The sequence below is a fragment of the Stenella coeruleoalba genome (genome assembly GCF_951394435.1).
Source record: "Stenella coeruleoalba genome assembly, chromosome: 8".
Lineage (NCBI taxonomy): Eukaryota > Metazoa > Chordata > Mammalia > Artiodactyla > Delphinidae > Stenella > Stenella coeruleoalba.
The window spans coordinates 12,847,289-12,978,658 of NC_137154.1; the positions used below are offsets into that span (position 1 = coordinate 12,847,289).

At 47.1% G+C, this 131,370-nt stretch overlaps 4 protein-coding genes and 1 pseudogene across 23 annotated transcripts; 3 read left to right on the top strand and 2 right to left on the bottom strand.

The window, feature by feature from the left end:
- The first annotated feature begins 1,359 nt into the window (after positions 1 to 1,359).
- On the top strand, positions 1,360 to 73,726 carry CELF1 (CUGBP Elav-like family member 1). 11 transcript variants are annotated; one of them, XM_079930648.1, is made up of 14 exons: positions 1,360 to 1,795; positions 43,581 to 43,732; positions 52,375 to 52,562; positions 54,283 to 54,365; positions 54,735 to 54,783; positions 56,641 to 56,775; positions 57,311 to 57,390; positions 57,714 to 57,875; positions 60,311 to 60,386; positions 61,820 to 61,948; positions 62,670 to 62,783; positions 63,522 to 63,707; positions 66,523 to 66,666; positions 67,137 to 73,725. In XM_079930648.1, the coding sequence occupies exons 2-14, from the start codon at positions 43,662 to 43,664 to the stop codon at positions 67,262 to 67,264; spliced, it is 1,545 nt and encodes a 514-aa protein (XP_079786774.1). In that variant the 5' UTR covers positions 1,360 to 1,795; positions 43,581 to 43,661; the 3' UTR covers positions 67,265 to 73,725. The 11 variants fall into 11 exon arrangements, with proteins under 11 accessions (XP_079786774.1, XP_079786775.1, XP_079786776.1 ...); XM_079930650.1 differs by lacking the exon at positions 1,360 to 1,795 and having other exon boundaries at positions 43,583 to 43,732; positions 67,137 to 67,303; positions 67,392 to 73,725; XM_079930647.1 differs by lacking the exon at positions 1,360 to 1,795 and having other exon boundaries at positions 43,583 to 43,732; positions 67,137 to 67,303; positions 70,649 to 73,719.
- Positions 73,727 to 75,080: 1,354 nt separating this feature from the next.
- On the bottom strand, positions 75,081 to 75,644 carry LOC307189882 (cytochrome c oxidase subunit 7C, mitochondrial-like; annotated as a pseudogene). Its single transcript has 2 exons — positions 75,618 to 75,644; positions 75,081 to 75,260 (listed from the first exon to the last, which is right to left on the bottom strand). The product of its transcript is annotated as a cytochrome c oxidase subunit 7C, mitochondrial-like (transcript).
- An 8,590-nt stretch (positions 75,645 to 84,234) lies between these two features.
- RAPSN (receptor associated protein of the synapse) lies at positions 84,235 to 94,263 on the top strand. Of its 6 annotated transcripts, none has more exons than XM_079929638.1 (8): positions 84,235 to 84,585; positions 85,162 to 85,500; positions 90,737 to 90,895; positions 91,450 to 91,548; positions 91,628 to 91,750; positions 92,249 to 92,302; positions 93,299 to 93,498; positions 93,956 to 94,263. In XM_079929638.1, exons 1-8 carry the CDS (start codon positions 84,394 to 84,396, stop codon positions 94,026 to 94,028), a joined length of 1,239 nt encoding a protein of 412 aa, XP_079785764.1. In that variant the 5' UTR covers positions 84,235 to 84,393; the 3' UTR covers positions 94,029 to 94,263. The 6 variants fall into 6 exon arrangements, with proteins under 6 accessions (XP_079785764.1, XP_079785767.1, XP_079785768.1 ...); XM_079929641.1 differs by having other exon boundaries at positions 93,349 to 93,498; XM_079929642.1 differs by having other exon boundaries at positions 85,162 to 85,341; positions 90,770 to 90,895.
- A 6,107-nt stretch (positions 94,264 to 100,370) lies between these two features.
- On the top strand, positions 100,371 to 106,270 carry PSMC3 (proteasome 26S subunit, ATPase 3). Of its 2 annotated transcripts, none has more exons than XM_079929636.1 (12): positions 100,371 to 100,583; positions 100,845 to 100,928; positions 101,550 to 101,675; positions 102,118 to 102,222; positions 102,332 to 102,394; positions 102,662 to 102,799; positions 103,241 to 103,384; positions 103,495 to 103,643; positions 104,522 to 104,618; positions 104,833 to 104,978; positions 105,849 to 105,930; positions 106,087 to 106,270. In XM_079929636.1, exons 1-12 carry the CDS (start codon positions 100,557 to 100,559, stop codon positions 106,195 to 106,197), a joined length of 1,272 nt encoding a protein of 423 aa, XP_079785762.1. In that variant the 5' UTR covers positions 100,371 to 100,556; the 3' UTR covers positions 106,198 to 106,270. The 2 variants fall into 2 exon arrangements, with proteins under 2 accessions (XP_079785762.1, XP_079785763.1); XM_079929637.1 differs by having other exon boundaries at positions 100,525 to 100,583; positions 100,849 to 100,928.
- Positions 106,271 to 109,539: 3,269 nt separating this feature from the next.
- Positions 109,540 to 117,013, bottom strand: SLC39A13 (solute carrier family 39 member 13). Of its 3 annotated transcripts, none has more exons than XM_079930398.1 (10): positions 116,398 to 117,013; positions 114,610 to 114,918; positions 112,645 to 112,758; positions 112,219 to 112,340; positions 111,729 to 111,833; positions 111,528 to 111,617; positions 110,694 to 110,744; positions 110,235 to 110,367; positions 109,964 to 110,063; positions 109,540 to 109,870 (listed from the first exon to the last, which is right to left on the bottom strand). In XM_079930398.1, the coding sequence occupies exons 2-10, from the start codon at positions 114,908 to 114,910 to the stop codon at positions 109,795 to 109,797; spliced, it is 1,092 nt and encodes a 363-aa protein (XP_079786524.1). In that variant the 5' UTR covers positions 114,911 to 114,918; positions 116,398 to 117,013; the 3' UTR covers positions 109,540 to 109,794. The 3 variants fall into 3 exon arrangements, with proteins under 3 accessions (XP_079786524.1, XP_079786525.1, XP_079786526.1); XM_079930400.1 differs by having other exon boundaries at positions 109,777 to 109,870; positions 110,239 to 110,367; XM_079930399.1 differs by lacking the exon at positions 111,729 to 111,833.
- Positions 117,014 to 131,370: the final 14,357 nt, after the last annotated feature.

Here is a 131,370-nt window from a genome sequence, read left to right on the forward strand (position 1 = left end):
TGAAGGAGGTGAGGAGGTGAACCACATGGATATCTGGATGATTCTATGGCACAAAAAAGAACGGGACAGATTCTCTGCTTAAAAGGTTTCTACCAGGGCTTCCCTGGTGGCGCAGTGGTTGAGATTCCGCCTGCCGATGCAGGGGACACGGGTTCGTGCCCCGGTCCGGGAAGATCCCACATGCCGTGGAGCGGCTGGGCCGTGGGCCATGGTCGCTGAGCCTGCGCATCCGGAGCCTGTGCTCTGCAACTGAAGAGGTCACAGCGGTGAGAGGCCCGCGTACAGAAAAAAAAAAAAAAAGGTTTCTACCATCTACAGCAGCTGGGAGACAAATATAAAATTAATTGTGGTAATGTATGTGACAACATTCTATAAGCTATAATGGTCTATAAATGTAAGATGTTTTCAGTAAATTACACATAAAACTATTAACAAGAACAAGATCATATATCAATATTACAAATGTATATAAAATGATAAACTACACCGTACAACTAAGGAATATGATAGTGTACAATTTAGGGGCTAATTGTTCAGATTTATATGGTACCAGAAACACTGTGGTTAGTGTTTTTTTCCCCCCACGGGGGAAAGAGATGCTTCCAATACATGGGAAAGCCTTTGAGGCTTCTGCTTGGGAGTCCACTTATTGTTTTGTGGTAAGGTTGGGTATAATCAGTATTTGTGGGTAGAAGAATTATTTGCTCTGGGAAGCCAGATGTTACAGAGAAATCATTTGCAAACCCATGAGTTATTTGTATGTTTGGGGCCAAAAGGTCCCTGAAGTAAGTTTCCTTTCTCTGTCTGCATTTTACTGTCCCACAAGGTGTAGAACTTGTGGAATAAATGACCTTTTAAACGAACGAATGAACTACTGTACTGTTTGCATCCACCTAGATCCTGGGATTCCTGGGTCACTCTGAAGGAGGTCTTCAGGGACCTAACCTGGGTTATTGAATTTTTTTTTTTTTTTTTTAGTCGGGGGAGAAGCAGGTTAGGGCTGGAACATCAGTCTCTTAACAGAACCCTTATGAGCTTCCGGGCGCTGCAAGGATTTTTGCAAGGTTGTGAGTTCACACAGCTGATCATGCTGCTAGAAAGCATTCCCCTAACTCTGAAAGCTTGCAATACACTTACATTCCACATCTCAGCAGAGAAGGAAGGCCTGGATCCTGTTGCTTATCTGCTGGGGTAGAAAGGAGGGTGTGTCATGTGCCCAGCGCTGGCCAAGCACCATCCCATTCACTCATTCATTCATTCATCTAATATTTTATTATGCGCATATTCAGTGCCAAGTAGAGATCCTTGCCCACTAGTTCATCCAGAACTGCTGTGGAGAGCCGAGAAGTTCAGGGTCTCAGGCCGGGGGTCTTCCTCCAGCAGAGCTCCGAGACAAAGAGATGTGCCCTTGCCGCTCCTTGAGCTGAGGGTTCCGCCCGAGGCCCCGGGGGCTCCTGCGGAGCTGCTTCTCCACTCCCCAGCCCGAGAGGGCGCTGCAGCGCCGGGCGCTCGACCCGCCCCTGAGCATTGCTCCGCTCAGATCGGCGCTGCCGGCCGCACCACGGTGGTACGTTCCCTCAAGCCGCCCTCCCCCTCCTTGTCGGCCCTCCCCGCCGGTGGTAGGTGCCGGAAGTGCCGCCATTTTGGGGTGTTCTGCTCGGGCGGCGGCAGCGGCGGCGGCGGCGGCGGGACGCGGAGGCTCCCCCGGGACTCGGCCTCAGCAGTGAGGAGGCGGCGGCGGCTGCGAAGGCGCAGGCAGCAGCTGAGGCAGCGGCGGGCTCAGGTGCAGCCGCTGGTGAGTGCGGCGGCCGCGGGATAACGGGCCGCGGGTGGGAGGGAGGGAGCGAGGGAGGGAAAGGGGCAGGAGGGAGGCGCCGCGGGGCGGGTCCGGTCCGGGCGGCCGCGGGTCACAGGGCCCTTTGGGCGCGCCCGTTCCTGGTTCCCCGCGCCTCGGAGGCAGGTCAGCGATCTCCTACCCGCGTCCCGCCGCGCCGGCCTGGCGCGTCCCCCCGCGCCCAGGGAGACCCGCCCTCCTCGTGGCCTTGCTCCTCTCTCCGCGCCCTTTGCCTTCATTCTCCGGGCTCTGAGGGCTCCGTTCTCTGCCCAGGGATAGCTCCGTCCTCCTTTTTCCGGCCGCCGTGCCAGACACAGGCTGCCTGCTCTGGACACCCTTTCCCTGCTCCTGTCGCCCCACGTGTTCTTGGTGCTTACCCTTGGGGGGGGGGTCCCCAGGACCCCCGCCTCTGGAGGGCTGCGTTTCTCCTCAGGAGCTTCGAGAGCCCCCCTTTCCTCGTCCCACATCCGCTAGGGCCTTGGCTCGCCCTCCCCCCCACGTCAGGTGCTCACCAGTTATGGCCTAGTAGCGGGGCTGGATTCTCGCACCCGGGAACGCGGAGAGCACGGTGAGGAGCTTTTTTCGCTAAGGACCTGGTTTTGGATTTAAAGCCGCTGGTGTCTTGGTTGTGGTCCTCGGAGCAGGATGTTGTTTTAATTCTCTAAGACGGTTGCACTGGCTCTTAAGTAGCTTCTCCTTGGTTTAGGCTCATCCCTATAGTTGAGGGGAAGGTGGTGCGATTTTGGTCGGAGCCTGCTTTAGCAAAATGGAATCTTTTTCTCGCCAGTAAAGTTAATGCTGCAGTTTTATTACCTTCGAGGGAGAAGGCTGTGTAATAGTGTCCGATAGTGTGGAGTGCTTTATAATGTCTGCAGTGTAAGAGGTAACAGGTACCCGATGAATCCTTTATAGGAACTTCACCCTTAAAAAAGGTCTCTTCGCTTTCTTTGATTCTCTGTAGATCGAAGAGGTTTTAATTTCATTCTTTCACCTTTTCCACAAGTGTTGGGTTGGCCCTTTTCCACAAGTGTTGGGTTGGCTCTTTTCCACAAGTGTGGCATCTCTCAGAGTGGTACGCAGTTTTCAGTTTCTCCTTAAATTCTTGCTGAGGAAGAGTCGTCTCTGAGAACCACCAAGGGTTTTTTCTGTTTTAACATTAATGAGTCCACTTGGAAAATTATCCAGTTACCATAGCGTGCATAAACTATTGCTACAGGTCCCTCCCCTCCCCCCGTGTTTTTATATTCTTCTAGCTTTACTTACAGTATGTGGTTTCTAATCATGAGTTAGCCAGGATTGAAGCGTTGCTGTTAGGAAAGCGAAGCAGGAACTTTCAGCTGTTGTTTTAACCTGGAAGTTTATGGTTTCCCCAGCGGTTCTTTCGTCTTGACTGTCCACCACCTGTTTCCATTAAGAATGGCCCTTGGCCCAGAGCATAGGCCTCAACTTCTCTCCAACCATTCATTTTTGCCCACGGGGTTATTTTCTCCTCAGATGGTATCTAGACTTAAAATCCATTAGCTGGTGAGGCTAGATTAGCTGGTGAGATAGAATATCTTTTCCAACCACTTCACTTTTCAGATGAGGAAACTGAGGCTCCCAAGGTTATTTGCCCAAGATTATGTAGCAGGTGCACTTAAAACAGTTTCAACATAGGGTTTTTTGTTTTTGTTTTTTTTTAATACAATATCATGAAAAATAATGCAAATTGCCCTTTAAGATGTGATGGAATGGAAAGGGCCCCAGGCTTGGAGTTGAAGGCCTGAATTGTAATCCTTGGTCTGTTACTAGCTATAAAACTTTGACCAAGTCACTGTTTTGAGCCTCAGCTCATTCTCATCTGCAAAATGGAGGAAATCGTGTCTGTTTCACATGGTGCCAATTCAGCTTCAGTGCAGTAATGTGTGAAAGTGTCTGTAGTATAAGAGGTAGTGAAGTTTTGAGCCAGAATGATTTATTTTTCTGAAGATTTCCAGTTATTTTTGTTATTACAGAAGTAACAGATTCATTATTAAAAATGCAGATAAGCCAGAAAAAAGAAACTCACCTTTAGTCCCACCACTCAGAGGTGATTGTTAATATTTGTGGTCTTTATCTTATTATCCTTTTTATATGCTGTAGAAATGTTTATTATTTTAACAAAATATGCTTATCCTAGTTACAGTTTTGTGATATGTTTTTAAGTTTAGTAGTAGGTGATAGGCATTGACAACCACATTTTAAATGATGCCCTGTGTTTAAGCTCCAGCACATATGAGTTAGGCCAGTGGATATCCCAGCATGGGAGCAGAGAATTTGCTGTTTTAAACATGCTGGGCTTGAAGAAGAGGAGAGGAAGGGCAGAGACCTAACGTTTATTGTACGTCTACTGTGTGATTTTTTTTTTTTTTTTTTAAGTATTTGGGCTCTGCTGCTAAACGTGGAGTGTGAGTCGTGAATTCCATGCCCCCTCCTGTGACTGCCACTGCAGCTTCTTTAACTTAATTTTCCTGTGAGGCCAGATGTAATAAGGAACTGGAAAGTTACAAGGTGGTGGTGGTGTGCCTTGGAAAGGGAAAGAGAAGAGCTGTCACCTGGAGGCCAGGGTGAAGAAGTTGGAGGAAGTAGGAGCATAGGCTCCTCTGCTCAAGGCTTTGGGTACTTCCAACAAATTGCTCTGTTTTCTGTAAACCAGTGAGTGAAGCTCACTGGATTTGGTGAAACTCTGTGTCCTCTGCCTTTTTTTTTTAACAGCTTTATTGAGATATAATTCACATACCATGCACTTCAACGGTTTTTGGTATATTGCATTATTAATTTTAAAAAATTGTGGTAAAATATATATAACAATTTTCTATTTTAACCATTTTTTAATATTTACATTTTTTAATGTAAAAAACACATAACCTAAAATTTAGCATCTTAATTATTTTTGAGTGTATAGTTTTGTAGCATTAAGTACATTCATATTAATGGGAAACAGATCTCCAGAACCTTTTCATCTTCTAAATCTGAAACTCTATACCCATTAAACAACTCTCATTTTCTCCTTCCTCCCACCCCAGCCTCTCATAACTACCATTCTACTTACTGCTTCTATGAATTTGACTACTTTCAGGTATGAGTGGATTCACAACAGTATTTGGCTTTTTGTGACTGGCTCATTTCACTTACTGTATCTTTAAGGTTCATCCATGTTGTAGCATGTGACAGGATTTCTTTCCTTTAAAAGGCTGAATAATATTCTATTGTATGTATATACCACATTTTGTTTATCCATTTATCTGTTGATGAACACAAGTTGTTTGTACCTTTTGACCATTGTGACTAGTGCTGCTATGAATATGGGTGTGCAGATATCTCTTTGAGACCCTTCTTTCAATTCTTCTTTCCTTTTTTTTAGTATTTATTTAATTAGGCTGCTCCAGGTCTTAGTTGTAGTGTGCGGATCTTTAGTTGCAGCATGCATGTGGGATCTAGTTCCCTGACCAGGGATCGAACCCGGGCCCCTCTGCATTGGAAGCGTGGAGTCTTAACTGCTGGACCACCAAGGAAGTCCCCCTTCTTTCAGTTCTTTTGGATAATATTCAGAAGTGAATTGATGGATCATATGGTGGTTCTATTTTTAATTTTTTGAGGAACCTCCATACTGTTTTCCATAATGATCCTACTATTTCACAACACCACCAACAGTGCACAAGGATTCTAATATCTCCGCATCCTCACCAACATTCGTTTTGTTTGTTTCTTCTTCTGTTTTTTTTTTTGGCCGTGCCACGTGACATGCAGGATCTTTGTTCCCCAACCAGGGATCAAACCCATACCCCCTGCAGTGGAAACTCGGAGTCCTAACCACTGGACTGCCATGGAATTCCCTTTTCTTCTTCTTTAATAGTAACGGTCCTAATGGGTGTGAGGTGATCTCTCGTGGTTTTGATCTGCATTTCTCTGACTAACGATGTTGAACATTTTTTCATATGCTTGATGGCCATTTGTATGTCAGCTTTGCAGAAATGCCTATAGAAGTCTTTTGCCCATTTTTAATTTTTTTTGGGGGGGGGCTGCATTGGGTCTTTGCTGCTGTGCACCGGCTTTCTCTAGTTGCGGTGAGCGGGGGCTACTCTTTGTTGCAGTGCGCGGGCTTCTCATTGCGGTGGCTTCTCTTGTTGCGGAGCATGGCCTCTAGGTGTACGGGCTTCAGTAATTGTGGTACGTGGGCTCAGTAGTTGTGGCTTGCAGGCTCTAGAGCACAGGCTCAGTAGTTGTGGCGCATGAGCTTAGTTGCTCAGCGGCATGTGGAATCTTCCTGGACCAGGGCTCGAACCTGTGACCCCTGCATTGGCAGGCGGATTCTTAGCACCACCAGGGAAGCCCCCTTTGCCCATTTTTAAAAATCAGATTTTTGTTGTTGTTGTTCTTGTGAGTTGTGGTACTTTAAATATTCTGAATATTAACCCCTTAATAGATATATATGACTTACACATAGTTTCTCCCATGCCATTTCACTCTGTTGTGTCCTTTGATGTACAGAATTTTAAGTTTGATGGAGTCTCCTTTGTCTGTTTTTGCTTTTGTTGCCTTATCCAAGAAACCACTGCTTAGTCCAGTGCCCTGAAGCTTATACTCTGTTAAGCTTCTAGGAGTTTTATAGTTTTAGGTTAAGGTCATTTTAACCCTTTTTATTGTTTGTTTGTTTGGCTGTGCCATGCTGCTTGGCTTGCAGGATCTCAGTTCCCCCAACCAGGGATTGAACCCGGGCCACGACAGTGAAAGCCTGGAATCCTAACCACGAGGCCACCAAGGAACTCCCCCATTTTAACCATTTTTAAGAGTACAAAGAAAAAAAAAAGTACAATTCAGTGTCATTAAGTATGTTCACAGTGTTGTGTAGTCATCACCACTCCTCTGTTTGGAAAATTGAAGTTTTCTTCACCCCAAACAGAAACTCTGTAACCATTAAGTAATAACCATCCATTGCTCCCTCCTCCTAGCCCCTGGTAACCTCTGGTCTGCTGTCTGTCCCTGTGAATTTGCCTATTCTGGATATTTCATGTAATTGGAATCATATTTGTCCTTTTGTGTCTGGCGTATTTCACTTAGTGAAAAACTTAGTGTTTTCAAGGTTTGTCCACGTGTGGCACGTATCAGGACTTCGTTCCTTTCTGTGGTTGAATTTCTCTCCTTATTGAGGTCAGGGATGACTCTTTCATCTTGGTATCTTGCCCTCTCTTGGTGCTCCATAAAGGCTCTTGAATTGGTTTAGAATTCATGCTCTTCATGTGGATTGCCAATTACTGGGGGATGTCCACTGACATGCTCAAATCTCTGGAAAAATTCAAACGTATCAGTGTGCTTCAAAGTATGTAACAGGGCTTCCCTGGTGGCGCAGTGGTTGAAAGTCTGCCTGCTGATGCAGGGGACGCGGGTTCGTGCCCTGGTCTGGGAAGATCCCACATGCCGCGGAGTGGCTAGGCCCGTGAGCCATGGCCGCTGAGCCTGCGTGTCCGGAGCCTGTGCTCCGCAACGGGATAGGCCACAACAGTGAGAGGCCCACATACCGCAAAAAAAAAAAAAAAAAAAGTATGTAACAGTAACGCAGATCACGGTTAACAGCATCATTTCTAATTTCTAATCTAATGATAATTTCGAGTCATTTTCAAAATACAGATTATGTACGGAAGAAGTGTCACATAAAGAGAAGGTATAGGCAAGTTTCTGCTTTTGCTGTATAATAATATATGAGTATTATACAGCTTTTGCTGTATAATTAATATATTTTTTGTTAGAGGGGTGGAATGATATCCAGGTATTCCATATTGTATAAAGTTTATAAACCTGGCATTTAATGGCCTGCTTAGAATTAATAACGAATACTTTGAGGGTAAGAGCATTTTGAAGGTTATCATAAGCCTCCCAGTTTGTTTCAGTATATTCAGAGTATTCTCATGCATGAAAGGCTTTCTTCTCTTTTTTTTTTTATAAATTTATTTATTTTATTTATTTACTTTTGGCTGTGTTGGGCCTTTGTTGCTGCACGTGGGTTTTCTCTAGTTGGGGCGAGCGGAGGCTACTCTTCATTGTGGTGCGTGGGCTTCTCTTGGGGAGCACGGGCTCTAGGCACGTGGGCTTTAGTAGTCGCAGCACATGGGCTCAGTAGTTGTGGTGCACAGGCTCAGTAGTTGTGGCACATAGGCCTAGTTGCTTCGGGCATGTGGGATCTTCCCGGACCAGGGATTGAACCCGTGTCCCCTGCATTGGCAGGCAGATTCTCAACTACTGCGCCACCAGGGAAGCCCCTCAAGGCTATCTTCTTAAGGTGAGCTTTTACTTAATTTTTTGGAGGTTCATAACTGATTTTGAGCTGCTTGATTGTCTACTTTTCTTCTCTTTGCTTTTTGGACCTAGCCTCCAACTCCCATTTTCCTCCTCCCCAGTAAGTAATAAAGGGAGTTTAATATTAATCCTTGGGACATGGGATGAACGGAAAGTTTTATTTGGTTAACCCTTTTGTCCCAAACAAGTATAGTAAATTCCCTACATACGAACGAGTTCCATTCTGAGAGCGTATTCGTAAGTCCAGTCTGGTCGTAAGTCTAACAAAGTTACCCTAGGTACCCAGCTAACACAATCGGCTATACAGTACTGTACTGTAATAGGTTTATAATACTTTTCACACAATGCATAAAAAACAAACACAAAGAACATTTTTAATCTTTCAGTACAGCACCTTGAAGAGTACAGTGGTAGAGTACAACAGCTGGCATACAGGGGCACGTTTGCATCTTTGAAAGTTCGCAACTTGAAGGTTCGTACGTAGGGGACTTACTGTATTACAGGCCTCACAGTACTTAGCACATGGGATTTTATTTTAGTGTTAGGGAGGATTTATATACCTCTCTTTCTTTCTTTTTTTTTTGCTACGTTGGGTTTTCGTTGCTGCATGCAGGCTTTCTCTAGTTGCGGCGAGTGGGAGCTACTCTTTGTTGCGGTTGCATGGGCTTCTCGTGGTGAGGTGGCTTCTCTCATTGTGGCGCGCAGGCTTCAGTAGTTGTGGTACACAGGTGTAGTTGCTCCGCGGCATGTGAGATCTTCCTGGATCAGGGATCGAACCCGTGTCCCCTGCATTAGCAGGCAGATTCTTAACCACTGCGCCACCAGGGAAGTCCCTGTATACCTCTTTTTCAAACAACGTGAACCATTCTTTTGTCCAGAATTATTCCTTGGTTCTTGATTATTTTTGGTAATTAAAAGTAGAATGTATCATGGAAGTTCAAGTATTTCACTATACTTTTTTTTTTTTTTTTTTGCGGTACGCGGGCCTCTCACTGTTGTGGCCTCTCCCGTTGCAGAGCACAGACTCCGGACACGCAGGCTCAGCGGCCACGGCTCACGGGCCTAGCCACGAACCCGCGTTCCCTGCATCGGCAGGCAGACTCTCAACCACTGCGCTACCAGGGAAGCCCCTCACTATACGTCTGAAACAAGAATTAACTTTCTATGTAGGCTTTCTGAGTGGAACTTACACAGATTCTGCTAGTTGGTTGCTATTAATATAATCCTGTATTTACCTGCACACTGTGCTGTGGCATTCTGAAATGGTCAAAGAGCAAGTAAAATAGAAACAAGAAAAATTTTTATGCTAATTTTTTTATTGATTCACAAAATTATATAAGTTTCAGGTGTACGACATAGTGGTTCACAATTTTTTAAAGGTTATACCCCATTTATAGTTATTATTAAATATTGGCTATATTCCAAAACAAGAAATTTTGAACAAAACCTACAGAATTAGTCTTCCCATAATTGAGAGTTGATTCTAGGGTTTTCGAGTTCTTAAAATTGTTTTGAAACCTGTGGTTTGAAAGAATGATGTGACTTGACTGGGGTTTATAGGCATTGCTTGGGAGGGTAAGTTTGACAGCTCCAACCTTTGGTCTTAAAAATTGGTAATATCACTGAGTGACCTTAACATTTCTGAGTCTTTTTTCCCATCTTTAAAATGGAGATAACCAACTTGGAATGTAATGTGAGAATTAATTGAGATAACTTAAGCTAGGCACTGAATGGTGCCAGGCACAGTGTTGATAATGCTATTTCCTTTTTTCATCCGTAAAAATGGGCCTGCTACTTATCTCTTGGGTCAGTAATGCAGTTCAACCAAATCAGAGACACTGTTAAAATGAGTAGCAGTGCCATACATAGACAGTAGCTACTGTCAGTGTTCCTTTCCTTTCCCCTTTTAGGTGTATTTTGTTTTGCATTTTCCTTTGTCCATTGTGGCTTAGGGATAAGATTGTTTCCTGAAGTCCAGTTCGTGCATCTGAATTGTTTTGCTATGAAGAGTGTCCTTTCCCATAGAACCTTTAAGCTCGTTGATCCCTGTGGAATGCTCAGGTAATGTGGTTTCCTAGATTTCATCTTCACTGTCTACACTTCACGTGGGAGTTTGTTGATAGGGAGTCTTCGATGTTCATAGGAAACTGAAAAATACAGTTGAATGTATTATTGGATTTGCTGTAGGGATACCTAGGTCTCTTCCTAGTTATAGGTAACTAGTTTTAGGCTTGGAGAGAGGGTGGGCTCTAATATTTAGAGTTGTAATGTAGATGAAAGAGTTAATCAGTTTTAGCTATTTGCTTTGTAAACTATATTGTATCAAGAATCTTTATCTGAGCTTTGTAATTTGATAAAGACAGTTTTCTTGATGAGATCTTTGTAATTGTAACTTGTCCTTGTCATGAAATTGGCTTTAGAATCTCCTTGAAGTACTGGTTTCCTTACAGAATTAATCAGCATAGCTGTTCTGTAGGGTTCTTTTTGTTTTGGTTTGGTTTCTTTTGGCCTCACCACGCAGCTTGCAGCTTGCGGGATATTAGCTCCCCAGCCAGGGTTCGAACCGGGCCCGCTGCAGTGAAAGCGCCAAGTCTTAACCACTGGACCGCCAGGGAATTCCTGTGTTCTGTAGTTACTTTTTTAACCTCTGCTATGCTATGGAAGCCACGAGCATAAATTTGTTTATTTTTAACTTCTTTGAGTTCCAGACCTGTAAAAAATTTCAAGAATGTTTTATATTCATCATAAACTGCACATTGACTTATTAACACATTCTTTCTGCTAAGGAAATCTTTAATTCTTCTAAAAACGTTATCTCACAGGCTAGAAGGATAAATACCAAAATTTTCTCTGAGCATTGGGGCATGAGCAACTTTTTTTTCTTCATACTTGCCATTGTTTTTAAATTTTTATACAGAGAACATGAAATTCATAAAAATTACATTAAAATTAGACTTTGTGCTCAAGAGATAAGAAAGCCTAGTTAGGGGAGACTGAGTATAAAATATCTTAATAAATGATTTAAAGCATTTTAACTCTTAGAGCTTTGTGAAGTTCTGATGTGACCCTCAGTCAGCCAACCTTTTCCCCGCTTTACAAGAAATGGACTCACTTTCAGAACAGCTTATGGATTGTAACGTTTTGATTTTTCTTTTCCTCCACTTAGAAAATTTGGCAGCAAATATGAAGAGGAATGGTGAGTTCTGGTTTAGAGGCTGCAGTGAGATCTCACTTAATTGATTTTAATATGCTACTTTGGGGATGTGTTCATAGGTTAGGAGTGTAGCTTTAGAAAGAACTGTTCACTAACTTTATGACCTCCATAGCTATGTTCAGCTTTGACAATGGAGTTAAAATCACTCCCGCCCCCCCCCCGCCCCCCCTCCCCCGCCATGTTGAAACTCCACTGAAATTATGTTCCCAAATTGGGAAACGTCTTTAGTTTGGGGATTATACAAAATGAAGATTTTTGGTTCTAAAGCCGTTTAATTTTATAGTGTTATACTTTTAATTTTGATAGGTCAGTAGTTTTCATTTACATAACATTGCTACTTTTTAGCAAAGGAATCACTAAATTAGAAACTGTCACCACTTTCTCATTGTTCTTTTTACCTTTTTGTTTCCTGTGAGATTGAAGCAAGCTCTTGCAGAGTCTGTGGGAATGTGTGATATTTTGGTGATAATGTGGGGTAACTAATTGTCTACTGTGAGTAGACTGTCTTTTTTAACCCAGTATTATTTGGACATCTGTTCAGTTTTTGCTAGTTTCTGTTTTGTACAGATAATTTACTGTAGGCTTTTCCCAGTTTTTTTGTGCTTGTAGCTTTTGTGTGTGGGAAACATTCTTTTCTGCTCCAGTCCGGCCCCCCCCCCCCCCCGCCCGCCACCTACTATTACATAGTTTAGCTGGTGTTTCTCTCTTGCATGAGTTGTCTGCATGATGTTGCTAACTTAACCATGCTAGGTTGGGTAGGATATTACCAGGGAGAAACACCTTTGCTGTCCCTGCTGGCTGCCTGCCTGATTCGGAACGCTGCTGTCTGATCAAGAGTCTTAGGGGGTCCAGGGAGTGAAAGGAAGTCAGAGTGGTGGTGACAAGCACCTTGAAAATGTATGACTGACATTCATCAGCGAGCTGATTATTCTTGCACATTGAAACAGTACTGCTTTGTGGTTATATAGTCATTTTAAACCTTATAGCAGGCTTCCAACTAGGATATTTCACTGGAAGCTGTTTATGTGGTAAAAAGACTATGTATTCCTTAGGTCCATAATTCTTAGATTTATGGCCAGAGCAAGAGGAGCAGGCATTGCATTTTGTGTTCTTCAGCCCTTCCCTGCTCATGGTTCAATTTCTGTTTGTCATTTAGTGCCTAGCTAATCTTTGTCATGAAGCTTTTCATGTCCATTCATTCTAATACTGTATCATAGGATGTTATTTAGTGTTAAGATTTTTTTTTCATTTCAGTGAGATTTTAAGGTTTTCTTGAGGATGGAGATTGCCTTATTGCTTATTTAGTGTATTATATATCTTTTAAGGAGTCAGGCATGCAATCCCTACCCTAATTATACTCTGTGATCTAGCCCTTCTTGTAACAGTTCAGTGGGCCATGGCCCAAGCTGGGCACATCAGTTTCTTCTAGGTATTTGAGATTGGAACTGAGAATCGTGTCTTTAGGGAACAAACAGATCACCTCTATTCAGAGAACTTGAAACATATAGATCCTGGGGCGCAGCCAAGTTCAGGCTTAATACATGTGGAAGCAGTGAAGGTCAGTCTGCAGGGAGGGAGAATTAAGTACATTTATCCAGGAAGAAGCATTGATGAGAAATGTAGCTCTGGAGAGAGAGGCAGACTAGAAGCACATGCAGAATAGAAGCCTGGGTGCAGAAAGGCTTTGCAGGTGTGGCCCTGTTGTACTTTCTGCCTTTGGGTTCCATGAGATACTCCAGTATCTTTTCAATTAATGCCATTTTTTTTTTTTTTTTTTTGCTTAAGCTAGTTTGGAGGAAGTTCTCTTAATTAAAACCAAAAGAGCTTTTAATAAAATGCTTAGTGCAGAACTCTGCCCAACATTTCTTAAATTGATTTGAATTTTAGAACAGTCAAGCCTGGGATCATGGCTCTTTGGAAGATTGCCCTTTTCCCCCAGCAGCCTCCTCACCCTCAGGCTTAGGCTGCTTGGGGTTTTGGCTTCTCCATCTGTAGTGTAGACATTCATCTGTGTTCTCCCTTTTGGTGCACAGAGTGCTTCTCTCTGGTGCTTTGCCAGCTCAAGAATGAGGGTTGGGTTTTTTTTAAAACAAGTTTCTAATGATTATCTGTGTACAACTAGTTATTTTTAGGCATGTAAGACTGATAATAAAGTAATAATACTATTTCAGGTAGGAAATTTAAAGCGAGCCATCATTTATAAAGAATTTTGTGAGGCATGTGAATTAGGTCCTTTCTTCATTTCTAAAGTAGCACATTTGCTTGTTTCCTGATTGTTTCCTCTTAAAAAAAAGTTGATGGACTTGAGTGGAACACAATAATGTGGGTTGAACGGCAGTTGAGACTTTAAACAAAGGGTAATGGTGAATGGCTGTGTGCCCAGTTGATGGAGTCTGTCTGGTCTCAGCTCAGTTAGTAACTTCATGAATGATCTGTAATAGGAGCATCACAGTGGTGTTTTTCTCTTTGAGAAGTGTTAATGAGGGAGAGAGGGAAGCTCTGAGAAGGACAGTTTAATGCTTCTAATTTGATTTTTTTTCTTCTTGTGATCATTTGGTTTCTGTTAAGTTGAAAGACTGTATTCCAGAGAAATGTAAAATTTCTCTGTAATATTAAAACAGGAATTAAAAAGAAATGTGGATTTGTATACTACTAGGAAGGAATAGATTTGCAGGGTAGAAAAAGCTGGAAGTCGTTATTTTACATGGGAGGTCAAATTGTTGAGAAAATAAACCTAAACAATGTTATGCCTTTGTACTGTACTGTAGTGTGTGTATAGTATTGACCCAAGGGCTGTTCATGGAAGAAGTTATATGTTTTTACAGTCCACAGTGTTTACTGGTATGGGGCCCTTGCACAAAGTAAGTGATAAATATTTGTTGAGTACTATATGTTGAGTGGCACTTAATTTTTTGTTTTGAGACAGTTCAGTACTAAGGACTAGGAATAGGAAGAAAACTTTTAAAGTCGAAATTCTGTGAATCCATTTCTTCAAATCATTGTCTTTTGAAAATAATCAGTACTTTAAAGCTCCAAGGAGTTTTCTGGGGAATAAAATGTAAGCAGCTTTCCATTCAAAGACATTAGGTTGGCTAAGATTTGTACTGTAAAAGCCTTCATGTATCTTAAAACCTCATATTGTATATTGCCTGGACAAAATCAGAAGGCTCCTAGACAACCCTGATTCTGGCTCTGTTTTCTGTAGCTCCAGAAAATAAGAAAAGGAGAATCTGATACTACTGGCAGTCTATGCTCTCTTGCTTTTCTGGGCCAAGACATGCATTTAAAAATAAAATCAAGGAAATTGTAAACCAGTAGTAAAAACAAATAAAGCACCCAAGAGTTTGCCTCTTCTCATGTCCTGTGCCCTGAGTCTCTTAGATTGTCTAATATTAAACTAAAGTGACAAAACTATGCTCGGGGCTTGTCCTCTGCACTTCCTATTTAAAGTTTATGGGAAATAATCATGAAAAGACACCATATTTATTATATCATTATGATTTTTATCATATGCCGTTTTTGTTTAATAGTGTCTGCATGCATTTACAAGTCCAATTTTTTTTTTTTTTTAAGCTTGCAAACTTCTTTACTGAACTAATTTGGGTTATAGATTGTGGTGATGGGATTGGAAAACTACTTAAAAATAACTCTTTGGGACCTGCTACAGGAAAGCTTAGGTGAGTAAATATATGAAAACCAGATACAATATTTCTATGGAATATCTTTTTTTTGATGTGGACCAATTTTAAAGTTTTCATTGAATTTGTTACAATATTGCTTCTGTTTTGTTTTTTTGGCCTTGAGGCATGTGGGATCTTAGCTCCCCAACCAGAGTTAGGAATAGAACATGCAGCCCCTGCTTTGGAAGGAGAAGTTTCTCGCTCTCTTTTTTTTTAATCTATTTATCTATCCGTTTGTCTGTTTATTTTTGGCTGTGTTGGGTCTTCGATGCTTCACGAGGGCTTTCTCTAGTTGCCGCGAGGGGGGCTACTCTTCTTTGAGGTGCGAGGGCTTCTCATTGCAGTGGCTTCTCTTGTTGTGGAGCACAGGTTCTAGGTGCATGAGCTTCAGTAGTTGTGGCTCGCGGGCTCTAGAGCGCAGCTCAGTAGTTGTGGCACATGGGTTTAGTTGCTCCACGGCATGTGGGATCTTCCCGGACCAGGGCTCGAACCTGTGTCCCCTGCGTTGGCAGGCGGATTCTTAACCACTGCGCCACCAGGGAAGTCCCTCTGTGGAATATCTTGATGTCTGTTGTTTACCTTTAGCTGACAGTATATCTTGTCTCCTTAGGTCCTTTTTTTTTTCTCTTTAGACTTGTGTTTTACTTTTATAGTATGGTTATGAATCTGGTTTCAACACGTTTTATCTTAGTGGCATTTATATTTAGGGTTTTCAGTAATTATTAGTTTGAGATCAGGGGAAGATTTTTATGAGCACAGAGACACTTCTTGAGCTTTGTTCCAGCTGCTTTCTAGCTCTCAAGTTATTGTTGTTATCAGGCCTAGGAAAGCTGAAGTTTTAGATTATTACTGTGAAATCAAGTTCTATTTTTATTTATTAATGTTAATTTGTCTGGTGTAACTTTGCTCTGGGCTAAGTAAGACATAGAGGAATGTTTTCTTTTGAATTCTGACTGCTCCACTTCTCTTAACAAACCAGATCCACAGATTAGACTTGTAAATGATCTGTTTTCTTAAGGTATCTTCTAACAGAATGGGTCTCAGGGGAGCTGAGCGCCAGCACACATTTAGCTGGGAGTGACAGTTCATCTCCCTGAATTACATCCCCTTTGTCCATACATAGCAATTTTGGAGGCAAGACTTGCAATTTAAACTCTGTTCTGGTCTAATCAGTGTGATTTATTTTATAATCAGTTTTATTTATTATAATTATTTTGTGTGATATGTTTCTGACATAATCATGTAGGGAAACTGAAATTTCTTGAGTAGAAACTTGCTTTGGAGAACTTTGAAGTTTTGATAGGAAAATACTGAATATAATTTATGCTGTATCATGATCTGGAAAGATATGGAAGCATACGTAGGTCACTGAAACTTTATTGAGCTGTATTTATTTAATTGTTTTTATGAATAGGGAGATTAAAACTTGAATACATTTAACTCTTGCAAGAGAGTCACTAAAACAGTTAATATTTCTTCAGAATTGTATACTATATGGGAAATAATCATGGAAAGACACCAGGTTTATTATATTGTTTTTATCATATGCCATTTTTGTTTAATAGCCTCTGTGTGATGCATTTACAAGTCCTTTTTTTTTTTTTTAAGCTTGCAAACTACTGAACTAATGTGGGTTATAGATTGTGGTGCTGGGATTGGGAAACTACTTAAAAATAACCCTTTTGGACCTGCTATATTTCTTGAAGGCAGCTTGCTGAAGAAAAATTAGATCAGGCTTTCTGGATTGCTAGATCCAGACCATCAAAAAATGCTCTGACCGGGCTTCCCTGGTGGCGCAATGGTTAAGAATCCTCCTGCCAATTCAGGGGACATGGGTTCAAGCCCTGGTCCGCGAAGATCCCACATGCCGCGGAGCAAATAAACCCATGCGTCACAACTACTGAGCCTGTGCCCTAGAGCCCACGAGCCACAACTCCTGAAGCCCAGGCGCCTAGAGCCCATGCTCTGCAACAAGAGAAGCCATCGCAATGAGAAGCCCGTGCACCGCAACGAAGAGTAGCCCCCACTCGCTGCAACTAGAGAAAGCCCGCGCACAGCAACAAAGACCCAACGCAGCCAAAAATTAAAAAAATGCTCTGACCAAAAGAAAAAAAAGCCTGCTGGATCCACCCCCAGGAATCCTCGTGGGTCCCCATGGTGACAACCTCCTTGCTTACAACTTGTCACTGTGTAACTGTCACTGGGGTTCAAAGAAAAGCCAGTATATCAAGAACTGTGTGGCATTAACTACTCCTTGGTAAAATGCTGTTGCACATTTGCAACAAGCCAGAAATAGAAAGTTAAAGTTTCTGTGTTCCATTAATTAGATGCTTTAAAAAGCTGCCTAATTATGGTAAGGTGCAGTAGTGGGAAGGTGGTGGGTGGCCAAGGCAGGCATAGGAAGAAGCCATAGGCTCCGAATGTTAGGACCTTCATTTTCTTCTCTAAACCTTTCATTTTCCAAATGAGGGAAGTGAAATGTGTTACTTAAGTTCACATAGAAGCAGAAGCAGGATGCCATCCCAGATCTTCTCATTTTCCAGGACGGTTCTGCTGTCTCTGCCCACACATCACATTTGCCATGCCTCTACTTTTCAGAAACCAAGTATCAGTTTCTGAGGTTAGGAAAAGACCTTAGAGGTCATGCAGGGGAATTTTCTACCCAGTGGAGGAATCCCTTCTACAGCATCCTGGGCAGGTGCCCTCTGCCTCTTCCCTCAGGTGGGGGTTACCTATCTAGTTAGCAAAAACCCCACTGCCTGACTTCAAAGAGAAGATAGTTTTACATGGCTTTCCCATTTTAAAGCTATAAACTTTATTTTTCTCTCCTTATAAATTAGCAATTGAAAATCAGACCAGAATGTTTTTCATTAGCCTGTTTATCTCCGTTTAAGTCATGCTTGTCAGTCATGACAAGGCAGATAATTCGTTAGAAGAATTATGTCATGCCTAAACTCTAGAACTTTGAAAAGATAATGCCATATTTGGAACAAGCTAGTCCTTTAACAGCTGAGAGGGAAGGATGATAAATGCTATATTCAGCTTAAAGTATTTTATAGCGTGCCTAATAAGATGAGATGATGGTGAGCTAAAGAGTATCAAAGAGGCCTCAAAATATTTAAAAAATAAAATCAAAAGCCAGATAGGCAAGCTATTTTGTATTTTTTATGGTGCATTTGTGACTGTTTTTGTTATTGTTTAGAGTAGGTTCATTTACACAGAAGTGAGTTTTGGATTCAAAACCAACATTATTTTGGTAATTATTAATTACACGTACCAAAAAAGAATTTTTTTTAAGGTCCATTTCTTGGATGTCATTGTTGCTCAATATGCCAGTCATTTAATGTCCCTTCAGTAAGTGCTTCAGCTTTTATTTCACTTTTCTTCTTTCCTAACTGCTTGAAAGGTAGTAACAGGTAAACATTTAAGATTATTAGCTTGAGGTGTTTTTTTTATACCTTTTAAGCAAAGCATAAATGCATATTTTCTAATAAGGTATACAGAAATGTTTTCAGTTTCTTATACCCACAGATACTTTTTCCTCGAAGAATTTACCATATTTAAAAATGGAGAATTTGGCTCCAATGTTAATTTTTCTTTCTGTCTTACCAGAAAGTTAAAGTGGAAATGCTGTTGGCAGTCTTTTGCTGTCTTGACTTCAACACAGTAGAGAATGCTATAATGAAAATGTGGCTGAGTTTTTAATATTCTGGAATTTCATGACCACCAGCACTTCTTGTTGTGCAGCCAGGGTAATTAAGGTAATCAAATATTTTAGTCATTAGCGGGTGTGGCCTGGCTCTGAAAGAAATCTCTAATTGTAGCCTCAACCCAGTGCCCTTTTCCCTCATTTAGTCCAAAACATATTTATTATTTTTGTCATTATTCTGGTTCTTAATTTGACCAGTGAATTTTTGCTTAAAAGTTCATCATACAGTTTTTCTTGATAAGAAAGTATGCTGAATTACAGTGTAATGACAGAAACGAGCTGTTAGACTTCACGTTTTGGGTGGGAGGTGTGGGGAGTGAGAGAGAGAAACGAAAAGGAGAGGAAGAGAGAGATGGTTTCATCCGTACCATTTTGTAGACAAGGAAACTTGAGGTTAGGAACCTCAGGGAGGATAGTAACTTATTGGGGGCATCCAGCTATCAAGCTGTAGGTCAGGGCTGGGCTTTGAGTCCACACTCCAAATTCTGTGCTATTTTCCTTTCCTCTTCTTGCTTCTAAAGGCTAAGCCTCATGAAAATAATGTAATAATTGGGCTTCCCTGGTGGCGCAGTGGGTAGGAATCCGCCTGCCAATGCAGGAGACTCGGGTTCGAGCCCTGGTCCAGGAAGATTCCCACATGCCGCGGAGCCACTAACCCCGTGCACCACAGCTACTGAGCCTGTGCTCCAGAGCCCACAAGCCACAACTATTGAGCCCAGAGTGCTGCAACTACTGAAGCCTTGCACCTAGAGCCCGTGCTCCGCAGCAAGAGAAGCCACTGCAATGAGAAGCCTGAGCACCGCAATGAAGAGTAGCCCCTGCTCACCACAACTAGAGAAAGCCCGTGTGCAGCAACGAAGACCCAGCATAGCCAAAAATAAATAAATAAGTAAATATTTTAAAAAAAATGAAATTATTTTTGTAACCACTCCTTTTCATGTAGTAGTATAATTTTTAACTGTTAATCAGTAATGTAAATTCATTGTCTTATTTTAGAAGTTCTTACCATTGAGTTAGGAAAAAATGGGCGTATCTTTTAACTGCCCTGGTAAGATACTGTTTGCGTACCTTACCTAAACTGTTTACCTGTTTTCTTGTTGAAAAGTAGGAGTGATTTACGAAAGTGGCATGGAAATGTGGTTTTAAGGTAGGTAGCATTCATAGCATCTTCGTGTCTTTAAAAAGAAATGCATGGAGTTCCTATGGGCAGATAGGTGGGGGTATCCCTCCCACAGGTCATTTAGTAGGTGAGAAAACTGGATGTTACATCTTTATTTGGTTCCTTAGTGAGAAATGATGTGACATGAAAGACTGCCATCTCCCTTTTTTTACCCTTCTTCTTAAAGTCTGGTCCCCATCTTCCAACTCCCATGCCCCACAGCCATCCTTTTGGCTCTGACATTGCTTCTTAATTCCAAACAGCCATATTCCATGAGCTCCTAGAAAAGAGAGAGAAAGAAATCACCAGTCTCTTGGCTACCTTGCAGTCAGTGCCATTTTTACCAAATGGTCTGCTCTGTGACCATGTCCTCTTTTGACTGGACCCACATTAAAGTGTGTCCCAAATGCTATCTTGATATATGTCCTCACTAGCAATCTTGTTTTTTAAGTCTCCATTTACAGGTTGATTCACAGTGGGAGGGAGAGCCATGTTCAGAAACTTTCTGATAGCCTGATTTTTCTTGTCTTTCATCTCTTTGCTTCTATTTATGTTCTTTGTACCTCTTCCTTGAGCTTGCACCTTCTGCATAGTTGACTGTATTATATCATCTTTGAGGCTGCAAAATAAAAGTTGGAAGATTTTAAAGTTCCCAGAATAATGTTGTCGCCCACATTGCACATATGTCACATTTTGAGTTTACTAGTTAAGCCTCTAAATATGTACTTTATATACAGTATGTGCAGTGTGATGACTTAGGTTGCCATGAGAACCTAAAAATTTTAGGCTTAAATGGTTCAGTAACAGACACATTTTTTTCCTTTATTGTCTTAGAGGAAGGCTAGGTTTTTCTTTTATCTAATATACTTTTTACAAATTGAGATATTAGGCAGTGGCTATTCTCAGATATCACGTCTTGCTGACAGGATGGGTAGCTTCTTTGTTTGCCTATTATCAGTCTTCTTTATTCCAATCTTCCATGCTCTAGTTTTTTCCCTCTCTACCTGTCTCCTATTACTTTCTGTGCTACAGGATAGAATTAGAAGTAGGAAACTGGAGGCCTTAGCTTCTTAAAAAAAAAGTACACCTGGTAAGAGAGGAAGTATCTAGTGGGATGTTCCTCAGCAGATCTACAGAATTCCACTCTCCTGTAAGCCTCCTGAGGTGAGCTGTGATAGTAAAATTTGCTTGGGAAAAAAAATTTTTTTTCCTGAGGCTTTTTTTTTTTTTTAATTGAAGTTATGGTTGATTTACAATAGCTTGAGAATTTTTTTTGAGAAATACTTATTTGTTTATTTAGGCTGTGCCGGGTCTTAGCTGTGGCACATGGGATCCTCATTGCCATGTGTGGCCTCTTTAGTTGCGGCATGGGAACTCTTAGTTGCGGGATGCATGTGGGATCTAGTTCCCTGACCAGGGATCAAACCCAGGTCCCCTGCATTGGGAGCTCGAAGTCTTACCCACTGGACCACCAGGGAAGTCTGAGAATTTTTTTTAAAAGGCATATGTTAGTCTGCATCTAAAAACAATTGAGATTCTTTTGAATTGGGATATATTGTTTTGAATAATTTCTTGGCCAGGGTGACTTGTTTATTCTTGACTAGGTTTAGTCATGAAGATTGCCTTCTTATTGGACTAGGAAGTGCAAGAGGAGATGACAGAATGTTAGAGATGGAACAAACTATATATCATTTAGTCTTTGGTTCTTAAACCTGTTTTGGATCATGGACCCCCCTTTGAAAATCTGGTAAAAAGCTATGGACCCATTTCCCTATAAACATAAATTAAGTACATAAATATATTTTACATATATATAAAATTTTGCACATAATATAGTGGGGTTTATGGCATGCATGAAATATCCATGAATTCTACAGGTCTGTGGACCCTAAATGTGGACTCCTGATCTGGTCCAATACCATTTTTCACTTGAGGAAGCAGGTAACAGGAAAGAAATGACTTGCCAATGGCCATACTATAGGTGTGTATAGCCATTTTGATTTTGTGGTTATACTTTAAACACCCTTGCTGTATACAATTGTGGTTTTTTGCATTGTGTTATCTTTTTTTTTTTTTTTTTTTTTGCGGTACGCGGGCCTCCCACCGCTGCGGCCTCTCCCGCCGCGGAGCACAGGCTCCGGATGCGCAGGCCCAGCAGCCATGGCCCACGGGCCCAGCCGCTCCGCGGCACGTGGGATCTTCCCGGACCAGGGCACGAACCCATGTCCCCTGCATCGGCAGGCAGACTCCCAACCACTGCGCCACCAGGGAAGCCCATGTTGTTTATCTTTACGTAAGTAATCTTAATGGGTAATTAAAGCTGTGATCTCACCCAAAAAATAACATAGTAGTCCACAATAAAATACACTTTGGGAAATTGTTGCTATAACAGGCCTGCTCAGAAAAATTAAATGTATTAAAAAAAATGTATAAGACACTAACACAGTTAAGAGATTTTAAATAAAATGTTGAACACTTGCGTGTCCTTGTTTTGTGGGACATGAAAATGCCTCCATTGCTGGAATTCTGCTGTGGTCTTTTCTCTTTTTTAAAAAAAAAAATTAATTTTTGGCTGCGTTGGGTCTTCGTTGCTGAGCGCCGGCTTTCTCTAGTTGCGGCGAGCGGGGGCTACCCTCTTCATTGCGGTGCGTGGGCTTCTCATTTTGGTGGCTTCTCTTGTTGCGGAGCACAGGCTCTAGGCGCGCGGCTTCAGTAGGTGTGGCACTCGGGCTCAGTAGTTCTGGCTCACGGGCTCTAGAGCGCAGGTTCAGTAGTTGTGGCACATGGGCTTCGTTGCTCCGTGGCATGTGGGATCTTCCCGGACTAGGGCTCGAACCTGTGTCCCCTGCATTGGCAGGCGGATTCTTAACCACTGAGCCACAAGGGAAGTCCCCGTGCTCTTCTTTTTCAGCACGTCAAACAGAGTGTGGACAAGGCTGTGCCTTGCACTGTGAGATCTAGGTGGTGGGATTGAGAGATCAGTTTTGCCATAATTTGGCATAATTTGCTCATCATTACTACATTATCTACAAAAGGTAAAGAGAAAATTTCAAATGGTCAATTTGCCTATAAAATATACTAAAGTAAATAATTATGGTGAACCAATTAATTTTAAGAATTTGAAGGGTTTTCTTTTTTTCAGTTTTAGAGAAAGCGTTTTGCTGGGGTGCAACCTAGTATGTTTATTTATGTCCCCCCAGCAACCTAGTATGTTTATTTATGTCCCATAAACTGGAGGATTGTGCACACACATATACCAGACATGTCAGTGATGGAAAGGAGCGAGGCAATGTTCTCCTCTCTGGAGCTCCCCTTCGCAACTGGGTGACTTAGCAAGTATTTTGTAATCAAAGATCTCAAATGCACAGTAAGTATTGGTTGATTCATTGAGAACTAAAGTACAGAATCATTTGAACCCATCAACCATGCATTTTCTTTCCTTCTTTGGTTGCCTGCCTTTTTTTTTTTTTTTTTTTTTTTTTAAACCATGCATTTCTTATCTTTGGAGAGTTCACTCTGGCCAGAAATTAAGCTTTTCATATATTTCACATTGAGATGAATCTGAATGAATTGTTCCAAGCAAAGTAATTTTTAGAACATAAACATTTGACTTCTGATTATATAAGCCAGCATCCTGGGAAATATATTTTAAAAGTTGTATCAAATTTATTTTAACTTGTAAATCAGAAGAAAAGAAAAAGAGAGACCTAAAACTGTCTGAGAGTTGGATTGAGACCTTCATTCTGAAAGCAGCAAAGGGCCGGTGAAGTCTAGGACCCTTCACACACATGCGGAATAACCTTTTTTGCATGTTAAGTTCCAGGATTTAAATGATAAATTAAGCCTCATGGCTGCTGCTGGCCTGGTAAGAGTGCAGCCTGCTGAAGTTCTCACAGTGTCTTTCCTGTTTGCTGTGGCAGAGGGATTCTTGGTGTAAGTGACTGAAATTATCGGGAAGTTCCTTGGCCAAAATAGAATCTCAAACCTTTCTTCAAGTACCAGCCTGTGTGTTTCTGTTTTTTGTCTGGAGCATGTGAACACAGTGCATGTGTGTGAGATAATTGGGCTTTCACTAATGGCCCCCTTTCAGCAACCATGTATGGATAAAGCTGTTCAGGTCCCTGCTCCTCCCTCTCTGAGCAGGGAGGAGGACCTGTTTTGCTGAAGCTGCTGTTCCACTTTTCAGCTTTCTATATTTGTACAGCAACAGCAGGAGCAGCCCACTAGCTCGGCCGCGTGGCTGCCCTGTGTGCCCATCCTGGCTCTGGCCTGCTCAGGGCTCAGCCAGGGCTTGCAATTTGTGTTCTTCCGTGCGTCCATCTGTCTGTCTGTGTACATTTCTGTGGAGGACTGAGGTTTTCAAGTTGAAGAGGTGACCCGTTTGTCTTTTTTGTTTTGTTTTGTCAATTATAAATGGTAAAGAATGTTTCAGAATCTTGGGGATGGGGTGAGGAGACAAGATTTGTATTATTTAACAAAATATATTTTAGGGAGAGGATGCCAAACTGGTAAACATAGTGTCAGAAATGGTCTCTGGGTTCTCTTAGAAACTTTTCTCATTAAAGTAGTAGTGTTTTTTCCCTTTTGTTTTTCACTTGTCACAAAGCCCAGTTCTTAGGGGTGGAAATGAATTCCTTTCCTGGCACACAAATTTCCTGATGTAAGATTTGAGTAGAAAAGGCTGAGACACGTTTACCCCCTTAAGAAATGACCTCATACACATCTTTTTGGAAGAGGGTACAGTAGGGGCTAAGCCTCTTCCCTTGGCCTTTTGCCGGGAAAGGAACTGTGGGAAATGCCCCATTGCTTTGGGCTTTGCAGTGGCCTATGCTGTTTGCACAGATTCAGAGTGCTTTGTAAAGTTTGGCCTTACCAGAGGGCTTGTAATGTTTTTTGGTGTCATGTCTATTTAAGGAATAGTATGGGACATGACATGCAGACAGATTTCAGTTTATTTCCAAAGAGTATTGGATTTGTTATATATTTAAGGAGTACTCTCGTGCTTTGTTATGAGATATTCTGATTAGACAGAAATGAATTGCTCGATCTTGATCAACTTAAGTCTAAATTCAAGTTGGTTTCTTTGTTTTACCCTTTCCTTTTACTCCCCTCCCCCATCCCCCCCATGAGTCATAAGCATGCCGAGTTGGGAATAGAACTTGTCAGCTGAGTAGGGATGAGACAGTTCTCTGCACATATTTGTAACTGTGGCCCATGAGGAGAGTAAAGGACTTAAAATGCTGGAGAAATACAGTCACTGAGGCAGGTTCTTCTGTGGCTGTGTGGTATGGTTGCAGGGTTCCATGTGACCATTTACTGATGTATTCTACCTTTGAATCACTTAGGAGTCTGTTGTTCTGTGACTTGTCCATTGTTGGCTTCAGGTGTATGTGTTTGTGTAGGGCCTAGGACCTGGTGCTGAGTCTCTCATGGGTCCTACATACTTGATGACTTTATAAAATACTGTTGAGTGTGGCATTAAGTGGGCTTCAGCTTCCCCTTGGCAACTCTTAGTGCCTGTCTCATTTTGCCATTCTACTAATGTTTTCTCATTTATACCATGAATCACTATATACTCTCTTTAGGGTCTATCACTGGAGATTAAAATCAGTGGCAGCTCTCTGATTTTACTGCTCAACCTCAATAAAGGACTCTGTGGTTTAGCACATCTCTATTTCAGCTTTCCCTTTGTTCTTGATCTTTAAAAAAAAATTATAATTTTCCTGGTCTCATTAGTTGTTATTTTTTTCATTGTATGCTTTTTGAAAGCTTCCATAAATTCTTTTTTGATATGATGCGGGAGGGTAATAAATAAATGTTTATAAATAAATAAGTGCTCTTAGAACAAGTGGTTCAGTATTTCGTAATGAAGGTTACACTTACACTGGACGCGAACAGGCCCAGTTGAAGATTTGTCAGCCAGTCATTGCCTTCTTATCTACACCCCTCCCTCTCCTTCTAATAGGAAATATTTCTGTCTAATGTTAGGTACTCCATTTTGTTGGGATTGACATCTACACACTGCTGTATTTAAAGTAGATAACCAGCAAGGATCTACTGTATAGCACAGGAAACTCTGCTCAATATTCTGTAATAACCTTAATGGGAAAAGAATTTGAAGAAGAACAGAAAAAAATTAAATTAAAATCTTACGTCCTCCATTTTGAAGAGAAACAATCCTCTCCCACCATAGGCACCAACCTTAGTGCCTGGAATAATAATGATAGCAAAAGTTTATTGAGTGGTTTCTGTGTGCCAGGCAGTGTTCTAAATGCTTTTACATACATGAGTTTTAAAATTCTAACAAACATCTTCTAAAGTAGATACAGTTACCATAACCATTTGGCAGATGAGAAAACAGGTATAAAGAAGTTAAACAGTTTACCCAAAGCTAAACCTGGCTAGTAAGCTCAAAACTGGGATTCAAAAGCAGTGGTGTGGGAGCTTCCCTGGTGGCGCAGTGTTTTAAGAATCCACCTGCCAATGCAGGGGTCACGGGTTCGAATCCTGGTCTGGGAAGATCCCACATGCCACGGAGCAACTAAGCCCATGCACCACAACTACTGAGCCTGCACTCTAGAGCCCACGAGCCACAACTACCAAGCCCGCGTGCTACAACTGCTGAAGCCTGTGCGCCTAGAACCCGTGCTCCGCAACAAGACAAGCCACCACAATGAGAAGCCCGTGCACCGCAATGAAGAGTAGCCCCCGCTCGCCGCAACTAGAGAAAAGCCTGTGTGCAGCAACGAAGACCCAATGCAGCCAAAGATAAAATAAATTAAAAAAAAAAAAAAGTGGTGTGACTCCAGAGTCTGAGTGTAGGGTGCATTATAGGCTTATAGTCAATATTTGACTATTAATTTTATTAACATGTTCTGAGTTTTATTTGGGGATTTTTGAATCATGAATCAGTTTAACCCAGTTTCATTTTAGAATTTCCTTCTGAAAATGACTATACTATATGACTTTGGTTTTGCAGGTCTCTGTCAACTAATTCATTTTTTGATGATAAAAAGCTGGAAGGCAAATAGTCTGTGAAGCATTCCCAGAATTACTAATTTATCTCTGCTGGTGCCAGACTGTTTACTGAAGATATTGAAAGCAGAGTTAATTTTAGTTTCTTTAACTCTTGGTTCCTGCGCTACACATCTTCAGGAGAGGCCTTCATAGGGGAGCATGGGAAGGGAAGACTGGCAGATTTTACCTAATCCACTAGCTGTGATCTGTGTTAGTGTAACAGGATAATAGGGAGATGTGTTTAAAAGAAATGATGATGGAAGAATTATTGGTAGGCTGAGTAATTTCAGTGGAGGGTAGCAAAAATGTTATTCCATCTTAGACGTGATTAAATAGCACAAAAGTTTGATTTAGACAGGGAAGAATCAGTTCTTCTAAGGTGTTTGTCTCTCTCAAATTGATGACAGATTTTCTCTAACCGTATATGCTGTCCAATGGGGTTTTTTTTTTTTTTTTTTGCGGTACGTGGGCCTCTCACTGTTGTGGTCTCTCCCGTTGCGGAGCACAGGCTCCGGACGCGCAGGCTCAGCGGCCATGGCTCACGGGCCCAGCTGCTCCGCGGCATGTGGGATCTTCCCAGACCGCGGCACGAACCCGTGTCCCCTGCATCGGCAGGCGGACTCTCAACCACTGCGCCACCAGGGAAGCCCTGTCCTATGTTTTTCGTTGGTGTAAATCTTGTCTTCTGAACAGGGATGGGGATTGGGCCTTTTTTGTACCCTCTCTGCTTCTAGGTATCAAGTTGGATGTTCTCTATGTGTGTTTTTTGATGGATAGATCTCCCATTTTACAGAGAGCTTGTTTTTGTAAAAATGAAATCAAAGCACTGACAAGTTTAATTTTGTGGAACAGTGGGATTTTTTTTAGGAGTGATTTGAAGGAGGTGACAGAGATCATATAAATGGGTATTTAAATGTGAGAAGCACTTTTAGGAGCACAATTTGAGAGAGATGAAAGCATGATAACTGAAGTCACTTTTTTTTAAAGTGACAGTATTAAAGAGATATTTAGAATTTGCCCTAGGGCTGCACATCCTTTGGGATGAATCAAGTCATGCTGAACATACGCCCTGATTGGCTGAAGCAAAGGTGTAATTTTTGTATTTTCTGGCATAAAACCTAACTATCTCAGGAAGCGTCTCTACAGAAAGAAGTGGTTTCTGGTTTTGTAGAATTATGACCTTAAGAACAGAAAGAGATTGAGTAGAGTTTCCTGCTTTTCAACAGAATAGGACAAACCTCCTGAGACAAGACCATATGGAAGCATCCTGCTGAGTGCCCATGTGTTTAGGGTGAGGTTGGGGCAGATGGTACAGGCAGGGTTCCTGGCTGCTTGGTCAAAGATTTTGGAGATGATAGAAGTTAGGTGTTAGGTACTGTGGAAGAACTGTTGTATGTTGTATATATTGGGCATGTTAGCCTAAGAGTTGGGAGTGAGCTCAGTGAGAGGATATTGATGTATTTGGTAGTGTTGGGGGTAAGATAAGGGAAAAGGTGGGGAGATGCTGACCTGGAATGATAACCTGCAATTCGATCTTAACCGCCTTCTGAGATTAGGGAGGGGGACACAAGATATGGTGTGAGAAACAAGATTCCAGATCCCTGGCCTCTTTTGTTCTCTAGAGCTTTCAAGCAAGATATTGCAGGACTGTAGGATTTTTCTATTTAAGCTTGAAGCTGTTTTGATTCCTTTTTGAGGTACTAGGCCAAAAGCTGTATTTATAGAACTTGTTTTGACACATTATCTCACCCTGTCCTTTGCCTTCCTTACTGGAATCCGGCTAATGTTGCACTCTGCCTGGCAAGAAGGGTTGATTGAAGAAATGTACACATAGATATACAGCTGAGTGATTGAAAATACCTCCAAACTTTGTAAATAGTCCAGCTGTAATGTTTGCAGTCAGTTGAGTTGCTGGGATAATTTCAAATGGTATAATATAATTACTCAGCTCACACATGGTAGGTATACTGCTGGTTAACCTGGACATTGGCTGTTTCCACACACAAGTTTCTGGCAAAGCAGGAAAAAAAATACCAAAACAAGGTGCTTGTTTTGTAACAGAGCTTGAGTTGGGATTTTTCTTTGTCTCTCATAATTTTAAGAGTTTTCTTTAAAAAAAAAATTTCTGTAGAATAGATAGCATATCCATATGTAGACAATTCAGTCAGTATTCCACTTCTGCAACCTTGTTAGCAATTTTTTCTTTATCCTTCCAGAGATATTCTATTTATGAACAAGCCATGTGTAAACCCTTTCTTTCTTTTTTTTTTGGCTGTGCCACGATGCTTGAGGGATCTTAGTTCCCCGACCAGGCATTGAACCCGGGCCCTGGCAGTGAAAGTGCTAAGTCCTAACCACTGGACCGCCAGGGAATTTCCAATCCTTTCTTATATAAATATATCCTCCTGATCAGTCCTTAGTGGTACATTGGAACTGCCTTTTTCTCTTTAATAGCTACAGAGTGTTCTATTGTGTCTCTGTACTATAGTTTATTTAACCAGCACCCAACTGATACGCATATATGTTTCCAGTTTTTGCTATTATAAACAATGTTCTTATGTATGCCCCTTTGTGTACATCAGGTGTAAGCTTATTTGAAGGCTGTATTTCTAGAACTGGAGTTGCTGAATTGCTGGATTCAAAGGGCATGTGCAGGTTTCACTATTGATAAGATATTTAAGATCATTTTTTATATTTTGCAAGTGCTATTATCAATTGAAGACTAGAAAGATCTTTTTTGTAAATTTTATTAAAGTATAGTTGATTTACAACGTTGTGTTAATTTCTGCTGTACAGCAAAGTGATTCATTTATGCATATATAAATTCTTTTTCATCTTCTTTTCCATTATGGTTTATCATAGGATATTGATTATAGTTCCCTGTACTATACAGTAGTACCTTGTTTATCAGAATAGAAAGATCTTAATGCAGTGTCAGTCAGACTGCTACGCCAGGGCTTCCCTGGTGGCGCTGTGGTTGAGAGTCCGCCTGCCGATGCAGGGAACACGGGTTCGTGCCCTGGTCTGGGAAGATCCCACATGCCGCGGAGCGGCTGGGCCCGTGAGCCATGGCCGCTGAGCCTGCACGTCCGGAGCCTGTGCTCTGCAACGGGAGAGGCCACAACAGTGAGAGGCCCGCGTACCGCAAAAGAAAACACAAAAAACTGCTACCCCAAACAATTACTGGAATGAACATATGACCTGAAAGAAAAGACCTACGGAGACTATCCTGAAATAAGTTGAACTATCAAAACCAGCAACCATTATTGCTGGAGAAGAGGCATGTTGCCTAGGGTAGAGAGGAGTAGCCCCTCCTTTTAAAAAAAATTTTAGGGGACATGGTGATGGTAGCTGAATCTGCAAGCCAGATATATTTCTTTTACTCTCAAAATGTTAGTTCCACCCATTTATGATCTCTGCCTTAGAAAAACATTAGTGGTCCATGTCTCATTCAGTCCTTTTCCCTTAAAACTACTCAGATGGATATTATGAGACCAGTCATCAAAATCAGCCTATAAGGGGCTTCCCTGGTGGCGCAGTGGTTGAGAGTCCGCCTGCCGATGCAGTGGACATGGGTTCGTGCCCTGGTCCAGGAAGATCCCACATGCCGTGGAGTGGCTGGGCTGCTGAGCCTGCGCGTCCGGAGCCTATGCTCCGCAACGGGAGAGGCCACAACAGTGAGAGGCCCCCGTACGGCCAAAAAAAAAAATCAGCCTATAAATTCCAAGTACTTGTTATGCTTAAAGTTTAATAATCACCTCAGAAAAATAAAAGCAAACAAATATTTTGAGTTCCCCTCCAAAAAAGCATTTTACAGACTGGCTTATTTTACCAAATAGAGTGCTGTGACTCCAGAAAGTAAAAATCTTACTGGCTGCTTGTGGAACCTGGGTCGCTTAGTCCGCTATCTTCACTTTAGTTCCCTCATCTGGAAAATGGGAATGAAAATGCTGAAGAATCTCCTTTGAGCACTCAGGAGAATAAAGTCATTTCCAGAAGGTTATGTATTATAGAAATGACTCTTCAGAGACATCAAGATTATAAGGTAATTTAAAAAGTAACTCTGACAGTGTTTTAGAAAAAAAAATTAGTCACATTCTGCCTACATGGTACTAACATATGGTGCAGCCCTGATGAGCTGCACAAGTGGGCTGAAATCAAAATGCATTTGGAGAGAGGAGCAGTAGTGACTCACTAGATGAGACAGATTTGGCCTTATGGCCGGGCAGTGAAACTAAGGCGGAACTGGTGGTCTTTGAACATGCCAAATTTCAGGAAATGATACATGAATATTATGGGAAATTGGAATGACTGAGGCTTTGGGTGCGGATTAGGTGCTTTGTCAGTGTCTCAATCGTTGTAGCCCTCCTCTGTATCTTTAGAACCCCCACTTCTTCCACACAGTGGGGAACCTTTGCTGCCTCTGACTTCTGTGCATGGTTCCGTGTGTCTTTGGGAGGTAGAAGCTGCTAGGCAAATATTTAACACTGATATGCCTGGAACATTGGGTTCAAACTAGAAAGATACATAGGACAGTTAGCAGTTCTTCCCGGAGAAAGCTGCGCATTAGCTTAGCTACCATATGTAAATTGCTGCTGCTACATCCAGCAATTTTGTTGCCCAGGGCTGACAGTGCTGCCAAGGAAACAGGAGGAGCTAAAGACAGAATGAGATTCCTACTCCCCTCCCCCTGCAATAGAGAGCTGTATGGGGAGGAGAGAGGGAATACTTAATGGGGATTTGAGAATTACTTGGAGAGTATAGGCATTTTGGGAGGAAGTAGGAAAAGAGATTTTTAAAATGTATTTTGCATTCCCTGTCTGCCTCACCTGAGCACCTCCAAAATGGAATGCCTCTTAGGTGAGATGAACTCTTGTTTAGCTGTGTACATAGTCGTATGGAAAGATCATATAACTAAACAGGAGATAAGATGGCAGATCAGGGAAAGGAAGAAGAACAAAGTCCAACTCACCACCATTCAACTTTGTGAACCACTTTTTGTAGCAGTTTCAGAGGATTTAATAATTATGTTGGGGCTTACCTGGTGGTGCAGTGGTTAAGAATCCGCCTGCCAATGCAGGGGACACAGGTTAGATCCCTGGTCCGGGAAGATTCCACATGCCACGGAGTAACTAAGCCTGTGCGCCACAAGTACTGGGCCTGCTCTCTAGAGCCCGTGAGCCACAACTTCTGAAGCCCGCGTGCCTAGAGCCTGTGCTCCACAAGAGAAGCCACCGCAGTGAGAAGCCCGCGCACTGCAATGAAGAGTAGCCTCTGCTCGTCGCAACTAGAGAAAGCCCACGCCCAGCAACGAAGACCCAACTCAGCCAAAAATAAAAATAAATAAAATAAATTTTTTAAAAAAGGAAAAAAAAAGATGGTGGCTTTGTCAGATAGGTGTTATATTTATTGTTTGTGATATACAGATAAGGAAGATACTGGCAAAGTCAGGCTTTATGCCAATTCTGACTCTTGATTCTTTTTTTTTAATAGATTTATTTATTTTATTTATTTATTTTTGACTGCGTTGGGTCTTTGTTGCTGCATGCGGAGCAACAGCTTGTTGTGGAGCATGGGCTCTAGGCGTGTGGGCTTCAGTAGTTGTGGCATGCGGGCTCAGTAGTTGTGGCTTGCACAACTAGCCACAACTGTGGCTCTAGAGCACATGGGCTTAGTTGCTCCATGGCGTGTGGGATCTTCCCAGACCAAGGCTTGTACCCGTGTCCCTTGCATTGGCAGGCGGCTTCTTAACCACTGCGCCACCAGGGAAGCCCCCTGACTCTTGATTCTTAAATATGGGCTGCTCACAAGAAAAATGTTTATAATTGTCACATGAAGAAAGTGTTGCCATTTTGCATAACAGTGTTAACACTACTGAACTGTACACTCAAAAATGGTTAGATAGTAAAATTTTCTTTTTTTTTTGGCCGCACTGTGTGCAGTTTGTGGGATCTTAGTTTCCTGATCAGGGATCGAACCCGTGTCCCCTGCATTGGAAGTGTGGAGTCTTACCCACTGGACTGCCGGGGAAGTTCCTGTGTATTTTTTACCACAATTTTTTTTTTAAAGCTGGGGAAAAATTGTTGCCTCTAAAGAGAGGATGAGCATACTGGCCAGTGGCGAAGGAGATGAGGTTGAGATCTGTTTATAATCTTCTCTCCTAGGGTCAGGGAGAGAACACACGTAGATGACTCAGTCAGTAGAGAATCAGAAGCCCCAAACTTAAGTGTGAATCATGGAAATAGTAGCCACAGAGCAAGTGTCGGAAGGGCGGGGGGAACGGTTTTTATATACCCCACAGAGGAAGTGTCGCGTTTTATCCCTGCTGACCAAGACAAATCAGAGCTAAGCCTGATGTACAGGACTCAGGCTGTTTAACGTGGAACAGTTTACTACTGTGGAAGGAGATGCTCTGGGAGTGATAAGAATAGAAGAAGGGCATTTACTGTGTGTTTCAGTGTATCTGTTTAATCCACCTAATCACCGCCATTTTACAGATGAGCAGAACAGTTAGTGGTTAGTTTTTCGTCTTGAGTCCACCTATTTGTTGCTGAATACTTTTACACATTTCATTTGATGCTCTAGTCTTTGAGTAGATTCTACTCACTATTAGTTGTGATGTGTGTGCCCAGGATCCTGAATTAGAATCTGGTGACAACTGCCATTCCCTGGCTGCAGGTTCCTAGGGAAAACAGGTAGAGTGGCTAATCCAGACAAACTCAACTGGATTTAGCACTAATCCCTGGTGGAGTTCTGCATCATGAAGAGCTTGGCTAGCTAGGATAGCTTCCAAAGTTGATCCTTTCATCTGGTTATTTGGCTTTCTAGGGTATGGGGGTGGGAGGACATGCAGTTTTCCAAAGCAGTAAGCCCAACCTTCTTATTGAGCCAGCCGTATAACCGGAGGAAAAAGAAAGAAGTGAGGGCGTTGCAAACAGTCTAAAAGGTAACAAACATTTTTTAAAAGCACGATTTTCCTAAGTCATTCCTATTATTTGTCTTCTGTTCCAGTTAGAGATTTGTACAGTGGCTTGAGTGTATTCTGGGCATCCATTTGGTTCCTTTTGAGATAATGTGTATAGTTAAGTCCTCTTTTACAGGTGAGGAAATTGACACTTAAGAGATGTTAATGAACTTGATCAGAGTCACACGTCTACTGAGTAACAGCAGGAAGTTTTCACTACCTTTAATCAGATCTCTCTCAGGACAGTTGAGACTTTGGACATTTACCTACTTAACAAGATTTGCCTAAGAAAAAAGGTCAGGTTCAACTTTATGGAGCTCAGCATTTTAAACGGTCTTTTCTGTGGTTTGTGTGCATGATCTTCCTTATAGATAGTTTTTAACTTGATGTTCTACAGGACCCAGACTGTTCATTGTAGAGCAACTTATTACAGTGGAAGGAGATGCTCTGGGAAAGATGTGGCTAGGAGAAGGGAGTTTACTGTGAGCTTCAGTGTATCTGTCAGGCTTTCAACCAAGGTTCCAACTGCCTGGCATTATATTCATTCCATCCAACTCCTTCATTGCCTGGATTCATGTGATCTTGAGAGTTACTTCATTGTATCTTTTCTCATCTGTAAATGGAGATAGAATAGGTAGGAGCATTAAATGTAAAGCACTGAAAACACCGCATGGCGTACAGTACTCAAAACATGTTAGCTTTTATAATTGTAGCCACTTGTGAATGACTGGACATTTCTCCCTACTTTCTGGTGATAAGGTGTGCAGATTTTAAATACCATATACCATCAATTTGAGGATGCACGCATTTATTACCATTGATGGCATCTTAAATTCCTTGATTTGTGATAACCTGTTAGATTCGAAGAGAAAAATCTGTGCAAAAAACTATTCATCTCAAAGCTGGATATAAAATCAGTGAATTATCTATTGTTTTAAATTATCCAGGCCTGTTTTCAAATTTCCCAGGAGACCTGTGGTTACCCTGAGGGCCAGGAGAGGCAAACAGGTAGGATCTGCCTTGCCCCCCTCTGTCTTCAACCTGAACAGCTTCACCTTTATGTTTATGGGAAAAACACTGCATTTAAAAACATTTCAAAAATCTCTCATCTGGATAGTTCAGTTCTTCTTTAGCTCCCTGCTTTATTTATATCCAGGTATTATTGAGAGCACTTACTAACAATTGTTAGTAAGTTAGTGAGTCATGTTCATGAGGCTAGGGTCATGGGTTCAGGCCTTATGTAGGTCACTGAGAATTACTGTGCCTGTTACCAGCCTCTGTATCTGGAGTTTGGTTCAGTGCATACTATGTAAGAGCTGTTGATGGTGACTGAGTCAGTGACCATTTATCTTACTGTAAAGGACTGTGTTTTGTTATTTACTCAAGATACAGGCCAGCAGAAAACTCTGAAAAATAAGAAAGGTTCATTACCTTGCCTACACTAAGGGAGGTGTGTAGGAGATCTGAGACCTTTCCTATCAGCCCTGAGAGATGGTACTGTTCATTCACTCTTGCATCCTTGAAACATGTAAGTTCCAGGATATATTCCAAAACCAAATATAAATTATTTCCAGATTATTTATTGTGGGATAGGTACTTTGCCTTTCAGAGTCCCCTGTACCACTGACTTGCCAAGTACAGTTTTAATACATCATGGCAGGTCATGTTTGGAACATCTAAACATATCACGAGCAGACAGTCCTCCTTGTTTCCCTCCATCCTCGTCTGTTGCATTGCTCCCCACCCCACCTAACTTTTTGGTGCTCCTTTTCCCCCCCTAACTCTTTTCACCCCTCTTTGGAACCACCTTTATGCCTCCACACATAGTGATTAAGAACATGAAGGTAAGATTAATAGAAATAGACTCTGTGGAGCTCCAGGGAATTACAGGACAAAGGTAGTTCAGGCTTCCTCACAGATCTTAATGCATTTAGTTTGGTTCCCCACAGAAATGAAAGATGTAAAAAACTCAAACCTGAAGCTTTTAGTTTCTATTTAGCTTTCCTCTCTCCCCAAAGCATTTCTGTTTTCTTACAGACAAGGCAACAAAATGTAGGAAAATTAAAACTGGAATGACAAAGCTTTTAGAGAAAATACTTGGAACTTCCCTGGTGGCGCAGTGGTTGAGAGTCCGCCTGCCAATGCAGGGGACATGGGTTTGAGCCCTGGTCCGGGAAGATCCCACATGCCGCGGAGCAACTAAGCCTGTGCGCCAGAACTCCTGAGCCTGCGTTCTGGAGCCCGTGCTCCGCAGCAAGAGAAGCCACTGCAATGAGAAGCCTGTGCACTGCAATGAAGAATAGCCCCTGCTCACCGCAACTAGAGAAAAGCCCATGCGCAGCAAGAAAGACCCAGTGCAGCCAAAAATAAAATAAATTTTAAAAAACAATAACACCATTCACTTAAAAAAAAGAAAAAGAATCCGCCTTCCAATTCAGGGGACACGAGTTCGATCTCTGGGCGAGGAACTAAGATCCCACATGCCTCAGGGCAACTAAGCCTGCATGCCCACCAACTACTGAGCCCGCGTGCCTCAATGAAAGATCCCGCATGCCGCAACTAAGACCCGATGCAGCTAAAAAAACTAAATTAAATTTTTTAAAAAAGAAAATACCTTCTTGTGTTGTGTATTAGTCTTCCCACTGTCCTCCTGCAAGTGACTAGGGCCTGTGTGGAGGAAGATGGTGTGTCCTTTTTTTGTGTGCTTAAGTTTTCTTTAAAACGTCTTCGGGTGACTTAGTAGGATGATTAATATCCTACTTATGTGTTTGTTTTTTAAATAAATAATTCACTTTCCTTTTTCTCTTGGCTATGCAACTAAGGTTGTTCTTTAGCCCCCTATATATAGGGCCGCTATGTTCTCTGGGACCTAGATGTGTGTCCTTCATACTTTTAATATAATGGCCCTTCTTAACAACCCCAGGCCTCCCTTTTGCTCTTTGTATCCTGGAGATTCCGCAGCTAGCATGCAGTATGAGTCTGGTCTCACAGGGTCACACACTAGCGGTGTTTCTCAACTGTTCCATGCAACATATTGGGAAACATGACTCCTTGGCCTTTTATTTACCCTTTATATCTTCCAGAATAAAACTAACAAGTAGACATTTAACTTGTTCTCTACCCTCCAAGGTAACAACTACTTCAGAGCCCTCTCACGACACACTGTCTCAATAAAAGTTTATACTGCCTAGATGGTCACATTTCTCAAGAGAGATAGACCATGGGCTCTGGAGTTAGAATCCCTCATGTAGATTATCTTAGCATCTAAATTCTTAGAGTAATCCCCACCTTAAATGGTTATAATGATACAGGATTGAATGAGGTGTTGTGAACTTAGAAAATGTAAGTTCCTTTCCACTTAATAACTTGATGATGTAGGCAGGTCCAAGAAAGTGCTTTTAGAAGTTTTTTTTTGTTAGTGTAGACTTTGCATTAAAATGGTTGGGAGCATCATTACTTCATTAGCAAAATTGAAGACCAATTAGGTCCATATGAAAAGTCAGATTAAGTACTCAAGCACCCATTTTATGTCAGTCAAGAAATGTCTTTGTGTTCACGGAGGGTAGGTAGAGTGTAGTGTCTCACAGTGAGTTCTGGTTCTAGCTTTGTCTTTGAGAATTCTTACACTTTCCAGAGTAGACTTGGTGACTTTCAGCAGTTCTCTGTAGCCAGGGCCAGGCAGAAAGTACAGTTGGCAGGAGTTGTAGATGGAAGTTTGTAGGAATTTGGGCAGCTTTTATAGAATCAATCTTGCAAGATTGTTCAATAATGTTTAAAAATGAAACAGACTGGTTTTGTGGTTCCTCTGTTTGCTTTTACCTTCAATTAGCTTCCCCATCTTCCGATTTTTTGTTGGTTTCAGTGGTTCACCACTGTCCTGGGGCCACCAATATGCATTTACAAGGCAGGAACTTGGGGTTGCCTTTGAAGAGCTTTATGCCTGGCACCAGCCTATTCAGGAGGGTTGGTTTGGGGAAATATCATGGCCTCTTCACATTAACAATATGATCGTTAATTGCTAAAAGGATTATACAACCTTTAGCTTTACTGTAGTTTCCCACCCAAAAGCAGATGCTAAAAAATGATTGTTTTGGTGACCTAGCTGTGCTACAGTTCAACTTCATAAATCCTAGTCAATGTTTTGCTGTTTGTTGTGACATTTTGTGGTAAGCCTCTTCTTAAGCCTTTTAGTACTTTAGTTCTCCATTTTTAAGTTGATGGTGTTCTTAAATTAACTTTGAGATGTGAAATGTAATTTATCGTTAAGGTATTGTATACTTTAAAAATGGGAGAGGGAGAGTTTGTTTTTTATCTTCAGTCTTGGTGACAAAGGGGCTTTTCCTTGGAAAGAAGCTACATATCTGGAATTACGAGAAGTATAGGCATGGCCCACTTATTTTTCTTTCCTTGGTTTTTTAGAGTGAAGACAGTAGTCCAGAGAGGGAGGTGGAAAGCTACAGGTATGGGCTAACTGCTGGATGGGTGTGCTCTGTGGTTTTCTTTTTAACCTTCTTGCATGAGGCCTGTTTTGCAGAAGTGAAAAAATTGCCTTCAGAAAGGTGATGGCTTTTTTCCTACATTATGGGATAAATTTCCTGTTCCTAGGAAGCTAGATTTTTTTTTTTCTCTTTTTGAACTCTTTCTCCTTAGCTGTTTCCCAAGGCAGGCTTATCTCCCATTTGAACTAGCTGCTGCCTAGTTCTAACAGCTGGGGCTGGGCAGAGGGTGGAGAAGGAGAGGGGAGAGGGGAGGGAGGGTAGGTATGTATATGTATGTACATCTACACACAGCAGCTGCCCAGCTAGCTTTCTTTCCCCTTTGCACTTCATAGCTGGAAGATCCCAAGTAAACAAGAACAAGGATGAGGACAGAACGTAGTGGATTTCACACAGATAATATTACCCTCCTGGAACCAGAAGTTGTTCAACATACTGATTTTTATTTATTTATTTATTTTGCGGTACGGGGGCCTCTCACTGCTGGGGCCTCTCCCGTTGCGGAGCACAGGCTCCGGACGCGCAGGCTCAGTGGCCATGGCTCACGGGCCCAGCCGCTCTGTGGCTCGTGGGATCCTTCCGGACCGGGGCACGAACCCGCGTCCCCTGCATCGGCAGACGGACTCTCAACCACTGCGCCACCAGGGAAGCCCAACATACTGATTTTTAAATCAGCACTGGGGCCTAAATAAAGCTTAAGCTTACACTATATTGTTATCAACTAACAATTACACTTAAGTTCCAGAACTATTTTGGGACCTGAAAATATGACCTGATTTGAATGGTGGTCACAATTTGACAGGACAGTTTATTTGGTCAGGGTTAGTTAGTCCCAGAAACTCCAAGGAAGGCTCTGAGCTTAACACTTTTGCTGAGAGCACTAAGCATGGAAGAATGTCTTTCTGCTAGTCCTTTGACACTGACTGGGGAGAAGATAGTAGTGATTAAGGATAGGGAGAGGAAATGGAAAAAGATTTCAAAAAAGGTAAATTTTCTTCCCTTCAACCTTGTTCTATCTTCTCATTCACCATATATGATAATTTTACAGGCAAACCAACTTGCACACAACAATTACTAAACTTAGTGCTTTTTGTCTTACAGTGGTTTTAGATTTGGAATGGAAGTTTTTTTGTTTTTTTTTTTTAAACTGGAAACTTTATCCAGAGAAGATATGCTTTACAATTCTTGGAGGTATCTTAACAACCTAGAATGAAACTCCTGTCACAGAATTTGGATGCATTTGCTCACAATCTGGAAATAACATAAGCCCTAGGGAAGGAGGAAGGGGGTTTTCTGCCCACATCCTATCAGCAGTCCTTAATTACTAGAAGTGGTTGAGCCTAGCCAGCAGGGCACACAAGACCAAAAAGCAAAAAATGCAGGCGGGAGGCCCAGGAACAAAATCCAACTCGCAGAGATCCTTGGTGGGCACCAGTGTTTTTCAAATTTTAATTTATTGCCAGGTTTTAAACATGGGGATTTCAAATACAAATGGAACTTTTTTTAAAATAATAATTCTATTCCTTCTTTTCTTTAAAACCCTCTCCCCCCTTTCAGGAATTTTTTCATTGTCTAGATTCTCATGGAAACTCAACAAAGATTTTTTGTTTTGTTTTAAATTATATTTAACTGTCACATTTTTGCAAAAAGTCTCCCACAAAGTGAGATGTCACAGAGATAATTAGCAATTTAGGTCAGTATATTTTTGCATATGCAAGGTACTAGCTTGGGAGTTTTAGGAGACCCACTAATTACATTAGAAGTACTAAATTTTGGAAATGAAATTCAAGTCCATAAAGGTTTTAGGCTAAATTTTAAGTTATTCTGGTTGGTTATTTTCAAGTGGTATCAATTGGTTGCTTCTTTTCTACATCCCTTATGTACCATTTAACTGCCAGAAGCTCAGGGGGTGGAGGGGGGAAGCCAGTCTACTTAACTGTCTTAGGTTATGACTTTTCCCTAGGTTTTTGTACTTTTCCTTAAATAGACTAATGGTGGGGATTTTTAATGACATAGGCTCTCTTTTATAATTTAGTAGTAGGCTCTAATTTCCTCTATGCTCATATAACCAGACTTCACATTTTTGCCCTTTAAAACACATTTAGATTATTGAGATGGAAGTATAAAATCCCTTCACCTGTCACTGAATTCCCTGGTTACATCAGTCAAGATAGACAGCCTGTTGTTCGCACGTACCACCTGGGCTTTTTTGCTCACCTATGCTTTACTTTGCTCTTTCACTCTTAACAAAACAAATGCTGTGATTTCTAGCATTTCTCTCCTAATCCAGTTTTTAAACTGTTTATTCCCTTCTGATATTCTTTTTTTTTGGCATTTTTGAATTTTATTTATTTTTTATACAGCAGGTTCTTATTAGTTATCTATTTTATACATATTAGCGTATATATGTATACACTATGTATATGTATGTATATATGTGTACTCAATCTCCCAATTCATCCCACCCCTTCTGATATTCTAAATGCAGGGTGTGCTATTCTTTTGAGGGTTTCCCTTATCCTCTGATCATTTTTAATGATTTGGGTTATTAATGTTACAGCAGGCTGACTGCTCCTACCCTCACACAATTAGACTTTAAATTGTTTCCCTTAGAACAAAGTAGAGAGTATTCAAGGCAAAGAAAACTGAGACAGCCAACCAGGGACAGAAGAGAAAACCATGACTATAAATTCACAGACATGTGGTAAAAAGAGACTGAGGGAAAGTTAAGGTCTTCTTTTGCAGTGGACCCTGGGTTATAAGCCTGGAATGGTTTCTGAGCAAGAAATTTTAAAAAACAACTACTTACGGACAGTTTTCTGTGAATAACTTTTTTTTTTTTTTTTTTTTTGTGAATAACTTTTTAATTTCCGCCTAACAGCTGCATTTTTGTATTTCCATAATTGTTTTTTTATCATCACTTAACTTTGTAACCCTTTTCTAAAATTGAGTGACTTGTGATTAATTTCTGTTCTTTCTTTTCACACAAGCATGTTGAATTTAATTATACTGAAATAATTCTTGTGACCTGCCTAAAGAGAATCACCCTCCCTCATGTAATAACATTTCCATCTTGTAGGTTTTAAAAACAGTGCAGCCTTATAAATCGTAAAATGAATTTTAAAACATTACAACCTTTGGCTTGGTAAAGATTACTGTAAGGAGTGCACATCTTTCCTTCACTGAGCAGTGCTCTTTTGTTATAGATGTGATTTTGATTAAAATAGAGATGTAATTAGTAGTCATGTATTTCTAGTGAATAATAAAAGCATAACAACCAGTGGCCTTCCTGAAAACTTGATTCCTTTTTAAAGGAATCCTTGAACTAAAAAATCTAATTTGGTTGTTAACTGGCCTCACAAAGTTGCACCTTAGTCTAGGTAGTTTTCTATAGGAAGAGGCTTCTGATCGACTCCAGTGTACTTAGAAACAAGGACTAGCCTAACCAGTAACTCAACCAGCCCCAGCTTGGGTTAACATCTTTTTGTCTGGCAATCAGGGCTTGGTGAACTGTGTGTACTGTGTGCCAGTTGCAGTCTCCTCTCACTTGCTGCCTGTTTTTGCTTCCTCTTTTAATAGCGTGGAAGAGAGCTCCTGTCACTTCTGTCTCTAAAGTAGTAGATCAAATGGGCAGGGTCTCTGAAAAAAGCAGAAAAGCAGCTATCTGCTATTTTAGTTCTAAATTTTGCGTGGTTATGTCTGGATATTGGACAGAAGATACAGTTTCTACCTTCCTCAGTCAGATGCAGACAGGTGTCAGCCATCGTTACACAGACTAGAACATTTAGGCCTGTGCCATGACATTACTGCCTTTCATTATTTTTTAACGTCATTCTGTATGTTTAGGAGTTCATCTGTTTACCTCTTTACAGGCTGAACATAACTTCTTTTTTTCAAAGTTCCCTGTATTGTGAACTGAGCTTGAGTGAAGTCTTTGAGGTAAGGCAACCCTAATGATAAAAATGGAAAGAAGGCCTGTGAAATTTGGGAGCCTTCAGAGATACAGTTTTAGAGTCACTGCCTAAATATTGAAATGCCACCATTTGTTGTTTGGAGGGATGTGGAGCTAAATTGAGAATGGAAGTACCACATCTGCCTTGACTGCTAAATATATCCATCTCTGCTGCTCACCCATAATAGAATTTTTATGTGCACATTCATTAATCATGGTTTTAGGAACAGTTTAAAAGAGGGCAGCCACTGAAGAGACTTAGTCTACATTCCTGTTTCCTTCCTTTAAGTGTTTGAGTATTTGTCCCTGGTAGGCCCCAGTTCTTTTTCATTATTATCACTGTGGTGGCTTTTGTTTAGTTTTCTTTTGTTTTTTGTTTCTCTAGAAAGGTCAAACTACTGAAAAAAGTGTTCCTTAGTACTTTATCAAGAGGCAGAATATACTATTCCATTTTTATTTTTCACTTTTTAAATTTTCTGGCAAATTAAGATTCAGAATTAGTAAAGAAGTTTTGCCCTGTGCTACCTAAATGAATGTCAGTGAAACAGCAATTTTTGAAGTTTTCACTGTGATGAGGAACCATTAGGTAGCATACTTTGCTCTCAAGACCATCAAGAAAGCAAGGCTGGTCCAGTGCAGGTAGTAGTATAAGAGCAGTATGTTTCTGGTGGCCAGTTCTTCAGCCAGCTTGCCTCTGGCCTGCTTCTGATGGATGGTCTGAACCATTAAATGAGTCTTCTGAGGTTAGTTTGGAACCCAAATAGTGCGTTCGTTGCTGTCTTTGGCACGTGGAAAATAAGTTAAAACCAAGGCTAACAACCCAGTTCTTTCTAAAATAACATTTTCAGACCACATGAAGTGAACTTTTTTTTTTTCCCTTTTCTTTTGCTTCAGGTAGTTTCAGGCTTTGGGGGTCCTCAAAAACTGATTCTCAGGGAGGAGTTTGGAAGATGTGAAACAAGCTTGTGTTTCTTCTGCTCTGTTAGCCACTGCTATCTTCATGGATCTGACACTATTTATCTGACAGTGCACTTAGTACTGCTTCGCCAGGGAAAATCACACAAAACAAGCCTGGCGCATCAGCACTTTCATTGTGTGCTGGGCTGAGCCTCCCTTCACATGGTCACATCCCCCTTTTAATCCAATACTCCCTTCCCCTTCCCCAGTCCTGCCTGTTTCTGTGGCACTTATTGCTGGTTTCCCTGAGCTCCTGTTTCCACTTTGTGTTTTTTGTGGGGCCCAGGAAGCTAAAGCTGTGTGTATTTGTGGATCAGACAAGTGCAGCAAGTTAATAACATTGGCTTCTGAAGGGGAGAGTGAGGTGATGGCTGCGTTTAAGTTGGATTTCCTTCCAGAAATGATGGTGGATCATTGCTCTTTGAATTCCAGTCCCGTGTAAGTATTTTTGTTGTCTCATTTTTATCATAAGTAGAGGAACTGGGCTGTTTTCTTTGTTATTTGATAAAACTGGTCCCTTTCCTTAAAAGAGGGAAGAAAAAATTGGGTGAGGAAGCCAAAGTCCACACTATTGTTATTTTCTATTGTAGTCTGATTCTCTCTCATTACTGCTGATTTCCTCTAGCTATAAAAGTTTTGTACATAAGGATGCATTTGATATATGACCAGCAACATCAGCTCAAGTGTGCTGGCTCCAGTCCTTTTAAGCTGTAGTTTTCCCACCTGATAGATTCCAAGGTATTTTTTTAAACCATAGTTTTATTACTTTGGGTTGGGTATACAACTTCAGATAATCTTTTGGAAAGCTATTTATTTGTATGTTTGTTTATTTTTAATGATCAAATTCTTAGACTCCTATCACAGAGGACTGGTAGCTAGGGTGTATTTAGTAGTATATACAGAACGCTGTATTGACATGTAAATTAGTCCTGAACCTTGATTTCCGCACCCCTCAATCTAATTGAAAATGCAACACAATACATGATACTGGGGACATCAGATGTGCCCCCCCAAAGGGGGGCAGACTGGATTAATCTTGATTGGGAATTTGCCTTAATAAATTTTGAATGTGGAAATGAGAAACCTAATCAGTTTGCAGTACTACTGTTCAAGAAGTGACACTGCCATTGTATGCAGCTAAAACGCCAACCTGGCTCTGAGTTATACCTATAGGGGGCCTGAATTCTGGGCTTTGTAGAAAAGAACACACTTCTAACTCTTGATTTCAGTTTCTTTAACCAGGCTTCATAGTACCTTGGAACCTAAGTAAAAGAGCCTTAGGTTATTCAAAGCCAAGAATATTAAATGGTAGACTACTCCTTAGATAACAGTAGTGCAAGTCTTTGAGATTAGGCCTCCATGTGCAAATCAGTCTGCCCTGGGATTAGGTGTAACAGGTGTTGTAATAGCAGATTCTCAACAGTTCTTTGTGGAATAGTTTTGGGGCGGGGGGGGGGCTCAAAGTTAGGTGGCTTGCTGATTTGGGATGGATCCTATGCCTTCTCTATAGTCTCCAAAATAATGGTAATTTAGTTGTGTCTTTTTATGAGAGTTCTCTTTACTGCTAAAATAAAACTTTAGCAGTAGATTATAGGTGAAATCACAATGAATCCCATCATAAAGACTTAATACATAATAAAAGTATTCCCATGTACCAGATATATGGTCCCTAGAAATAGGACTTTGTGGCTCAAATTATCTTTCACTGTAACACTTTCTCTCTATGCGTTGCAACTGCCTAGTGTTCAGTCCTTAGATACAACATTTTTCCTCAGCCTGTTTCTCATCTTTTACAAGGTCGACCTAATTCAGTATCCCATGAAATCTGGATCATGGACCACTGTGTGAAAGTCACCTGGAGTATAAAAATGCAGGTTCTGGATCCATGCGCAGATATTCTCATGCTAGAATGGGCCCAAGAATCTATTTTAACAATGTCCCATGTGGTTTTTGTGTACAAGTTAGAGAACTAATGGACTGAATACAATGCTCTTTCTGAGTACAAGTAATCAGGGAGTACACTGTTGTATTATTTTTTCCCAAGAGCTTTTACATTTGTTTTAGTCATCCAGCTTCACAAAAGCTTTGTGAGGTTAATTGGGCATAAACTATTGCCCCTGTTTTACAGATGAGAAACCCAGTTGAGAGAAGCTATACCTGACTTGACTGAGGACAGTTGGTATCAACCTTGGGCCTAAAATGCAAGTTTAATGATAGCTGCTTTATTTTTGCCCCCTAGACCTGGCTGCCTCAGGTGTCACTAAGCAGTTAACCATCAGTGCTTCTCATTATTGCAAGTCCTCTGGCCCACTCCCATGGGCACCACACACCCAAACCCCACAGAGTTGGGAAGAAGAAAGTTCTACAGAATGGTGTATGCTTGCCACCTCTTTCTTGGACTCTCAGCCCTTCTTTTCACTCAGTACTTTAGCAGTAGGCTTGATAATTATTAGTTTTCTCTCTGAAGTGATATTGCCTGGGAATATGATCTAGCAATGTATCTATTCCAAAATTTCTTTACAACAGAGAAAAATTGCTGGAGGAGCTGTGGAAGGGCTGGGAGGACCTGATCCCTAGTTCCCTTTCTTATTTATAATAATAGATATTACAGATACTTATTATTTGTAATAAATAATACTCTTCAGCTTCCACTGGTTCCTTTTACTTTGTTTGCACACTAGGTCATAGGTTTTCTGTAGGGATTGTATCTCAGACCTTTTCCTCTTAGCTTTCCCATTGCTTAAGGGGGCACTGATGTGCTTCTCTGATTCTCAGATCTTTATCTATCCCCCAGATGTCCCTTGAGTTCTATGACTTTGTTCTAAATACTGCCCTTTGGATACCTCCATCTGGAGGTCTCCCCATGTAAAAACAATTCCCCAAACTCTCTGTACTAGAATCCAAGAGTGATCAGTAATTTCTTTTCCTCATCTCCTTTATCGATTATCTCCAAGTTGTAGTGAGTCCTGCCGCCCAAATTTCTCAACATTGCGGGAATGGTTCCTAATCTTAGGGTCTGGTTTGTGCAAGAGCCTCCTCCTGATCTGCATATTTCCCCACTTTATTCATCCTCTAGATTATTGCCAGATGTCTTTTAAAAGACAAATCTAATCACCCCTTGTTTAAAAATCTTGGAATAAAGTTCAGGCCTATCAGTATAACATGGAAAGCCATTTCCTGGGTCTCTCCAACCTCTTCATTCTCATCAAATTTCTCTTTCTAATTTAAAAAAAATGTTTTATACGCTCCCCCAACTTTCTCAAGTCCTTTTCCTACCTTTCTAATGTTATCTCACTCTTCTGTCCCTTCTGAGTCCTTACCATTTCCTCATCACCCCTTAGACTTTCATACCTCCATGCTACATAGCACTTTTTCCAGCTGCTTACTCCATTCAGCTTAAATCCCTGTGCACACACACCCCCTGCCCCAAATAAGTTAAACCATATTAGCCACTTTTTTCACAGAACTTTTATAAATCTGTTAAAGCATTTGTAGCATATTGTAGTTGTGTCCTTCCACTTGTTCAATGCCATTGTCTACGGGGCCGGTATTGCTCAGTCTGCTTTTATAGCCTCTGTAGTGTGTAGTATCTGATACACAGCAGGAGCTTGGGAAGTACAGTTGAATGAATGATAAACCCTGTGAGGCTTTTTTCTTAATAATTAGAGATGATTACTGAGGTAAGATCTTCAGACATTATCTCTCTTCCTCAGGCAAGAAGGCTGAAAACCTTCACAAGTAGATTGTTACTGTTCTGTTGTTGAATGGTGACTTAAAAATATTGATAGCTTTTTCTAGTACCTAACACCTCAGCTAACAGGAAGATCTCCCTTTATTCAAATTAAAATGCCTTCCTTCCTTCCAGCATAGATGCATCTAGTCTTGTTCCCCTAGAGAACATCTGGTAAGTAACTTAGGCCAGTGTTTCTGGGTCCTTTTCATTCTGATGTTCTTCTGTGCTAGTTTTTCCACAGCACATTGTGAGCCAGAGGACCTTGTAGGGGTGGGTGGTGGCTGGAGATTGGGATGCAACAAGTGTTTATGCCTGCTGGGGAGGTGGAGGGGTAGGTAAGTATTTGAAATTTTTCTGTCTGTATAATGAGCAAATGGAGGTCAACAAGTAATGAGAAGGGGAGAGGGAAAAAACTGAGTTATTAAAGGTTTTGGAAATGATTTTTAACCAGAGGTGAAGGTAGTATTTGCCAACCCGTCTGCAAGGAACAGATACCACTCAAGCTAGCATATATGAAAGGGTTTTCTTGTAAGGACACAAGTAGACTGGACTATAATATAATCAGGAACTCTACAGCTGAAAGACCCGGAAACTCCATCTTTTTGACCCAGGGCACACGTTCTGCTCTGTCTGCATATGCTGCTGCTTCTGTTCTTCATCTACCAGATAATTTTGGTTGCAGCACGGCTTGGCTTTGCCATTGACCTTCCAGGCTGTCTTGACACACCCCCCGCAAAGCATTTTCATCCCACAAAAGAAACCCTGTACCCATGAGTAATCATTCCCTCCCTTTCTCCCTAACCCTAATCCCCATTCCTAGGCAACCACTAACCTACTTTCTGTGTCTATAGATTTGCCTATTCATTTCACATAAATAGAATCACGCAATATGTGGCCTTTTGTGATTGGCTTCTTTCACTTAGCATAATGTTTTCAAGCTTCATCTATATTGTAGCATGACTCCTATTATCTCTTGCCACTGCCCTTTCATCTTGTCAGCTTAACTCGTGCTGTCCCGAGTTGCAGCTTTTCCTCTTCCAACTTCACCACTGACTGCCTGTTTCTGTTAACCCATTCTAGACTCTGTAGAGCAGTCCTGTGCAATAGAACTTTCTGTGATGTTAAAAATATTCTTCTGGGAATTCCCTGCTGGTCCAGTGGTTAGGACTCTGGCCTTTCACTGCCGAGGGTCCGGGTTCAGTCCCTGGTCAGGGAACTAAGATCCCCACAAGCCATGTGGCTAGAAAAAAAAGAAAAAAAAAAAAACTTGTGTCTCTGCTGTCCTATGCAGTAGACACTGGTCATATGTGGCTAGTGCAATCGAGAAACTGGATTTTTAAAATTAAATTTAAATAGTCACCTGTGGCTAGTGGCTATTGTCTTGCTCAGTGCAGCTATAGAGGATCTTGATTAGCCAGGCCTATCTTTCTGTTTTAAGCATAGGCCACAGTCTTAGGTTTCCAGCAAGCCAGTGAATCAGCTTGTTGGGTTAAGATCCACCTCCTGGTCTGGTCATCTGGGGCCAAGGAATGGGAAAGAAGTGGGATAGAACATTAACTCTGCCCTCTGAGCTGGGCCTGGTGCTGGGAAGTTTTGAAAGGAGAAAGAGAAGAGAGGGTTTAAGAGTTTTGAATGGAAGTGTGCTTTGAAAATAAAGCTCTTTGTTTTCTCTCCCCTGTCTCTTCCAAATTGGTTGTTTCATTTTCCTATGGCACGTTCCATCGAGAATCAGGTAGACAAGGCAGCCTCTGGTCCTGATCTCTCATTCTTAATGATTCACCAGTTGCTGGGTCAGAAACATAAAAAGAAGTGGGTTGGTGTCATGCCTCTCCCCTAAAATACTTGCTGCCTTCTCATCTCCCTTCTTCCCTCACTGCTGCAGGCCATGCTTTTCCTCTCTTCCATCCTACTCCCAGGTTAATACTTCACTGAAGTACTGGCAGTACTTCCACAGAAGATAAGAATTTCCACAGACTTGTCCCTTAGGAATGACAGGGACAGTATAGGTACTTCTCCAGGGGCTGCTGAATTCATTGGTTCTTGAGTGAACATAATAAATGTATGTAATTTATGATCACTGACTCTGAGGAGCTCTCCATCAATGGGGAGGTAAGGCACAAATTTGAGAATGTGTCCAGTGATATGTAGACTGAATGCCATACCCGGATGTTGTGGGATCCTTGGCATATCACACTGGGAGTCTTGTCCTCAGGTGACTCTTTTATGCAGTGATTACTTTTAAGGACAACATGCATACTGGAAGTATGTGTGGGAGCTTCAGAATGGAAGAGCATTGTTGCTCATCTCTTCAGACACAATAACAGTTTATGAGAAAGTTTGTGACTGCTTATTACATATACATAGGTACACATGTGGTTGCTTTTCTCTTTTTTATCTGTCGCTGATACTGGCACTGTGTCTTCATGTGCTCCAAAGAAATACCCCATGTTTTCCTTATTCACTGATATATACCACGTCTAACACAGTGCTTGGCCTGTATAAATAAGAGCTCAGTATTTATTTATTTATTTATTTTTTGCGGTACGCGGGCCTCTCACTGCTGTGGCCTCTCCCGTTGCAGAGCACGGGCTCCAGATGCACAGGCTCAGCGGCCATGGCTCACGGGCCCAGCCGCTCCGCGGCATGTGGGATCTTCCCGGACCGGGGCACGAACCCGTGTCCCCTGCATCGGCAGGCGGACTCTCAACCACTGCGCCACCAGGGAAGCCCAAGAGCTCAGTATTAATTGGAGGAAGAAATAAGTCAGTGCATAACTCCAGTTGCATGATGTCCACTGCACCTTGAGCCTGGCCTGATCATTTGCTGTGCTCTAGAAGTGCGTCTTAAACTGGTGAAGGACCATGTCCTGTCTCTCCCGCCACCCAACTTGTTAAATACAATATGATAATTTCATAGAAAAAATAATGAGGTGTAAGCTTGCATTTTGCGTATCTTTTTAATATTCGATTGAACATATTTAAAATTATGCAGTGTGATTGCTGTGAAAGTTTCTAATGGTTAAGTTTGAAGATTGCCCCTGGTCCTTGGGGGATTCTTCTGGCTTTTGAATTGGTATACACGGCAGGAAAGGGTGATCCATGGAGTAGGTGGACATGAAGAAATGGAGAGGGATTTGGAGAGTAAAGAGAGAAAGGAAAGGCACTTGTCTGGAATGCTGAGTCTCCACTGAACTTTTGGGTAAATCACAGTTCACATATATTGACTGTGTTTATGCTTTTGCACTAAACAGTGATATATTTAGTTTAGAAACAGCACACGAATACAGAAGGAAGGGACAAATTGAGCGCAGTTGCCTCCAGTGTAATACAAACTAATAAACTCCTGCCTCTTTTCAGAAATAACTGTCTGCTTCCTTTATAGTCAAAACATTCTAAGCACCATTTATTTGGGTTCTATATTAACCCTCCCTAGAATAGAAATGTGATTAAACTTAGTGACATTTTAATAAAATACTAAAACTGGTAATTAAAGTTGTTGGGAATGGGTTGTAGGGAGTGACTCCCATTTTTTCACTAGTCATAAGACTTTTTTAAAAAAATTCATGGTAGAATGATTTCTGTTAGAATGTTGGGATTAAGCTTCTAGAAGCAGCCATATTATATTTGTGCAACAACTTACCATACATGGTTTTAAATTAATAAAGGAAAACCAATAAAACAATGTATTCCAAAATACTTAAAAAGGAAAAAAGAGTAGGTTCATCTTGTGACAGTCAAACAATCATAGGAGATAATATCTGCTCTTTAATTTGTGAGCCCTCTTTGTGCACAGCATTCATTTTTATCAAGGTTAGTTGCTTAAATGGGGGAATTGTTGAGAACAAGAAGTTCTTCCCATCCCACATCTGAGTAATTACTTTGAATCAGGCACCATACCAGGTGTGGCTATAAGAATGAATAGGAAATAAAACAGTTTCTGCCTTCAAGGAGCTCTCAGTCTTGGGAGAGGTAGACAGAGCCGGATTATGCGAAAATGTGTTAAATACTACAGTGAAGTTGGAAATTTAGTACTATTTGAGTCCTGATGAAATTGACGAGTTAACCTGAAAGAGTATGAGGAACCTTCACAGACGTAGCAGCAAGGGTTGATCTGTATGACATTTGTCTTAAAGCTTTTGATGTTTAGTTAGTGCTAGATTCAGCACAGGTGACATGAGAATAGCCCTGTATTCAGTTACAAGAGATTTAGGAATTTAACAGAGGTTGAACTACTGGATTCAGCATTCTCAAGGATCTTCAAATACTATTCAAAGGATAGCAGTGGTGAAAAAACTATTGTTTTTCCTTTAAAGAAAAGTGGCATTTTATTTGGGATTGAATATTAGAACATGGCACATTGGAACATGATGATATGATGTCTGGATTTAGCAAACACTAACAAAAGTTAAACATGCTATTTGGAATTTAAGTTGTTATTGGTTTGGATACATGCTAAGAATAAGATCATGAAAGATGGTAGGAGAAGGACTTTGATTCATTTTGAGTGGAAACATTTACAGTGCAGGAGTTCCCCATGGTTCTTGGCAGTGGCAGGGGTAGGAATGAAGGTATTTAAGTAGGAGTGTTACAGGTTTGATATGATGGGATTGGAGGAATTTGTGGACATTATAATGGTTACAGTTGATAAGGGAATTAACTGGTAAAATCTTGGAGAAATAGCAGTAAATTGGATAACTTAGACACACAAAACCCTAGAGTGATGACATCATTGTTTTTGTTTATATAAGTCATTTGTGAAAGTTTAAGAGGCAAAGCTTTGTTTTGACTTGGGGGCTCACTCAAGAGCATCAGGATTATGCATGAGACAGCAACATCCAAAGGCTAACATTCTAGTCAGTTCTTAGCTTAGGCCTTGGAAATCATGTGCTTCTGCTCTAACATCTACTGAAAGAAAACTTTTCACCCATCATCGTGTAGGTTGAGAATCCTGAATCTTATCCATAAGCAGTAGTTCTTTGTGATTTTATGGACATTTTAAAAAGTTTTATTAGCTATGCTTAAAAATGATTAAAATTTGCTTTAGGAACTTTACTTCTTAAGTTCTTCTGAGACTTCTCTAGATAGACAAGGAATGACTGACACTCAATTCCTTAGTTAAAGCCCAGGGTGTCCTAATCAGAATGGTGACTTTAGTTTGGGAATCTAATGGAAGGGGTGGCGTAGTGAGGGAGGGCCAGGGAACTCTGGTAAATTGAATGGAAGTAGTGAAAGGAAGTAGAATTTTTTCCCCCTACTTTATCAGGAAGTAGTTGAGACCTTTAAGGAAAAGAAGATTCTCTAGGAAGCAACATGAATACATAATAGAAGTTTTATCTTATTGTACGCAGCTCAAAGAAAATGAACGGCACCCTGGACCACCCAGACCAACCGGATCTTGATGCTATCAAGATGTTTGTGGGCCAGGTTCCAAGGACCTGGTCAGAGAAGGACTTGAGGGAACTGTTTGAACAGTATGGTGCTGTCTACGAAATCAACGTCCTAAGGGATAGGAGCCAAAACCCTCCTCAGAGCAAAGGTAAAGGACTTTGACTTTTATATGTATTTTCAATCATGTGCATGCGCTCTCTCATTGCCAGAATGCTCTTGTGGTCATATAGGGCGGGAAAAAAACCTGTCATTTTGTTGTAGCTATATCTCCAAGTCCAAACACGTTTAATGGCTTAAAAGTAAAAACTTAAGGTGACATCATGAGGATAATTTGTAAATTGGATCTTGGGCAGTCCTTTTTGAGATCTGTAAATTCAAGAGACAGACTCATGTGAGTGTCTCATTTGATCTTGAGAGTGGAATGACAAAAATAAAGTTGAAGTAAACCAACCACATAGGTTTTCTTTAGTATTTTGGCTAGAGTAAGTGGAAAGAGAAAGACTGTCCAGGTACCCGTGGGTTTCTGTTAGTGTTATAGAGGCCTTCTGGGATGGCTTAGCAACTAGGAGCAACTTGTTTGTAGGTGACCTGTTATAGCCTACAAAATGAACAGGAGGGCTTCCCTGGTGGCGCAGTGGTTGAGAGTCCGCCTGCCGATGCAGGGGACACGGGTTCGTGCCCTGGTCCGGGAAGATCCCACATGCCGCGGAGCAGCTGGGCCTGTGAGCCATGGCCGCTGGGCCTGCGCGTCCAGAGCCTGTGCTCCGGCACAGGAGAGGCCACAACAGTGAGGGGCCCGCGTACCACAAATAAATAAATAAATAAATAAATGAACAGGAGAAGAAAGGCAAGCTGCTTCCAGAAATACCCAGCAGAGTGGAAGTTTTATAGGCCTGATAGTAGATAAGCTGTTAGCTTTGCCCCATACCACGTAGACATACACTTGTTTTCCCAAACGACCTATTTCAGAGTAATTTTCTGTGAAAGCTGTTCTACGGTGCAGATGTATGCAAGCATGATTTTATGTTTGAAACCAGCTTAATAGCAGAGGACCTAGAAGCTGAAGAATTATTTTCTCTTTGTGTCATAGTTAACCAAAAATATAAAGTATTATAGTTTCTGAAAATGACTGTCAATATAATATGCAGTAATTTAAAATCTTAATTGCAGGGTGATTTTGAAAGAAATCTATACCATATCTTATGGGACTATGGACTATGGACAAGACATACTTGCCCCCTCCGATCCCCAGTAAATATACAGAGCACAAAATCTCCAGATCTCCTCAGTCAAGTGCCATGTGCTGTTAGACATGTGATTACATTTGATGAAAACCAAGAGTCCAAAAAAAGATATTGAGGTCCTTGCTCTTAAGTCATTTTATAATTTAATAAATGATAATTATGTTTGAGGCATATGGTAGAAATTGGCTACAGTGTAAGGCTTGTTCTGAGAAAGAAAGATTTGTAGACTACAGGCTGCAGGAGTGCAAGTCCTCTGTCTGTCTGGTTTGTAGCTCAGTCTTCTTGCCCAGCACACTACCTGGTGCTGCAAGAAGGGCAGATTGAATGGCATGGTGCTGTGACCTTTGTAAGAAAAGTCATCTTTCCCAAAGAAGTTATAAGAGCAGTTAAAGAAGAATTTCAATAAAACCAGGAGACTATAGTAATGAAGAAAATGATAGAAAATCTTCCCCCCCGCCCGGCTAGGTTTTCTCCATCTCCCTCCCTCCACCCCACCCCCACCCCAATTTTAACAAACCCAGCCCTCTCTTTTAATTTTCAATATATACCTGGAGGAGGGAGTGCTCTAGGAATTATCTGCTTTCGAAGGACTGGTTTGATTTCCTGAAGTGTTGTTTATTGCAGGGTGCTGTTTTGTTACATTTTACACCCGAAAAGCTGCATTAGAAGCTCAGAATGCTCTTCACAACATGAAGGTCCTCCCAGGGGTAAGAAAGCTCCTACTAGTAAGTGGAACTGTGGTGGTTTTGACATATGGAACATACTTATACATTTCAGGCACACACTGAAAACCATTTGGGGAAAAGGGTGACTGCCACAGGAATTGATGTAAAGGAGGACATAAAGGGAATGTTTCAAAGAAGATAGGCTGAAAGTAATTCTCTTTCAACCAAGAGAATTTTGACTTGTTGACTCACATTCTATTTTGATATTTTGTGGAGGGGAAATAATGAGGCAGGCGAGAGTTCAGAGACAACTCTTAAGGTCAGTTTTGGTATTTCCTGTAGAGTCTTCATTTATGTTTCTGAATTCCTTTGGTGTGTTCAATAGTAATATTCATGTGTTTTCCTTTTTAGATGCATCATCCTATACAGATGAAACCTGCCGACAGTGAGAAGAACAATGGTAAGCAAGTATATAAAGCCCTCCCCTTATAAGGTTTCTTCTTGTGTATTTGCTGTTCTCATGGCATTTGGATTTTATTGTGCTGTAATTAATCTTTTGAGATATAATTGACATGGTAGTTTCAGTTGTACAAAATAATGGTTCAATATTTGTATATATTGCAAAACGACACTACAGTAAGTCTAGTTAACATCTGTCACCATAAATAGTTACAAAAAATTTTTTTTCTTGTGATGAGAACTTTTAAGGTCTACTTTCTTAGCAACTTTTAAACATGCAGTACAGGGCTTCCCTGGTGGCGCAGTGGTTAAGAATCCGCCTGCTAATGCAGGGGACATGGGTTCGAGCCCTGGTCCGGGAAGATCCCACATGCTACAGCGCAGTTAAGCCCGTGTGCCACAACTACTGAGCCTGTACTCTAGAGCCCTCGAGCCACAACTACTAAAGCCCACGTACCTGGAGCCCGTGCTCCTCAACAAGAGAAGCCACCGCAATGAGAAGCCCGCACACCGCAATGAAGAGTAGCCCCCGCTTGCCGCAACTAGAGAAAGCCCATGCGCAGCAACGAAGACCCAACACAGCCAAAAATAAATGAATAAATAAATAAGTTTATTTATTTTTTTGCGGTACGCGGGCCTCTCAGCGCTGTGGCCTCTCCTGTTGCGGAGCACAGGCTCCTGACGCGCAGGCTCAGCGGCCATGGCTCACGGGCCCAGCCGCTCCGCGGCATGTGGGATCTTCCCGGACCCGGGCACGAACCCGTGTCCCCTGCATCGGCAGGCAGACTCTCAACCGCTGCGCCACCAGGGAAGCCCCCACTGCCCATTTTTTAATCAAGTTGTTTTTCTTTCACTGTTGAGTTCTGCAAGTTCTTTATACATTTTAGATATTAACTCCTTATCAGACACATGATTTGCAAATACTTTCTTCTATTCAGTAGGTTGCCTCTTTTTGTTGTTGACGATTTTTTGGGTTTTTTTTTGCTGTACAGAAGGTTTTTAGTTTGATATAGCCCTACTTGTTTATTTTTTGCTTTTGTTGCCTTTGCTTTTGGTGTCAAATCCAAAAAAACCATCGCCAAGACCCATGCGAAGGAGCTTACCAAGCCTTATGGTTTCAGGTCTTGCATTCAGTTAATCCATTACTTACTCAGAATTAATGCATTTTGAGTTAACTTTTGTTCATGGTGCAAGGTAGTGAATCAGTGCTGTAAATAATCTGTTATCTAACTTGTCTGTCCTTTTCTTTAAAATAAGTATGGCAAATAAGTCAGAGTTGACAGGGAAATATTACAAGAACATTTTAGAGTGAACTGGAATGCCTTTGATCAACGTAATTTCTTTTGAACTGGAGTGAAATGGGGAACTGAACAAATTAGGAAGGAAAACTTAGTCCTCAAGAGAATAACCAGAAAATGAAAGTGGACAGTTACATTCACTGAGATTTGTGTTCTGTTTCTCTTGTCATATCAATTAAGTATGAAACCTCGTCCTTCTTTGGTACAATAGTATTGCTAATGAGAGCAAACTTTGCTAAGTGCTAGGCAAGATGCTGAGTACTTGCCATTTAATACTTACAGCTACCTTTGAGGTAAACTCAGTTATCTCTATTAATCACATGAGGAAACAGGTACAGAATGGTTAAGTAACTTTCACAAGATCATGAAGCTACTATATTTCGTCTAAATGGTTCCAATTATAATTTTAAGATACCATTGATTGTAAGAGTAGGTGCTGAATTATGGGGGAAAAATGTGTATCTTAAAATCGGTGAAATCTGGTATAAAGGCACAGAGCTCTGTGCTGCACTACCTCTTGTAGTAGTAATGTTCAAGCCTTTTGTTTTTTACTGTCTTAGCAGTGGAAGACAGGAAGCTGTTTATTGGTATGATATCCAAGAAGTGCACTGAAAATGACATCCGAGTCATGTTCTCTTCATTCGGACAGATTGAAGAATGCCGGATATTGAGGGGACCTGATGGCCTGAGCCGAGGTGGGTACATTTTTAGCCTTTAAAAGTACTCATCTTAAATTTGGAGTCTCTTTTTAATTGGATCAGTGGAAACCGGTGATCTCTAGCCAACATGGCACTGTCATGATGGAGGGGGTTGGGTTTGGTGTTGTATATTTAGGTCCCGTCACAACAACTATCAGTTGATCCCAATTCCATCAAGGAGTCTACATTCTGCACTTAAGTGTCATGTATTAAAGTTCTCTGCTTCAGTCCTTGGAGAGGTTGTCCATGCCAAAACGGAAACACTTCTTTCACAAGAGAAGCTAGAGAATATGATTCCTCCTTTATCCCTCAAGCACTTTTTCCCCTGTGTGCATCCCTGGTTTCTCATTAAAGCACGTATCACTCTGTCATAACATATCTGTATTCTCCACTGGATCATGAACCCCTGAAGGCAGGAACCATGTCTGTATTGCTAGCATGTACTTGGGCACACAGTAGGTGCTCAGTAAGTGTAAGTCAGATAAATAATTAAACAAATGAATGGATGAGTTATTGATTCTTCTCTTACCAGGTTGTGCGTTTGTGACCTTCACAACAAGAGCCATGGCACAGACAGCTATCAAGGCAATGCACCAAGCACAGACCATGGAGGTAGGGGCAGATGAACGAAAGGGGGAAGTTCCTTGGACTGAGAGCGGTAGGACAGTTGACAGTCGAAGCCCAGTAGCATGTATAGCATTTGATTGCCCTAAAAGTTAAGAAGGCCAGACATCTTTAAATTAAAAACTGGTGCTTTCTTTAAAATTAGCATATTGGAACTAAACTGAATTATGTCTTGCCACTTGTGTCTATCAGGAAGAGAATCATTTGACAGTGAATGAAATTAGAATGCAGCCTGTGCGTCACTAGAAAGGAGGATTTTTCCCTTCATCCAGAATGAGGATTTTGACCCTTTGATTTTGGTGTTTTCATAGGGCTGCTCTTCCCCCATGGTGGTAAAATTTGCTGATACACAGAAGGACAAAGAGCAGAAGAGAATGGCCCAGCAGCTCCAGCAGCAGATGCAGCAGATCAGCGCAGCATCTGTGTGGGGAAACCTTGCTGGTCTAAATACTCTTGGACCCCAGTATTTAGCAGTGAGTCTTTGTGGTTTGCTTTCTGCAGGCTGTGCAAGCTCCCAGCTGTTTCTTCTGCTGCTGTCCCTAGCTAACATACATAATGGCAGTCACAACTTTTAGCATATCAAAATTTTACATAAAAATTCAGGCAATGAAATGTTCTTTGTCATGTTAGTCTTGTGTGCACGCACACTCCCTCTCTCTCATCGCGCATCTTTGGTTATATCTTGAGCTTCTGCTCAAATTACAGTGAAATCCTAATTTTCTAATAAAAAAATTTAGGAACATCTCATATGTCCCTGCCCCCAAGAAAAGAAATTCCTGAGGAAATCTTAGCTACCAAATATTCTTTCTCCATATCTCTTTCTAGTAGATTGTAGAGGGCATCCTTAAAGTTCTTATTGAGTCTTCCTTGTAGAGTATGATAGTAAATGATTCCGCTGACTGAGAGATCAAGAGATTAACATGGACATTATTAAATGAGTATTACAGGTGTATATTTGAGTTCACTAAATAGTAAATAGGTTTCCTTTGATTTCTCTCTTGTTGTGTTTGAGTCATCGAATCCAGAAGACGGGCAGGCTCCAATTGGTTAGATTTATTAGATCTGCAATGTATATTACGGGGGATTATCACTGCTTTAACCCTTAAAAGAAGTGCAGATAGCACAAGACACTTAAAACTGTCTCATCTTTGAATCAGAAAGAGCAAGTCATCTGTGAAGTTACCAAGGAAGGAAAATAAATGGTGAAACTACTAGATTAGTATGGATAGTTAGAAATATACACATAGAAATATAGTCATTCACTCCTCATCCTTTAAAATATTATTTTATACGGAAACAGAAGAAAGGCAATGTTTTCTGTCCCCCAGTACTAGGTTTTGACTAATTTGATTCCCTCTGGTTTCCATGTTTTTAAAATGTTAGAAGAAATCCCAGTTTACCCTCACTAGTAATTCTCTGAAGTCAAAAAGTATAGATGGTTGTTATATTCCTACAAATTAAATTGTTTCTCGGTGCTAGAACATTGCTTGTAAGTTGAGAAAATTCAGAGAGATTTTAGGTCTTCTGCCAAAATAATGCCTAGAAAATTATCTCCATGATGTGCATTTGCTTTTGGAGAGTTTTGGAGCCTTCTTTTAGGGAAGACTCCCCATTTTGTTGTCATTGCCACATCTAGCAAGCACATGATCGTGTATGTTGAGAGCTGTGGTCTCTTCGTTTCAGTTAGACATGATCCCCGCCCTAAGAGCTCTTCTCATTTAGGGAGGAAGTGAAGTGCCAAGTACAATATGCACAGTCCACCAGTTGGGACTGAACTCGTTGCCCAAAGTATTTAAGAAGACAGAAATGAAGACATGTGAGTGCTAATGGACTGTGAAAGTGATAGTGCATCATCATTAATTATGAGGTACTGGAATATGTGGACTTAGAACTAGAGCAGGTAGTTCTTAATCTTTGAGGTAGCAGACCCCTTTCAGAAGCTGGTAAATATTCTGTGTATGGACACTTTTTCATTCTGCCTCTGGAGGTTTGTGGACTTGCTGAAACACTTGTGGAATAGAGAGATTCCTGATGACAGAGGAACCAGGTCAGATGTTTATGGGAATGAATAACAGATTGAATAAAGAATCCAGAAACCAGAATACCATCTGTTCATAAGGAACAGTGATTGGGTTTGAATGGAACAAAAGGTTTCAGCAGGTTGGTTAGATGAGGGTTGCAGTTTGCTAAGGTACAGAGTAAGGTCATGGAGGTCATTAGCTCGTGGACAGGTCCTCTTGTTTTATTTGTTATGGAACAACCATTGCAAGAGAATGTACGCTGAACGGATATGGACTGATCCAGCAATCACTTGGTCATCTGCAACAGTGAGATGAATGAGGCTAGATGAATGTGTAGCATTCTAGTTATGACAAGATTGATCTAGTCACAGGTTCATTGTGGCCGGTAAAGGATGACTCCAAGAAATACTCTGAAATGGTCAGGTTTGGTATTTTAAATAGTTGCGTGAAGCAGAAATTAGGTCTCCAGGTGGGAACAAGTTACAAAATAAGATGTGTGGACCTAACAAAGGAGCATTTGGGAGAAGACCTAGAAATGGCAGTCACTAAATGCAGACACTCCTCTACGTGGACTACATGGCTGCTTGAGTTGAGTTGAGTTCTCTCCTCTACCTCTGTCCTCTGCTGTGCTGCATTCTGTTGCCAGGGACTCGAGCTTGGCTTTGTACTCAACAAACACAACTGTCTTCTGGGCCAGGGCTTTAGCTGTGTTGTGTTGTCCTGTGCTGTCATAAGCCTTATGTTTTTGTTGTGTTGGCTTGGGTTCTTGTCTTCAACTTTCTTCTCTGGGGGCCTCTGCACTCTCGCTTTGCTGTGCTGTAGAGTTACCCCAGATGCAGAACCAGCCCTCACTCTCACTCTTGTTCTGTTTTTGGTGTAATGTCTAGCTTTATTTGCAGCTCCTTCAGCAGACTGCCTCCTCTGGGAACCTCAACACCCTGAGCAGCCTCCACCCAATGGGAGGTAAGTGTTTCACTGCTGCGGAGGAGCAGCAGCAGCCAAGCCAGCAGACCCGGCTGACAGCAGTCTGAGGGTTTTCTACCGTTTGTGCAGAAAAAAAATTTTTTCCCACTCATTACATAAACCTGACATAAGATGAACCTCCTAGGATTCAACTACCTTGTCTGTAGAAGGTGGCTCTTTTAGCTGTTGATATCATATTGCTCTGCAGTTGTCTGCTGCTCCCTACCCTCTTAAGTCTCTATTAAGGAGGAAGATGGAAAAGAGCTGTTAGCATCTGCAGACTATCTGCAGCTACTTTGATAAGGAGAAAATTACAGGAATTCTTTATTTCCACAATAAAGTGACTTTTTCAGTGACTCTGAGGAAAAGTCTAAGATGGCTTCTATGTGCATGGCTTTCCGTGAAGCTGCTAGAACCCAGGCAGTTACTGTCTTACACATGTTATTTCTTAGGTGAATTACCTTTTTTGGTGTTAACATGCACAGAAAACTTAATTGCCAAATACCTGAGTTTATAACAAAAGGAGGCTCCACAGACAAACCTGAGGCAGGGGCTGTCAGGAAAGTTAAGGAAGCAGGGAGGGGACCATTCCAGAGCTGCCTCCCTCTGCCCTGCTGCAGCGAGATAGGGCTAGGCAGGTGCATCTGAGGAAGGGATGATCTTAGGAAAACTGCAGTGGTTCATTTTTGTCCCAGGGACTTAAAGTTTGCTGTGTTTTCAAAAAGTTGCTAGATTGTAAATCTGTGTTGTAGCCTTTTTATTCTCATTAATTCTCCACCCTCACGCATCTGCCTTTCATTATCTAGTAAAAAGTTTGCCACACATTGTCAGTGCAGTTCAGATTTCTTGCTCTGCTTATACCTGTGTTGCCTAGGTTCTACTTGGAAGTCTTTTCCTCAGTGTTTTTTCTCTCTTCTTTTTCTGATAATTAATCTACTATTCAGGTGGTGGTTTTTTCTTTGTTCTCTCTATTATTGCTGTTTTCACGTGTATCCCCCTGTCATCTCCTCCATTGCCTTCTGGATCTCTACTACGTTTTCTGCGTTTTCACCTCCATTGCAGAGAACAGATCCCCTGTAAAGTGTGAGTGAGGGGCTCAGATGCAGACTCGTTCTCTTCCACAGGGTTTGGCATTGCTCTCTTAGACACCGGGCTCCATGGTAGAACACAGAATCCACCCCTCTTTTCTGGTTTCTTAATTGCCCATCCATTTGGGCTGGTATGCTATTGGATTAGACATCTATTATCTGAGGAAATGTTCAGTTTCTGAATGAGTTGAGTGAGATCTGAATCTTTTTGGAGCTCTGTAGTATTGCCTGTATCTAGAACAGTTCCTCTTTGGGACCAGCCTTCTGCCAGTGTGCACGGTCATTGCTGGAGTGAATATGAGGCACCCTTATCTGTTGGCTGATCTCTTGCTTTGGATGTTGCAGGGTTAAATGCAATGCAGTTACAGAATTTGGCTGCACTAGCTGCTGCAGCTAGTGCAGCTCAGAACACACCAAGTGGTACCAATGCTCTCACTACATCCAGCAGTCCCCTCAGCGTACTCACCAGTTCAGGTAAGCATGTATAATAGGGCCACTGTGCCCTTGTGTGCCTTGGGCAGAATCCCAAGAGAGGAGTATGTCATTCTGGAGAGTAGTTAACACCCATTTCCAAAGGGGTCAGATCATGAACAGTAAATTTTCAAATGTCTTTTTTTTTTAAATTAATTTATTTATTTTTGGCTGTGTTGGGTCTTTGTTGCTGCACTCCAGCTTTCTCTAGTTGCGTTGAGCGGGGGCTACTCTTCATTGCGGTGCACAGGCCTCTCATTAAGGTGGCTTCTCTTGTTGTGGAGCACGGGCTCTAGGTGCGCAGGCTTCAGTAGTTGTGGCATGCGGGCTCAGTAGTTGTGGCTCGTGGGCTTTAGAGCACAGGCTCAGTAGTTGTGGCTCACGGGCTTAGTTGCTCCGCGGCATGTGGGACCTTCCCAGACCAGGGCTCAAACCCATGGCCCCTGAATTGGCAGGCGGATTCTTAACCGCTGCACCACTAGAGAAGCCCTCAAATGTCATCTTCTGACTTAAGAGAAATCTCGTAGTTTTTAGTCGGTTGTAATCATCACTTGCTTCTATGTCCTGCAGGGACAGTTATCAAAATCAATAGCTGGGGGGGGAAATCAGTAACTGAAAAACCTCTTTATAAAGAGAATACTTGAGTAACATAACTTGTGCTTTGGTTCCTGTTGACCTGAGAAAGTAAGTGTTGGTCTGAGTTTAACTCATGGATGTCTGACAGCAGGGTCCTCACCCAGCTCCAGCAGCAGCAGCTCTGTCAATCCCATCGCCTCCCTTGGAGCCCTACAGACACTAGCTGGAGCAACAGCAGGCCTCAACGTCAGCTCTTTGGCAGGTGAGGGCCAGTCCCTGAATGTCATCGAGCCGTTCTTTGTGCAGATAGCACATTTTAAACAACTCTGGTAGGGGTGCCGTTAGAATGAATGATGGGGGTGGCCCAGTGAAGTTAGAAATGATCATGGGAGTTTGAGTCAGACCTGAGTTAAATCCCATCTCTGCCCCTTAACTACCTGTAACTTAAGACCACCTTTCTGAGATCATTTTCTCATCTGTGAAGTGGGAGTAGAATACTTTGAGGGTTATTAAGTTAAATGAAAACATAGGTAAAGTGCTGAGCACATTACTTAGTACTGTGTCTGGCAACTAGTACATGCTCAGTAAATGTTAGCAGCTATTTTGATGATAGGATTTGCCCACATCTTGTCATAGACTATATGTATCCCTTTTAGTCCCCAGTCCTGGGACTCTTATTTTACCACATTCCAGCTCTTTGTGAGAAAATGGCAGCAAAGCCAAAGAAAAAAATGGGGCAAGTCGTATAAGTGGTATCACTTCTCGCACAGATTGGAAGAAGATAATGGGGAGAGCCGCACCTGGGTGTGGCATTTTTAAATGTCCCCATTAGCTACAAGGCCTGGTGAGTGTCCTAAAATCTGACCAGTCAGAGGAATATTCCTCCTCAGGGAGAAGCTAAGGAGATGAAAGGGCGTACTTTGGAGTTTGTCTTTGGCATCGCTTGAGTCTTTCCAATCTGTTAATCCTGCTCTTCCCCCCACCCTCACCCCCAACCAAGGGATGGCTGCTTTAAATGGTGGGCTGGGCAGCAGTGGCCTTTCTAATGGCACTGGGAGCACCATGGAGGCCCTCACGCAGGCCTACTCGGGGATCCAGCAATATGCTGCAGCGGCGCTCCCCACTCTGTACAACCAGAACTTGTTGACACAGCAGAGTATTGGTGCTGCTGGAAGCCAGAAGGAAGGTGAGTGCCAAGGGAAACTGGAGTCAGGGACAGGGGTGGGTGCTCCATCTGACCAGCACTGAAAAGCAGGGCAAAGCCCCGGAGAGCCATGTAGGTGGTCAGGCCAACACTTCTCTTTTTTTTTTTAAACACTTCTCTTTGGCAGTGTCAAGGGTAGACTGAGAAACTGTGATCTGCTTTCTGGATGTGGCTCAGGTCAGAACCTCTGTATTCTCTCCTGAGATGGGGCTGCAGTTTTTAGATGAAGAAACATATTGGCTTTATTGTGTCTGACACCATTTGGCAGTCTGCAGTCTGTTTTTGTGTGTGTTTTTGTTTTTTACCGGGATATAGTTGCTTTACAATGTTGTGCTAGCTCCTGCTGCACAGCAAAGTGAACCAGCCCTATGTAAACACATAGCCCCTCCCTTGCGGATTTCCCTTCCATCCAGGTCACCACAGAGCACCAAGTGGAGTTCCCCGTGCTGTACAGCAGGTCCTCACTAGTTATCTTGTTTCATACCAAGCGGCGTACATAGGTCAATCCGAATCTCCCATTTCATGCCACACCCCTGCCCCGCCCCTCCCCACCGTGTCCTCACATTCGTTCTCTACATTTTGTCTCTATTTCTGCTTTGCAAAATAGGTTCATCTGTACCATTTTTCTAGATTCCACATATATGTGTTGATACACGATATTTGTATTTCTCTTTCCGGCTTACTTCACAAAAATATGGAACACTTCACGAATTTGCGTCCCATCCTTGCCCAGGGGCCATGCTAATCTTCTCTTTATCATTCCAGTTTTAGTATATGCATTGCCGAAGCGAGCACTGGCAGTCTGTTTTTGTTAGGAAGTCTTCTCTGTGGATTATAAATCTGTCAGAGGTTATCTTCTGTCTAGGTGTCCCTTATAGCTCTGTCATTTGGCATTTTCCTCACTTTCTGATCTATGCTTTTCCTAATTGAGGACAAACTGAAGGGTGATGAGACAGGAAGAGCTGATGGAGTGGGAAGTATGGAGTGGGAAGTATGTGCCTTGACATAAATGGTATTAATTCAGGAGAGGCTTTTTAAGCAGAAAGAGGCCTGAAAGTGGTTTGTATGAATAGAAGGTGCTGCCAACATCTCTGTGCTCATATATGACTGGGTTTTCTTAACCAGGAGCTGGCAAGATTTAAGCACTAATGTAGGAAATAGACAAGTATCCTCTCTTGCTTTAGCAGCAAGGAGCCTTGGTGCAGTGCATCGTTACCGGCTCTGAATTGGACATTTATGTGCCCTAGGATGTGGTAGTGGGGGAACTGATGGAACTCTGGAGATAGACAGTAAACAGAAGCATGAGGTGTTCCAAATGGTGCTCTGAAGAATGATGAGCAGCAGGAAGGAGGAATAGAGAGTGCCAGAAAGATAGCATTTTATAGAGAGAAGGAGGTCTCTTTAAGTTGATGTTTAAGTAAAGACCTGAAGGAAGGAAGGAAGCCATGCATATATCTAGAGGAAGAAGAGTAATGGGGCAGAGGAACAGCAAGTGCAGAGACCCTGAGGCAGCAGTGTTCTGTATGTGTTTGGCAACAGCAGGGAGGCCAGGGTGGCTGGAGACTGGCTGGACTGCGATTGTAATAAAACTCTGTTTTGAAGATGTGCTGCATATATACAATGGGATATTACTCAGCCATAAGAAATGAAATAATGCCATTTGTAGCAACATGGATGGACCTAGAGATTATCATACTAAGTGAAGTAAGTGAGGCAGAGAAAGACAAGTATCATATGATATCACTTATATGTGGAATCTAAAAAAATGGTACAAATGAACTTATTTACAAAACAGAAAGAGTCATAGATGTAGAAAACAAACTTTATGGTTACCAGGGGGAAAGGGGGTGGGGAGGGATAATTTGGGAGATTGTGATTGACATATACATACTATATATAAAATTGATAACTAATAAGGACCTACTGTACAGCACAGGGAACTCTACTCAGTACTCGAATGACCTAATGGGAAAAGAATCTAAAAAAGAGCAGATATATGTGTGTATATATATATATAACTGATTCACTTTGCTGTACGGCAGAAACTAACACAACATTGTAAATCAACTATACTCCAATAAAAATTTTTAAAGAAAACACCTCTTCTTTGGCCAGGAAATCAGTGAGTGTAAATGGCTGAAGAGGAAAGCATATTCTAGTTCTGAGCTTCGTTGTTTATCATAGGCACATTTTAAAAATATGTTTTTACTGAGGCACAATTTACATATGGTAAAATTCACCCTTTTGGGAATATAGCTCTGTGAGCTCTGACGAACACACGTAGTCACGTAACTGCTGCCACAGATGTAGAACATTTCTATCACCCCTAGAAATTCCCTCACGTCTCTTTATAGTAGGTCCCTGCCCCACCTGCCTCTGGCAATTACCAATCTCTTTGCTGTCCCTATTGTTTCTAGGCACAATTTTGAAACCTGTTTTATTTATAATCTCTACCTCCTTTTCTGTTGTTCCTCTACAACCCTGTAGTCTCTGGTTTTATTGCACCACACGCAAATCTGCCTACTTACTGTCCCAGCACACCATCCTCCCACAAGGTCGAATTCTGACCTTTGTCAATGAGACAGAGATTGAGAATGGTGAACGGGAAAGAGGGCAGGAACCTGTTTCAGCGATCACCCTTCAGCCCCCTGCCTTGTATTTAGAGAATCTGTTTAGTTCTCCAGGTGAATTTCTGTTGGTTGGGATGCTGCGAGTTGTAACACAGGTGGAAATGAGAGTCGGTGCAGGGGATGAGTGTGGTTGACACTGACCTGTTCAATCAATGGGGATTTTGAAGGTCCAGAAGGAGCCAATCTGTTCATCTACCACCTGCCCCAGGAGTTTGGAGACCAGGACCTGCTGCAGATGTTCATGCCCTTTGGGAATGTCGTGTCTGCCAAGGTTTTCATAGACAAGCAGACAAACCTGAGCAAGTGCTTTGGTACGTTGGTGTTTCTTCTGGTGTCGGGAGAGCTAAGCACGTTCACCAGTTAGAAAGGGGGAGGAGGGGCTGAGAGCAGAGAAAGGGGGAGAAGGGGCTGATAGCAGGAGAGCTGCGTTTGAGTTTGTAGTTTAACTTAGCCTCTGGCAGGTTACATTGCCTCGTTTTGAGCCTCAGTGTTTTCATTTCTGTAGTGGGAATGATGATTTGTACCCACACTGTCACTCCAGAGGTAAAAATAATGTATGGAAAATGGCTTGGCCAAAAAAACTTTAAGGTACTGTGTAGATGTCAACTGCTGCTGTTAGGAACCTGATTTATTTCATGTGATATAATTTCAAGAATTCTTGTTCCTGCTGAGAAAAATTGGGATTTGAGACTAAGCTCATAAGGTATCTCTTGCATAAGGAAGATTGAGAATCTTCCTGCCTCGTTATGCCCCTCACCTAGGTTTCTGCTTGGACACACAGGTTTTGTAAGTTACGACAATCCTGTTTCGGCTCAAGCTGCCATCCAGTCCATGAACGGCTTTCAGATTGGCATGAAGCGGCTTAAAGTGCAGCTCAAACGTTCGAAGAATGACAGCAAGCCCTACTGAGCGTGCTCCCCTCTGAGACTGGAGTGAGAGGGTCTTCTGGTAAGTGGGGGAGGAGCACCCTTAATGATTCGAAGCCCTAAGGCTGTGTGTTGACAGCCCTGGACCCTGATCCCTGCCACTCTCGCAGGCACAGCTTGCCCTGAAGACTCGGCTACTGCCTTCTGTGGGAATTTCGCTTCGTACAGAGGACAAGTTTGTGCTTTGGTTTCCAGTGTTTTACTTTGGAGTTTAGGTGCCATATCCTGAGTTTTTTTTCTTTATTTAAAAGTTTGCTGTGTTTGTAACCAGTGTGTTGAGAAGGACCAACATCAAACTGCCCTGGGGGAGGAGGGGGAATGGAGAAACATTAAAAAAGAAGATCAGAATTTGCCCCAAACTACCCGAAGAGAGAGGACCGAGTGAAACAAAAAATTGACCCCCAGAATCTTCCTGAGCACGAGAGTGGGTGAAATGAGAACTGACATCCAAGAGCTTTTGTGGGGTGGAGGAGGTGGGGTTGGCTTTGGAGAGTGAGAGTGACTTGACACCCAGCAGCCCCGGGAGCTGGAGGCTAGAACTCCTCCATAGCTGCCTTCTGTGGAAATACTGAGTTCTTGCCACCTAGTTTTTAGATTCTTGTCTGGGATTTCTGCCCCTCTTTCCTAAGAAGGGGCTAACAATTCTCTGGAAATAAAGCACCTGTTAAATTAGCCTGACATATGCAAAAAGCAGGGATATATCACCCATTACCAGCTTTCCCAACCAGCCATTGGTGTTGGATTGGCCCTGCCCTCCTGCCTGGTGGCTGTTAGGAAGCAGCAGCCGGTCAAAGAGATTGTTTTTAGTTTATTTCAACACCAAACTATTAGACCGTGGCCATTTCTACCAGGTCCATTTAAAGAAGGCCTCTGGGGAAGACACTGTCTGGTCTCTTCTTTATAGTTGACCACAGCGAGGAATGTCTCTTCCATCCCCAGCCACAGGTTTCTCACGAGGGTAGATCCAAGAAGGGCTTACAGCATCTAGTTGAAGGGAGCACCTCTCCTGAGCAGAGTGATCAAAAGCCATCAAGCTGGGGGAGGAGGAGCCTGCTTCTTGGTGTACCTGAATCATAAGGTCCCTTTAAGCCAGTGCTGCGTTTGCCAGTGGCCAGCACTCAGTGCTTAAAAGGATTAAGAAATCCATGTTTGCCTCCTTGGTTGAGATGTCCCAGATGTAGTGTCAAAACGGAGGCAGGCCCCTCTTCTGCCCGCTCCAGCCCCATCTTCTGCTCTTGGCGACAGAGGAGACAACAGGACGTTTACAGCCTCCATATGGATTTAGTGTTCATTTACCTCAGCATCACCGTGTTCGTTTTTGTCCTCGTGCTTACAATTAGCTCCCTGCTGCCTCCCACAGGTCTCACTGCAGCCCTTGCCTGTGACCCACACAGCCTCTGGGCTCTGCCTCTGCTCCCAGAAATGCTGCAGGGGTGGAGAACCAGAAGGGACACGCTGTTGGGAATGTGTACCTGGGCAGAGGTGGCCCTGTTAATATACGATCTTTAGCCAAGGCCAGGGGCTGGGTCCCTGGGATCTTAAACCTCACAAACATCAGTCCTGACCCCTAGCAGCAGAGGTGAGATTAAAGGGGTTGGTTTGCTATTAAGTCAGATGGGGGCTCTCTCCTTGTCATGCTGTCCATTTGGGCCACAGACAAGGATTGACTGTCTTGCTGTTGTGCAGGTAGTTGGTGGTGTTGGATTATCCCATTGAAGCTGGGACAGCTGTTCCCTTCTCATAGTGATAACTTGGGTCTGTTGTCCTCTAAGAAACATGAAACGTACTTCTTAAGCTGAACCACGTAAACTTGAATTCCACGCACTGGGAGAAATGTGTCCTGTGTTTCAAGGATAAAACTGTTCCAAAGGCTTCCAGGGTCATGATGGGATTTTTTAAATAAATGCAAAAAATAAAAATAAAAAAGAAAAAAGACAACAAAAAAAGAAAAAAATGCTAGGTTGGGGAGGCGCTGTTCTGAATCCCAACCAGCTGGAACCAAGAATGTCGTTTCTATTTTTATAGAAGTTTTATACAGCTCCGGGGTGGAGAATATTTATTACCTAAATTATATCTCTGGAAAAGGCCAGGATTTTGTAGAATCCAGAATGTGATTGTTGTACACACAGGGTGCTGTGTATGATTGAAACTACTGACTTTCTGTGGCCGTTTGCAGCCCAGCTAATCTGCCAGAGGGGGAAGGAGTTAATGCTGTGAATTGGCGGAGGAGAGAGCTGTGCTCCCCAGGGTGCTGCCGGTGCTGTGATCGCTAACCTGTTCTGTCTTCCTCCTTGGCCACTGTGGGGTTTTCCAAAGCCCAGAACTCCACTCTTCTTCCCACTTTCTTCCCTTTCTCTCCCTCCTCCCCCAGTTCACTATTATTTGTACACAGATTTGCCCTGGGCTCCGGGACCTTATGAAACCCCTTCCCTATTGACATGAAAGGTAAAGGTGTAATCAGCCCACTTTGATACCACACTCTGAGGTTTCATACCTGCTTGTGGGTTCTTGTTTCTAAAAGAAGCGTGCACCTCAGCAGGGCCCTGGGCTGCCACAGCGGCCAGCTGGTGAGCCCAGGCACTTCCCTCTGTTCTCTTGTCCCCCGCCCAGCGAATTCCCACAGCAGTGCTGCCCTTGAGCACAGTTCTCTCCCTAGGCCAAAGATGGTTTTGTGAAGAAGCTGCTTCCCTACAAGTCTCATGGTGTGAAAGCGTCAGCTCGGAGAGTGGAGACTCGCAGTCAAGTCTTAAGCAGCCCTTTTCTGTTGTGTGGGGGTCTCATGTGTATAAGTGTGTTTTCTGCTGTAGTTCTGTTTCTTACTTGGGTTTCATCATGAAAGTGATTTGCCTTGAATGCAGCCAGACACTGTCTCCTGGGTCCAACATGAGTGGCCAGGGCCTGCGTGGAAGCTAAGAGCTTGGATTTCCGGGAACAAAGGGCCATCCGCATAGGATTGAGGAGAAATCCTGGCCCTCTTCCCTAAAGAATTCTCCCCACCCCAGCCTGCAGCTTTGACTTTCTCCCTGAGTCTTGACCAGGGGTTGAGGGAGAGGCTGAGGCTCTGCTCCACCAGAGAGACCTTTTCGGATGTGTTTGGGCACTTCTGGGGAAATCCAAGCCTTAGGTTCCCTCTGTCTCTGGCAGTTGGATGTTTTCTTGGTGTCCTCCATGTCCTTTTTTGACTTTTCCCTGTGTCCATTGTTAGCATGTGCAAAAGTTCCCTGTCATTGCCCAGCCCCTGCCCCGCCCGCCTCCTCATTTCAGGGCTGTACAACAGTGAGTGTTCCTGTTCTCTCTCTCTTCGTTTGGATGTATTGCTCTGTGTAACTCAGTGGGTCTCCCTCTTTCTGGTTTGTTTTTTTTCTAGATTCCTGCCGTTTGTTCATCGTTGTGCCTAAAGCATGTCGATGTGGCGTCAAGTACATCGTCCAAATCCCTGTCTCTTCAGCTTCTCTGATGCTTGAACTCTCACCTTTGACCTTGTGTTGACCTTTGATGCTGACGTGTATTTTTATTATGTTTGTTTCTTTCTTTGTTTTTTCTTTTTTCTTTCCTTTTTTTTTTCTTTTGTGCTGCCAAATTGGTTTTGCTAGAACGACTGCTGAAGGGGAAATATTTAAACTTGCATTTGAATATAAAAAAATCTATTTTTCTAGAACTTCATAAGATAACCACTTGATTTTGTGATTCCAATTCTTTGTAATTGTCTTCAGAGCAGCCCTACTAGCACATACCGCGTGGTGTTTGTATTTCTGTGAACACACAGCCAGTCTGTTTCTAGGCTTTGTTTCTCTGTGTGCTTAGTTTTAAAGACAACTTTGAAGTAAACAATGAAATAAAAGATGTCACTAAAACCTTTGAGGCTCCTGAGCACATTTTGCTGATATAGTTTGTGGGGCTTGAGGAGACCGCATGTGTTCCCATTTTTGTTTTTCTGAGTTCTCAACTGCAGAAAACACCTGAACTCTTTTTCCTTTTTGACCACCGGCTGCAGTTTGGGCCGCAGCCAGCCCTTTTTCTTGTGTGGTTCTTCCCTGGAGCAACCCTGCCGGGAGTCTGCAGAGCCCTCTGGCCCCTTCCCCTCAGCCCTGCTGTGCCCACCTCCATGCTTCTTCCCACAGTCTCCACAGCAAAATGTGATGCTTTGATTTTTTTGTTTTTGTATTGTTTTTGTGTTTTTGTTTTGAATTTTTTCCTTTCCTACTAAGATTATGCCCAGAAAAAACAAGTTTTGCATGTTTCCTGCTGTTTCTTCACACCTTCGTATATATCACCTTCACCTCTCTGTTTTCTATAGTTTGTGCAGAAACTGACCGATTTAAAAGGGTTTCAAAGAAGCTGTTTTAAATTGATGTGGGGTTAATTTTTTTTTTCCAAGATTGTATTATTTTTATTTTGAAGTGGCAACTTTCTCCTCTATTGCCCTTAGAGCGTTTGCCTGTGCACTTAGACTGTCACCTCATATGGCCTCCGGGTCTCGGCGGGGCCTTCAGGAGGCCGGTTGCTCTGCTCAGAGGCGGGTGGGAAGGGGGTCCAGAGAGGCACAGGGGCAGAGGTAGAACTCAGAAGGCGGCTGTGGGTGGGCGAGAGGCTAGTAAGCACCCTCAGTGCCGAAGAAGGAGTGCGCTCTTAGCCACTCGCAGGAGGCCGTCTGCGCCCGAAGTGGCAGTACATCTGCAGCGCTTCTCCTAGGTGACAAGCACAATACTACAGTCTTCACACTGTTTACAGCCCTGGGCACCAGCCACCCCACACTGGCTCCTCACTGCAGCTCGGCTCTTGCTCAGCTAGTGGGGTGGGGGTTAGGGCGGGTTTGGTTTTGTTTTTGTTTTTGTTTTGTTTTGTTTTTTTTTAATTGGGTGAAGAGCCAAATAGCTACTGTCCCTGGGTGCCAGGCAAGCCAGTTCCTTGGTTCCCCGAGGGGAACTTGCCCTCCTCTCTTGTGGCACCATCCAGCCTCAGGGTCTTAGGGACTTGAGTAAGAATGTGAAGGGCAGAGGGAGAGGTCAGAGGAGATGAGAGGTCACACGATGGATCTGTGGAGGTACGAGGTTGCAGAGGGAGGAGTTTGGGATAGATCCCACCCAGGCCTAAGCTGCTGGTGGGTGAGAGAGCTGCGAAGTAGGATTTCCAGGGAAGGATGGAGAGGGGTAGCCAAGGGACTGGGGGGAGGGGGGTGGGAAGGTAGAAGCACTGTTAGCATCATCCATGCTGGAGTTGATAAAGGAAGGGATCTCGGCAGAGTTTCTGCTCTGGGACCTGGCAGGTTGCCTAGTATTAATTATGCTTGAAGCCACTCTTACTAGAAGGGAAGGGCGGCCAGGTGGAGACCCAGTGTATGGTAGGCTGCTTAATTTCTTCGAAGGGGTGATTGGATGGAAAGAGGCCAGGAACCCCAGCCTGAGCGAGACTGCCGTGCACCCCACAGTCTGACTGCACAGAGCTGCCTCTCTTGGCAGAAGGCGCTGAGGCTCCCCTTCCTGTGTATTCAGAACCCATGTTTGCCAATATATTTTGCTTTCAATTCCAAGAGGAGCTCTGGGAAAACCTGTGGATAAAACCAAATGCCAAACGTTGGACGTTGTTTCCTTTTCCTTTTCTCTCTGATTGTTTTAATTGTTCTGTGGTGGTTTTAATGGATTTGAGACCCTGGAGCGGCAGCTGCCTTTCTGATTTCCAGCTGCTTTTTGTGAATAATTTAAAAAGAAAAAAAAAAAAGAAACTTTACATTTTGGAGACAAACCTGTGTGAGTTTTTTATTGGTACAAACGTTGTATTTAACACTAGGGGTTTTGTACAGTTTTTTGCCTTTTCTACTAGAAAACAATGTAAAGTGATTTCACAATGTGAAGAGAAAAAAATTGCCACTATGACCAAACGCACAGTCTGTTCTGCAGCAACAATGGGATTCAATCAACTCAAAGTCGTGATTCAGCCGTAGAAATGCTTTTTCTTTACCTTGTTTGAGCTTTTCCTTTCTTTCCTGTTTTGATTTGCAAAAGAAAATGTCTTTTTTGTGTGAACTTGTGTTGTACTATGTAGAAAATTATGAATTTTACTTTAATGGTTTTAAAAAAAAGGCAAGAAGAGCCCTTGTCGCTTTTCTGACCTGATCACAGAGTTTGTGTAGTGGATTAAAAAAGAAAAAAAATTGTTACCAGTTTCGAGCAAGGGAGTATGTGTCTAAAAGGAATCTCCTTCCTTTTCTGTGTGTTTTTCCTTTTGTCCCAATGGGGAACCTAAATCTGTTTTAATTGCACAGACACACGGACAAAAAGTCATTTTGTATCTGCCAAGTGTGGTACCTTCCTTTGTTTATTTGCTATTAAACTGTTTGAGAAGAACTGACGTTGTCTTCAGAGTTACTGATTGTTGGGGTAGGTGGCAGCCGGGGGCTGGAGGAGTCGGCGGCACGCCTGAAGAAGGGGTGGGCACTCCGGAATTACCTGTTAACATGCAGTGGGGCCACCCCAGGCTCCCGAAAGAGAATTTCTTCCAGAAAACTGCCTTCTCTATCATCCTGCATTCTTCTCAGCATCCCCGCTAATAGGGAGGCGCTTTAAAGTTTTTTGGCAGCCTTCATTTTTGTGCTTCTGTTGCCAGTAGTGGCTGCCACCTTGCAGAGCTAGCCCAGACCTGTGAGTGCACGTCCCTTCCTGCTGTGGAGTTCCTGCACCTGGGGAGGCAGCCAGCGAGCACTGAGGCCCAGAGCTTGGGGCTCTTCCTCTCTAGGTCTTCAGGACTCCAGACCAAAGTGCTGCAGCTCCTTTCCCCTCATTTGGACCTCAGAACAGGGTCACAGAAGGGCATTTCTAAGATTTCTTGGGTTTACAACTCAGTAATTCTAGGTCACTCTCTGAGTGAGGCCCATACCTGGGCCTCCTCAAACCTCTGTGAACTGCAGATTCAGTCAGCCCCTGGGCCAGGAGTCCCAGGCCCTCTGGCTGAATTATAAGTTTGTCTGCTCCTTACCTGCCACTGCCATCCTCATCCTCCGGGAGGCGAGTCTTTGTGAAGCTGGTGCCTGTCTAGGGGCATGCAACCAGCAATGGCCTGTGGGTGGGCCAGGCCTCAACCTTCTCATCAGAGTCGCTCTGTGTGGGGTGTGTCTGGAGTAGCATTTCCCAGTGGGGGTTGTACTGGGTACTAGCCCATGAAATGTTTATGCAGTAATTGTCCTAGCTAATGTTCATTGACTGTTCACCACCATCCTAGTGCTGTGGGAAACACTCGATACACATTATATGCTCTAGTCTTTATAACGCCCCTGGGAGGGAGCTACGGTTTTCATCCCCATTTAGCAGATGAGCAAACTGAGGTTAAAAGAAATTGGGTTGTGGAATCCCGTGGTGGTCCAGTGGTTAAGACTCCGTGCTTCCACTGCAGGGGGCACGGTTTGATCCCTCTGGTCAGGGAACTCAGATAATAACCTGCATGCTGCATGGCGTGGCCAAATAAATAAAAATAAAAATACTTTATTTGAAAAAAAAAATCGGGTTGTTTAAAAAACAATCCCCCCCCAAAAAATAACTAAAGTTACTGTTTTTTTATGCCATAAGTTTATTTACAAACGTATCTAGTATGTTGAGTTCAACAGTTTGATCCTTTTTTCAAAGAGAGTGCACCTCTTAAAATGCTCCTCTTCATATCTGTCTCATGGATTCCCCGCCCCCCATCCCCACCCCCCCACCCAAGGGCTTGTGGGATCTTAGTCCCCGCACCAGGGATTGAGCCCCAGGCCCTCGGCGGTGAAAGCGCGGAGTCCTAACCACTGGACTGCCAGGGAATTCCCTCATGGATTATTTTTTAAGCAGTTGGTGTCTTACTATAAAGAAAGGTGCAGTAAATCGAGATCCAGAGTACAAAATCATCATAGCCAGTAACCGCCACTTGTCTTCCACTGAAAATGGCAAATTCTTCCCTGGACTCTCCTCTTAGTGGCTCCTACGGACCACAGAGGTTGTGAACCTCCAGATGCTCTATCCCAGGCGCAGAGACTGAAGGCAGAAGAAATGGCGGCAGCACACCAAGACCTCCTTCCCTCACGACCTTGTTCCCCTGTGTCCAAAGTTACTATTAGATTTCATTAAGTCTTTTTCCTACACACATTTTAAAAATAAGACTGGGATCAAACTAAAAAGAAATTGGGTTGCTCCTGGAAAGTGGTGTGCACTGAGAGTCAAACCAGGTCTGCCTGACTTCCAAGCCCTTTCTCTTAACTACTCCCAAGGAGAAGTAACTCCGTAAAAGCAAATCAGTGTGCTTTAGTTAACCTACACAGTCTCATCACACACGGTTTGCATGCTGTCCTCTAGGCTCTAGGGAAGGGAGCCTACAGCTCTGTGGCTCCCTCGGTGGTGCATCGTTTCAGCTTTGTCCTCAGAGTGACTGTCTCGGTGCTAAAGGGGTAACTCAGTGCTCCAAGTTGTTATAGTGCTCCTGCAAGGTGCCACTTCCCGTGAGGACTGGAGTGCTTCTTAAACGTCACTCCTGCCACACAGTTCTTTCCTAGATCTGTTGCCACCGAAGCTGTTCTTTACCTCGTGTTTATTTTATTTTTTTTGCATTGTGGTAAAAATAAATATAGCAATTTTCTATTTTAACCATTTTTAAGTAAACAGTTCAGTGACATTTAGTACATTCGGTGTTATACAACCATCACCACCTAATATTTTAAATCAACTTGAAATCCACCTTTTATAATTTCACCTCATTCTGACCATTAGTATTTGTGAAGTTACAAGTTTGGTGTCCTAATTGTAAAATACACATTATTTAAAAATACACATTGGGGCTTCCCTGGTGGCACAGTGGTTTAGAATCCGCCTGCCAATGCGGGGGACACAGGTTCGAGCCCTGGTCTGGGAAGATCCCACATGCCCGCGGAGCAACTGGGCCTGTGTGCCACAACTACTGAGCCCGCGTGCCACAACTAGTGAAGCCCACATGCCTAGAGCCCGTGCTCTGCAACAAGAGAAGCCACCACAATGAGAAGCCCACGCACCACAACGAAGAGTAGACCCTGCTCACTGCAGCTAGAGAAATCCCATGCACAGCAACGAAGACCCAACTCAGCCAAAGATAAATAAATAAACATTTTAAAAATGTAAAATAAAATACACATTAAGGGACTGCCCTGACAGTCCAGTGGTTAAGACTCCACGCTTCCACTGCAGGGGGCATGGGTTCGATCCCTGGTTGGGGAACTAAGATCCTGCATGCCTAGCGGTGCAGCCAAAATAAAATAAAATACACATTAAGCTGCATAACCAGTATGTATAAAATGTCCATGGGGTGGCTTCTCAAAGAGATCTGTTTCACACTTCGGGGAATTGGGTCAGGGTGGAGAGTCAGGGGCTTCCCCATGGACTCCCTTCCCGTACCTGTTTCCTCTGTGAGTAGAGGGTGGTTGAACCAGAGGTTGTCTCCCACTTAGCACAGATGTTCTGTAACTCACGATTGAGGTGGTAGATCTTCGTCTTAGGACTCCTGTATTCCTGAGATAGAACTTGATATAAAAATAGAATGAGGACTTCCCTGGGGGTCCAGCGGTTAAGACTGTGCGCTTCCAGTGCCAGGGACGCAGGCTTGATCCCTGGTCAGGGAGCTAAAATCCCACATGCTGTGTGGTGCGGCCAGAAAAAAAAAAAAAAGGATGTTAAGTATAATTTGAATATCTTCCAGTTTAACATCATACTTAAAGGCTGTTGTTTCTCTTTAAAATTTACCAAAAAAAGGGACTATGCCAAAGGTACTATTTTTAACCTCAGAATTTAGACTTGTGCATCTTTATAATCATGTATCTGTGTCTTAAACTATTTCTTCTAAAAACCCACATGCAGTCACCTTTTATCTTTGAATAGATTCCTTAGGCACCTAATTGCCACACTCCTGGTTCCCGGCTTACTGGCTTTCCCGGTCAGTACATGGCCTCCCTAACTCTCCCAGGTACTTTACATGCTGTGCTCACCTGAGCATCTCAGTCCCTGATGAAGAAAAGCCATCAGGAAGGAAATGAAAGAGCAAGTTTGTTCCTTCACCTCTGGGAATGTCAAACTAATGTCTGATAACATTGTCCTTCCAGGAGGGATCATAGATGGCTTTTTTTTTGCACCTTCTGCCTTTTTCAAGCTCTTTCCTTCTCTCTGGGGAGACCTTTCTAACACTCCCCACCCCGCCGCTGCCACCATCTGGTGTTTAATTTCTTCTGCATACATTGGCTTTCTCTTTACTGGTAAAGGCTCCAGCTGTTGAGAGGACTGTTGTTCTTTTCAATCAAAGTCAGATCTTGGGATGGGGAAATGAACACATTTCAGCCGGGAACGGCTGTCCCGACACTCCTGCAGCCAAGTCTATAGGACCTTGGCCCTGCTTCCCTCCCCACACCCCCATCCCCCCAGGCAGGGTCCCAGTGACCTGAGGCCTCCTGAAGTTTTGGGTGTTTTTATACTGTCTGGTTGAGGTATAATTCACACACTATACAATTTACCCACTTAAAGCATCCAGGTCTGGTGTGGGTTTTTTTGGTTTTTTGTGGGGGTTTTTTGCGGTACGCGGGCCTCTCACTGCTGTGGCCTCTCCTGTTGCGGAGCACAGGCTCCGGACGCGCAGGCTCAGCGGCCATGGCTCACGGGCCCAGCCGCTCCGCGGCATGTGGGATCCTCCCGGACCAGGGCACGAACCCGTGTCCCTTGCATCGGCAGGCGGACCCCCAACCACTGCGCCACCAGGAAGCCCAGAGAGTTGGATTTTAACCCAGGTCACCCTGACTCCTGCAGAGCATATTCCTCTGGGAGTGAATGGTGGACCTTGGGGGTCCTGGTTTAAATTCCACCTTTAGACTGGAGCTTCATGAAGGCGGGGGCCATGTAAGTATTGTTCTTCACAGGAGCCTTAGGGGCTGGTAGATAATAATCATCAAGGAGACGTTTAATGAGTGAGTAAATGAACAAATAAATATCAAAAGATGACAGTTGCTTTTGTCCAAGAGCTTCCGGACATGCTTTTTTCCCCCAACTACATTACATTCGAGTTTTATTTAGAAATTTCCATCCACTCCAGAAAGAAAGGGAATAACTTATTTTCACACCTGTTTATAGATTACTAGCTACCAGCCAGTACCCAGATTGTCTGTAGGCCCTCAGTGGCTGTGAAACAAATGATGGCCAAGTCCGTTAGAGCCACTTTACAAGAATTCTGCTAATACAACTTCCTGCCCCGTGAGGAAATTGGTGGAGGGGAACCTACGTGTGGTCCTCCAGCCCTGAGAGTGCCACCAGCCTGGTCATTCCTGAAGTGGAGAGTGCCCAGAGCCTGGGGCTTTCATGACACAATGGCTTTTATTTTTTTAAGTTATTTTAAGGTTTGAGGGTTTTTTTTTTTTCCCAAAGCATAATGTTATAGACGAGGACTTGGCGTGTGGTGGGAAAAGCTTGTGTTTAGGAGTCTTAATCTGATTATAATACCAGCTGTGTGACCTTGGGCAGGTGACTTGATTCAGCCTCAGATTCCTCACCTGCCAAATGGAAGTGAAAACACCCACCCAGCAGGGCTGGGAAGATGAGAGAGTGTCCCCAACGTTTAGCACACTGCCACCCTTGGCAGACATGCTCATTCAAGGCGCTAACGACCCTAAGTACATCAGAGTTAACAGTGAGCGTTTCCCCATCCCATAGCCCATTGATAACTGTCAAACAGATGGGGGAGTACGCTTCCAGAATTTCTCTCTATATACAAAAATATGTACACATATAATGATGTTTGCTAATAAAAATGAGATCATGCCTTAATGTACAGAATGTTTGCATTTTTTTTCAGTTACTTTGTCACGGGCACCCTTCCATCTGGACATGTACACTGGAATCTTACCATTTTCACTTTTAGAGACTACCTAGCATTTCATGGTTTCTAAACGACTGTCCTATTGGACACAGGTTATTTCTAGATTTTTCACTATTATAAACTGTAAGAGGCCATTCAAGGAAGGTTCAGGAGGTCCATTAGAGGGGCATTAGTGCAACATCTTGTTTTCAAAGCAAGTTCTTATTTTATCGTCTCATTTGGTTTTCACAGAAATTTTGACAGAAAGGTAAAGCTCCGTTTACAACTAGGAAAATGAATTTGTCGAGAGGGACAGATATCCCAAGGATCCCGCTAATCGTGGCAGAAGGGGCCTGGGACTGTCCCCTCCAGTTACATTTGTTGTGCAGGGGCTATAAATGCAGGGGCCTGCAGGGGCCAGGCAGGGGAGGCAAGCCTGCGAAAGGAGGCCGATCTAAAATGACAAGTGACAGTTGGCTCAGTGTCAAGGCAAGAATAGCAAGAGGTGGGGACTGTGGGCGAACGAGAGACATTCTTGGTCTCTTGAGACCAGACACCAACCACTTGACTGGTTGACATGCAGACTCATGGGCCGGGGGATTGCCTGAGCTTCCAGTCTTCAACAGAAGCAGGAAATGCTGATTCTTATATGAAATCTCCCAGATAACAAGTGTAGCCAACCAACGTGGAAATCTTCAGCCCTTGAATGCCAGATTGTGAGCCGTGCTTCAGGCCCAAACTTCATTTTCTACTTTCGATTATAAAACGGGAATCTGAAGTGTACCAGGCCGCGTAGCTGGTACCTGACACAGCGGGCACTTGGAACAAGCCCCCAGGCTCCTGCTGTCCCGTCGCCCTGTGAGGTTGAGTGGTCCAGAAGAGACTCATTTTGTGACTCGCCCTCCCGGTTCTGGGGGCCTTTTGTCAGCCTTCGTTGCTGGGCTTCGGTGAGCAAGGCCTGATTCCGTTCACCTTTTCCTTAGCCTTCTTTGTATACATTTCTTCTGCTCACCCAGGCCAGAGCCTTGGACAGCATTCCCAGTGGGCTTGGGTGTGTCCGATGAAAATCACTGTGATTCCTGAAGACAGTTGTCCAGTTCCCCTTCACTTTTCTCCCTCTCCTCTTTTCCGGGACAGTATCATGGTTGAGAGTAGGACCACTAGAGTCACACTGCTTGGGTTCAGTCCCTGCTCTGTCTCTAGGTCGCAGTGTGTTCTTGGGCAGGTCGCTTTACCTCTGTGTGTCTCCCAGTTATCTGTAAACTGGAAGAAATGCTCAGCTTAGGAAATGTTAGTTGTTAACACTTCTGTTGGTTTCCTCTCACTTTGCCAGGGGCTGTGCAGGTGCTGGTGGTACAAAGACCACACCCTTGCCCTAAAGGAGCATGACCTTGACCTAACTGTGTGCAGTGGTCAGCAAATTGCTGACTCTGGGGCAGAGGAAACGGTCAAGCTTTTGAGTTTTGCAATCATTCGTGTTCCCAGGTACCCGTAAGGCTGTGGTTCCAGATTCCTTTGGGATGCTGAGGCAAACTGCCCACCTCCCTTCCCTCCTGTCAAAGACTCGACTCGAACTCGTGGCTGGACTATATCTGGTCTACAAATGGGAGAGAATCTGCTGGCTCTTCAGCACTTGCCCTGTGTGCCCAGCTTCCTTCCCCTCTGGAGGTTAACTTCAACCCAGGACCCACCTTCCCAGCTGAGAGGAAGATCCCAGCCAACTCTCCTGTGCCAGTGGCTCCCCGACTCTCCCCCGCTTTCCCAGCTTCCTGTGGTCCCGGTTCAAGAGCACTTCCCCTGGGGCGTCCCGGTATCCTTGTCGAGTCCCAAGGGCCCCTCCTCCATCCCCTCGACCTATGCTGAGCATGCACCCCCGCCCCACTCCCAGATTGCCCCACTCTGGACCCATTTTGCTCGCAGTAAACAGGAAGTCATCTCTGCCTCTACTCAGTTTCCCCAGGACGAGGCAGACATGGCAGATCGGCTGTAAGCCTGGAGTGGTTGCTTTAAATTTCAAAATTAAACTTTCACTTCTCCCCTTTTTTTCCCCCATTAATTTAACATATTTATTGAGTGGCCAGTGTGTGCCAGGTCTTGCTCTGGAGACATAGTCAGTGATGAATGAGATGAAGTCCCTGCCCACACATCTGAGTGGGGGAAACAGACACTAAGCCAATAACCTCATTAATGAATATGGTAAATCTTGTATCAGAATGGAATGTAATTCTCTATGAGTGTAATAATAAGCTGATCCACCTCAACTAGGACTTAACTGGGCAGAATGTCAGGGTAGGGACCACGAGGGGCAAAGGCCCTGGGGCAAACAGGTTGGCAGTTCCTCACAAGTTGAACACAGAGTTACCTATGACCCAGCAATGACCCACTGACCCATATATACCTATGACCCACTCCTAGGTATATACCCAAGACATATGAAAACATGTGTCCACGTGAAAACTTGTACATGAATGTTTATAGCATCCTTATTCATAATAACCAAAAAGGGAAACAACCCAAATGTCCATTGACTAATGAATGGATAAACAAAATGGTGTATTGAATACTATTCAATGAATAGTACAATGAATACTATTCAGCCATAAAAAGGAATGAAGTTCTGATTCATGCTACAATATAGATGAACCTTAAAAACATTATGCTGAGTGAAAGAAGCCAGTCACAAAAGGCCATATGTTGTATGATTCCATTTATATGAAATGTCCAGAATAGACAAGTCCATAGAAAGTAGATTGTGGTTGCAGAGGTTGTATTCGTTTGCTCAGGCTACTGTGCAACAGACTGGAGGGCTTAAACAATAGAAACTTATTTTCTCACAGTTCTGGAGGCCGGAAGTCAGAGATCAGGGTGTTAAAAGGGTGGGTTTCATTCTGAGGCCTCTCTCCTTGGCTCGTTGATGACCCTCTTTTTCCTCCTCTGTGTGTCTATGTCCTGATCTCTTCTTATGACACTAGTCATATTGGATCAGGGCCCCCTCTAATGACCTCATTTTACCTTTTTAGAGATGGTGTCTCCAGGAAATTCCCTGGCGGTCCAGTGGTTAGGACTCCGTGCTCTCACTGCAGAGGGCCCGGGGTTCGATCCCTGGTCAGGGAACTAAAATCCCACAAGCCAGGTGGCACAGCCAAAAAAAAGATGGTGTCTCCAATAAGGCACATTCCGAGGTTGGGGGGTGCGGTCTACATATCAACACCAACATATGAACGGGGGCACAATTTAGCACCCCATAACACGAAGGAATGGGGGGTGACTGCTAATGAGCACAGGACTTCTTTTCAGGGTGATGAAAATGTTCTGATATTAGAAATTTGTGCTGATCAATGCACAAATTTGTGAATACAGGCACACCTCGAAAATACTGCAGGTTTGGTCCGGGACCACCACAGTAAAGCGAACATCACAATAAAGCAAGTCACATGAAGTTTTTGGTTTCCCAGTGCATATAAAAGTTACGTCTGTGCTATATTGTAGTCTATTAAGTGTGCAATAGCATTATGTCTAAAAACACAATGTTCAGACCTAAACTAAAAAATCTTTTATTGCTAAAAATGCTAACCATCCTCTGAGCCTTCAGTGAGTCATAGTAGTAACATCAAAGATCACTGATTACACCTCACCATAAGAAACATAATAATAATGAAAGAGCTTGACATATTATGAGAATTGCCAAAAGAGAATAGACGAAATGTGACACAGAGACAAGAAGTGAGCATATGTTGTTGGAAAAACGGTGCCGATAGACTTGCTTGACGCTGGTTTGCCACAAATCTTCAATTTGTGAAAAACGAAATATCTGCAAAGTGCAATAAAACACGATATGCTTGTATACTAAAAGCCAGTGTCCACTCTGAAAGGACAAATTTGCCCTGGGGCAAGAAGGAGTCTGGTTTGCAGAGAGGGAAGAGAAAGATGGGGTGAGTCGAGCTGGTGGAGATGGCAGGAGCCTCTCTCAACCCCATGAGCCCCAGTACTTCACTGGTCTGCTCCCTATACAAGACTTTGCCCTTCTCCACTGCGTCTGGCATTAAAACTCATTGTAAGGGACCCTTTCAAACTGGGACTGGGATTGGAATTGGGTATCTTTTAAACCTTCAAAGGGCAACTTCTGTTCCTCATGGGCAGTTTGCCATGGAGCATACGGACGCAGCTCTAGATAACCTCTTGCTTATTGTCACATAGTGTTTCCTGTGTGTCAGGCAGGCACTGTTCTAAGTCCTTGTCAATTACTAAGTCATTTAGTTCCAGCAGACCAGTAAAGGGACTTCCCTGCAGTCCAGTGGTTAAGACTTCGCCTTCCAATGCAGGGGGTATGGGTTCGATCCCTGGTCAGGGAGCTAAGGTCCCACATGGCTCGTGGGCAAAAAGCCAAAACATAAAACAGAAGCAATATTGTAACAAATTCAATAAAGACTTTAAAGAATGGTCCACATCAAAAAGAAAGAAATCTTAAAAAAAAAAAAAATCCAGTAAAGTAGGAACCATTATTCTCCTGCCCAAAGTCATGCTGCCCATGCAGATAATAAACGGCAGAGTCAGAATTCAGACCCTGGCAGCCTGGCTCCAGGGTCCACGCTGTTACCCACCCCACCGTGGGGCTCCTAGCAAGCCTGTGGGTTAGGGCTTGTTAGCCTATTGCAGCCTCAATTTACAGATGAGGAAACTGAGGCCCAGAGAGGTGAACGACTTGTGACTGGGGTCGGACTGTGAGTTAGGACATGTTGGGATGGTGTGGGCACGTGCACGGGTAAGGGACCTCAGCGCCCAGTGACTCACAGGAACAGAGCCTGGGGTCGGTGGGTCTGGGGGGAAGGTTGTGATGGGGAGAGGCCCCAGCCTCCCTGCTGCGGGTGTGCCCAGCCTCATCCCTGCTTCTTCCAGCTCTCAGCCCACCCCTGGGGACGGCTCCTTGGCAAGGCTGCGGGGAGGACCTGCCCAGCCAGGAGGCTCAGGGCCAGTGTCAGAGGTGCTGAAGAGACGCCCAAGGGGATGGCTGGGGGGGCAGGCACCTTCCTCCCAGCTCGGGGGTGGGTGTGGCAGAGGCCCCGCGTGACCTTGTGGCTGACATTCCTTGGCGGCCACGTGGCCCCAACTGGCAGGGACAGCTGCGGACAGCGACGGACCAGCTTTGTTCGCAGGGTGGCGCCTGCTCTCCATCCAGGCCCTGCTCCTTCTGGGGGCTCGGTGGGCAGCTGGCGCTCTGCGGCCCCCTCCATGAGTGTCTAGAGGCACGGAGCCACCAGGGTCTCTCTGGAGGGGGCTCGCGGCGCTGGGAGGATGGGGCAGGACCAGACGAAGCAGCAGATCGCGAAGGGGCTCCAGCTGTACCAGTCTAACCAGACAGAGAAGGCGCTGCAGGTGTGGATGAAGGTGCTGGAGAAGAGCTCGGACCTCGTGGGGCGTTTCCGCGTGCTGGGCTGCCTGGTCACGGCCCACTCGGAGATGGGCCGCTATAAGGAGATGCTGAAGGTGGGAGCGCCGCGGCCGGGCTGGGAGGGCGGGGCTGGGGCGAGATTTCTCCCAGGCCTCCCAGCCCCCCTCCCGCCTCCTCAGGCTCCCCTGTATCCCACTGGCTAGTGGCTGGGGCCTGAGGCTCTGAATCCACTGGGTCTTGGCTTTGGATTTGGGCCTGTGGCCTTGATCTCTGGTGTCTGAAGCTCTGAGACTGAGGTTCTCGGCCTCAGGGTTCAGGGAACTGAAGGCCAGGTCTCAGAGTCAAGGTTCCAGCCTTCCTGTTTGGGGTTCTGAGTATGAGCCTAGGGGGCGCTGGCTCCAGGTTTGAGGCTGCGGATGGGTGGGTGGTGGAGACTGCAGACCTAGGCTCAGGATGGAGAGGTGGAAGCTGTGGCTCTGGGTTTGGGAGGTGGAGGCTCCTGGGCTGCAGCTTCTGGGGCTTCTGGGACTGGGGAGCAGGGAGCACATCTGAGGCCGGGGGTGGACGCTCTGGGCCTGAGGCTTTGGGCTGTGAGGCTTGGAGGGACGGAGGCTCGGGTCCCAGGCTCAGGGTCCAGGCTGACGCTCCCGGCCTGCCACCCTGGCGGGCAGTTTGCTGTGGTACAGATCGACACGGCTCGGGAGCTGGAGGATGCCGACTTCCTCCTGGAGAGCTACCTGAACCTGGCGCGCAGCAACGAGAAGCTGTGCGAGTTTCACAAGACCATCTCCTACTGCAAGACCTGCCTTGGCCTGCCCGGCACCCGGGCAGCCACCCAGCTCGGAGGCCAGGTCAGCCTGAGCATGGGCAACGCCTTCCTGGGCCTCAGCCTCTTCCAGAAGGCCCTGGAGAGCTTCGAGAAGGCCCTGCGCTATGCCCACAACAACGATGACACCATGCTCGAGTGCCGTGTCTGTTGCAGCCTGGGCAGCTTCTACGCCCAGGTCAAGGTGGGCCCGGCCCCCAGGGAGGGCGGTAGAGTCTCGGGCTCCCTGAGAGTCTCCCGTGAGCCACGCTCCCTGTTGCATCACCTCATTCAGTCCTCCCATTTAGGTAGCGATGAGGCAGACGAAAGCCTGGGAGGGAAAAGACAGCCCGGAAGTAAAGACATGGCCAGGCAGGGCAGAGCCAGAATTCAAGCCTTGATCTGTCTGACCTCCTGGGGGAATGGGAAGCTCCTATGTGAGGACAGGCCGTGAACCTGTACTGCCACGTGTTTGCTGTGTGATCTTGGGCAAGTCACCTCTCCTCTCTGAACCTATGAAATGAAGGAGAATGAAACCCACTTTACAGCGTGGTTGTAAGGATTCATTCATCAAATATGTACTGAGCATCTATGATATCCCAGACACTGTTGGCCTAGGGTGCCACAGTGAAAACAACAGCCAAGTCCATGGGTTCATGAACCTTGCATTCTAGCTGGGGGAAAGAGACAAATAAATGCAATCAGCAAATCAAGTATACAGCATGGTGGAAAGCGCCTAGGAAAAAGGCGAGCAGGGAAAGGGCGTTAGAAGTGCTGAGGATGAGGTGTTGCAATTTCAAACAGGGTGGTTGGAAGGCCTTGTAGAGGTGATGTCTGATGTCTTGGAAGAAATGAGAGGGTGAACCATGCAGAAATATGGCAAAAGAATGAAAAAGAGGGAACAGTTAAAGCACAGCTCTGCCCTTGGGGGACCTTACCCAGTATGTTCAAGGAAGGCTGGAGGCCAGCAGCATGTGTGTGAGAAGAAGGTAGGCGGTGGTGGAGTCAGAGAGGTAAGGGGGAAGGGAGATGGCAGATTGAGAAGAAACTGATGGGGTCAATGACCTCAGACTTTTGGTCCTGAGCATTTGCTCTCTTTCCCCCTAGGCATCTAGGCCCATGGGGGATGTTAGTGCCTGGCACATAGTAGATGCTTAAAAAATCCTGGAGAGTGTAAATGCTGATGGATCAGAGGTGGAAGTATGAGGAAGTGAGAGTCATCCACGACCACACTGAGGATTTTGTTTTCAGCAACCAGATGTATGGGGAAGCCATTCAGTGAGATGCAATAGGATTGGAGAGGGATAGGGGTGTTTTATAACCTTTTTTATTATGAAGAAAATTAACCATGCAGGAAAGCAGAATAATATAATGAATCTCCGTATACCCACTACTTAGATTTAACAATTATTAATATTTTGCCATATTTGACTTACATATTTTTCACTGAAGTGTTGTGATACAAAATTATAGACATCATGATTATTTTTTTTTTTTTTGGTGGTACGCGGGCCTCTCACTGTTGTGGCCTCTCCCGTTGCAGAGCACAGGCTCCGGATGCACAGGCTCACGGGCCCAGCCACTCCGTGGCTTGTGGGATCTTCCCAGACCAGGGCACGAGCCCGCATCCCCTGCATCGGCAGGCAGACTCTCAACCACTGCGCCACCAGGGAAGCCCCATCATGATATTTTACCCCGAAGTAATTCTGTATGCATTTCTGAAAAAAAAAAAAAGAAAGAAAGACCATTTTTTGATATAAGGACACTTTCTTACATAATCACAATACTATTTATCACACACACCATATTGAACAATTATCTCTTAAATTTCTCTACTTATCCTGAAAATATGCCTTTATCCTCGGCTTGTTTGAATTGGAATACAAACAAGAACCACACATTGCAGTGGTTATTATGTCTCCCGAGTCTCTTTCTATAGAGAATTCCTACCCTTCTCTTTATTTTCCATGGTTTATTGAGGAAGCCGGATTAATTGTCTTGTAGAATGTTCCATCTCATTGTCTCATTGCTTCCTCAAGGAGTCATGTAAGTTGTTTCTTTGTCTCCATGACTCTCTATGAACTAGAACTTACATAATGACTTGGTAAGATTTAGGTCACGCATTTTTGGTGAGAATACTATACAAGCGAGGCTGCGTGCTTCATATCACATCATATCGGTAGTTAAGGGAGTGACCACCTGATCCCACTGTTTTCATCCTTGCTGTCTTCCTTTCACGACCAGTAGGTTAACTTGTGGGGTGACACTTTGGCTGTGAATATTAAGTTCTGCAACAACATTTTCCGTAATGGTTTGAGCATCCATTGATGTTTGTTGCCTGAATCAATTCTTTCATTTCAACTCTCAGGAAACGGTGATTTCCAAGTTCTATCATGCCTTCTGCAATTATTAGCTGGGATTTTTCTATAAGGGAGAACTTTCCCTCTTTAACTGGAGCTAGTTGATTACGCTGAAATACAGTTCCTTAAGGAAAGGCAGAATAAATACTTTTTCCCTTTCCTTTAATTACCACTTTCCAGAATAATGAGTTGATGTGATAGTTGCCTTCAATGATCACACTTACTTGTTTCGCTTCCTCGTTTTGTAGTATCGTTGTGAAATCATGGATTTAAAAAAATATTCAGTACTCGTCAGTCAGTTGCAATCATTGCTCCTTTTGATGCTCGTATTATCTTAATTTTAGTCAGTGGAATTCTCTTCGGTATGGCTACTGTGTCCTTTTGACGAGACTTCATTTAGTCTTTGAAAGAAAGCATTCTTGTTTTCTGGCACAATAGCCTGTCCCACACTCGTTTTGTATACTGTCGTCCCTCGGTATCTGCGGAGGATTGGTTCCAGGATCCCCCAGGACACCCAAATCCGGGAGTGCTCAAGTCTCTTATATAAAATGGTGTAGTATTTGCATAAAATCTACATACATTCCCTCCACCCCATACTTTAACTCATCTCTAGATTACTTATAATAATACCTAATACAATGTAAATGCTATGTAAATATAAACTGGTGTGTGGCAAATTCAAGTTTTGCTTTTTCGGAACTTTCTGGATTTTTCCCCCCAATATTTTCAACCCTCGGTTGGTTGAATTCAAGGATGTGGAACCCTTGAATCCAGAGGGCCCACTCTATTTCCTGCTCCAAACCTGGAGCCAGCCATTCCTCCGGGTCCTTTTTTAGTAGGAAATGGTATTTAAAGACCAAACGTGGGCTCTCAGGTTGCTCGCGGCTACTGGGTTGTTGTTGCTACTAAATCTCTTCTGTTGTGAGGACAACTGGACTTTATACCGATATTTCCAATTCAAATCCAATGTTTCAGGATTTTCCTTAATTTATTTCAGACTTGATTCTCTTTTCTCTTAGACTGAAAATCTTGGTTTCTAAATATTTACTTTATCCTACAAAGTACATAAAAGAATTTCAAAAGACAATACCAATATTGTCTTACTCAAAAAAAAAAAAATGACGAATGAGGTTTGATTTCTTTGCCATTCTTTTGTCTTTATAATATATCCCACTATGACTGAACTGTTCAAGTATATATTTTAAGGTCCTTTGAAATAATAACTTTTCTGTATGGCTATATTAATATATAACATATATAATATAATATATAATATATTAATATATATTATAAAACAATCGTAATATACTATGATAGAATATTATAATATACCTTGATTGTATTATAATATATACTTATGATTAGAATTGATTATAATATTAATATAATGATATACATTAAGGTCATTTGTTTCCATTTTCTATTTTTAGGGTTTTTAAAATTAAATTTAATATTTTAAAGTCTGTAAAACATTTACATGGCTTCAAGTTAAAAAGTACATAGTAGGGACTTCCCTGGTGGTCCAGGTGAGACTCCGTGCTCCCAATGCGGGGGCCCCCAGGTTCGAGCCCTGGTCGGGGAGCTAGATCCCGCATGCGTGCCGCAACCGGGAGTCTGCAAGCCCCAACGAGGATCCCGCGTGCCACAGCTAAGACCCGGTGCAGCCAAAAATAAATAAATAAATAATAAATTAATAAAAAGTACATAGTACAAATTAAGTATGTTAGGAACAGGTTTTTATTGGGGTTACCGAGAGTTCTCTTTTGGTCATATTAACTTGTTAGATATTAAATAAAAATTCAAATAGGTTTTCTACAAGGAAGAACAGAGAAGTGGGGCTGTAGCTAAATGGGACATGAGGTCAAAGAAGGTTATTTGATTTTTTTGTTTTGTTTTGTTTTTCAAATGAGGTAAGAAATGCCAGGCTATGATTTTACATTGATAGGAATGATTCAGTAGAAAGAGACTGGGGAGGGGGTTCCAGAGCCCACATGGAGGGGGTCATATTTAATTTGATAGGAGCAGGGAGTAGCAGGAAAGGAGGCAGTGTGGGAACAGATCTGGTGGGTTTGACGGATAAGGTGGATAAGGGAGCTCCTCTCTGATTTTCTTCTCTTTTTTTAAAAATAGTTATTTATTTGTTTATTTTTGGCTGCGTTGGGTCTTTGTTGCTGCGCGCGGGCTTTCTCTAGTTACAGCGAGCGGGGGCTACTCTTCGCTGCGGTGCACGGGCTTCTTATTGCGGTAGCTTCTCTTGTTGTGGAGCACGGGCTCTAGGCGCACAGGCTTCAGTAGTTGTGGTGCACAGGCTAAGTAGTTGTGGCATGCGGGCTCAGTAGTTGTGGCTCGCAGGCTCTGGAGCGCAGGCTCAGTAGTTGTGGTGCACGGGCTTAGTTGCTCTGCGACATGTGGGATCTTCCTGGACCAGGGCCCCTGCATTGGCAGGCGGATTCTTAACCACTGCGCCACCAGGGAAGTCCCTCTTCTGTTTTCTTAATGGTGCATGCATAAGGTGAGCTCATGTGCTAATAATGGACAGGTTGAGAAGACATTTGGAAGTCTGAGGAGAAAGAAAGGTGAGAGGATGATTTCTTTGCCTCAGTGAGTCTGTCCCAATGTTTTTTGAGCTGACTGTGCTGGCAGTCACCGAACATTCAGTGATGACTGGGTGCCAGGGGGCAAACTCCAGTGGGGTTGGAGTGGGCTCTGATATCCCCACCACCACCCTTCTGTGTGTCTCTGAAGCCGAGGGGCCCAACTGGGACTGGGTGAGAGGAGAAGCCAACTGTATTTTCTTCCTTCTCATTCATTCGTTCATTCATTCATTCAATAAATGCTTTAGGCTAAGTGCCAGGAACTGTGCTAGGCTCTTGCCATACATCGGCAAACCAGATGAAAACCCCTGTGTTCATGGAGCCCACACCTGTGCACTGGCTGTGGCCTCTGTCTGGATCCCTCTTTCCCTGGACACCAGAATGAATGCATGAATGAATGAACACGCGGTGGAGCGTTCCACTTGGGGCAGCTCCTGCCATTCAGTGTGCCCCCTCCCAGCCCACCCCCTCCCTGTGTCCCCTGCAGGACTACGAGAAAGCCCTGTTCTTCCCCTGCAAGGCTGCAGAGCTCGTCAACGACTATGGCAAAGGCTGGAGCCTCAAGTACCGGGCCATGAGCCAGTACCACATGGCTGTGGCGTATCGCCTGCTGGGCCACCTGGGCAGTGCCATGGAGTGCTGTGAGGTGGGGCAGCAGGGAATGGGGGCAGTTAGAGGGTGGTAGTGTAGGCAGGGTCTGGGCCCAGTGCCTCTTTCTGCCAACTCAGCCCACTGAGGCCCCCAAGCCTTGCCCCTGGCCCCTCCTCTCTACAGCTGAGCCCCTGAAGGATGTGTTTGCTCCCCAGTCCCCCTGCCCCAAACCTCATTCCCTTCTAGTCTGTTTTCAGGGGAGAGCACTTCCTTCTGCCCCCCAACCCCTGCCAAAAAAAGTGCCCTTATGGGGCACTTTAAGTAGGAAGAGAGCCAGTCTCTGGAGTTCCACTGACCTGGGTTCGAATCCCAACTTTGCCACTTAATAACCTGGTGACCTTGGTCAAGTCACTTCTGTTCTCAGAGCCTCAGTTTCCAGTGCTGTCAGACCTCAGTGGTTCAGTGCATGGGCCTCAGCACCATGAAAGGTGTATTGGGCTCTGAGGATGTTGGTGACCCTGGACTGCCCATCAGAGGGGCCCAATGGGTGAAGGCACCCCAGTGGTGGGGGGCAGACGAGCAGGTCTGAGTGACCGGCCTCTGTCACAGGAGTCTATGAAGATTGCACTGCAGCATGGGGACCGGCCACTGCAGGCACTCTGCCTGCTCTGCTTTGCTGACATCCACCGGAGCCGTGGGGACCTGGAGGTGAGGTCACCGGGATGCAGGGGGAGGTGGTGCGAGCCTGGTGGCCTGGCCTGACTCCACCCCTGACCTGGCTGTGCAGACAGCCTTCCCTAGGTACGACTCTGCCATGAGCATCATGACCGAGATTGGAAACCGCCTGGGGCAGGTACAGGTGCTGCTGGGTGTGGCCAAGTGCTGGGTGGCCAGGAAGGCGCTGGACAAGGTGAGGTGGACCCCTTTCCTGCAGCTCCCAGCTCTCCCCAGTGCTCCCACTTGAGGCCAGTAGGTCAACCAACAATGTGTGGGTCTGGTTCTGGGCTGGACTCTTTCAGACACTTTGTCTAACATCAGCCTCACCCCAGTCCCATGAGGCCAGGGGATTCCAGATCATTTTCCAGGCTCAGAGAAGGTCCATGACTTGCCCGGTCCAACAGCTGGTAAAGGGCTAGGCCTAGGGTTTGCACTCAGGACACTTTAACTGCCTCCTATGATTTCACGACACCTCGTGAAATAGGAATGTTCTTCCCACTCTATATCTGAGTAAACTGAGGCAGCTCTTGTGACTGTACCCCAGCCTTTTCCTCTTATCTTCACACACAGGGCAGCTGCCCACCGGTGCTGCCCTCCCCAGACCCACCCCTCCCTACCCCTTCCTTCCCTGTGAGCTAAGGCCTCTGTCAGACAGCGCTGCCTGCAGCCCTGGCCTGTGCTCACCTTCCAGGCTCTGGAGGCCATCGAGAGAGCCCAGGACCTGGCCGAGGAGGTGGGGAACAAGGTCAGAACTGAGTCCGTCTGCTGGGTCTGGAGTCAAGAGCCCAAGGTGGGATCTTGGGTGCGTGGGGAGGCCCCCCTGAGCCTGCTCCTGCGCTGAGCCTCTCCTGATCTCCAGGAGCCGCCCCCATCGTCCCCAGACCCTGGCTGTTTCTCTTCCACCCAGAGAGCACTTCGGAGGGCAGGGCAAGAATTCCATAGCTCAGGGGATATCAGAATTCCTCAGAGGTTTCTTGATGGTCATTAAAACTCCTAACAGTGGCCTCCACTCATACAGAGGTGGGCATCACAGGGCTCTTCTAGGTGTCGGTTCCAGGCCTCAGTGGCTCCCTGCAAGGTGGGTACAGCAAGCCCCATTTTACAGATGAGGAAAGTGAGGCTCAGAGAGGTGCTAACTCCAAAGCCCGTGTTCCTTTCATAGTATATGTGGCCCCTCCACATTTGATAATCATATCCAAACCTTTAAATGTTGAAAATAACCTCAGTGTTTCTCGAAGTCTTCTAGAAGATGTGCATTTCTCAGGGATCAGGTGCACAGTCCAACTGAACATGCTAAATATATGTGCCTTGGCTGGATGATACCTGCTCCGGTTTACTCAGATATCTCGGGCTCTTCAGAAGCGCTGATGAGCTGCTGTGTGTATTTAATTAACAGAAACAGGAAAGAAAATTAATTATTATGAGGTCAGTGCAGCAGATTTGGTCAATAAAATCCTTCAAAAGCATGGAGTCCCCAGCGGGTTCTAGGAGTAAGGATCACCCATCTCACCTACCTCCTTTCTGTGTGAGGGGAAACCAAGGCCCAGAGAGGGCAGGACGCTTTTCCTAGGCCCACCAGCAAGGCAGGAATGCAGCCAGGACAGGACCCCTGTGTACTGACCACCCGGTGGCCCTGTGGGGACAGCTCTTGGGCTGGGCAAGGAGGGAAGCAGGGCAGCTGCTCACTAGCACTGACTTGTCTCATCCCCACGTCCCGCTCTCCTGGCCGCACGGGCCCCAGCTGAGCCAGCTCAAGCTTCACTGCCTGAGCGAGAGCATCTACCGCAGCAGAGGTCTGCAGCGGGAGCTGCGCGCCCACGTCGTGCGCTTCCACGAGTGCGTGGAGGAGACAGAGCTCTACTGCGGCCTGTGCGGCGAGTCCATAGGCGAGAAGAATAGCCGGCTGCAGGCTCTGCCCTGCTCCCACATCTTCCACCTCAGGTGAGTGCCCCGCCGGTGGGCACGAGGCACTCGGGGCCTCCCTGGGGCCTAGTCACAATAGTGATATGAACAGCAAAGACTTACACAGTGCTTTCGGCGTCCCATGCCCGTTCCAAGCGTTTCCTATTAACTCATTGAATCCTCCCAGTAGCCCTATGAGGTGGATGTTCTATTATTCTCCCCAAAGAGGGCCAGAGAGGCATCTCAAAGGTCATGGGATTTAGATGCCCAGGGCCAGAGCTGCCTCCATCACCACCTCCTGACTCCCAGCCCAGGCTCTGCCCTGGAGGCCTCCCCAGGCAGAGTGCGAGGGGCCAGCAGGGCTGCTGGCAGGAGCCTGGGGTGGGGTGGGGCTGTGGATACCTCCTGCACCTGCAAAGGAAGGGGGAGGAGAGAGGGCCAGGCCCAGGATGGGAGGACAGGCCCGCTGAATGGACAGGGCCCTTTGCTTCCCAAGGTGCCTGCAGAACAACGGGACGCGGAGCTGCCCCAACTGCCATCGCTCATCCATGAAGCCTGGCTTTGTGTGACCCCATCAGGTGGTGGGCTTCTGCCTCGCCTTCCCTGCTCCTTCTCTAGCCTCACGCTGAAGGCCGCCCTGACCAGCTGCGCCTCCAGTACCTGTTTACTCCTGGGGCAGCCTCCAGGGCCTCCTCTGGCCTCAGCCAGGGCATGGGGCCTGCCCACTGCTGCTCCTCCAGGCCCAGCTGCCCTCCCCCACCTCTCTGTACTTTGCTCTTTACAGAAAAATAAACCGTTTGTACCTGGTCCCAGCAATTCTGATTCTCCCTGCCCGAGGTCTGATGGGTGGAGGAGAGTGGGAGTGAGGCTCCCCACGTGAGCTTCCTCAGACAAACATGTCTCTGTGCCCAGATGTAGGAGTTCCTCCAGCTGCCCTTCCAGGTTTGGGGGCTGCCACCGTGAGCCAGAGGCAAGATCCTGCAGGTGAGGAGCACCTTTAAATGCTGACATGCAGGGCTGGAGAGGAAGATGTGATGAACAGTAAACATAGTAAACCAGCAAGGTAGAAAGCCTGTTAGAAAGGTGTTATGGACGGAATTGTGTCCCCCAGATTCATGTGTTGAAGCCCTAACCCCCAGCATGACTATATCAGGAGACAGGGCCTTTAAGGAGGTAATTAGGGTTAAATGAGCTCATGAGGATGGGGCCCTAGTCCGTTAGGACTGGTGTCCTCATAAGAAGAGGGGGAAACACCAGAGAACTCTCTCTCTCTCTCTGTGCTGCACAGAGAAAAGACTGTCTGAGGACACAGTCTTACTGCAACCATCTGCAAGCCAGGAAGAGAGGCCTCACCAGAAACCTGCTTTCCTGGCACCTTGATGTTGGACCTCCCAGCCACCAGAACTGTGAGGAAATACATTTCTGTTGTTTAAGCCACCCAGTCTGTGGTATTTTGTTATTGTGAAACTAATGGCAGAAACTAGCAGACTAATACAAAAGTGATAAGTGCTTTGGAACAATAAAGAATAGAGCAGCATTCTTCTTCCTCATCTTCATTCCCTTCTCTTCTTGTCAGTCTAAAACCATTAGGTGGGACAGAGCAAGACAGGCATCCATGTGGAGGGGTGGCCTGTTGTGGGATATCGGAGCCCAACTAGGTGAGGAGAGTGTCCACACAAGGGAAGCCCCAGTGTGGGGAGGTAGAGCCTGTGTGGAGAGAGAAGGGTCCCCACACACACGGGTGCCTCATCCTGAAGTGTAAGAGCCCAAGTAAAGGGAGAAAGGAGTTCACATGAGGACAAGGCCTGGTGCTGTGTATTGGGGCCAAGAAAGGTGAGGAAGACATCCATGCAGATGGGCAGTCTGGGAGCTGGAGCCTGAACAGGGCAAGGAGGGCAGCTATGCACAGGGCAGCCTGGTGTGGTGTGTCAGAGTCAGAGCAGGGTGATGAGGACACCCTGGAGGAGAAAGGCCTAGCATAGGCGCCTGAGCAAAGTGAGGAGAGCATCCACGTGGTGGTGGTGGGTGGTATATGGTCCAGTGCAGAGTGTCAGAGACCAAGTCAGGTAAGGTGGGCAGCTGGCATGGGCTGTTGGGGCCTAAGTGGGCTAAGGAGAAACCCAAGTGGGAGAAGGTTGGGTGTGAGGTGTCAGAGCTTTCTTTCTTTTTTTTTTTTTAACTTTTTGGCCGAGCCACGTGGCTTGTGGGATCCTAGTTCCCTGACGAGGGAGCGAACCCGCACCCTCAGCAGTGAAAGTGCAGAGTCCTTACCACTGGACTACCAGGGAATTCCCTGTTAGAGCTTGAGTATAGCAAATAGGGCATGCACATGGGGCATTTGAACAAAGATGGATTGAAGAAGGATCTGTGCCTGGAAGGGAGTGGCAATGAGAATTTGATTACATAGAAGGGTTGATCAAATACGTAAACATATTAAAGGTAATGGGTGACAGATCACTATTGAAGAAGAGAGTTACAAATAAGGAAAGGAAGAAAACCAAAGGGACCCAGTCATATTGAATTGGAATTGTAGAGATTAGTGTGAACTATTGGATTTCTAAATATATAGCTTAATAGAGAAATAAATATAGTTACAAATGTGTGTGTGTGTGTGTGTGTGTGTGTGTGTGCGCAAACACTTGTGCCTGGGAGTGACATGCCAGGAGCAATAAGCACATCTAGCGCCCAGATATTGGCTTCTAAATACCATGTTCCACTAATAGAACCAAGACTCTTTGGAGAAATGGCTGATTCTAGGCCTGGACCAGGGAAATTACAAGATGAACCTGGAATATCTTATGTCAGAAAGCAAAGAAAGCTGAAAGAATGATGAAGATAACCCAAAAGGTCACAGGAGCCAGAATGAATGGGCTCCCACTGGCCCATTAATAATGACTGTCTTAATCAGCTCAGGCTGCCATAACACAATACCATACACTGGGTGGCTAAAACAACTGAAATTTATTTTCTCACAGTTTTGGAGATTGGAAGTACAAGATCAAGGTGCCAGCAGGGTTGGTTCCTGGTGAGGCCCTCTTCCTGGTTTGCAGACAGCCACTTTCTCACTGTGCGCTCACTTGGCGTTTTCTCTGTGCTTATGTATAGAGAGGGAGAGAGCAAGATCTTCCTCTCTTCCTCTTCTTATCAGGTCACTAATCCCATCATGAGGTCCCCACCCTCATGACCTAATTGAACCCTAATTACCTCCCAAAGATCCCATCTCCAAATACCTTACATTGAGGGTTAAACCTTCAGCATATGAATTTGGAGGTGGGGATGCAAACATTCAGTCCATAGCAATGATTTATTGGATAAAACAAGAATCCATACTGATGTAAATAAATAAATGAATACATTAAAAATTTGATGAAGAAGAATGGGATAGTTACATAGTTCCAAAGTACTTCCCCACAAAATAGTTATTAATTTCAAGGGGAAAACAATTAACCTCATAGTGGAGAAGGTTTGCAGATACGAGATTAATCAAGTGAGAAAGGTTAACATCTCCAGTAATGGGACAAAATGAAATCAACTGCTACCTGAATGAATGGAGTGAGAAACTCAGTATCTCTATTCCTGCAAAGATGAATCACCTGAATGTAAAATCATGAGGAAACACCAGATAAACACAAATTTAGAAATATTCTACAGAGTAACTGTAATCTTCAAAAGTGTCAAGGTTATGAAGCCAAGGAAAGACCGAGAAACAATTCCAGATTGAAAGAAACTAAAGAACTACAACTAAATACAATGCCTAATTCTGGTCTTGATTCTGGACTGGATCCAAGTCCAGAATCAGTATGTCCTTTAATGCTATGAAGGACATTTTTGGGACAGTTGGTGGAATTTGAATGCAGTCTGAGGATTAAATGGTAGAAACATATCAAGGTTAACTTCCTGATATTGAAGGTTGTATTGTGCTTAAGTATGAAAATGTCCTGGATTGTAGGAAATTCCCACCAAAGTATTTGAGGTGATGTGGTATCCCATCAGCAATTTTCCCACAAATGATGCAAGAAAAAAAATTATTTGCACTGTATTTGCAACTTTTCTTTAGGTTTGAGATTATTTTCAACTAAAAATATATAATTAAAAAAAAAAGAGCAGACTTCCTTGGTGGTCCAGTGGTTAAGACTTTGTTCTCCCAATGCAGGGGGAACGGGTTCGATCCCTGGTTGGGGAGCTAAGATCCCACATGCTTGGTGCGGCCAAGAGAAAAAAAAAAAATGTGGAGTTTTTGGGCTTCCCTGGTGGTGCAGTGGTTGAGAGTCCGCCTGCCGATGCAGGGGATACAGGTTCGTGCCCCGGTCCGGGAAGGTCCCATATGCCGCAGAGCGGCCAGGCCCGTGAGCCACCGCCGCTGAGCCTGCGCGTCCAGAGCCTGTGCTCCACAACGGGAGAGGCCACAACAGTGAGAGGCCCGCGTATCGCTAAAAAAAAAAAAAAAAAAAAAGAGCAGCACAGGGTAAGGGGTTGAGGAGTGTGGGGACAGGAAGGACCCAGCAGGGCAGGCTGCAGCATTAAAAGGCTGTGAGTGTGGGTCTGGATGAGAAGGAGGTATTTGAGCAAAGACTTGAAGGAGCAAAGGTAAGGGAGTGAAGCAAGAAAATATCCTGGAAAGAACATTCCAGGAGAATGGAACAGAGTCCAAGATAGGAGCTGGCCTGGCCTGGTCACGGAGCAGCAAGGAGCCCTGTAACTGTGAGCAGGGAGGGAAGGAGTGGGAGTCGAGGTCCCGGAGAAAATCGTGGGAGAGCAAAAACCTGCAGGGCCCTGGGCCTTTGTAGGGATCTGGGGCCGTTGTAGAGACCTTGGCTTTTACTCTGAGTCTCGCAGCTGCTGCAGGGTTTTGAGCAGAGGAGTGACATGATCTGATGAGGCTTTAAGATAATTCCTTTGGTTGCTGTGTTGAGAACAGACTACACAAGACAACTGGCCTGGATGCTTCAAAAATGTTGATGTCATGAAAGACCAGAAAAGGTTGGGGGACTGTTCCAGACTAAAGGAGGCTAAAGAGACCTGACAACTGAATGCAGTGTATGATCCTTGACTTGATACAGGATTTTTTAAAATTTAATTTAATTTAATTTAATTTTTATTTTTTGCAGTACACGGGCCTCTCACTGCTGTGGCCTCTCCCGTTGTGGAGCACAGGCTCTGGACGTGCAGGCTCAGTGGCCATGGCTCACGGGCCCAGCCGCTCCGCGGCATGTGGGATCTTCCCGGACTGGGGCATGAACCCGTGTCCCCTGCCACCAGGGAAGCCCAGGATTTTTTTTTAAAGGCTGTAAGGGATGTTTTGGAGATGACTGGAGAAATTTTAATATGGATTATATATTAGATATTACTGCATCAATATTAAATTCTTTAGGTATGGCAATATATTATGCTATAATGTGTTGTAGTTACATATTAGAAGGTCTTTACTCTTAGGAGACACAAGCTGAAATATTAGAGGTGAAGTGTCATGATGTCTTCAACTTACTTTGAAATGGTCCAGAAAAGCACACATACACAAACAGAGCAAAAGCAAATGCAAAATGTAATCAATTAGTGAATCTAGGTGAAAGATATACAGGTACTCATCGTCTATTCTTTCAACTTTTTAATATATTTAACATTTTTCACAATAACAGACTCTAAGAGGTATATTCATCAGGGTTCTCCAGATCCAATAGGAGTCATATATTATATATATATAAAGAGATTTATTATAAGGAATTGGCTCACACAATTATGGAGTTGGGAAATCTCCATGGTCTGTAGGGTAAATTGGCAAACTGGAAACCCAGGAATGCTGATGGTTTAGTTCCAGTCTGAATCAGAAGGGTTGAGAACCAGTAGAGCTGATGGTGTAAATTCTAGTCTGAAAGCTAGCAGACACAAAACCCTATAAGAGATGATATTTCAGGGCTTCCCTGGTGGCTCAGTGGTTGAGAATCTGCCTACTAATGCAGGGCACACGGGTTTGAGCCCTGGTCTGGGAGGATCCCACATGCCGTGGAGCAACTAGGCCCATGAGCCACAACTACTGAGCCTGCGCGTCTGGAGCCTGTGCTCCGCAACGAGAGGCCGCAATAGTGACAGGCCCGTGCACCGCGATGGCCCCCGCTTGCCACAACTAGAGAAAGCCCTCACGCAGAAACGAAGACCCAACACAGCAAAAATTAATTAATTAATTAATAAACTCCTACCCCCAACATCAAAAAAAAAAAAAAAAAAGATATTTCAGTTCAAGTCCCAAGCCTGGAAAAGACCCATGTCCCAGCTCAAGGCCGTCAGGCAGGAGAAGGTCCCTCTATCTAAGGGGATGTTCAGGTTTTTGTTCTATTCAGGCCTTCAACTGATTGGACGAGGCCCACCCACTTTGGGGAATCCCCTAATTCCTAACTGGGCCAGATTTTGAGGTTGAAAACCCCCTTCAAAAGCAACTTTTCAGAGCTTCCCTGGTGGCGCAGTGGTTGAGAGTCCGCTTGCTGATGCAGGGGGACACGGGTGCGTGCCCTGGTCCACGAAGATCCCACATGCCGTGGAGCGACTGGGCCCGTGAGCCGTGGCCGCTGAGCCTGCGCGTCCGGAGCCTGTGCTCCGCAACGGTAGAGGCCACAACGGTGAGAGGCCCGCGTTACCAAAAAAAAAAAAAAAGGAAAAAAAAAAAGCTCCCTTTCAGTTACCCGCCAGATTAGGACTACATTTCCCAAGGGCCCTGCGGGGCGCTCTCGTATTTTCTCCCTCTCCTTTTAATTTGTTATCCAGGCCCCGCCCCACTGCTCGTGCCAGCCAATAGCGAATTCGCCTCTCGCTCCGGCATCAACAGGACTGGGGCGAGAACATTTCAGGAGCCGTGGGGGCGGGTCCTGTGGTCTCGGCTTCATCTTTTAATTCGGAGAAGCAGTTTCGCCGTGGCAACTGACCCAAGCTAATTTCGTCAAGAGTCAGGACTTGGAGAAGGAGTCTGGCACTAATCAAGAGCAGGCGTGAAGAGAGATAATAATAACCTTTCGCCCCGGCTACTGCCCAGTCTGATCTTCGGCCTTCTCCTGCAGGGGGTGAATCTGCTGCCGAAACTCGAGAGTCCAGTGACTCGGCAGGAGAAGATGGCGACCGTGTGGGATGAGGCTGAGGTGCGCGCCGGGAGAGCTGGGGGCTCTGGAGCTGGGGCCAGTGGAGAGACGCACGTGGCGGAAGCGGAGGCGGTGGCTGGGGGGGTTTCAAGGTCTAGCCCGGTCCCGGGGTTGGTACCGCTTGGGATGTGGGCAGGCGTCCCGACTCCTCCGTTCTGGTTTTATGGGCGGGGAGTGGGCTAACTGAGGCTGTGAGTGGGCTTACTCGCAGTCCTGAGTTAACTAACCTGACTTTAAGAAAGACGAATTTGTTTTGCACAGCAAGATGGAATCGGGGAGGAGGTACTCAAGATGTCCACAGAAGAGATCATCCAGCGCACACGGCTGCTGGACAGTGAAATCAAGGTGGGCGCACAGCCCCTATGTCAGGCAGTGAAGCCCGCACACAGCAGGCCCTGGTGATCCACCTGCCACGCTCACGTCGTTCTTCGCCTCCCTCGGCGAGGCGTGGGGACCGCGGTTTCCTTCTTGGACCAGGAAAAAAGAAAACTAAGCTTTAAAAGGGACCAGAAGAGGGTCAGGGTGATGGGAAACCAGGCCTGAGAGAAGGAATCATCAGACTGCCTTTCCCAGCAAGGTCTTTAAGTATTCCTCTCAAGAATCCTTTTAGGAAACCCCCATTTTACAGATGAGGAAACTGAGGCTCAGAGAGTTTTTGTTTGTTTTACTGTGGTGAAGTACGCAGCCTGTAACAAAGGCAGAACCTAAAATCTGTTTGCGTGACTCAAAATCTGGCTCTTTTCCCTTTAGTACAACTAATACTTCACCAGGAGGTTTCCACACTGGTCTCCTGTTCTGACCTCTGCTGGTTGTGGACACAGGCGCTGAGCATTCAGAGAGCCTTAGAGCTGAGTGAAGGGGGGCAGGAGGGTCCCCCAGGCAGCCTGGATAAGGCTCACCAATTACAAGGCCCTAGGATAAGCTGAGCTAAAGCTGAATATTTGCCTCCAATCACCCTCATCCCAGATCATGAAGAGCGAAGTGTTGCGAGTCACCCACGAGCTCCAAGCCATGAAGGACAAAATCAAAGAGAACAGTGAGAAAATCAAAGTGAACAAGACTCTGCCGTACCTGGTCTCCAACGTCATCGAGGTGTGTGTGTATGTGGAGGGGAAGAGAGGGGTCAGTGGGGCTGGGGACAGCCTGTGATGGGCCCACTGGGGAAAGAGTGGGTGGGTGTTTGGAGGTCTAAACTGCATGTAAGAGCTAAACCTCCTAGGGTTTCCTCTCCAGTGTGCATTTCCAGGGAGATAATATAGGGCATGAAAAAGCCTTGGAAGCCTCGCATGTTTCCTTTTCTACTGGTTATTTTTCCCTGGGGGTACATGAGTTCTGCAGAGAAGCAACACCTGAGCAGAGGTCTTACTAATCTGGTTTATTAACCACACCTTTGCTGGGCTCAGGGCTGGTCTGCGGAGTGAGGTAGGGACGGCCAGCCCTGCCAGTGTTGAGATTGTCGCAGCCTCAGAAGCACTGGGCTCTGGAGAGTTCAAGGAACTGAGCTGGGCTTGATCTGAGCTTTTTCCTTTCCCAGCTCCTAGATGTTGATCCCAACGATCAAGAGGAAGATGGTGCCAATATTGACCTGGATTCCCAGAGGAAGGGCAAGTGTGCAGTGATCAAAACCTCTACACGACAGGTGAGGCTGGCCCAGCCATAGGAGAACTGAGGAGGGTGAGGGGTGGATGTGGGACAGGGAGCCTTACTAAGGGCAGTAACTGAGGCTGCACCTGGAATCTTCCCTACAGACATACTTCCTGCCTGTGATTGGGTTGGTGGATGCTGAAAAGCTGAAGCCAGGAGACTTGGTGGTGAGTGGTGTCCCTGAGCCCAGGCAGGGCTTTTCCAGCGAGGTTTCTCCCACTGACTAGCTGACCCCCTGCCCCAGGCCCAGGTCATTGTTGGTCCTGAATGTCTGCAGAGCAGCCTGCAGAGTCTGAGAGCATGTCTGCCTGCTCTTTGATTCTTGTGTTGCCCACTCTCCTATCTTGCCTTTCATTCTGTAGACAACTGTCACCCAGCCACTTAGGTAGGCCTTGAGCTGAGACAACTCTGAAATCTTTGTGCTGTGTCCCCAGGGTGTGAACAAAGACTCCTATCTGATCCTGGAGACCCTGCCCACAGAGTACGACTCGCGGGTGAAGGCCATGGAGGTGGACGAGAGGCCCACAGAGCAATACAGTGACATCGGGGGCCTGGATAAGCAGATTCAGGAGGTGAAGGAGGCATGGCAGCCTCACCAGCCTTTTGTATTTCTCTACTTCAGTGACCAGAGCACTTTACCCCAGTGTGCCTCTTATCCTCATAGCATCCTAGGGAGGCAAGGAGGAGACCACGTAACAGTTTAGGAGATTGAGATCTCCTAAACTGAATGACTTGCCCAGGATCACAGAAGGTTAGGGCCAGAGCCAGGACTGGAACTCAGGCTCCTTTTTCTTGGCCCAGTGTCTTTTCTGCCACATCCATCTGTTCCCGGGGAGTCCAGAGCCAGCCGTGGTGGGAGCGAGCATTCTGTGTCCTCTGGATGTGGGGGAAGGAGAGGGCAGTGTCTCTGAATTGGAGTAGGAGGGTTACAGATAGGGGTTGAAGCTATTCAGCGTTGGACTGTAGGAGCCCACAGGGCTTCACTGTCCTCACCCAGGACTTCTTCCTGGCAGCTGGTGGAGGCCATCGTCCTGCCAATGAACCACAAGGAGAAGTTTGAGAACTTAGGGATCCAGCCTCCAAAGGGGGTGCTAATGTACGGGCCCCCAGGTACGGGGAAGACCCTGCTGGCCCGGGCCTGTGCTGCACAGACCAAGGTGAGTGCTTTGGGAGGGATGAGGAGGCCAAAGCTCTGCCAATGGGCTCAGATCGAAGGGGCTTCTCGTCGCGCCTTTGGCCTGATCTGTCAACCCCACCCCCGCCCCAGGCCACCTTCCTGAAGCTGGCTGGCCCCCAGCTGGTGCAGATGTTCATTGGGGACGGTGCCAAGCTAGTCCGGGATGCCTTTGCCCTGGCCAAGGAGAAGGCTCCATCCATCATCTTCATCGATGAGCTGGACGCCATCGGCACCAAGCGGTGAGGGGGTGCTGAGTGCCACCAAGGGGGTTGTTGCCAATTCCAGCTCTCCCGCCCTGTTCCCTCCTCCCCCGGGATGGTGGAGGCTCTGTTCTTGTGGTTGTACTTCTTAAGTTCTCTTCTAAGTAGCCTCCCTGCTTCGTTTCTTTTCCCCTGACCATCCTTTCTCCTCACAGCTACCAGCATGTTCCTTTCACAACTTCACTCAGCTGCACCCACAGTCCCTCACGCAAACAGATCCTGCTTTTCCTTCCTGGGCCTCCCCATTGCTTCTTGGGATAAATGCTGGGCTTGCCGTGGCCTGCAAGGCCCCCGCGTGGCTGCCCCTGCTCCCCTCCAGCTTCATCCTGTCCCTGCCTTCCCCGTCCCTCTGGCTTCCCTCCACAGTGCCCCCTCAGTTTGCAGGCCCAGTCTGGTGGGAGAGATTTTGCACCTGCTCTTTCCTCTCTGGAATGTGCTTTTCTTTTTCCCCTGTTCTCCATTGGCTGGTTGCCCAGCCGATGTGTTTTCAGCCTTCAGATCTCAGCCTGAGGGGACACTTCCTCAGGGACGCTTGCCTGGGCTCCCTGTCACGTGCCAAGTCTGGGCCAGACCTTTGTATTTCTAAGTTTTAGCTCAGATATGATGACACTTCATTAGGGGCATGGGCCAGGCAGTGGATTTCGCTCACTGTTTTATCTTAAGCCCAGCACCTGATCCCAGGAGCTTCTCCAGTCCCTGACACGATTTCTGTGCTGGTCCCTGGGCTGGGGGCCCCAAGTTGAGTGAGACTTTTCCCTGCCCTGGATGGGTTGGGTTGGGCTTCTGGTGGTAGAGGAGAGGAGGGCTCTCCCTGAGCTGTGTCCTCACCAGTGTGTTGGACCTCCTGTGTGCCCCAGCTTTGACAGTGAGAAGGCCGGGGACCGGGAGGTGCAGAGGACGATGCTGGAGCTTCTGAACCAGCTGGACGGGTTCCAGCCGAACACCCAAGTGAAGGTGAGTATTGTCACTTCACAGGTGAAGAACGTGGGGCTTAGAGGTCAGGGGATCTTCTCTGTCATCTAGCTGATGGAGCTAGAATTAGAATTGGGGTCGGTGTTGAATATTCCCTGCCGTTTCATATGGACCCTGAGCTACCTCTTTGCCCGTCGTGGCCATGACTGTTGCCTGTCTGTGAACCCTTCAAGTTTCTGCTTCTCCTGTTGCTCAGGTAATTGCAGCCACTAACAGGGTGGACATCCTGGACCCTGCCCTGCTCCGCTCAGGCCGCCTGGACCGCAAGATCGAGTTCCCGATGCCCAACGAGGAGGCCCGGGCCAGAATCATGCAGATCCACTCCCGAAAGATGAATGTCAGGTGGGCAAAGACACGAGCAAGGCGCTGAGACCTGAAGGGGCAGCAGCAGAGCTGTCTCTGTCCTCTTTGTACTGACCTTCCCCAGGCCTAGCTTCTCCCCCTCTCCATGTCCCTTTCACACCGAGCACTGTTCCACACGCCGGCCTCCATTTCTCCCCAGGTGCCCGACAGAGAATCGTGCTGGGGCCCAGGCCCCAACTGAAGGTGCTCTGCTCCTTCGGGCCCACCTGCACACCCCCCCACACGGCCCTCCCCCATGGTCGGAAGGTGTGCAGGCTGGAGGCCCTGTTTCCTGGCCACCCCTGCCCCAGCAGATGAACGCAGCCCAGCATGGCCCAGGGCAGTCCTGCCAGGGGCCAGGTGGACCTGGGTTCAGATCTGTGTGACCATCAGCAGGTGGCGTGACCTCTCTAAGCCTCAGTTTTCTTATCTGGGACTTGGGGATAAGGGCTCCGACCTCACGGGGTTGCAGCAATGTCAAGTGCAGTACTTGCGCATGAGATCAGTAAGTGGCAGCAGCAGTGCTGTGCTGATGCAGGGCCCGCGCTGCTGGGGAGACAGAGAGATGGCTCTTCCGTCTCCACAACCTCCTGTTCCCCTGCCTCAGGCTGAATTCCCGAGTCTCAGGTGCAGGCTTCTAGAATGCTAGCGCCCAGGAGACACTAGGAGTAGCTTGGTCTAATCTGCTTTGACCTACCTGCGTTCCTCTCCCCCTTGTGTGGAGAAGAGAACAAGGCACAGTGGGGAAGGGAGTCGCCCGTGATGGCGGCGAGTTGACCTCGCTGCTTGACGGAGGCACGTGGGAGGACGTGGGCTCCCCCACCCACTCCCGTAAGTGGCTGAACCCTGTGATACCTCCCCACCTCCCAGCCCTGACGTGAACTACGAGGAGCTGGCCCGCTGTACAGACGACTTCAACGGGGCCCAGTGCAAGGCCGTGTGTGTGGAGGCGGTGAGTGGTGGGCCGAGCGGCTGGGCGCTTTGTGCCTCCTCCCCTGGGCAGGCTGCTGGGGGCTGCTGAGGGGAAGAGGCTGAGAAGGTGGAGGCCTCTGGGAGCTGGGCTGGGGGTCTGGGGAGGCACCCTAGAGCCTGTCTGTGCTGGCTGCAGGGCATGATCGCGCTGCGCAGGGGCGCCACAGAGCTCACCCACGAGGACTACATGGAGGGCATCCTGGAGGTACAGGCCAAGAAGAAAGCCAACCTGCAGTACTACGCCTAAGGGGTCGCCTGCCACACCTGTTCTCTGGCCTCTTGCTGGTTAAAATTCGTAATAAAGGATGGTTTCAGGTTCCTGCCACCACCTGTCTGGCTCGCCTTCCCTGGGCTCTGGGTAGAGGAGTGGGGGCAGATGCAGGAGGCCCCTTCCCCAGGTGCTCCTACCCGAGACAGCCGAGGGCCTCAAACGCCTTGTTGGGGTGAGGCCCTCTTGGAGGGGTGGGCGTGTGCCACAGCTGTTCCCCGGGGTCTTCTGCCTCCCCCATCATGTCCCTCCAGACCGCTCTCTCCACACTCCCTGACCCACCTCTCTGAGCTTTTGAGGCCTGTGGTGCTGCCCCCCCTCTAGTATGAGGGGCCTGAAGGGAAGCCAGACTAGTTTTTCCTTCTTTTTTGAATTTCGGTGCTCTGGCCCTAGGCCTCGCTTCCTTATAAAGCCCTGGCTCTGGGTCTTTGCTCCCTTGTTTCCTGGCCCCCAAGCCTCCTGTTTCTCTACACGTTCCTTTTAGCTGTTGGCCCGTTTCCTCTGGCTGAAAAATCAATGTTGAGCAGGATCTACTCCGAGAGCCCTTCTAGGCCTAAGCGTGGTCATGCTGTGTTCTCTCCCACCCCCAGTTCTGCCGTCAGCCCCACATCCCGTCAGTTTCCTTTACCATCTTGGTGGTCCTCTTCTGTCTACCAGCCTTCCAGCTCCCCGACCTGGAACCTGACCTCGTGGTTCACCGTTCACTGAGCGCTCACCCTGAGCCACATGCTATGCAGGTCGTGTGCATGGTTTTATCTAGTTAATCACAGCAACTACCAATAGGGTAGCCCCGCTTTAGAGATGCATTTCGAGCAACTGGGCCAGGATTGCACAACTCTTAGATGGCATAGCTAGGCTTCAAACCCAGGACTAAGAATAAAGCCTGGTTTATGTTGTGCTGTCTTAGCAGCTTTAACCACCCCCTGAATGGCCTTTCAAAGCAGCAGCCCTTTAGAACTCTCCATCAGCTCTCACTTGCCCCCTGGCAGAAGCCCTTTACCCTCCTTTTCCCATTACCTCCCCTGAAGGGACATGCCCACAGTCACAGAGCTACTGACTGCCGGCCTGTCTGGAGTTCCCCTCTCTCTAGTCCCACCGCCTCCAAGCCGCCATCCTGAGTGTCAGGGTGCACCCCCATTGCGCTCTCCTTGGTGATCCCACTGACTTCCCATCCCCCGGAGAAGCCCCAGCACAGCCTCGGAAGTGCTCTTGTTCTGGCCCTGTCCTGGGCTTAGCTGCCCCCGCTCCTGCATCTCTCACCCCGACCCCCCGCGCCCACCTGCGTGAAGCTGCGAGCACCACCCTCACCCCTGACCTTGGGGTCCTCATTTATAAATGGGGCCCCACTGCCTCCTTCAGCGGGCAGAGTGCCATGACTGCACGTGCAACTGTCACCCAACACACGAGGAGCCCCAGGGCCTGCTCAGGGGAGGCAGGGACTGCCAGGACAGCCCTGGGTTCCTTCCTCGCTTCTGTCAGGCCACCAGGTCCTGGGCGTGTCACAATCAGGTGAAGCAGAGCCCTTTTTGCTGAAAATACTGAGTCAGGCACTCCCAGCTGAGGATACAGCGCATCTGGGCTTCACAGCCTCCGTGATATGGCGCAGACACGCTGTCCGCCAACAGCCTGCTGAAGGTAGGAGAGGAAGTGGGACTCCACTTCCCCCTTCTGCTCTCTCCTAGCAGCACTGGGGAAGCAGCTCCCCCTGGGCCTGATGCTGTCTTCATTCTCAGCATATTCACTGGCGGTGAGGGTATGGTTTAGAATAAAGATCTCATTTTTCCTTTTTCTTTCTTTTTAATGAAAAATAACTTATTTCATAGAGGCCAAACCTGGAGATGACTTTGTGGATGGAGCTCCCTTCCGCGGTTAAAATGACTCAGGGGGCAGGCCAGGAAAAAGCCCTTGGTTCGTAGGTCTATGAGGACACCACCCTTGGGGGTGACGCGGGCTATAATGGCCTAGAGCCAGGCTTGTTTTAGTGGCATAAAAAGCTAACAACAAAATAAACCAGGGAAACATGAAATGTATACCCTGTTGTGAGAAGCACCCCAAAAGTAACAGCTCAGAGACGAAGCAGGAGGCCCAGAGGGCGGGGATGATGATGGAGACCAGCTGGGCGGCCTGCGGGAGCTGGGCCCGCAGAGCAGCCAAACTGGCCGGAGCACGGGGTGGCCGGAAAAGCCCTGCTTGACCATGGGCTCTGGGACGCAGAACAGAGGCAGCCGGTTTGTGTGTATTTATTTGCATCTCATCTATGGAACAGGTATTTACAGATACAAATGGAACCACAGCAAAGCTGCCGTAAAACCATTCAGACCCTCTCGATGGCTACTTCTCAAGGCGCCCACGGTCAAGTAGCAGGGCTGGAGCCTGGCTGTGGAGTGGGCCAGCTGAGTACCTGGGCGTCAGCCAAGGGAAATAGCTGGGGATTATGGCTTCAGCATCCCCAGAGCACATTCCTGAGTGCTGACAGTGTGCAGCCCTCGCCACCCCCGCCGAGCCCCGCCCACAGTGGGACAGGAAAAGGGGCCCGCGCCGGGGGCGGGGGCGGGGGCGGGGGCGGGGTGGTGGCAGCCACTGCTCCCTCTTCCTGCCCTCCGAGTGTCTGCCTGGACCCTGTGCTGGCACGAGCACCCCTGAGCCGACTGGGAAGCCTCTGGCCCGGGGCTGCTCGCTGCCCTGCTGGCTGCTGTTTGGCAGCTGGAGGTGGCAGAGCCGCGGGCGTTGCCAGGGAGCATTCCCTGGGGGAACAGAAGCTGGGCCAGGGCAAGCAGCCGCGGGGAAAAGGTCTTAGAAAGCATCTCCCGGCTCCATGCTGGGAGGGGTAGGACTGTCAGTGCTGAGTGGCGCTGGGGGCTACACGAGCACCTGCCTCTCCTTTCTTTGGCCTTGGAGCTGGTGAAGGAAGGGCCAGAACACTGGACACAGCAGAGAGGAGGCACCCCAGCCTCGGTTCCTGGCTGCCCAGGGCTGCGTGCATGTGCAGAGGTTCACTCCCTCAGGCCAGGGACCCATGAGGCCCCAGCAGGAGACAGCTCTGGGGCTCCCTGCAGCCCTGGGCTCCTTGGGCTGCTCCCACTCCTCCTGGCGTCCTGGTGGGCAGAGGCCTCTGCTTGGGACCAGTGTTCCTGTTCCTCACTGCCGACTCCAGCGGGTGCAAGGTGACGGGGGGCCAAGGAGAGAAGACCGCAGTGTGGCTGGGGGCAGGCATGGGCATCGGGCCCTGGGCCCAGCACACAAGGGATCACAGTGTCGGTCTTGCACACGGTCACATGCACACCACACACACACCCCGTCCTCTTGTCAGTTAGGAGGAGTCGCTCGCTGTCTCTCACACACACACACACACACACACACACACACACGGTCACAGAGTTGATCTGAGTCGGTCTTGCACACGATCACATGCACACCACACACACACCCCGTCCTCTTGTCAGTTAGGAGGAGTCGCTCGCTGTCTCTCTCACACACACACACACACACACACACACACACACACACACACACACACAGTCACAGAGTTGAGCTGAGTCTATTATTGCTGTGCAGGGGGTGGGGCGTCAGGGACAGTTACTCGACGAAGACCGAGAACAGCACCATCACCACAATGCCCGTGCAGAGCAGAAGCACTTGCTGCAGAGAGCGCCTGTGGGGAGAGGGGCAGGGGCTCAGGGGGTGGCGCTGGCCGAGATGCCGGGGACAGAGGCCCTGCGAATGGCAGTGCCAGTGGGTAGCTCACCATGGGTCATCTTCCTCCAAGAGGTCGGGCAGCACGTTCACCAGGGCGATGTAGAGAAAGCCGCCAGAGGTGAAGGGCAGGATCCAGGCCACGGTCTCCTCTGCAGCAGGAGAAGCCCTGACTGGCTGGGAGTCCAGGGGAGCCATGTGTACTACACTCCCTCCCGCGGGGTGGATGGGGGGCAGAATCTGGCCTGGACACCAGGGTCAGGGCAGCTGTGCCCTTTGGCTGGGGCCCCTCTGCTGACCGCCACCACCCACCACGCCCGTACCTACTCCCTTGGGGGACTGAGTACAGATGGCGAAGCAGGCGCCCAGCAGGCCCCCCAAGGCCGTCGAGAGCTGCAGCTTGGCTGCGCTCCATCGGTCAAAGCCGGCCCGGAGCAGGATGGCAAAGTCGCTCACCTGAGGGGAGGTCCAGACGATCACTCTGGGCCCCAGTGGGGCCAGATCCCCTGAGCATCTCAGGCACGGACACACACAACGAGCCCCCTGCACCCGCCCTGTAGCTGGGACCACCCTGTGCCCCAGCCCGCATCCCCTCGGCTGGGCCCCCCGTCCCGAGGATGCTGGAGCACAGCTGAAACGGTGGCTGCAGCCTAGTAGCTGAGCAGCTCCAGGCCTCTGTGGTCCAGCCGCCCAAGCCCACCACTGCTGGGTAGTCCCACCCCGAATCCCTGCCCCCAGCTCCACGCCCACATGGCCGATCACGGGAACCCTCTGGCACTCACCTCATGGGGGATCTCATGCAGGAGGATGGCCATGGTGGTCAGGAGCCCGATCTGCAGGGAGGGGAGGAGTCTGTGGGGTCTGTGCCGAGGGCTAGGGCACCCACTTGTCCGCTCATTCTACAAACATTTACTCTGCTCTGGGTGCCCTGGCTGGGTACCATCTGGCTGCTAGAAATATCGCAGCGAATAAAACAGACAAGGAACCTGCCCCCAAGAAGCTAACAGCCTGGAGTGGAGAGGCAAGGATTGAGTAAACAGACAAAGAACCATGTGATTACACACCATGACAGGTGCTATGGGGAAAGGATGGACTGGGTGCCGTGGGACATGATGGGCCTGAGATGAGGGGTCAGCAAAGGCCTCCTTGAGAACGTGCACTTTAAGCTGAAGCCTGAAGGATGAGGAGCTAGCAGTTCAAAGAGTGGAAGAAAGAACATTCTAAGCAGAGGCAACAGTGAGTTGGAGGCTACCAGAGGGGACAGAGGTTGGCCAGTTCAAGAGTAGGCAGACCCTGGGGCCAAAGCGCAGAGGGCAGAGGGAGGAGGAGGTGGGGGGGGGAGAAGCATCTAGAAGCAGGCAGGGGCCAAGCATAGCAGCCTGGCAGAAGCCCGTGATCCCAACAAGGAGTGTTCGCAGCAAGAACAGACCAGTCGGTGGTGGAGACAGAAGGAGGCCGTGTCCAGGAGAGCAGCAGGGAGGCGTAAATGAGGGTGCTGTGATGGAGGGAGCAAGGAGATGCCTGGGGACCTATTCTGGAGGCAGAGCCCACTGGTTAACGCAGGCACCACCCTTCCCAGCAAAGAGCCTGGGTCCCACTGCCCCAGCCCCACTCACCTTCTTGCTCACAAGGAAGCTGGCAGCCACAGCCAGCCCGTGGGTGAAGTTGTCTATGGTGTTGGCCAGCAGGTTGAGATAGCCACTGACCTGGGTGAGGGGAGAGAAAGCTGGGTTGTGCCGGGCAGGCAGGGCTGAGTTGGGCCGGCCACTTGGGGTGGGGCGGCTGCAGGAGGAGGGGGCCCTGGGCGGGCCACTCACTTTGATGTTCCGGACCACGGCGCTCAGGCCGGGCCCTGCAGCTGGCTGGGCCAGATGGTGGCCTCCACTGAGCGCGGCCGCAGCTGCAGGGTCTTTGCTGGGGGCCTAGGGCCAGGAGAAGGAGGGAGACGTGACATTAGATGCCCCCCACTCGGCCAGGGTGGACAGAAAGGACAGAAAGATGGAGAACAGATAAAAAGGGAACACCCCTTTTACCTGGCTGGACTCTGCTGCTCAGTCAGCCGGGTGCCCCCAAACCCAGCAGACCCTCTGCCTCCCGCACTGCTCTCACTCTTAGTCTATGAGAACAAGCCACGGCAGGGGCTGATGCCCAGATCCTTCCAAACAAGCTGGCCCAGCCTCCCAGAGCTCCCAGGAAAGGGCCAAGAGACCCTCTTTTCAGGGCTTGACTCAGAACTTGGGCCTCCAGGCCCTGGCACCACCACAGAGCAGAGGCTGACCTGTGTAGCCTCTGGGGTTTTGGGCTCACCTGGCTAGTCTCCTCCTCCTTGCTGTCCAAGAACATCTTCTCCAGCGCCAGGAAGGTCAGGAAGCCAGCAATGACCCACAGTCCCAGTTGCTGTTGCTGCTGCAGGCTCTGCCCCTCACCACCTGCAGGGGGCAGCACTGACACACCAGGCCAAGCCAGGGCATAGAAGGGGGCTCCTTGGGATGGGACCTAGTCCAGGGCAGTGACAGGGGCAGGGTGCCAGGACTGGCTGGTGGGGCAGTTGGGCCCCAGGAACTCCCATAGGGACCAGGGCACTGGGACCAGGACAAGTTCCCTGCCAGACGTCCAGAACCCCCTCACAGTCATTCTGCAGAGCAGGCAGGGCCTAGGCCATCCCTGGGCATGGGCACCAGTTCCCACCTATCGCCTGCCACCCTCCTGCCCCCGGCCTGTGGTCTCACTCACCAGGGCTGGCACTGTACGTGTAGGCCCACGCCTCGGGCAGCAGGTGGAGAAACACATTGCCCAGGAGTCCCCCCAAGGCGAAGCTGAGCAGCTGCTTCAGGCGCCGGGCCCCAGCTACAAGGCAGAGATGTGGGACCTGGGGGCTGGGGCACCAGAGCCTCTGGCCTGACCTCTGCCCCACCCAGCTCACTGGGCTCCTAGTGTGGTCCCAACCGGACTGCAAGTCTCTAGAAGGCTGCACATGGGCTGCTGGCCTTCCTGGGTCCCCAACCCTTCAGTCCCAGTAAGGGCTGGTGCCCAGCAGGAATACACCACGACCTGCGGGCCGACTGTGGAGCCACTACTGCTTCAGGGTTAAGAGACTGGGCTTCAGAGCCTGACAGGTCCCAGCTCCCCAACCCACCAGCTGGTAACCTTGGGCAGATTACTTCTGGGACTCAATTTCATCATCTGTAAACTGGGGACAATTGTATCTATCTGACAGGGATCTTGTGTGAATTAAACCAGCGGTCCCCAACCTTTTTGGCAACAGGGACCGGTTTCGTGGAAAACGATTTTCCCACGGACGGGGGTGGTAATGCGAGCGAGGGGGAGCGGCAGATGAAGCTTCGCTCGCTCGCCCACCGCTCACCTGCTGTGCGGCCCGGGGGTCGGGGACCCCTGAATTAAACAACAATACATATAGCAAGGGCTTATGAAGTGGGAATGTTTCTCTTCTCAGCCGCTGTTACTCTCAGAAAAGTGGCAGAGATTTGAGGACTTGTGCAGACGTGCAACATCCAGAGCTAGAAGTGCCCTGAGGGGGCCTTTGGTTTGATAGACAAACTGAGGCCCAGAAGGAAGAGGCAGCTTGGTGGTGGGGTGGGGTCCCAGGGGGAAGCTGCTGCTTCCAGGCTGTGTGCCCTTGGGCTCCTCCAAGAACTTCTCTGTGCCTGTGCTTCCCCATTTGTAAAATAGAGCTAATAATCCAAGTCCTCCCTAGGTGGACCTCTCAGGGATGCTATGAGAGGGGCTGAACTGATACACAGGCCAAGACAGCAGAAGAGGGCCCTGTTCACAGCTGGGGCACCAGCCCTCAGCCCAGTGCCTGGCACAGTTGCGTTCATAACCATCTGTTGAATGAACAGTTCCTGGAGCCTGGCAGGCAGTACGAGCCCCTGGAGGACCCTCATTTCAAAGATTCCCGGGGCCTGCTCCAGACCTACTATGTCATACTCTTGGGTGGGGGTGACAGGCACCTGCGTTTTTAGCAGCTCCCCATCTGATCTTCTTTAGTTTTCATTATAGCATGTCACCTATGGACACGTGCGCAGCCAAGGAAGAGCCTTTGCCAGGCCTGCACCCACCTCCCAGCCCCCCTCTCCAGAGGCAGGCCAGCTACCAGCCTCTCGCGTGTTCTTGGGTGAGGCCGCCCCAGGGGCTCTGGGTCTGAGCGCCCTCTTGCACTGTGAGCAGGGACTGAAGCGAGAGGCAGCGCGACGCCCAGCACTGGCTCGCGAACATGGAGCCCCGTCCCTGCACCGGGGCCGTCTCCTAAGTGCTATGCCGACGTTAGCTCATTTAATCATCACAATAACACCTATGAGGTAGATACTATTATTATCCTCATGTTTAAGGTTGGGAGCTTAAGGCAGAGAGAAGTTAAGGAACTTGCCCAATACCACCCAACTGGTAAGTGGCAGAGCCAAGATTTGAACCCAGGCATCCCAGCATCCGATTTCCAGCCTTGTTTCTTGCTTCCCAGTGAATGTTTGCTGACTTTCATCTTTCAGAATAAACAGATGCACAAACAAATGAGCACGGCGCACCCTGGCTCACTGGACCAAGGTGAGGAATTGTGCTGGGTCCCCACCCTCCACCAGACACACTGCCACTCGGGACCAGAGACCCGGCTCTCCCAGGAAGAGCAGCAGCATGTTTCCCGCGCCATCGGCTGCCCCTCGGTGCCAGAGGAGGGTCACTCACCTTCTGAGCGCAGCGTGGTCCCCATCTCCAAGGGAATGACGAGCAACGGGAAGACCCCGCTGAGCCCCACCATGAGTGAGCCCAGGAGGGAGCAGATCCACGTGTCCAGCCGCTCGCCACTCAGCAGGGCCCCCCAGGACTCGCTTTCCTTATTGTCCAGGCGACAGGCCGCTGCCACCCCCCGGCTCCGGAAGGCCTGCTGGGAACCCCCAGCCCCTCCCAGGAGCTCCAGGGCAAGAGCAGCGAGGAAGAGGAGCCTCTGTCCCGCCATGCCACAACCAGGGCAGGGACATCCAGGCATGCCACGTGCTGAAAAACACAAAGGCCACTTACGTGTGCTGCCACCCTTGGCCGCACACCTGCTTAGGAAACGTGGCATCTTAACCCTCCCCCCACTCCCAGTGGCCACGGCACCTGCCCTCCTGCTTGCCTCCCCCAGGGCCTCTGAGGATCCCAATGATGGGTGCACAGAGCAAAAGGGCTCTGCTCCGCCACACCCCACCCCCAAGGAGCACACATTTTTTCCTTGGGAGCCAGTTCCAGGCTGTGTGTCAGCCTGTCCGCCTGAGGCTAAACTTTCCTTAATGACAGGGTGAGGCGCTGGCTGGGTTCCCCTCAGACACCGGTAGGCCCGGCCCAGCTGGGTGTCTGGCTGCCAGGGGAGGCTTCGCTGCCAGGATGCGCCCCAGTGAGGACACCCCCAGGGATGGCGGCCAGCACAGTCTAGCTTGATGGGGCAATGTTAGGAGGTGCAGGTGGGGAAACCAAGCAGCTGAGCTAGTTCAAGACCATCAGGGCTTTTTCCTAGGAAATGAGTCCAATATCGCTGGGGCACGGAGACAGCCAGGAGGTGGGAACGAAGAGAGGATTCTTCAGCTAGGAGCTGCCTCACAGATGTGCAGAGCACAGGCTTTGAAGACCCGCCCTTGACTTTGTGCTCTGCATTTACAGCTGCTTGACTGCGGACAAGTCCCTAGAGCCCTTCTCTGAGCCTCAGTCTCCTCGTCTGTAGCAGGGAGATGAGTATTGCCTCCCTCACACAGTGGTGAAAATGAGATGAGCTTGCTAATTAGGTGAGCGTGCCTGGCACGGACGAGGCACAGAGAACCCTCCTTATGTTGCGGGAGCCCAGGAGCACCAGGCAGCAAGAGTGTACCCAGCAGGCGGATCACAGGATCTGGATGTGAGTCAACCAAGACGGAAGTTCAACCTGGAAACTCAGGCATGAGGTTTAAATGTGGTCTGCCCTCCCTCATGCTGGCTGTGACCTTGAGCCAGTGATGTCCTTGCCTCAGTTTCCTCATCTGCTGATGGAGGTGGGAGGGAGGGAAAGCAGCTGGAAAAGATGCTCGGGTCTAGGACCTCCAGGCCTTAACGGGACCCTGATGAAACCCTCTGGGCTCCACTGGGGACCAAAGGCAGGACTGCGCCAGGCCGGACTTGGAGGCAGAGGCGGGTCAGGGGACAAGTTTGAGGACAGGAGAGGGGAGGGGACAAGTTTGGGACAGGAGAGGGGGTACCGAGAGAGTCGGAGAGCAGAGGGAAAGCAGAAGCAAGAGCGGGAGAGCCAAGAGTGAGAGAGCCAGAGACGGATGCGGAGGCGGAGAGAGAGGGAGAGATGGGGAGCGACGCGTGGGGAGACAGGGGAGAAGAGCCCAAGGAAGTTTAACTCCCGGGCTCTGGGCGAGAGGCCCAGGTCTGATCTGGACAGGCCGGGTCGGGGGCAAGGGGATCGGCAGAGTCCGTCTCGTCAGGGGCTCTGGCCCTGGGGGTGCGGCGGCCACTCACCGTGCGGCGGCGACGGCGGCGGAGGCGCTCCGGACGGCCCCGGCCATCCAGCTGCGGCACAGCGCCCCGCCCCGGCTCTGCCCCGCCCGGCCTGGCCGCCCGGCCCCCGGCCCGGAGCCGCCCCCAGCGTGCGGCCACGTCACACGGGACCCGTCCGGAACCCGACGCACCGAACGCCGCGGGGTCGTGGGGAGCGGCGGTGGGAGAGCGCTTCCGCCTCGAGGCCATGGGGGACCCGGGAGGCTGGCGCACTTCCGCTCGGGCGGGCCCGGGACGGCGGGGAGGGTCGGGCGGAAGTGGGGGCCCCGCGGGCACCCAGCACAGTCCGGCTGCGCAGGGCGGAGACGGCGGCCCCGCGGTGACCGCGAGCAGTTGGGTGGCCGCGCTTGCGGGTCTGCCCGCCGCTTCCTCTCTCGGGAGGCAGTCCCAGCCGCGGCCGCACGGGGGCGCGCTTTGCTGCCAGACTGCGCCGTCCCGGGACGGGGTCTGGGTAGGAGGATGGCTGCGGCGCTCCTGCTCTGAGTCAGCCCGGCCTGGCTCCTCCATGAGCAAGGGAAAGGGGAAGTGCCTGCCGCAGGGAGGGGCCTAGCCCCGGGAACCTCAGAAGAGGGAATTTTATTCTTACTCATCGAATTATTTTTATGCTTTGGTTTTTCACTGGGAACCTCAGGCCTTTGTCTCCAGGGCTTGTAACCCTTTGGAGTCCAGTGCACGGTGGCCTGACACTGCTGCTGGTAACCCCAAACCTGGGGGAGCAAAGGCTCTGTGCTTCCCTCACCTCAGACTGGGGCAGCAAACAATAGCATTATTATAACTGCAATTTACTGAACACCTACGACGTGCCATTCACTCTGCGTGTATTGTCTCCCTGAATCCTCAGTCTGTCCCTTTGAGATGGATACTGTTAGCCCAGGGTCACACAGTAGCACAGATGGCAGAAGCACGATTCAAACCTGGGTGTCCTTGAACCCAGAGCATGTGATAGCACCTCTCACTTATAGGGTCATGGGAATCTGCCTTGGCATTTACACTTTGCATTCTTCTCAGCCAGGACCATATAATACTCAGCAAGGGGCACTTGGGTACTCACTGGGGCAGAGATTGTGACAGGGTGGGAGTCTCCCAGCCTCTGACCTTCATCTGCCTCATGCGGTAATTCCTTCGTCCGTCCTGTGTCACTCTCCCTTACCAGGGGCTCTGAGGGCACAGGGCTCTCACAGGCTGCACCAGTTGCCCGATTCCACCTCACACTCCAACATCTGCCCTTCCTAGACCCCCAACTCCTACCAGGCGGGATCAGCTTTCCTCTGAAAGCCCCGTGTCTGCCTCACCCGCCAGGCCCATAGGTCTACAGGGACGCCCTCCTGTTCCGCTCCCTGAGTTCTGAAGTGGAAGCCCTGTGCTGGTTACTTTGCAAAGGGAGGAAGACACTCAGGGATGCTGCTCAGGGATCTCTAAGGTGCGCCCCCCCATATATGCAAATCACTCCATCATATGCAAAGCACTTCACAATATACAAATGATTTCACAATAACACAGTCAGCATTCCTGCCTCTAGGAGCTGAGGGCTGCTGGCCACCAGCAAGGGGATGGGCAAGACCCAGCTAGAAACACCACTTGCTGCCTTCTCACTGCCCTTTCCTCTCACCTGGCCTGGAATTTCCACCATCAGACTCCCTAATGTATTGGGGGGTGGGGATGGGACTCTAGAGGATGACCATGAGCTGGGAGGGCCAAGTAGAAAGACAATGGGTGGACTAGTGTGTGGCCGTTAAAAACAGCGAATTAGGGGCTTCCCTGGTGGCGCAGTGGTTAAGAATCCACCTGCCAATTCAGGGAACGCGGGTTCGAGCCCTGGTCCGGGAAGACCCCACGTGCTGCGGAGCAACTTAAGCCCGTGCGCCACAACTACTGAGCCTGTGTGCTGCAACTACTGAAGCCTGTGTGCTCTAAGGCCCTGCATGCCACAATTACTGAGCCCATGCACCACAACTACTGAAGCCTGCACACCTAGAGCCTGTGCTCTACAAGAGAAGCCACCGAAGTGAGAAGCCTGCACACCGCAACGAAGAGTAGCCCCCGCTCACTGCAACTAGAGAAAGCCCATGCACAACAACGAAGACTCAACGCAGCCATAAATAAATAAATAAATAGGTAAATAAATAAATAAAAAGAAGAGTTCTGGAGGAAAAAACAAACAAAGAAAACCAGTGAATTAGATCTGCCAGGGGCTTCCAAATATGGACGAGTGAGAAAAGAGAGATGCAGAAATTTTTTTTACTATAACCCACTAGTTTAAAATAATAACAAAAAGGAAACTTGTATAGGTACATGTGATTATAGGTATTAGCATATATAAGTCCATTTATAATTGTGAGTAAATAAAAAATATAGAAGATCTCACGTCAGCATGGTAACATGGATTCCATGGTGGGGGGAGAAAAAAATATAAAAGGAAAATTTGTAAAAACATGTTAAAACATGTATATGATCATAATTTATGCAATTATGTAAAAAAAGTTGTAAAAGCTTTTATATATATCATATGTAAATTAAATATATGATATATATATTAATTAACTCCCTATGCCTCAGTTTCCTCATCTGTAAAATGGATTGCTATATCAAGTAGTTGTGTAAGTTGAATGAACACAGAAAACACTTAGAACAATGCCTGGCACATGGGAAGTTCTACTTAAGGATTAGATGTTATTATTATTTACATGTGTGGACACATGTGTATAAAGAAAGTATTACAGTAATGAAAAGAACAGATAAAGACACAGGGTGGGGGCCACCCCTCTCCACTCCTCGCTGAGCACAGATGAATGTTTTCCAACACATTTATCAACTAGTTTGAAGGCCTCAGGGTCTTCCTGGGTCGTGGCACTGGGCAGACAAACCACAGCAGGGCAGGGTGAGCCTGGACACTGCTTGGCTCTGTGTGGTTGGGAGGCGTCTGGGATTGGAGGGGCTGCAGACCAATTTCTCTGATCTGGCCTTTCTCAGCAACCAGGTCTCAGCCCCCTATTTCTAGAAGGTGGGACTGCTTCTGGGCCTACTGACCAGGCGACGGCTGTGAGACCAGCACAGCCTGGCGTTGGCATTGCCGATGCTCTGACAACCCTCCCCCTCCTCTGGCGGTCAAGGGCTAGAGGCTCTGGGATGGGCACATTACTTCTGCTTCCAGAGTATGGCCTTCTGTGAGAAAGCAGGCCTTCATCTTCTCAGGGCTTTCCGTGGGGGTCTGCAGGTAGACTTGTAGAAGGGCATCTGAGGCTCAGGGTGCCCAAGGTCGCCCTGAGGAGGTGAGGCAGAGCTGAGTGCCCACCCAGGGCCCTGCTGCTTTTACTGTGGGCTCCAGCTCTGCCTCTCCAAACTGGATCTGCCCCTCGGGAACCCCTGACCCTAACGCTCTCTCAACTTGTTCTTCTCAGGGCAGCCTTAGCTCCCTCGTGAGTTCCTGGGGTGCTTTCTCCCCTGAATTTCCAGCCCTGGCCTGATGATGCCCCCGTGACTCCACAGCAGCCCCTTTCCCCCACCCTCAGCAACTCTTCCTTGGGCAGCCCAGCCTCACTGCTTTCTGTCCAGCCTGTCTTTACAACCCCCTTTGTAACTCCCACCCTACCCCTGGCAGGCCTGGCCTGTTCGTCCCCTTCCGCCGTCTCTCTCTGTCGATTGAAATCCTGCCCGTTTACAAGGCCGCTCCCTCTCTGAAGCCTTCTGGGTCTGTCCAGGCCCTCAGTATCGTGTCTTTGGAGCCCTGAGCCCTGTACCCTGAACACAATGGGACTTCTTCACCCTCCCAACCCCCATTCCCGCTGTGGGCTTCTGGAAAGAAAGACAAGCTCTTGCCTATACCCTGAATAGAAGTCTGTCCAAATGAATTTAATATCTCCCTTTCCCCTCTCCTGCCTCAGGAGCACAAAGTGGGGTGAAATTCCTGTGCGCTGTGCACAGTAATCTGAGCCTTCGCAGGGCTTTATTTAATTTATGTTTATTCATAGATTTGCTTACTTGTTACCCCTTCCCCATCCCATCTCACTGCTTCCTTCTTGGGAGAATCAGAGTGTTAACAGTCCTTTTTTTCCCCTAAGAAACATAACAGACGATATTCTGTCCAGTTTGGCCTTTCTTTTTAAACAAGGAAAAAAGCTCTTTTAAGGTTTTCTTTTACGTTATTCAGTGATGTTTACAATTGTTCTCATATAGGTCCTGCATAACTCTTAATAAGTTTACTTTTAGGTATTTTACATTTTGTGGGTATTTAAAAGAACATATTTCCCATTATGTTTTAAATGTAGTGCACAGGAAGGCAAATTATTTTTATGTATCCCTTTGATACCTGGTAAGCCAACTACATTTTCTTACTGGTTCTAATCATTTCTCAGTATTACTGTTGTGTCTTTTAGGTGGGTAATCATGTCAGCTCCTAATAACAAAAGTATGAAAAGGAAGGAACCAACATTGTTTTTTATAGAGGTATGGTTTGGCTTGGTTTTGAACTTCATAGGAAGTATCTGTCTTCTGGGACTGGCTTTTTCACTCAACGATACGGGTACTCAGGTTCATTCATGATACAGGGTGAAACTGGTTCATTTGCTTGCACTACTGAACGATGTGCCACTGTGTGAGTGAATCCTCTGTAATTTATTTCCCCATTCTCTTGTCCGTGGGCATTTGGGTTATTCTCTAGATTTTTGCTGTTCAGAACAGTGCAGCTTTGAATGTTCTCGTTTCTGTCTCGGAGCACATGCCCAAGTTTCTCTTGATTTTAAGCCTAGAGGGGGATCTGCTTATAAGATAAGGCCAGATTGTTTTCCCCAGAGGCTGTAGGGAGTTGCACTCTGACTAACAACACACTGGAGATTCCGTGGCGCCACCTCTTCTCCAGCACTTGGTGCTGTCAGACTCGTTCATTTTTGCCCGTCAGACGGTATAAAATAGCATCTTATTGGGGCCTTCATTTGCATTTCCCTTATCACCAATGAGCTTGTGCATCCCTTACGCGTTCATTGGACAACTGTGTTTTCTTCTTCTGTAAAAAGGCCTGTTCACGTCTTTCATCTATTTTTCTGTTGGATTACTTGTTTTCTGTTTTTTCCCATGGATTTCCAAGAGTCCTTTATGTGTTTTTGATGTTTATCCATTGCGGGTTGTACGTGGCAGACGTCAGACGTCTCACATCTCCTCCAGTTTGTGGCTTGCATTTCACTTTCTCAAAGGTGTCTCCACTTCTCTCTTCCCTCCCACGCTTGGGCCTGGGACGCTAGTGCGCGTGTGTGTGGATGGGGGGTGTCGCGCCCCTCAGAACGCCGTGCAGAGCAACCCCACCGCTCCTCCTGTTCCTCGGGGCTTTAAGGGACCCTCGTCTCCCTCCCAGATTTGGCTGAGGCGGCCTGGATGGGAAGCCCCTGTCTGGTCTGCTTGGGGTGGGCACGCCGCAGCAGGGAGGGCCTCGCTGCGATGGTGCCCCCCCCCCCCCAGGAGTTATTTATCACTTCCGGCTCCTCACCTGGGGGCCGGGCGCCTCTCTGCTCCGCTGGGCAGCAGCCCGCGGCAGCTCGGGCGCTCCCTGGGGGCGGGCGGCCTCGGGGGAGGGGCGCTCCGGGCCGGCCCCTCCGGAGGCGGAGGCGGGGGCCAGGCCTGCGGCGGGGGCTGGGATGGGGGGCGGAAGCTGCCCGAGCAGATAAGGGCCGAGGTCGGTCCTGCGGTGAGACTGTGCGGGACGCTGCCTCCGCCGAGCCCGCCCCCGCACCCTCTGGTCCCAGCTCCCCGAGCCACGGTCGGCGCAGCGGCCCCCTCCCTGCAACCCGGGGCTCGGCATCCTGGGCGTTGATCCCAGAGAGCAGTGAGAGATGGTGCTCCGGCCTGCTCGTTCCGTTCCAAACCTCAGTCATCGCAGCTGGAACATGGGGGTAGGAGTCTCCAGTTACCCCCCAGGGCCGTTAGGGATGGAACAGGTGCAGGCTGGTGAAATCCCTCTGTAGATTTGGGCCTTTTGTAAAGGATGGGTACCCTGAGTTCCTCGCATTGCCCCTGCTGTACCCGCTGACTCTCCAGGCTTCATCCCCGTTGTATAGATGGGAAATTGGGGGACTTGCCTTAAGTCACAGAGCCAGCCAGCAGGAAGCAAGTGGGGAGGGGAATGGAACTCCACAATCTGGGGGCCCTCTTTAAGAAAAAGATTACAAAATCACAAATACAAATTTGCTGAGGCCTCTCCCAGGGCCTTGGAAGAGGCCCAAGTAAGTGAGAAGTGCAAGTCCAACTTCTTGGTTTCCCGGCCTCACCCTGCAGGCCCCCTGGAAGGGCTTACACCCCTCCTCCAGGAGACGGTCAGACACCAACACAGTTGCAGGGTAGGTTCAAGATAGTACAGCAGGGGCCTGGAGGAGTCCGCACTGCAGCTGGGCCCAACCCCTTGCATATGCCTAGGCAGCCCTCCGGCCAGCCCAACCCAACAGCAAGAGCAGTCGCATTTTGGGACTGCGCCACCGCTGGGCAGGGCCAAGCCCTCGAGCACCAGCCAGTCAAAGTTTACTTGCCACTCAGGGCCTCTGACCCTGTGGGCTGGCAGTGGTAGGGAAAATTCCTAGGAAAAAAGGAAGGGGGAACCTGCCCGAGGCAGTGTAAGTGCATCTGACTTGGAGTCACATGGGACTGAGGTTTAAGCCACTGCAAGGCCATGTGACCTTGGGAAGACTCCTTCATTTGGGTGTCTTCATCTGTAAAATGGGAGTAATAATAGTACCTACTTGTCAGCGCTGTAATGAGGCTTAAATGAGGCCATGCATGACGAAGCTTGGCTTTTAGAAGCAAATTTCCCTTCTGTGACATCTCCAGGTCAGGAGAGGCATCTTTCTCTCCATATTAGGATTAAGTCACTTACCCAGGGGGTGGTCTCTTGATGGCAAAGTTGAGATTTAAACCCATGAATGTCTGGCAGCAATGCCCTGGTTCTAACCATCAGGGAACACTGCCCCCTGGGGCCTGTCTCCCCCGGGAGTTAAGTGCCACTGCTAGGTGTGCATGTCCAGGGCAGGGAGCCAAGGGCAGCCTTTGAGTCAGGAGGTTGCTCACCTTTCTGGATTTTATAATCTCTTTTGCTCTCATGGGCATCTGAGGCTGGAATTTTTCTAACTCTGGCATCCTACAACCTGGACCAGGAGAAGCAGGAGACTCTGGTGATGGAGACAGGGCAGGGGAGCTGGGAATAGGCCATGACCATGAGCCTGGGCAGCAGTGGCATCCCAAAGGACTCAAAGTCTTCTTCCAAACAAAGAGGCGCTGCTTTGCCTCATGGTTTGCATAGGATTTCTCCTGGGTTGGTGGACAAGAGAACTGAGTTCTCAGCTCAGAGCTGCCCCTCTCTAGCCAGCTGACCCCACACCAGTCACTCCTCCCCTCTGAGCCTCGGTTTCCTCGTCTGTGAAATGGGGATAAGAATACCTGCAGCTGCGAGGATTACAATATGTTGCGTACGTAGAGTGCCTAGTAAATGTTACTAGTTGTTAAAACAGGCGGTCTGAGGATGGAAGAGGGTGTCTTGGGAGGGCAGGAAGTATGCAAGCAGAAGTGGGGAGTCCTGCCAGGGCAGGAGTTTGGGCTTCTAAGGTCTCTGTCTCACAGATGGAGTGCCTTGGGGTAGGGCTGGGAACCCCAGCGCCGGTACTCTCCCAGATCAGGACAGGTCAGAGAGAGGTCAGGGGCTCTGGGGGTGCAGAGAAGAGCAGGGAGCAAAGGTTCTCAAGCAGGTGAAAGGGAAAGGAGGGAGGAAGTGGGGGCTTCTGGGAGGAGACTGGAGTGGCGGTCGCTGTGTGATGCCGGCCACACAATCACCCCGAGGCCCCGTTCCATGACCTCCTTTGTCCCTCATTGCAGACTTTCAAATTAGGCATTTCCCACATGGGGAAACCGAGGCTCAGAGAGGTGAGATCACTTGCCCAGGGCCACACACTGCAGGCTCCCCAATCTGTCTGGCTCTGCAGCCTGGACTCCAACAGTCACAGCCACTTTCTTATCTCATCTGCCTGACAAGGTTGTGAGTGAAGCAGCGTGATCTCAGAGGCTCAAAGGGATCCCAGACCCTGCCGCTGTTTCCCAGGAGCCCCAAGCTCTAGGCTGGCAGCTGTGCAGGAGACATCACCAGGAGACCCGGGACAGGGGCCCAGGAGGATTTGCTCACGGTGAGAGCAGAGAGCCCTGGAGTAAGGGAGCAAGCACGCCATCTCAGGGGGGTTCAAGTAGAGGCATCCTGTGTCTCCCCAGCAGCTGGGAATCTGGAGGCATGACTCATAATGGGGCCAAAGCTAGCCAAAATTTTTATGAAATTCCTTCTTTTTATCTTAAAAATTCATACAGATTTGTACCCTTTTAAATATGTGGGCTTCCCCCTCCCCTTTTCTTAAAATAAGTTTCCACTCTCAGTCTCTATCTGAGTGGACACTCCAGGAAGACATGGTGCCTCCACTGGCTGTGTGTATCTGTTGCCTGCACCGTGGACCCCATGCCCTGGGCCTCTGGTTTGGTTTGCGAAAGTGCAGGGACAGAGTTGAGGTCAAGGCCCTGCCTGTTTTCGGTCTAGGGCCCTCCCCACCTCTGCTCCACGCTCCTGCCTCTTGCTTTGGCTCTCCCATCTCCTCTCACAGAGGTTTGTCCATCCCAGTCCAACTCTCCCACTGGGTGTTCTCAGAATGTCTCACCCCCCTCTTCATGCCCTGAGGGTCCTTGTCCGGAGGGACACTACCCGTCTTCAGCCCTCTCTGCTGGCCAGTCTGACCCTTCACCTCCCCAGAGGAGTACTCGACTTGGGGAAGTTCCATGCCCATTTGGAAGAAACGGAGGTGCAGAGCTGAGAGATGCTGGACCTCCAGGGTGCACAATGAGAAGGGCTGTTGGATGCCCACCGGGATCTCTGGGCAGGTGGGGTGCCTCAGCCTGGGGAGAGGGCACCAGATCTGGGCCCCAGCCAGGGATGCAGGAAGGAGGAGGGAAGGCCATGGGGTGCCGGGGGCTGCCGCCTGGCAGGTCCCTGTGCCCAGGGTAGGGAAGTTTCTTATTTCTCCTGCTCCGACTTCCCCCTTTGATTTATTATAGCCATGAAATGCTCTACTCTCTTCTCTTTTCCTTGCTGTCCCCGGGGCTGGAGGAGCACAGGCCTCCCAGTCATGGGGCCTTGGCCTTGTTGGACTCCCATCTCCTTCCAAAGGTTGAGCCTGGGGGGCCCAGAAGTGAGAGGTGAGTCAGGGCAGGCAGGGTGGGACGAGGAGGGGCCCCGACCCCCTAAAGGCTAGCCTGGGCAGGACCGCAGGGGCCGGCACAGTCTCGGTTGGGAAGGTCTGGGGCCGGGCAGAGGCTGTGGCAGGTGTGGACTTGACAGCAGACAGCTCCCTGGGGTTGTGGAGGTGGCAGGCTCTGGGCCAATGGCCTCTCAAGTCCTGGCAGGTCTGAGGGCTGCGCACAGAGTCCTCGAACGCTACCCACCAGGTCAGAGAAATGGCTTCTCTGCAACCCCTGACGCCATCTTCAGATTTAATGGTGGCCAGAGCAGGCCCGGCCCAGGTGCATCTGGGGACGGGGCTGACAACCCAAAGGAAGGCTTGAGGCCCCCGTGCCCAGACCTGGGGCTCCTCAAGACCACCGCTGGACCTCACCCCGTGGCCTAGTCCAGGCAGGTGAGGGCTGGAGTCTGTCTGTCCGGCCCCTTGGCGGACCTGGCGGCCAGAGCGTTCCTGGCCGCTGCTGTGCAGCGCCTGTGGTAACGGGGCTGTTGGCGTTTTGCAATGGCCGGGGGTGGGGAGGCTGCACACACATGCTTCCTGTGGTGACTGGGCGCTTCCTGTTTTCTCAGGCGCCGGACTTGCTACTGCCGATGTGGAAACAGGGGCAGCTGCAGCCCGGGTGGCTCCAGGTCGGGCGCCCCGACCCTGCCCAGAGGGGCCTAAGTGGGCCCATCACCCCAGGCCCCGACCCAGGGCAGTGGATGGCCCGAGTTAACCCCCCACTGCAGGCCCCCATCCTTCCTGTCCCCAACAGCTTCCGCCAAGAGGAAGGGGCCAGGCAGGGCTACCGCTCAAGGCTGAGCAGGTGGTCTAGGAGGTCAGAGGTCCAAGGGTGGGAGCTCTGGTCTCAGCTCTGTCCTTTGCTCACTGAGTGCCTTTGGCCATCCCTGACCTGATCCAGGCCTTGATTTCCTCTTTTATGTGGTGATCATGGCACCCATCATCTAAAATCCCTCACCCATTTCTGCCCCAGTTCTGACCTCCCTTGATTTTTCCATCCCAACAGCCTCAGCTTTGGGGGCAGGGTGAGCACTGAGGCTGGGACCCTCAGAGGGGGGCTTGGCATAGGTCTTGACAGAGAGGGGCTTGGAGAGACTGGGGAGAGGGAAAGGCACGCCAGGTGGGGGAACCAGACTTAGAAGAAGGCATGGAGGTGGGAAGGCCGGGACTGGGTTTGGGAGATGGGGTGTTGATGGGACAGACGGAGAGTGGTAGGCAACAAGGTTGATCTGGAAGGATTCAAAGCAGGAGAAAGATTTTAGGATCCTCTTTATTCCTGAAAACGTTAGGAAAGTGTCTGATACCCCCTCACATTCTTCCTCAGAAGAAAGGCAAGGGGGGTGGGGGGCAGGGCCAGCCCTTCCCAGCCATTCACCAAGGAGATGGGTGCCCATGTGTTGTGGTGCAAGGGCCTCAGGAGGGATCTGAACCTTTCTCCAGGTGTCAGGTGCCTGGAGTTCCACCACCAGGGCCAGGCCTTAGGATTTGGCATTGCCCTGTTCCCGAACATGTTTTGTTTTGTTTTTAAGCTGCTATTGCAAGAAGGGGAGGGGAGATGACTTGGCTTCTTGTTGAGTTTGTGGACAGCATCTGACCTCTGGAAGAAGAGTTTCTTTGCAGGACGGCCAAGGCCTGAGCCCGCTGGGGACTGACCAGTCCACGGACCCAGTTCAGCCACACGCTTGGCCCAGGAGGTTCTGAGGTGCCCACTTCACAAGTGGCCCCTCCTAAATCTCTAGGCCTTCCCATCATGGACAGCCAAGGGCTGGTTCCAGCCAAGGAGGCCTTGAGGAGCCCGAGACCCTGAGGCCCAGCCTGAGGGGCCATCAGGCCAGCCTGGCCCCCACCATCCTGTCCCCTGCCTCGGTGCCTTGGGTCAGCCTAAGTGCTGAGTTGGCGGCTCAGCAGCTGCTTCTGCCCACGGAGGCCCAGTTATAAATAAGCCCAATGTGGCCAAGTCATCAAGTTCTGTCCCAGCTGCATTACCTCAGTGACCACAGGTTGGGCTGCCCAGAACCAGGCCCACCAGAACCTGCCTGCCCAGGCCAAAGGCTGGGCCAGCTTTGATGCCTGCAGGGGTCCTCAAATCCAGGGTTGGGGTGTCTGCAGCTACTCAGACCTGGACCGCCCTGGACACGGGCCACGGAAGGGGCAGGGCCCATCCCGCCTGCCCAGAGCCAGCTATTTACAAACCGAAACCGGGAGAAGTGAAGCGGCTGCGGCCAAAGTGGCTCCAGGCCCCCAGCCCCCAGTCCCGCTCCATCCCCGGCAGGCCCATCCCCCCTCCTCATGGCTTCCTCTTTCCTTCCCCACACAGCTCCCCGACCTCCCACTGCCCGGCCAGGTCTCTCTGGACAACCTGCCAGTACTTCATGGTGACCCCCGGCCCCATGGCCACTTGCCTGGGGGGGATCCCTTCTACTACTCACCCCCAAGACCCCATCAGTCTGGGCTCCTAGTAGCAGCCTCCTCCCACCCGGGCCCAGCCCACCGTGGCCTGCCCAAAGCACATTCCCACAGTTCTCAGTTCCCCTTCGTGGCTGGAAAAGCTCCAGCACCAATGGCCACCGTGGCGCTGCCCGGCCCTGCCTGAGCGTAGCTTCTCCAGGGGACCTTGACCTTCAAGGGGGCGCCAAGTAATCTGGGGAGCTGTGGTGGATTTTGGGGCACCTGGGGCCTTAAGGGGGCACGTTTCTGAGCAGGAGGCTCCAGCCATCACTCTCTTTGAGTTCGGTTTCGGCCCACTCATCCGGCTGGCGTGGGTCACAGGCCCTTGTGCAGGTCAGAATTGAGCTCAGACAGACGGACACGGGGCCCGAGACCACGGCACACGCTGCTTAGGAAGTGGCAGGCAGGATGGTGCCGTAGCAGGGGCCTGTTCCAGGGAGAGACAACAGACAACATAAGTAATACTCACTTCTAATAATAGACGAACTCCCTCACGATGGTGCAGAGGATGGCAGTTCTTTCTGTCCCCCGAACAAGCCTGTCCCATTATCTCCATCATAAATGGACATGGGCTCACAGGGGAAGTCACGTGTCCCAGGCTACACAGCTAGAAAGTGTCTGGACCGAGATTCAAGATTTCCTGACATCCAGTCCCCTTCTGTCTCCGTCTGACTGCCCCTTGCTCCATCTTGTCCCTCAGTCTCCTGCCCGGGAGGACAGGAGTTTCTCAGCACTGTGACAAAGCAGGAGCGGGGCTGGCCCGAAGCTTGAGGGGGAAGCAGGCCTTGGACAGCAGAGTTACCAGATGGGGTTCGTCAGTGCCCAGTGCCACCTTCCCTGCCCGATTCCTTGCCTCCCACTAAGTCCCAGCTGAGGCACAGCCCTAGCCCCCCTCAGCCGCAGTCAGCTGGCTGCCTTTCACCTAACTTCTCTGAGCCTCAGAATCCTCTTCTGTGACTTGTCATCCCACAAACACAGAGCACCTACTCGATGCCAGCCCTAGGCTGGGTGCAAGAAATCTCTAGAACTAGGCTATGGCCCCTGTTCACAGTCGTGTGGAGAAGGCAGATGAGTTACAAGATCCTGAGTACTCCAAGAAGGAAACTGCAGCTGTGAGACACCAAGAACAAGTGATGAGTCCTTCCTGGGGTGAGGAGGGTGCCATTGGGGTGGGATAGGAAAGAGTTCCCCAGCAAAAGCCGGGGGACTGGCTCTCCATGCTGAGTCACACCCCTATGCCTTGGCTCTGGTAGTTACCACGGTCCGAGTCAAGTGCCCTTCTTCCCTCTGGGCCCGATAAACTATCCATCTGTCAGGACCCATGGACACACCACAGCATGACCAGGCCTGGTCTGGCCTGATGGCTCCCCACCTCCCTCTTCCCACGCAGGACCTGAGCACACCCGGAGGTCAGGCCTCCTCAGTCACTATGCCTTCACCAGCCCCACCCAGGCAGGCATCTGCTCCCGGGCTCAAGCCCCCACCGTCCTCTGCTCCGAAAAGCACCGTTTCCCTTTTCTGGGTGACCACACGCCATACACAGGGAATTTCCATCTCAGCCTGTGGAGCCTCTGATTCACTCAGGCTCACTCAGGACTCCTTCCGGGTCCATGCCTCCTACTTCTGCACCTTGGGCTGCCCCTCACACCCACCCGGGACCCCTAGGCAGCTTCAAACTAATCTTGGCCTCCACAACCTGGAAATCAAGTCAGCCCCTCACTCACCGGCCCCCTCAGGGCCCTCCCACTCCCATCCTATGCACAGAGACCCCTGCTCCTGGCACACACGCTGGGGTAGCTTTGGGCTGAGAGCACAGGCTTTGGAGTAAGATAAGCCTGGTCCAACCCTGATTTTGGCCCTTTCTGCTTTGTGACCTGGAGCAGTTTAAGTATATGCTCTGAGCCCCATTTCTCATCTATAAAATTGAGGTGATTCCTGTCCCATAGCTTTGTTGTAAAGATCCAGTGTGCTGGGCCCATGATGGGAGCTCAATAATGATTACTTTTCCTTCTTTGAAAAGGCCCCCTCATCCTATCACAAGGTCCCTACTCCAGACCTGGGCCCCCTTTCTCTGGCTGGCTTTCCCCTCCCGAGAGCTGGTTGCTCAGGCAGGGAGAAGGAGAGAAGTATGGGCAGAGCAAAGGAGGGCGAGATGCTGCTGTCTCAAGGCTCTCCTCCGCCAGCTTCTCGACTCCTCACATTTCTCAGTTTTTCCAAGGAGGCTTTGGAGAGGCCAGGAGGCAGGAGCTCCAAGGAGCTGAGGGCTGCAGAGCTCCTGAGCTCTCGGGGACAGGGTCGAGCCTTCCTCCTCCCGAGGAATGCTGGGTGTGCACGTCACACACGAACATCTCATGTGTGGGCTCCTCTAATTCTCACGGCCCGGTGAGGTGCGTCCTGTTATTGCCCCCATTTTACAGATGAGGACACCGAGGCTCTGAGAAGTGACTTGCCCTCAGCCACGCAGCAAACAAAGGGCAGGGGTAGGATCCGAGTCAAGGTCTCTGGAGCCATACTCCTAAACTCCACAAGGCTCAGTAAGCATTTGTGGAGGCCGACGAGGGAAACGTGGACTAACTGAAACCCTACTGTATACAAAGGGAAGACTGACACAGATTGTCTCTTTCTGCCCTCTGTACAATGCTGCGGTCTGAGTCTCGTTGGCCCCTCTACAGAACTGAGGCATCTGAGCTTCGGGGAGGGGAAGGAGCTTGCCCAGAGGTCACACAGCCAATCGTAAGGAAGGATCCAGGGGTACCCAGATAGAAGAGGACGGTGTCAGGGGCTTCACAGAAGAGGGGGCCTGGAGGGGGAAAGTGGCTCCTGTCCTCAGTGAGTGAGCCGGCAGTGGGGGGGGTGATGCCCGTGGTGAGCAGGAGGAAGTCGCTGTGGGTGGCGGTGGGTTTGAGGTGCCGGAGGCTGAGTGATGTGGCCGGGAGGTGAGCTCCCCGTCTGCAGGTCTGGTCAGCAGGAGACAAGGGTCTGGTGGGGGGGGGGGCAGCAATGGGATTCAGGGCACGCAGGAGGTCAGGCCGTTCTGGAAATCTGTGCCTACTGGCCACTGGGGCTGGGGAGTGGGGGGCAGGAGCTGGCGCAGAGTGCAAGGAGGGACTCAGCAAGGCTGGGGAGAGGTGGAGGTGAACAGGGAAGGGAGGATCTGGGGAGACAGCCTGGAGGAGGCGAGCCGTCAAAAATGGAGGGAGGTCTTAGGGTGTGGGAGCGGGTGGGACTGTGAGCAAAGGCC

Coding starts and splice junctions, on each gene's coding strand:
- CELF1 (XM_079930648.1), top strand. CDS start 43,662: ATGGCTGCGTTTAAGTTGGATTTCCTTCCAGAAATGATGGTGGATCAT. Junction 43,733..52,374: donor TCTTTGAATTCCAGTCCCGT/GTAAGTATTTTT, acceptor TATTGTACGCAG/CTCAAAGAAAATGAACGGCA. Junction 56,776..57,310: donor ACCTGATGGCCTGAGCCGAG/GTGGGTACATTT, acceptor TTCTCTTACCAG/GTTGTGCGTTTGTGACCTTC.
- RAPSN (XM_079929638.1), top strand. CDS start 84,394: ATGGGGCAGGACCAGACGAAGCAGCAGATCGCGAAGGGGCTCCAGCTG. Junction 85,501..90,736: donor GCTTCTACGCCCAGGTCAAG/GTGGGCCCGGCC, acceptor TGTCCCCTGCAG/GACTACGAGAAAGCCCTGTT. Junction 93,499..93,955: donor TCCCACATCTTCCACCTCAG/GTGAGTGCCCCG, acceptor TTGCTTCCCAAG/GTGCCTGCAGAACAACGGGA.
- PSMC3 (XM_079929636.1), top strand. CDS start 100,557: ATGGCGACCGTGTGGGATGAGGCTGAG. Junction 100,929..101,549: donor TGCTGGACAGTGAAATCAAG/GTGGGCGCACAG, acceptor CCCTCATCCCAG/ATCATGAAGAGCGAAGTGTT. Junction 101,676..102,117: donor TGGTCTCCAACGTCATCGAG/GTGTGTGTGTAT, acceptor TTCCTTTCCCAG/CTCCTAGATGTTGATCCCAA.
- SLC39A13 (XM_079930398.1), bottom strand. CDS start 114,910: ATGCCTGGATGTCCCTGCCCTGGTTGTGGCATGGCGGGACAGAGGCTC. Junction 112,341..112,644: donor CACGTACAGTGCCAGCCCTG/GTGAGTGAGACC, acceptor TGCCCCCTGCAG/GTGGTGAGGGGCAGAGCCTG. Junction 111,618..111,728: donor CCGTGGTCCGGAACATCAAA/GTGAGTGGCCCG, acceptor CCCCTCACCCAG/GTCAGTGGCTATCTCAACCT.